The following is a 144,179-nucleotide window of genomic DNA, read 5'->3' as shown; positions in this document are numbered from 1 at the left end:
TTAGGAGGATTTTATGGCCAGTTGATTTAGATTTATTACATAATGCACCTTTAAATTTCACTTAAAATGCACAGTAAGTGAGTTCTACCACTAGGGGGTCTCTCTGTCAAAACAATAACAGTAACAAGACTTAGTTTGCGAAGACCAGGAGTCAGCAGTGAAAAAAATATGCTTATCTTTATTTTCTTTCAAAGTGAACACTTATTTTCTTTGCGATCAAAGCGATAAATGAACGTGGTTTAATATTTCATCCACTTATAAAAATACGCGTCACATCCTATGTCTACGTCACATGTTTGAAATGTGGAGAGACATTCTCTGCACTTAAATTAAGTAATTTGTACATCAACCATCAAGAGTCCTGTCAATCTGTCAGTCTGGATCCATATAATTATACCAGCAGGTTTTCTCAAGCATTAACTATATACAATCCAAATCATTTATTCATTAAATATATATTTCAAAGAGGTAAAAACAGGAATGAAATGTCAACAGTTTTCTTTTTCTACATTTTATAAATGCAACAAACAATGTTCATTTTATGGATCAAATTCCAGATTACATTCATGTAAATGGAGAAGGGACAAAAATGCCCTATCAATAAGTGCCCTACACATGATAATGATGTTGCAATCCTCGGTTTACACTGTGCTGTAAAAGCACCTGTCAGTAGCCTGCGGAATCGAGGCTGCAGATTTTGATCCGGACCAAATTTGAATCTAGGTTGTTAAATCATTCCTCCCACTGAGGCACCGCTCAGTGAGTGGGAATACATCGCTGCTCACAGCATCAAGACACAGCGTTCACCACTCAATCACACGTTTCCAAATTAAAAAGGCAAGAAAAAAAACAGAGGAGATATCACAAATATGTATGAAGTGAAACATCAACAGAAATCTCCATTTGTTGGGAAGCCAAATACAAGTGTAAAATGTTTTCATGTTTGACTTCTGAGTCAACAGCAAACATGTTCACCACCACCGTGCTTCCACACGAGCAGCAAATTAACATATTTGGGGCAGAATTTAGCAGAATTGCTGAACTTGAGGCTCAGAAATTCCGTTATGTAAATATGTAAATCTTTAAAATCCCATTTGAAGATGATGTGGTGAGTGAGGCAGAATACTGGTCTGAATGAATTACAGAGCAGCAGAGCACTGTGAGCCACGTTTGAAGCACTTGAGGGTAGATTTTTCCTTTTTATTCCCCAAAATAAATACAATGGGAATGTTTTGCAGGGATTAAGATGCACCGATAATCTGAATCTAGCAAAACTCTTGTGAAACAATTTAAATACAGCCACAACAATGTCACAGCAACTTTAACAATGTCACTTTATATTGACACAGATTGCCAAAAAACTAAAAGGAAAACATTTATATATATATATATTCAACATGTGCTAATACACATAGCAGGGTTAATCTTGTGTTATCGCTGTTCACACAGGACTTGATTCTGCAACCACAGTTGGATGCACATGATCACAAAGCCGTGAAATTATATTTATGATTTCATTAAAATAGTCGACGCAATAAAAATGATAACACTGGAGGTTCAAAATGATTATTAGCTGCATTTGGTGAACACTCCAATAAAGTATTATACATATATATATAAACTGAAAAGTAACAAACATTTAATATGAAGCTATGACAAACAATCCCCAGGCCTAAAAAACAAATAATTATGGTAATTCTTCAAAATCTGGAATTCTGATACTTCTGTCTCTATGAGATTTTTTGTGCAACAGTTTTAATAAAGTGTTAGAACACTGGATACGCAAGCAAGTGCATCTGAGCCACGGAACATTATCCTTTTCATTTAAGCTCCAATATAAACAGAATATAGCAGTTATACTGCAGCTCACATTTGCATGTTTGCGACAAGCTGCTCTTTTTAAGTGATTAAAGAGCTCCTGTCAAATTTTTTAGTGCTGGGAACATTAACGCGATAGCGGCGGTTAACGGCGTTAGCGTTAACGCATGGCAGCGCATGGCAGCGCATGGCAACGCATGGCAACGCATGGCAACGCATGGCGTGTTTCCATGACGACTGACTGGAAAAAGACGCGCGTCACATCATGTTTAAGTGTTTCGACAACAGAGTCCAGGCAGTGTTTACCATTAGCTCCTTTTAGCGCCGTTAGCGCGCCTACAGTCGAACTGGAGTGGTCAGTTTATTAAAGGGAAAGAGCAGCGCTACAAATAACCAGCGTATCTGTGTACTGCGTATGTGTGCCTCTGTTTTTAAAGTTTAGCATTACTTTACAGACTCATTTTAAGAATCCCGAGTCACGTAAACATGACGTCACGCGCGTCTTTTTTCGGTCAGTCGCCATGGAAACGCTCCGTGCGTTAACGCCGTTAATCGCCGCAGTACACAGGTATGCTGGTTATTTGTAGCGCTGCTCCTTTCGTTTATTAAACAGACCGCTTCAGTTCCACTGTAGGCGCGCTAACGGCGCTAAAGGAGCTAATGCAGCTAACGGAGCTAACTGGTAAATGGTGCATGGACTCCGGTGTCGCGGCACGTAAACATGACGTCACGCGCGCCTTTTTCCAGTCAGTCGTCATGGAAACGCGCCATGTGCTAACGTGCGTTAACCTAGTGCCCAGCACTAATTTTTTTTACTATAAAATAGTCAGTGAAAAGCATCTTTTACCACAATTTTAATGTAACTATGTCACACAAAACACTGTCTGTACCTATTTCAAAGTAAAAGCACTCCAGAGTTTCAGTTCCCCAATAGTGCTTTTCATAACACTGAAAGAATTTGAGTTTTATACTAAAGAGTTTAGATTTAGATTAGAAACATAAATATTTGTGGTGAACTGTGTCAAATGATATTGATGCTTTATTTTTCTTTAATCAAAATTTCAGTTTTGTTTAATTTCCAACCAGCTTGAGAACTTTCCCTTGCCAGTTTGACTGCAACCATTTTCCTGCTGAGACATCAGCAAGTTGAGCAGTGTTGGTCGCTGACGCTATTGGCAAATATACCCTCGCAACCACTTCTCAGTTGATCATATTACAAATATGTCCTTCTTTTTGGCTGCTTTCAAAACTGCAGGCAGCTCGAAGGTTGATGGGATATATCAAAGCATCTGCTTCCAATATACTTTGAATCCAACATTCACTCTGGTGCTTGCTTTATTCTGTCAGTTACCGGCCTTATAAGGAACTCTTTTATAGCCAAAGTAACAAAGGAACAGCTGGAAGCCAAAAATCCCCAGTCACCACAAGGTCTGTGTTAGGAATACAGATAACACAGTGAAGGTGGAGTTACATACCTCGGGTTTGGTACGTGAATAGATGGTCCATTTCAGATCTGAAGTCTCTGTCTTCGTGTTCATCAGGACCTCTGCAAAAAAAAGACAAGTAGTATAATATCATTCAGAGAAACACAATGAATCTAATGTCACACAGCACTTGCTTATACTGGAATCAGAAGATGGATTTTCTGCAGGAACATTGCCACCATCCTAAAATTGTCTTTCCTCTCTTGTTTGTTTTTACTCCCCTCATGTCTCCTTTATCCCCCCTGAGACACTTCATGGCTGTGGTCACACTAAACCTGCAGAAAAGAGTCTGCTTTTATCAAGGGAGAGGAGAGAGGCAAGGAGTGGGAACACAAAGATCAACCACACTTGCATAGACACGGACGTGAAACGCACACCAACGCACACACTGTATATAAAAGATTTAAACCCTACCAGTCACGATCTGTGATAACAATTGAATTGATTTTTGTTGTAATCTTTTGAGGAGGAGAGTGCCAGCTCCCAAACAATCTGAGCAGCCCTGCTACGATTCACTATCCCAATAACATCCTGGACCTGAAGTGTGCGTAATGTGAAGCACAGTGTGGACCTCTTTATTCCTGAGGACATCGTCCCCCACTAATTCATACTTTTATATTGATGATATGAGGTTTTCTGTCCGGGAGTGACTTTAACAGCCAAACATGTTCCTCCACAGAAGCTCATCTCAAGGGTCAGACAGTTTGGTTTTTACCAATAAATGGGATTTAATGCATCTCTCCTGAGCGCCACGATCAAGGAGAGTGCTTCGTATGAAAGTGGACGCTGAAGGAAATGGGGGTTTCAGTGAGAGTTTATCATTGAGGTTATTAAGATGTTTTGTTGAATTAAGCTTCTGATATGAGGTTCAACAGTAAAGTCAGCAACCCATAACCCCACGAGAACACAACACGCACAAACACAATACTGCATTCTGCAGAACAAAAAAAAAGGATCTTTGCCCAGATTTCTTTTACGATTTAATTTCACTTCAACTGCAGTTTCAACTGGTTTATATTTTCTCCACGACACACTATTAATGTTAGTGAAAATGCCTCACATAAAGAACAGTACAGCATCTGAAGTACATTTACTTTTTTATACAATTCAGGTCTTTTTGTTGCTGCCTACCGTTATTTAACTGTAACCAGAAGACTGCACAGTGTCGTTACATTTATAAAAAAAAATAAAGATCTGGAAAATGCTCCACTCTCAATCCTGGACAAACCAAACCACCAGCTCTCTCTGCTGTTTAAGATGCATGGTTTACAACATCGACTTGGTTCAACATCTGCTCTGAATTCATCGTTGTTTGATGTTAAACGCAGATTCAGTGATTCCATCTGTACTCGCCCCAAATGTGAGATTTGACAGACCTGTAGCTCTTCTTTAATGAGAGTTCTTCTTCTTCTACTGGTTTAATAAAGGCTTCTTCCATTTTGTCAAGTTCCATTAATACTGGTTTATGTTCGCGGAGATAAAACACAGTTATCGGAGTGAAGAAAATTGAACTATAAATTGCACTTGAGTGTAAACTAAAACGTCTCATGTGGAGACGCTTTCCATCATTAGCACAGAATGTGCGAAGCGGTGAAAATGTTTTTGGTTCGTACAGGAATTGATTGAAATGAAAGTTGAATTACTTGATCAGTTTGTGTGGTCGCAGCCTTTCAAGTACGAAAAAACAACTTTCAGACAGTACAGCAGGGTTTCTCAATCAGTTTCCCTGCTTCAAGACAACTGCTTCTAATGGTCACCAGCAAGCACTGCAACAGCCTGATAACGAACCATTCATTTGAATGACTTACACCACTGCTTTGTGCTGCTAATAACAGCATCCAAGTTGCCGTTATTGACAGTTCAATAAAATGAGAAGTGAGTGGGGGGCTGTTTAGACGAGTATAGAGACGTGAAGGCTGTCGGAGACTTCACATGCTCTGTGAATGCACTCTGCACAACACTGCTCACCATCAACTCATAGTATTTTACAGAAATAACTGCGACGCCTACAGTTACTAATCTCTGTGATCCGGTGGAAATGAGAGGCAGTCGTATTTACCACTCCATAGCTCACATCCAGCTGAAACACACAGGAAGGCAGAAGAAGAAGAAAAAACCCTCAAAGATGAGGCAGAATCTGACTTGCTCTTCTTACAGAGAGAAGTGTTATGCCTGAGAAAGACATAATTAAACATTTAAATGTAGGGTTAAAGTCGTGTAATGTAATTGTGGTAAATTAAAAAGTCGAACCATAAGGTTCTTCGGCTCGTCCTCATAGGAGAACCCTTTTTGGCTCCAGGTAGACGTTATCATAAAGGTTCCACCTGGAACCCTTTTAAAGCCCTTTATTCAGGGAAGGGGTTTTAAAGGGTTCTCTGGATTAAAATGGTTCTTATTGGAACCATTAGTGTTACCAAGAACCCAGAAGCAACTGGTTCCAGGTAGAACCTTAGTCCTTGTAGAAAGACCCTTTTGGAACCCTTATTTCTAAGAGTGTAGAGTTAAGTATTTTTTATTTAAAATGGGAGTCAGACCATGAGTGTTATTCAATAAATGTTTATATCATCTGGTTCAAGCAATTTTGTGCAGGCTACCATTTGTTATTTTTGACTTGTTATATTTTATCAGATTGAGGAAAAAATATTAGGTGAGGTTATTCTACTCTTGTGATAAATGGTTAATCTGTTGGTCCACTACACTTAGTGCTCGATCTTTCTAGATGACATATCACAGTTTCTATTAAACCACATCACACCCATAAGTCCATCACAATAAAAACATGTTTAACTGCTAAACAATATAAATTTATTGCAAAAATATTTGAACATCTAGAGTTGTCTATTAACATCCAAGTCTTTATATCCTAGATATTTCAACATATAAAGTGTCCTACGCAACAACCTGACTTCACTAATCATTAGTTCTACATATACGGCAGGTATGTTACTACGACATGCTGAGACGAAAATGGATAGCGTCTCTCAAATTAATTTTCTCCTCTAAATTTCCCCGTTTCTCTTTTGCGATTTTATTTCACTCTTCGTGCAAAACTCCTAAGAAATAAACACAAACATCAGTCTTGCCCTCTTCTACTTAAAAAACAACACAAACCCACACGCTTTATAACAACAATGTGAGGCGGGCGATAAAGAGGAGGAAGAGAAAGTCTATCGAGAGGCAGAGGAAAAGAGGACAGAGGTGGATGAGGAGGATAATTGGGTGGCACAATTCAGACCGGTGCTTTCCCTGCAATGAGTCTACCTCAAGTTCACTCCAGCATAATTTCAAACACCTTCATAATACTAAGGCTGCAGTCTGAAGATGGCCCTTTCTCCACTTTTCATATGAACACCTGTCTCTTTTTTCATATGGTGATTTTTTGAAGAAGAAGAAGTGGAGAAGGAACACGATGCCCCAGGCTTGGTAATCACTGTTTATCGTTGCTCTATCATTAAGGTTTATGAGACAGGATGCGTGAGCGTGAGCGTTTCGATTATGTGCATGCACGGCCTTGCCTTTCACTGAAGCAGACTCAGGCTTAAGCCCTGTTCAGAGGAAGCCAGCGTTTCCCCTACATTCTTTCAGCAGAGGTGGCCACCCACTGCCGGAAAATTGCCCTGAGTGCTAGAAAAAATGTAGAAACAATGAAAATTCGTCATCTGGCCATATTTAAAACCCAAAACAAACAGTTGTACAGTAATTACAGGACAATTGTCCACAATAACAGACACTGGAGGAGTCTAAACTGATACTGGCGCTGAAGCATCAACTAATAAGGACCCTTTTAGGAAAAAACTCTCTTTAATTATATTGTACAGAGAAATTATGAACACATTTTTGTTTTTCCTTCCTTTCAAAAGCACGTCAAGGAACTCTGGTGGCATTCACATAGCAGGAAGGATGTTGTTCTTTAATTGTGCAATGAGCTTCTGCTTCAAAACACAAGACTCATTTTCTGGCTGCTGTAGAAACATGATAGCAGACGGTTTGACGGCTTGTCTTTCCATCATGGTACAGTTCGATTTGGTACGGTGCGGTTTGGAATGGTAAAGCCCTTAGTCAGGTTCAACCGAGAACAGTACCTTTACATGGTAGGTTATGTGTGCGTCTACTGATGACCACGTCAGCAGCATATGCATAACAACAGATGACATCCAGAAACTCTTTTTTTCCTGCTTGGTTTGTTGAGGTTTGTCTCAACAAGCCGTCAAGCTAAGAAAAGACTGCGGGCGTTTAAGAAACAAGAAAAACACCCGCAACCCTGAGGCTTCTGGGTCACCCAATCAGCTGACTGTCATGGGTCTAGCTCCACCCTTACAGTAGTGTACCTTTACTCTGATAGCCCAAGGAAAGTGTAGGATTTTGGTACTATTCCTGATGAAAACTAGGGTTGGGTACCAATACGGTACCAGTATCTGGAAATTGGTACTGGTACCAAATGGTACCTTATTTTGGTACTTTTAAAATGGTTTTCAGTTGTAAAACGAAGTTTTGCAGTTTAAGTTTTTAATTAAGAAGATATAAGAACAGTAAATAAACAAATTAGGTAATTAGATGATGAATATGGAACATTTAGGACCAGGTAAAGAACAACAAGACCTCTCTCTTCAACAACCATAGCTTCTTCTTTTTTGTCTACCCTTTGTCTCTGTCCTTTATACAATCAGCTGTGGACTGTGAGCTAACTGGCCAAAAGTTAGCCACACGGCTAATGCTAGGCACAGACTGCAGGCTATTGACAGGCAAACACTTTTTGAGGAGTCGTGATTCAGACTAGAATGCGACATGTCACTGCTCTCTTCGCAACTACGTGGGGCAACAAAAAAAAGACAAATGTTGTTATTGGCAAAAGTGACGACTGCTGCATCAGCTAACAACTAGCAGTGCTAGTCGTAGCACTGTTAGCGTTGGTGCGTGACCGTGTTTGACCAGATGCTTCATCAGGTTTGAGGTGTTTCCCCGGCCCGCCTTGCATTTCACGTCACAAATATTATCTTGAGCATCTAACTTTTAACCTCTTTCGGCTTGCCATTATTGCCATCGTTCTCTCATATTCTGGCCACGCATAGCTCTCACATTCTCGCGCTTTTGCATGCTCTCCCAGACATTTAAAGTACCGCAATTTGGCACCGATACATTAAAAGTGAACCAATACTCAGTAGTACCGACACAAATCGGTACCAAGCACAAAAAAGTACAAGCTGTCTAATGAAAACACTGCTTTGAAAAAGCGATTATACACAAACTTGCTTAAGGGGAAGTATGTTCAGCTTAAGCCTAAATGTTACACAGTAGACCTTTAACATGCTAGTATTTTATTTTTTCATCACACCGTGTGTCGGGAAAACACAGCAGAGGGAAAGGTATTAAGTTCTTTGGATGAAAGGTTGCAACAGTGGAGGGTGTTGAATGAGGTTTTCTTTTGAAATGTAAAACCTGACTTTTTGACAAAGGGGACGTATACAGCAAAAACTCCACCCTCATTTTCTATACCGCTGTCATCAGGCTTAACAAATGACCACAAATTCAAGAGGAAGACCAATTTGACCTGAAGCACGTTTTCTTTCTCTCATTCTCTGCAACTTCACTTGTGTGTTAATTTCAACACGGCTTGCCATTTTCAACACAATTTCCTACTTTCTCTGAGGCTCTGGAGTGCAAAAGAGAAATTACAGGCTTATGAAGGTTTGCCCTGCTTCAACGACAATTAGACCTTATTTTAATTAAAGAAACAGAGTCAATTACCCTCATACACGGAGAGAAATGCAGACAGAAGAACAGTGAAAATGAGAAATGAAAAAGGAGAAGGGATATTGGACGGTTTGGGATTTGTTTATTTGCAAGTATTATAGCTCAAGTTCCTCTGTGGTTAGCATGAAGACTAATAACAGCTCAGTGTCATTATCATGTGTGCTTGGAAAATTAAATGTATTGTAACGTCTCACTTAAAGTTGGTGGTTTTTCTGGGATTGAAAAGTTGCACTGTGGGGTTGGTACAGCAGTCTTTCAATGACCAGTAAAAATAACTGGTGAACTAACCAATCTCTTCAAAGTGGTGAGAAGTGTTATATGGGGTGCCGCAAGTCCGGCTGCACACATCGAGTAATCCATTTTCCAGTCAGGCTCAAGTTGCGTTACAAATACTTAATTGTTGTGACAACCAGCTTTATAAAGACATTAGTTTGTGCCATAGTCTTTGATTCCCATGGTTGTTGACAAGCTTAATTTACTGCTTTCCTTTATGAGTTTATATGTAAGATGATTGTATATTCACTCTATTATTCTATTCTTTACATAACCTGTTGCCACAGTACAGCACCTAACAAAACATGAATCTACACATGATTAGTATTTTCCTGTGCTGTTTTTTAATGCGTTTCAATTTATGGTTCATTGTGTCGTCTTATTTTTGTGTTGCTGCTTCCTCAGATCAAATTCCTTTTGGGATAACAATGAAGTTGAAGTTAGGTTTCTTGCCAGTGTACAATATGAAGGTTTGTCCTGGTTCCTCGAGTCATGAAATAATTCCTTAATGTCCTCCAGGTTTCTTTCTGAACCTCGTGTTTCAGGAGATTATGTCGCCACATGTTTCAAATTGTGCAAAGCCGAGACCCTGAAATCAGACATGCTTATGGGATATTCTGGCGCCTCGAGCTATATGATACTTACACATTTAAAATTAAAGGGAAGCTTATACATATATGCTATTTTGCTTTCTTTCCATGGGTTACATGAGAATATGAATACAGCTCTCATGTTTGGACGGTTAGCTTAGCTAAGCACAAAGACAGGAAACGGTAGGAAACTGGGAACCTGGGTCTGCCCAAAAGTTAAAAAAAAAATCACCTACCAGCTCTGAAACTCACCAATTAACATGGTTTATCTTAGTGAAATCTTAATGTCATTGCTGGTAATTGAGTTAATATTTCAATGTGTCAATAGTCAGACATGGCTCCTGGGTATTGACCACATGCTACAAACAATAAAGCTTGTGTCCTTGCGTCCCTCCACTTAAAATATCACTGGTGCACACTGGTTCAGTCAGTTTAACACCGTTTTTGTGAGTGTAGGTGGTAAATGCATGCTTGCGAGTGTGTGAGCACACACTGTGTTTGTGTATCTTTGACAAGAGTTGTGTCTAGTGAGATTAGACCTCTGCTTCCTGTGGTTCCTGTCCCCTTCCCGTCTCCCGACATGGTGGGGGCCAATTCAACATCGTGGCCTTATGTACAACAATACCCTCGGCTACTTCAAGTATGTGCCACGGACTGACATGGAGGCGGATGACAGGAGCAAAGGTGAGATTAAGACAAGTTGTTCACGTTTGACACTTTTTTCCTTTTTTTGTCTGCAGGGGATACATTAGTGCAGAAGCTGGTTTCTGTCCCAGAACAGGATGAGACCTAGTTAGAGAGGAAGCTTCTGGCTGCTGGACAGAAACCAAAGATGCTACTGGAGAGGATGCACACTGACTGACCTGAGCCACTGAGGATTAAGCACAGGTCTATGATACCTGCCCACTGTTTTGTTTTTGATTAAATTTATACAGCCAATAGAGGGACACTAGACGGTCATTACATTAATCATTTCCACTTGAAAATGTGTTTCCCCCAAAAGCATCAGAAGCAAAGTTCAGACTGTAGAGCTGGTATGAGAGATTAGAATACTTCTCTTCTTCGGCGCATTAAAAAGCCAGTGCAACATTTAGAATCTGTTTTAATTTCTACTTATTGTTTAGCTGCTCACATTATCATGTCTCAGGGCAAATCACCTGTTCAATCTGTTCAAATCCTTGCTCGGTGTTAAACACAAATCCACCTGTTTATCTCGGCAGCAGAAAAGATTGAACAACAGGTTATGATTTGTGTTGGAACACGAAACAAATGTTGGGTTAATAAAAGTGGGTGCATCTGTGAGCCATCGCTACTGCCTTTCAAGTAATTACAGCGACGCAAAAGTAAAAACTGTTGCATTATTCAAGTCGCACAAGTTCACATTGACTTAAATCTGAGTGGCATAAAAATGTTTTGACCCCGACATAAAATGAGAAATTAAGGTTAAGAGGATATGAGACATCGACTTGTTTCTGTGCCTCTTCATACTGCCATCTACAAATAATGAGTTCTGACCTTTTTAACTGTTGAAAAGCACTTGTGCATCTAAAGCCAAGTGAACACTAAGAGCTTTCAGAGTTGTAGGATCTTTGTGCAATGATTCTGAGTCAAACACTACAACACTTCACTCTGCAGACTAGCATGTCTCATCATGAAAACCTTGAGAAAGCCAGGATGCATTAAACCAAACAAGGTTGACTGCTGAACATTTACAGAAGCGGTGCCATCTGCAATCTCGGTCACTATTTTTGATTTCAGATTTCTATTTCACCTTTTCTTCTTTTTCATGAACGGCTGTTGATGCCAATCACCAATTCTGGTCTCTGATTGACTGGGGTGTTTTTTTGTCGTCCATTTTCCAGCGTGCTGAAAAGGAGATTGTGGCCTGCAGCATGCTGGCAGGCACGGGTGGGTCTCCATGGAGCTTATCTTTGAATATATCACATTTAGCAACTGCTGATCACTGGCCTATGAGGAGCGCTAAGCTGCGACTTACAAAGTTTGTTTGTGACTGGATTATCAGACAAAAGTTCTTTTAGCTTATATTTAACATTCAGCTAAAACCAGGGATCCAGACTGACGTTGTACAGTGGTTAAACAAAGTGCTAAATATTGGCCAGCAAAAGATGGCCAGCTGTCATGCCTGCTTATATTTTTATTCAATACTATACTGGGCAATAATTCAGTCACAATATATATGACAATATTATTTCCCTACCAATATAACAGACATTCAATACATAATGTTTATGCATTGTGCAAACACATTTTCAGACACAACACACAATTAGTATGAATGTTTTTTCCTTAGATGTGTAAAATCTTTGCTGTTTTTCAATAAAATTGAATTGAATTGTTTCTCTCAAGGACAAAACTCAAACTTTAGCTATCTGACATTTATTGCAATGTGTTTTTATAATTAAAACATCATTTCCCAAAACGTCAAGCTTCAATCGCATACCTTCCTCTTGCACTACCTTTTTATATAGTGCCTTGATTTACAGCACATTTTAGCTTCTTTTGAATATTGATCTGACACATAGTAAATTCTACTTCCAATTTGGGCACCGCTTTTTCAAACCAACTTCAAAAATAACCCAACTCCCAGACATCTTCAGAACATTGTTGAGGCTACACCAACTACCTGGTGGCATCCTGATACCAAATCCTATAAGAGGAGGAATACATTACAAAAGGAAATCCTTTTAAAGAATTATGTTTTTTGGAGGTTTTACTGCCATTCGTAAAACCTGTGCATTTCTGCAAGCCATGCTTCCTTCAAAGGGGACCAACTATGTTCATTTCCAGCTCTATGTATTTACTCTACTAGTGAAGCTCTGCATGAATCACAAAAGTCAGTATTTATCTTAAACTGCCTGTTATGCAGCCCCTTAGTTGAGCCTCTGACTGAAAAATAATAATAATATTAGCTAAGGCGTCCTTTAAGGCACTTCCCCCTGATTGGGCAAACATCCAAAAGTCTATAGCAGGGCAGCACGCCCAGCACATGCACGCCTCCCCCCTTTCTCTCAACATTCTAAAGGTTCTGAATGCAAACTGTAAACTCATTTAATCATTAAATCTAAGTCATCCACAATACAAACATATTCACAAACATCCACAGCAGGCTTAGTAAGTACTCCTGTCTGCTCATTGTATAACATAATAGAGCTAGTCTTTTATTATCTGAATATAAAAGCCTATATATGCCTCATTAATAGTTGAAAGAATGGGAAATGCATTAAAGAGGTAAATAAAGTGGAAAACATCTGTTGCCACCGTGAGTAGTAGTACATTAAATGTCTATAACAATACTCATATCAACTGTTGCAGTAAAACGAGTCTGGATCTGGTGAGTGTAGGAAGAAAAAACAGAGCAACTGTGTTCAGAGACATCGGATATTGGATCTTCCGTCTCAAAGGGATTACTGTTATATACTCTACATTTACATTATCATATGAAATGCTGGGCCACATTTATGTTGAACATCCAACACTCAAACATATTTATATTGTATAGATTACAGAAAATACGGCACAGGCAGCTTAGTGGTAGAGCAGGCCATCTGTTCAACTCAAAGTAAAATGTACATACAAATGCACAGTTTTATTACAATGATCATTTTTAAATGATAGCGCAACCAAATCTAAGACACACAGGAGTGAACAAATGAAAAATTCTGCCTTTTTTTTACACATCTGGAGTCAGATAACATAAGAACTTAAGTTAACTGTGGTTTCAAAGCGCAACTCCTTACCAGCTGAGCTAACGGGAATGACGCATGACGGGGGCCTATTTTCTGTCATAGTCCGTGCCGAGCTATAATTAATACATTATAAAACTGAAGCTGCCGACTGTACAGAATCAGATGGAGGGCCGTGATTGGCCTGTGGGCTCGACTTTGGACATGTCTCCAGCCGTGTAAAATAGCTTTGAGTGGTCATCAAAAAGTGCTATATTAAATCAAATCATTTATATGGTTCCCTTTAAATAAAGACTCCTGTATTTAAGATACACAGATTGGAGTGGTGCATGATCCCCTGATTTTATTGGAAAAAGGTAGCCTTTAATTTTTAATTATGATACTCCATGACTACAACTAGCAGTTAAGTTGATTGTGGATTGTTACAATCAATAAAGAGAAATGATTAAAATGAAAATCTAAAAGATTGAAATGAAAGTAATTTCTGATAGAGAAAAGCATCAAAACCTCAGCATTAGACAACTTGTCTGATATGATTTAATTAAAATATGGCCAAGCAGTTGCTGATTTAACTGACTACTCATGACAGCTCTCTTCACAATATGTCCTTTCTGAACTAGACTTTCCACTCTGACATGTTTGCCACTTTCCTTTGGGGTTTACATGTTCTATCTTCCATTAATACTTGATTATTTCTCCACCTGATATTACTAATACTATTTAGAACATTACGTTTTTGTAATTTGGATGTAAGGCTCAACGATTTTACGTTTTCTGATCAAAATTGTGATTTCAGAGAATGCGAACATGTGCATAAAAGCTGCGTTTTTTTGCAGTGCTCCTGACTGACCCTACAGGCTTTCAGCCAGCCGGGGGTCCGGGCGTCCTGGGGATGCCCTGTACTGAAAAATAAGAAATTAGATGACCTACTTTTAAGCAGGACGGCCTAAAGACGGCCTATTTTTTCCTCCCGTTTCCCCCGGTAACGTCGTTAGTGTGATCAAAATTAGCCGTAGGGTACAAGGGCGCTGTGCCCCCATGTAATCAGCGAGCCAGGTGCCGATTGAACCCCAAATCACACTATAAAATGTGTCATTATCACTGTTATATTGTTCTTGCCAATAAAGATGTTATATTTAGGGATGTGGTAGGGGTGGAGTAGCTCAGTGGTTAAGACCGGTACTCCCATGTGCAGGAGTCATCATGGTCACAAGTTCAACTCCACCCCTGGCTGGTTGTACTCAATTGTGCGTCACTTTGAATAAAAGTAACAACGATGTTGTGATGACGCATGCAAAAACTGCGGCCAGCATGCGCCTGTCTATTCCCGCTTAGATTCTGTCCAAGATCAGTTTGGAACACCAATAAAACGGTTCCAACAAGATGTGAGCGGGGTGGGACAGCACCTATTAAATCCTGGAAAGTATTTTTTGCGCAAAAGCAAAACTTGGCTGCATACAGCGCAGATTATGAACTCACTTCACACCAATCATTCACCACACTAAGATCTACTCCGATCCCCTAGACTTCATGGCGACTGTACTCAATCCTATAAATAATAATAAAGATCATTATTTGGATGTGGGGATAAAGCTAGAGAAATGATTCAGGCTGCGTTGGATAACGAGAGCTCGCTTGCAATATCTGCCAGAAAAAGCGCAATTTGATATTTTCCTAAAATCGTTCAGCCCTATTTGGATGCCACTTTGCGTTTTTCCATGCAACAGGGATACAGGCAGAGAATTTGTATCAAGGAAACACAAATAAACATGTAGGAGAGTGAAGGTGACACAGAACAGTGCAACTCTGAACAGGAGCGAGTCTCTGACCAGCAAAGACAAAACAAGGAGGTCAAATCTAAAAGAGTAACTTATTCTGTCACATGGACGTCGTTTGGGAATTTAAAGTCACAGACCAGAATACCTTACCTTGCAAATTATGCCACACACTGGTACCAACAATATATTTTCTCATCCATGTAAGAATCATGTCAAACAGCATGAGAGAGAGTTTTCGGGGGTCAACAACTCAAAACAAACAGAAAGTCCAAATGTTGCAAGAGGTTTTTGCCAGCTGAGATTCATGAAACTGGAGGGCAATAATGGTGACTGCTGCAATATAACATCCATTAATATATATAAAAACAGCACTGCTCTGAGCCACAAGGCTATTAATGAAACTTAATGGACTTTAAGAGTAACTAAAGCCCTAAATCACTTTTTTTGTCGGTGAAAACCAGTGTCTATGGGTGTAAAAATAAAAATAAAATTGCACACCTACTGCCTCAAACTCCAGCTATTGCATTCAAATTCTAGTCCACACCTGCACACACTAATTTGGTATGTCATGTAAACATTTTACTAAAATTGAGCTAGTCTTAGTCGGACTAACATACCTGGATGAAGTTCATAGTCCGATTACCGCAATTCATAATCTGATTACTACTTAGTTTCATCACCAAATGCTCTAACATGTTGTACATTTCTTCATCTGGTCAAAAATGCTTTTCTTTCTCAATATTTTAACCTGAATTCTATGGAGAAAATATATATGCCTTTTTTTCTTCTCACCTTGATGCTTTTGTAAATTGAGGGTTACTGCGCAGTACGTTTCAGCTCTTTGCTGTTATAAAAGGAAATTTCTGATGTTCTTTACAGGCCTGTTTTTCATAAAAGGTTTTACTTTGCTAGGTACTATCAAAGGCTACAGTGTCATTTTTTTTCATTGAGAAATGAAACTCCAGCCAAGGAGACAGTAGTCTACAGTCAGAGTTAGGGGAAGAAACAACACATTTTCCTGTCTGACTGCAAAAACACAAAGGTCAGATCGTAAATGTTTTCTTCTCCATCTGTCATTTGAAGAATGTTGTTTAAACATATTTAAATGTTTTCCTTTTTTTCCAATGGGAACATGTTTAATGACTGTGATGCATGCAGGCTTTTGAATGCAAGACCCAGGAGAACACAATCATTTCTTCATCTGCTTAATTTTGGAAGCAATGCAAATTCCTGCACCAATTCCAGCGCAACACAACAAGGCACTTTCATTTGTTAATTTTGCACACACCAATTAGTGATAGTGAATTTGGGATATGTATTCAGCCCATCCTTTTTACACACCAGTAGTGAGCACACACAAGCCGGGCACAGGAACTTATCTTATTTGAGCCTGCACTCCTCTGGTTACAAGCCCAATTCCTTTCCTCTTAGCCATCGGCTGCCTGCACAACTTGGTACAGCACTAGAGATTTCTATTTCATCAATTGGATCAATTGAACAAACAAGAACAGACGTAAAAAAAAAGAACAATAGTGACCACCATAACAGTGGTCAAGCACGTTTTTGATTAAAAAGAGATGGAAAGAAAACACCTCAGGTCAGAAGAACAACCACTGGCAACAGGAAAGGAGGTGTTAACAGCCTTTTTTGTGGAATCACCCGGTTTCAAAAATCCTGGTTACACCCACTAATTTTAGCGTGAATTTTAACTAACCCACTCAAACCGACACTGGTGTTGAGGTCAGTGATTAACACATACAAATAAGAGACGACCCTCATTTCAACAAAAAAAAAAAAAATGTGGTCTATTATTTTATATAATTCATGCAAGTCTGAAATTTATCAATTTGAGTGACGTGGCAGAATGGAGTCTCTCCTGATGAGTGTCAGTCGTCTCTTTTGAACTCCGTTGAGAACTGCATCGTATGTGCAGTGGTTTCAAATGTAAGCTGCCAATGTTCTCTCATGAGCCAAATTCAGATCTGACAGTTTCATACAAACACTTCACTGCTCTTTAGCCTTGAGGTATCATGCATCACCATTCTGCCGCTGCCCTCCATGATCCAAGCAGTCGCAAGTGAAGCTGTCTCCTTTGTAGAGGCCTGGAGGGCAGCTGATTGTTTGCAAAGCCAAAGAGATGAGCCAAGTTGTCACCATGGGAAGGTGCAGGCTATGTGCTTGTTTTCAAAAAAAAAAAATCTCCTCAAAGAGGATTTACATCTTCCTCTGTTCTGGAGGGTCAGTCATAGACTGGCATCTCATCAGGATGGACACTTTGGAGTCCTGCAGAGCTGAAATCTGGGATGATCTTCCTATTCAGCAGGAGAGTTTGCCACCCACGTGTGTGGTGTGCCTTTCAATAATTAGAATTAGGCTGCCAGTTGAAAGAGTATAGATTAATAATTAGCATTTGCATCTCTTGAGTCTTTTAACCATGACTACAAAAGACTGGGTTCCTTTAGAGAATGTCAAAACTTTGACCTGCAGGCAGAAGTGAGTAGCAGCAGCTTCATTCCAATTTCTTTAAGTGGGAAAAAAAAATGGCAACGGCAACTTCCAGTATTTAAATTAATATACAACAAGTGACCTAACTAATTTAAAAACCCACATAGCTCCAACTACTGCTGTGATCAGCCAACATATTCTCCGAGAGCTCTAAAAATGACAACTGCTGCACTTAAAATAAAATTCTGTCAAAGCCTTCAATAAAGCAGAGCCTACGATTCATTTTTGCGGGAAAGAAAAAAAACCAAAAACATCTCGTCTTACACTCACACAAAGATACACACACAGCCTTCAGTGACTAATCTGCTGTGGGAGGTGGACAGCTTGAAGCAAACAGTGCAGACTCTAGCTAAATAAACCATCTAAGGATTGACACATCTAAGTGGAAACACCAAAGAAATGCGGGAAAGATTTTTCTCTTTTACCCTGACATCACAATATTTCATATTCAACGAACAACAGACACACACAGCTAATTTTCTTCATCACTCCATGCATTGCTGGTGAGAATAATATTTATACATAGAGATAGAGTCATATTTGCATAATGGGAAAAGTAAATTAAGTAGTTCACAAACTATGTGAATGCTAAAACCACACATTTGTCTGATCGCATAAAAATTCCTCTTCCTTACCACATAGTGGTAATCCTCAAAAGCACTAATCTTTAATATTTTCCACAATTTTCTGCTTTTTGAGTCAATAGCCTAATATATTAATTGAAAAATATACTCTGTAGACTAATCAATAATGAAAATAATCATTTGTTGCAGCCCCAATTGCCATTTGAGGCAATGATTATAGTGGCAACATTTGTGTGCAGATCTCCTTTAAAACAAAGACCTTTTCTTGCTGCCAAGAAAAGGTGTTTAATGCTTTTTTAATTGAACTGACCTATTGCTTTTTGGAGCTGGGCTTCCTCTTGTAGCTCGCAGCTGTGTGCAAACTGTAGGAGGCCTGCTAGCCTGCAAGAATGTCTCTGATATGCTGTGTATAGCAGAGCCCACTTGGTTCAGTGTGGTATGAAAGCAGGCCCTGAGAGACATACTGAAGCTGTGTGCATGCATTAAGGTGGAGGCAAATGTGCACATGTTCTCTGGGTTGATGCTGAACCGAACGAATTGCATTTTCACTTAAAACCAGCATATCAAACACGAGATGTAGGTCAGCCTTTGATGCAGGGAGGAAAATATCCAAATCCTAACACATCAACTCACAATGCATGCGTCAACGGAGGGGTTTTTATCATACAGATGCTATTTGAATTAATTCCTGCATATTCAGGCTCAGACGTCTTACCAGTGTCACGCTGCCTTTTCCCCTCGACAAGATTCCCTTCTATTTTTGAGTGTAATGACAAAAACATCACAGGGCATAGTTCTTCCAATACAATACTCAGTATGCCTCAAGTAACAGCTGTGATTATGTGCAAGATAAATGAGAAAGATGGACCTGAGATAAATGCCTTCCCTTCTCTGCTGTTGTTGTCTAATTAAAGACCTTTTAAATCCCTTTATTATAATCACAAACGCAGCCCATCACATATATCTCACAGATCTTGCCCCAGGTGTGCATGATTACAGAATGCAAATAGGTAATAGACATACTTTGCTCGTTATGCAGTGTGCGGGCATGCACTCTCTTTGCCCTAGCTGCACTGCATTGCTTTGCTCTGTCTTTTTCATCGACTCATGCCGGTCTCCCCATTTCTCCTTGACTCACTTCAAAGAGAACCCCCATCCATCTAAAAGTGCCATTCTCCTTGGTGCTTATGGCTGATAGGCTGTGGCCTCATTCCCTCTCCATTGCAGCCTGTCCCCATTGTGTCCCACTCTCACAGTGCAGCGTGTGGGTGGAGGACAGGCTAGCTCTCCAAAGTGAACACCTGACATGGATGTATGGGCTGAGGGGGGAGGGGGGTGTGTATCCTTTCAATGAGATAGACTATCATGCACCTGCAATTCCAGATTGCCATGTGCATCGGTCTATAAGAGGAGGAAAGGAAGAGTGAGAGAAAGACGGGGACTGAGAGCACTTGTGGCACTTGGAAGCCTGTTTAACTCTTGAGGAAACTAATCATCGGGTTGAGGTACAGAGGATGATGGGCTACAGGCTTTGGGAGGGGGGGATGCTTTAAATGCAAATCCCTTTCTTAAAAAACTGGTTCCGTTTAAAAGGATTTCTGGGAAGCGATCCACATTTCCACGGCAGGGGAGACAGTCAGCAGGAGAAAACAGGAGAGCAGCAGTCAAACATCAAGGAGACAGAGGAACGTGGAAAGAGTAGCAAAAGAAAAGGATACATGTCTGTGAAAGAAAAACGGATTGAGGCTCATGTGAGGCCTCCGAGATAAAACAGCCTTAATGCATTTGAGAGATACTTAGTGAGTCTTAGAGTTTAGATTCTGAAGGGGGGCTGATCACTCGGCTTCAGCCTGATTATTCATGCCATGATTGGCCAATTTGAACAACTATGTTATTATTTAATTTATTGAACAAATATTTAACCTCACATTTATTTATTCACGGAAACTTGATGAATGTTGCAGTCAACAAAACATCAACAAAAATCCTCTTTGGACCATGACCTCAACTCAACAGGAAGTTGGCCATCTTGTATTTGGCAAGTTTCATAACTGAACTAACTTGTCTGGGGGTGTTTATTCTAGCAACACAAACATTGTGTCAAATTTTACTAGACCCATCCAAGATCAAAAGTTATTAGAAACTTTCGCAGATTCAAAAGGGCGTGGCCACGGCAGCCATCGGAATTTTGGCGAATTTCTGCTATAACTTGAGACCAAGGCTGCAAGGCTTTACCTGCACACAGGAAGTAGGTCACCCGAAACAGGAAGTGCCCTTTAACACAGTACATTGACCGATTGACTAGAAACTTAATATGTGAGACCAGGGACCCACACTGAACATGTTTGCAAGCCATGACCTGCACAAAGGAAGCAGCTCTTCCCAGACAGGAAGTGACCCGTGTATTGCCATACACTTGACTAATCTGATGAAAACTTCACATGCGAGACAAGTGAACCGGCCAGAACACAGAGTCCAGGACGCCCTTGCTTGCGGCGCCGGTGGCTGCGAGGCCCCACACAACGTTGGTTGCAGGTTTAATTTAAAATGTAATCTGATTCTAGAGTGAGCATGTAGGTGTTAAGCAAATGATTAGGTGAAGGGTGGCTGCATCGATTAATCAAAAGATCAAAAAATTTTCTAGTTTCATTGCTCCATTTAACAATTTTGGGAAACACTGATCAACTGACATTACAACTACCCTATTAATCAAGAAAATGATCCAACAGATTTAAAAACAATTCTGAAAACAATTGTTAGTTGCAGTTCTAAAATCAAGCAATTTCCTATACGTTTTATTTTCTTCATATATATAAAAATGTTCCATTTCATCAGATGCCACGCCTCGATGTGCTTAATTTTCATGACATCAGCCATTGAAAAACCCATATTTCACCCCTATAATTTCCCCTTTACCAGTTATTCTGTGGAGGAGTCAGGAGGTAAAGGAATAAACAGCAGATTGAGCGCAGGATCTGAGAATATCCCCCTTTAACAAGAGTCCTTGAGGACCGATCTCACTTTTGCCTTCCAAAAAGCAGTCTCCTGTCAGGAGATAATATAAATACGAACCTTGAGCCTGCTACGGTGTGTTTACCAGGCTGGATACTAGCAGCTGGTGAACGTCACAGTATTTTGTCAAGGCGAGCTAAAGATGTGTGTTGGCCTCCCTCGCCGCTTCATTCCAACAACTCCCAACGGACAGAACTGCACAAGAGTCCTCTGTGACCCGGTGCATGTTGGGACATTTAGGCACCTTTATGAGTAATGTGTGATGTTTGCAAGATACAGGATGACACTTGATGCCTTTTCCAGTGCTTTATGTAATTATAATTTTCAGTCCTAAAACAAAACAGGCCCATGCCAAACAATCACTCTGGCAGCTGCACTCTCTTGTTGCGTACTTTGTTAAAAAAAATGGCGTGTAAAGAGGAAGTAACAGCTGTTGTAACATACCATATTGAAGAGGAGACTCTCCCTCTGCCAATATAAAGAAAAATGGATTTTCTTTTTCTTTTCTTTTTTTAAACACCAAGCATAAACCATTTTTGCCTTAACTTCAGCGGTTGACTCAGCAGACGATCACACACGAGCACCAGAATCTCGGCTCCAACATGACTGATCGACACTCAGGTTGCACAAAAGCATGTAACAAGAGTTTTCCATCCACCTGGTTTTATTCACGTCCTGAGCTCACACATAAACATCCATGAAAATGACTTGAAATAGCACAAACAAGGTGGAAAAACTAAATGTATTGTGCAAAGCGAAAAGCAACCATGTGTTTCGCAGCAGACATTTTGACATGCCACAGTAAGGAAAGGCACAGGTGTTGCTGATAACATTAAGATGGGCCTGTTCAGCCGAAGCATGTAAGACACCAGGACCATGAAACATTCATTTTATTATTTACACCTAGACCATGTCAGAATGTCTGCTGTGAAAGAGTTCCTATAAGAGCACACGCAGCAAATTATTCATCATGCGGTTTATAAAAAGTGTGCGACTTACTTGTCACTGGAGGAAGACAAACATTAGATCTGTGTGAAGCTTTATCAAAACATAAATGACAATTCTAAACTACTTTTTCAGTTGTGCTGAAAATCTTGTACAGTTTTTCTTCACTGTAATCAATTCTGCAGAAAACTAATATTCACATAACAATGGGAGATGGAAACACAAATACTTACCATATTTGTGTTTCCATCTCCCATTGTTATGTGAATACTAGTTTATATTTAGATATATAAATTAAAGTAAATTTCTTGAATATCAGCATGATATGTAATTAATATCGTGATTATACATTATGCAAACAAACAACAGGTATACCTCGTACTTATTAAATGTTTTACTGTTTTAGGTGTGACATTTATTGAGATAATCCACAATATCAACTCAGGTTGAACTGATACGGTATTAAGAAGATTTAAGAACAGTAAATAAATAAACATAAATAAATGTTAGTTAGAAATAAATATGGAACATTTAGGACCATGTCAACAACAACAAAAACACGACCTCTCTCTTCCACAACCAAAGAGTCTTCTTTTTTGTTTGCCCTTTGTCTCTTGTCTCAAACAAGTGCTTACACAATCAGCCGTCAGACTGTGAGCTAACCGGCCGAAAGTTAGCCACAGGGCTAACGCTAGCCACAGACAGCAGGTTAAGGACAAGAAAACACTTTTTGAGGAGTCAGAGGCTGACCACGAACTAGAACGCAACATAACACAGCTCTCTCCATGACTACCCGGGGCAACAAAAAAAGCCACGCAAATGTTAGCATCAGCTACCAATGCTAGCAGTACTAGTAGTGGCACTGCTAGCGTTAGTAGCTGATGCAGCAGTCCATGAGTCAAATACGATACATTCTTCAGCTTTTAAAGGCGCCATATATAAGAATGTGGCCAAAAACGGTTACTACACTCAAATTCAAAATACCAAGTTCTTTTAGGTTTCGTTTTCTCCGTCATTGTAGCTCAGACGTAACTAGCAACCCGTGGTTGCTCAGCAGCTGAGACTCTACTGACTGCAATGATTGGTAGACGACGGTAGGTGGCGCCACATGCCAAAACATGATTTCAAAACAAATTACATGATTAACGGTCTGCAAAAGATTTAAAAAAAATATTATTTATATTTATATTTTGGCCGTACTGTCGTTGTTGTTGAGTTCAGTATGTTATATGAATATTATTCATGTCTCTGTGAGGATTTTATGGCCAGTTGCTTTAGATTTATTACATAATGCACCTTTAAATAAACTCCATGTTTGACCAGGTGCTTCATCGGGTTTGAGGTGTTTCCCGGCCCGCCTAGCATTTCGCGTCACATATATTAAATTGGGTGCCTTCTGCATCTACTTTCGGCTCACCATTATTGGTGTCGTGCTCTCGTAGTCTCGCGTCGTCTCGCGTCGACAAACAAAATTTGGCACTAATTCAATAAAAGTGAACCAATACTCTGTAGTACCGACGCAAATCAGTGCCAAGTACAAAAAGTACCGGTCTTCGGTACTTGGTCACTGTTTTGGCTGTGTCATCCAGCAAAATAATCAATTAGTTTAGATGGCACCTTTAAATGATTGACCTCAGCTGGGAACACAGGTTTGCTGGGAGTGATGGCTGTAAAATTATAAAAAGCTATGGAAATGAGACAAAACATCACCTGTGCATCACTCTATGAAAATGGCGTCGGCATCATGATCGCTCTGGACCTAAACAGGTGGAAGAGACTGCTGTATTTTTTTTTTTTCTAGTTGCTGCATACTCAAACAGGGAAGAGAGAGAGAAAAACGGTATGTGGAAGGAATAAAGTGGGGCAGAGAGAAATACAAAATGGGTACTTTGTAGGTTACTGAGCCTGCATGTTGGAGGAGAGGAAACCTTTATGGCAAAAATGTATACATTCAAATATGTTTTGAAATAACAATCGAGTCACATTAATAATAAATAACACTAATAAAACTAGGCCTTTTCAATTTCTCGGTTAACCCATCATTTTCTGACGTAATACATTTTTATATGCAGAGAGTGTGTTTACGTGAGAGAGAGAATGTGTGCGCATCCTTGTTACTAATTTCCACCCGAGGGTTGTTATTAATTTCCAGCCCAAGCAGTTATCTGATCAGGAGGTCTGTGTTTTAATCTTCATGGAGACAGAAGGAAGAGAGATCCATGCGCCGAACACTCAAGTGGCATGTGTAAGTGAGTCATTTATCCTTTAGTTGGAAAAGGAGCAGAGATTTGGCAGCTGTGAGCTTCATCTGCCCTCCCATCAGTTCATTACAGAATTCCCTACTAGGTGGAGAATAAAGAGGGGTTGATCCACAGTGTGCTGGCAGAGGAGTGGGCTATTACCCAAATCAGACATCTTGCTCACTCTTGGCAAGACAGAGATGTTCTGGAGTCACCAGACAGCACACTAGACCCCCCAGCCACCGCCTATGTCCCTGTTTTCCACATTGTGCCTGTGTCACACCTGCTTGGAGCCAACATTTTGTTTAGCAAGAGGGAAAGAGAGAACTCAACTGTGACTGTTCTGATGAGCATTCTATTTTCAATCATTCTGCCAGTGATGACCTGCAGGACAACACTTCCCACACTAAGATTTGAGGTCAAGTGTCCCCCGTGTCCCTGAGAAAAAAAAAAAGACAGAAGTAAAACTCCATGCAGTGAGGGAGAAAGAAAAAAAAAGAAGCATCTGGGAAAACCCCAGTCTTTAAGAAAAAATAAAGTCAACAATGATTTTTTTTTCCCGCAAGAATGCCGCCCTTTGGTGGCTGCAGTGATATAACATCTTCCTCTCATAGGTGTGTGTATGCATATGCACCAAATCCAAGTTTGAAAACACCCTCCAGATATCCATGGTTGATGTCACATTCATCCAAGTGTTGACAGTCTATAGTGGAAGCCACAATGTAAACCCCCAACTATAACAATTAAGTACAGCAAGTACATGGCATTCAGCCTCAAACCAGAAACAGCTGACAGATTTGTGTTCCTGCTCCAGAGCATGTGAAGCCATGCATGTTCGTGGTGCGTCTGTCAACAGCAACTGTTGACTGGACTGAGCAAACTTCGGGAAAATGTCCATTGTTACAGCGCTCATTGTTTTCACGGTAGACTTATTCATTTCCAACAAATCAACAGTATGTGTTGGAATTATGCCAGCATGTACGAGGGGGAGGTCAAGTTGATGGCACATTTTTTTACCAATATTGATATCCAGCATTGGTCCAATGTAGTCTTTTATTTTAACAGTATCACACTCGTCAGTTTTTATTCTTATAGATTCAAATAGGTCCACATAGCACAAACGATCTCTGCATTATTCACTCACATCTATATCTGTCTTTACATGACACGTCATTTTACGATCGGCTCAGCTCGCTTGGAACCTCACCAGAGCAGGTGCTAAAAAAGTACCAGTTACTATCCCTAATGGAAAAGTAAAAAAACAAAAACTAATAGAGTCAAGCCGTGCACAGCCGAGTTATGCTAGCACTGTATATTGGAAAAATGCTGACACTAACTACACTGACACTAACACTAACTAGCAAGGGGGAAATTGCATCTACTCTAAATACGGCATCAAAGTAGCTGTATTATATTTAGGCCGCATCCCAATACCTCCCCTAACCCTACATCTTTGCCCTAACCCTAAATTTTGCGCGTTCACGTGTAGGGGGGAGCAAGGGGAAGTGCAATTTTGCGCTTAAAATGTAGTGAGCTCTGATGCAGGATTAAAGATGAAGTGAAAGATGGAATTACCCATGATGCTTTGCAAATTGAGCAAGCCGGCTGATATTTTTCAACAAAGATGGCGGCCACATCTGCCGAGGAACTATTTCGTTGTAACATATTTTCGCAAATAAGCATGTTACAATGTGAAATGTGTTGGAATATGTTGGTTTGATATACATCCACAGGACTATTGAGCTTTGAACACTAATGTCAGAAAATAAGTGAAGATTTATGAAAGCAGCTAGCGAACTAGCTAGCTAGTTGCAGCTAGTTCGCTAGCTGCTTTCATCTAGCTAGCTCTGCTACATCTGGGTAGGTTTGTCAGTGTTTTGGATGTGTGTAACTGCGTTCACTTGAACACGAATATCCTGGACTTCAGATTTCAATCACATTCGTGATATAATGTTTACGAGAAAGGAGAAAAACAAACATAGCCAATGCAACAGGCAACACAACAGCTGGATCTGCCGGCATTTTTCCTGAATGAAAATAGTAGCCCGCTCCACCGGTAGAATTGTCAACATGTGACGTAGACGTTCGTTACGTTCACTCCGCCAATTTGCATGTAGTGGCGTCCCAATACCACTTCCCTCAACGAAGGGAATTTACGGTTGAGGGTACTCGAAACGAAGTTGAAATTTTAAGGGGGAGGTATTGGAACGGGGCCTAAATCCCACAAACTGTGCCAATGAGAAAAAGTATGATGGAGAACACGCAGTCGCCTTCACAGGAATACAACAGCACGCAGCCTACACAGCAGTGAGCTACATTTAAAAACCCTGCAGTTCAACAGCTCTTGAAGAAACCCAGTGGTGATCCTTTGATCCTTTGTAAACACAGTCCTATTACTACTAGAGACCATTTTCTATTTAGGGCATTACATAAACATGTCTCCAAGACATTGTCAAGAAACAACAAACATTTTATATTTGTTGCAGCAGAGGTGAAAATCCCCTATTAATATCATGAAAAACAGCAATATGGCCAGTGATTGAAAAATAATTGAATACCTAGCCTTCTGATTTGTCAGTCGTCCACCCTGGCGTTAAGCAAATTATCCAGACGCTCACCTTGTTGTTATGCTGCATGATGATGCACAGCTAAAACCAGACAACTTGAAACCATCATTTTCTTAACAGCATGACAATTAATTTCAGTCTCCTGGTATTAACTGTTCCGCTGTGGTCAAACAAAGCCGATTTTAATGTCAAACCTGCTGCCAGAAACTAAACTAAATTATACTCCAGATTTTATATTTCGTTACAAGCACTCGGAGGCCTTTCCTCCGAGCTAGATTTAAAAGCTTAACTATCTCATCCAGAGCTCTACGTCACCCCGCTGAAACTACTCTTGCCGCCCTGTATTAGCCTACTTGCGATGAATGGTTTAGTATTGATTTTAGAGTTATATGGGTAAGGATCTCCAGGAAGCAGCAGCGGAACCTTTTGATGAATTTCAAGGAAAATCTAATAGTGACCATGGGTGGTTTTCCATCAGTCTGTTTTAATACAAAAAACTGAATGGAAACACACAAATTTAAGAAATAAAACGTCAAATATTGAGTAAAAAACTTTCTGTATTTGAGGAACAGGGCTAAACAATATTGCAATATTTCTTAAAGCCAAAATGTGTCAAATTACATTTTAGATAATCATATTCTACAGATCAGATCTACTACAATCTACTAGGGGTGGGGGTAAAAATCGATTCACATAGGAATTCTAAACATCCACGATTCTGCATCGATTCAAAAACTTAAAAAATCGATTTTTGGAAGAAAAAAAATAAATATATATATATATATATATATATATATATATATATATATATTTTTTTTTTTTAAGTTTCTATTTTGAAAAACCACACAAAACACCAGTTTGGGTTATTTGTGTACAGTTTATTTTTGTAACTTCTGGGAGAAAAAGGCAACTAGTCTAAGCTTTTATTTATGCAAGTTATTTTTTTGTACAGAAAGTAAGTTTTTATTTGTTTTGAATTAATAAATGTTTAATGTTGTCTTAAGTTTGTGTGATCACATTATCTTATACAAACTGTGTTGTTTTGATGCCATAATTTGCCTTAACATACTATGCATTATATACATTTTTGAATCGAGAATCGATTTTGAATCGAATCGTGACCCTAAGTATCGGAATCTAATCGTGAGCCACCCAAAGATTCACATCCCTACCATCCACTACTACTATCATTTTAAATATGAATTCAAATGAAAATGAGTATACGATGTAAACATTAACATTCCTTCTCATATCACAAATCATATTGCAATCACAATTTCAGTGAAAATACTCGCAATTAGATATTTATGCAAAATTGTTCAGCCCTGTTGAAGGAGGAGGAACAGTTAAGCAAATCTATATGAGGTTAAAGTGAATAAATGCAATTGATATAAAGGGTGATGTCTGTAAACCACATGGCTGAAACATCAATCCAGCTTGAAAGGTGGAAACCACAACCTTCTTAGACTTACGGCAATTAAGACTGGAAGACCTAATGTTTACCTCAGCAAACTGAGTGTATGAGTGTGCATGATACACACATCACAGCACTATCCTTTCCCTTTGTTGAAAAGTGTTTACAAAAAGAAAAGTCTGGCGGTTATCACACCTGTACAAACCATCGCTTAGAGACACACACAAAGACATACAAATGGGGATGAACCTCTGGTGAGATATTGCTATTTAGTAGAAACACAGAATACATTTTAATGGTATTCAGGATCCTTTTGTTGGGTAAAACTGATGTAAAACCAATGTTTCTTCTTATACCTCATCCCCTCTTAAAATAAACTATATAATACAATATAATGTCACTCATACTAAGGTGAGTGAAATAAATGATCAGTAGCAGTCACACCTTGCTATGTTATTTCTGTTATTATTCCTCACATATGGGTCAAGCTCCTGTGTGATGTTAGAACAGCACGCCTTTAACTATCTTCTGCGGTTTTTTACTGCACTTTAGTCTTGGACAGGAACAGGATGTGGTACTAATTGGACATTTCACTCAGCCAGTGAAACCACACACAACAAGTGCAGTCAGTAAAATGTGAAGGGGGGAAAAACAAGAAGACTCACCTTCCTCTGCAGAAACCCAGCTCTGGAAGATGCAGGCCAGCAGCATCAGGATGCTCTGGTGCGTCAGCTCCATGGTGCTGGTGGTGCTGGTGTCACTGAGTGATGATGATGAAGAATGTCTCTGATTTTTGCTTGAATTAGAAATCAAGTGGCACTCTCGGCTCGGGTTGTGCTCTCACTTACCCGGAAACCAGTCCGCATCTAAAGTGGACTTGAGTTCACGTGGAGCCTCATACAGAACCTGGTGTGGTCTCCACACAGGATCTGACACAGGGTCTCCACACACTGCAGCAGCAACGACAACACAGCGTTGCTTGCTGAAGATGAAACTTCTCCTGTATGGTCCAACTTTGTGTGTTCGGTTTGGTGGAAGTGAGGACCGAACACAACAGTGAGGGACAAAGCTCGGTTGTCGCAGCTGCTCCCACACCTCACCTCCTCTCGTCTGTCAGTCAGTTCACAGCCTCCATGAGCCAAACTCCTCGCTTTTTCTCCCCGGAGATGTTCGCCGTCACCTCGATGACCGTGCAGGTTGAATCCGCAAAACAGGACCTCACCTCGCTGCTCTTAGTTTCACAGATTATAGTCCTCATCGTAACACCGTTCTCGTCCACATCTTCTCCTCAGAAAGTCTGCTTTTGTTTGCTTCTTAAATATTATAATCACCCCCTCGAAGACTGTTTTTTCAGCTGCGGGAGAAAGACGAAAGGTGGAAAAGGGGGGATAATAATGCGCGACAGGTCAAATCTGGCCTGAATTTACAGGACAAATTAGAAGCGGAGGGGAAATGTCTCCCAGTCCTGTCCCGAAGTCTGTGTGTGTGGAAAAGGCTGTGGACGAACCGCAGGTTTTTAAAGGTCGTGGCGTAAAAAGCAGCTCGTGGAAGAGCGACTGTTATTGAGAAACTACTGCCGCCGCCGCCGCCGCTGCTGCTCACACTGGGATTCACTGATGCATCAGAGCCGGAGTCGAATGGCACCGGCAAGCACCACCCACTCCCACAACAGCAGAGTCAAGCCCGAGCGATAAATGCGTCGCTTCCGGTGAACGCCTTCAAAATAAAAATAGCGTGTTAACGTTGTTCATGATACAAAAAAAAATAGTTGACTATAACGTATTATATGAACTATATTTATTAATTAATAAAAACATACTGAAGTGATAATGGCCTGAGGTGCAGTCCTGAATTATTTTTATTTTTATTTTTAAAAACCAAATTAATCAGTAAAATTTCAATAAACATGATATTAATGACTACCTAAATAAGTGAATACAAGTAAACTGGTAAATAGAACACTACTAATGTATGACCAATACTATATTAATAAGTGTATATACTTTAATAAATACACATACAAATAGTGTGTCATCATCAACATTATAACAGTTAAAATAAGTAAATGAACAATCTGTAATATAAGTACTTGTACCTGCCATCTTACTGGTGGGTGTTTACATTAAGGGGTGATCCCGTCACTCACTCATGATTGCATACATGTGACCCCAGGTGGAAAACCTGGCAGTTTATTCTACAGACATTACAGATCTAAAAGGTGGAAACAGGTGGATTTTCAAGTGGCACCAACCAGGAAGCATTCATACCTCACTTCATCAATTTATTTGATGTGCCTGTTCATATAAACTTGGTTTTCATTTAACCAACTGGGCCTCAATTTTCTTTTACTCTTGGAACTCCACCTTGTTTAAAACAGAAAACAAAACAAAACAAAAACAAAAAATAACGCTGCTTTCATTTTGAAAAAAGTTTCACACAGCATCCGGGAAAAGTTGCATTATTTGTGTCTACCTTGACTCGAAGTACTGGGCAGAGGATGAGACCTGCAGCTTGAGTGCACGTGCTGAAACAAGTATACACTGTGTGTACATTAATTTAAGTTAATGTTAAGTTAATCTTTATTTACCCAATGCACAAATGGAGAATGAGGTCTTCAATAACAGGGTGGATGTGTAATAATTCTTCCAACCACACAAAAAAGGAAGAATATACAAAAATAAGTACACATCACTTCCCTCATGTTGCAACCCTGCTGTCATATTATCATTATTTTGAGCTACATCCAGGTTTTTTTGGGCATAATTAACAGTTTTACAACGCATGAGAAATAATTACCTATCGTGCATTTATGTCACCTCACTGCCCCTTTTGAAACTTTTACATTTCGCTACATCTCGTGCAAAATAATGTTTCTGCAATTGGCCATCGTGAACACAGCATATGGAAATTAAAGCCATAACATTACATATTCATTACATCAGTTTTGCAGCGTGGCCTATTTCCTTATTTAATTAATGGGGTGTTTTGCTTTGAGGCAACTGCACGGATTTACTTTTTGATGAAGACGTGGGAAAGACGGCTGCATAAATAAGAGGGAATGCAAATGTTGGGTCCAAATGACAAAATGTAAATTGGACATTAACAATTCAAGGCCACTAACAAGGCCAGACCAGTGTTTACTTTTTTACAAGGCATTTTGCTGATTTCAACTTGGGTTTTTTTATTATTTTATTTTTATTTGAAATCCTGATGTCACCACAGGCCAACACATCCCAGAAATAGACACAGCTCAGTTATGAGGAGTTGTATACTACTGCTGCAAATGCTTATGAGTGTACAGTACACAAGTCATTAGTCTATCTTCATGTTAGTGTGATAGATAAATGGATAGACGCTCCAAACATCACACATTACATTATGGTGATGCTTAGGGGTTTTTAAACTCACCAAATCTGTCACGTTTGCTGTATGCAGGGCACAACATTCTTCTTCATGGGCTTTAATCAGACTCTCACTTCCAGCACTGGCAGGCTGCAACGGGGAGCTCCAGCAGGATATAATTGTGGAACAAACGAGGCTGAGAAATGGCCTTGGGAGGTTCCATTTTTTATCGTCACAACAAGTCTATAATTTGTAGAACCTCCTGAGTGTAAGACAGAGGAGCTTTGAGATCAGAGTGACCTACCAACAAGGCTATTTATCAGCTGTTTGTTAGCACTGTGCTTATTTTTGTAGAGGCTCTTAATCAGACACCTGCATTTTCATCCAAGTTTTACTGCTCATTTCAAAGTCTACATGAGGGTGCAACTTTGCAGATTAGTCCAGGTGGCGTGGAAGAGCCATTAATACGAGTATGAAGGAGGACAAAGAGGTGAAAGTCTTGCAGGGGTGCTGCAACGGGGTTGGCAAATCAGGGAAAAATTGCATTGGACCCCTGTGGACAGCTTGTTACATCAGTCATCATCAACAACAATTGAGTGAGTGAATGTACAGGAAACAGCAGTGACACTATGGTTGGAAACCCAGTGTCCACAGAGATCTGCAGGTGCACGTGATATAAATGTCCTCTGCTCACATGCACACCTCCTGTTTGGGGACCATACATGAGGGACGACCTTGTATCACTTGTGTAACACATGTATACCACTGTTCAGTCCTCAACTGAATGTACTCAATTTAGTACTCAATGTGAGCTTAAGTACGATTGGTTGGAACACTAGACTAACAGTACATATGGTACAAATGCAAAAAACGGCTCTACATAAACATGCAATGTGATCGCTTGTTTATCACATCGCGAAAAATAGGTGCAACATTTTCAGTCAAATAAATCAAAATAATAATAAGAATATGCATTTTTGATGATATTTCACATCATTTGAAATTAGAAGTGTGATTGATATGGAACGATAAATTCAAAGTTCACAATCAGGGCCGGCCCAAGCCTTCATGGGGCCCTAAGCAAAATGTGACTTTGGGGCCCTCTTTTACTGCCATAAATAATAATGATTATCGATCATTCACACACCTACTATACTAAAGGTATTAGTATACTAAAGGCTATTTATTCTACTTTGTCACAAATACAAATACACTTGTAAAACTACATGTGAGAACTTTTTGTTTGATACCAGATTTGCAAACTTACAACAAAATCTTTCAATTAATATTTGGCAAAATCAGCAACTCCCCCTACTGGTGACACATAGAATCAATACATTAAACCAAATGGTTTATAAATAAATATTAAGATATTAAGGTCTGAAAATCTAAAAATGTGCACAATCTTTGAGGGGGATTCAAAAAACACTCCTGTAATACAAAGATTTTACCTTTTTATGTAAAAAACAGCATTAAATAAAATAAACAAATACATATCAAACAAATACTTAAATAATAATGTAAATCAACAGAGGCACCCGGAACAAGGTAATAAAAATGGTTTATAAATAAAATATAAAGTTAGATAATCACATCTGACAACTATGTAAAAACTGTGAAAAAGCTTATAAATAAAAAAAATTCTAAATAAACGGAACAGCAATCCAAACATTTATGTTTTTTTTTTTTTAGTTAATTGCTCTTGGGGGCCCTCTAGTGGTCACGGGGCCCTAAGCAGCGGCTTAGTTCACTTATGCCTTGGGCCGGCCCTGTTCACAATATAAGCATATGCAAAATTGTTCTATTAATAAAAACGTAAGACTGCAGGAAATACACTCCTAGAAATAAAGTGCTAAGAAGAACCATGTAAGGTTCTTCGGGTTGTCCTCATAGGAGAACCCTTTTTGGTTGGTTCCACCAAAAACCTTTTAAAACCCTTTATTCAGGAAAGGGGTTTTAAAGGGTTCTCTGGATCAAAACGGTTCTTACTGGAACCATTAGTGTTACCAAGAACCCTTAAAAAACTGTTTCTTTGGGAAAGAAGCAAATGGTTCCAGGTAGAACCTCAGCCCTTGTAGAAGGACCCATTTGGAACCCTTATTTGTAAGAGTGTCGTATACATGTCTGTGAAAGCTCAGCATCGAGCTCAAGTCTTATTTCCCCACACATTCACATTTTATGAGCAGCGTGATGAGCTCAAGAATAAATCACCAGTTGCTGTTTGGTCAGTGTCTGACTCCATATGCATCAGTAACTGTGCCTCCCAAAATGCAGCCACACAATGAGAAGTTTCCCCGTGTTATTTTCAGTCATTTGAGTCATGGATCCCTAACAACTTTAACAACCTGTAATGGCACAAAGCATACAATGAGCTTTTTTTTGCTGCTTTTCTGCCTCATTACAGAGTAATCACACATAATATCATATTTGCTTCAGAGCAAAAACACCAAGTCTAATGTCCTCTAAAGCCTGGCTGATGTCAATTATTTTCCAAAAGTGTATTTGATGTTTACAGACACAAAACGTTCATTAAGATTATATATGTTTATATCCTAATTTGAGGATCATATGTTATCATTGGTGCTATAAAATGAACATGTGATATTCTAAGCCCTCGTGGGTTAAGCTTTGCCCTTGCAGCTTTAAAATGATACCGAACGGCTTCGTTTGAGCTCATTTCAAGGTTGTTAAATATTACCTGCTCCTTTGAAGCCAGAGTGTTGTAATAAGTCGAATGGCTGCGTGTTTTTCCACACAGGTGACTATGACAAAAACACTGTCGCTGAATCCATCTCATTTCATTTTCACATAATATTAGTATGCAAATGTCTTCCGTGGCAAGACTCGCTGCAGTGTGGTGTTTTATTTTTTTTTTCCTTAAAATCCAAATTATAGGCAGATAAAGGCAGAGGAACCAATTAGGTTAAATCCAACATCAGTCTGAGAGCTCTGGCACAAAACCACAGGAGTCTGTATTATCTCGGTCTATAAACCCAAGAAGGCATCTGTTTTTTTTCTTCCTTAAAGCAGCATCTTTACTTTAAAAACCCTGCACCACACCCTGCCGTGCGCCATTTTGGAGACAAATCCTCTAATCTTGTTGCCGCCAGTCTGATATGTGAATAGAAAAATGGCAGAAGCATCGCCAAACGGACACTTTTTGGATTTAGCACATAAACAAAAGAGCTGAAGTCAAGGTGTCTTAGACAAACAGTCTGATGGGCGCCAGCTACGCCCTAATGAGTGAAAGAGTGGGGACCAAAAATCACAGCATGCAGCTGCCGGCTGAAATGAATAATAAAATATGAACATGGAAGTAGCTTTGTGTTTGATCTTCTTCTCCAGATGACAGCTGTCATGTTGTAACGAAGGTAACAAATAATGCCGACAACCTCCTGTGCAGAGCCAGCGTTTGGTAGACGGACTGAAACGTCTTGGTGAAGTCTAAGACTAACAATGTACTTTTTTTTTTTTTTTTTTCCGAGGGGGAACTCCAGGATAGAAACACACCTGCTGTGTAATCATTCTGGATCTGCAGGATTATCTTCGCCAAATAATTAAATCCGTGTAGAGGGAGACTGACTAACACACGTCTTATTGCTCAAGCAGTGGAAAGACACTTTAAAAATGAAATGAATTAAAACGCACATGAAACGATTTCCTGGAAACGTCCCTGTGTATCACATTTAATAAGACCATACAGCCGTCATGCTTTACTCGTGCTATGTGCTTCCGCCTTTCCTCGATCAGTCATAATGTAAAATATGTCACTCAGTGCATTTACATGCAAGTTAAAAGTCTGATTTTAGTCTGGCTAAGACAATAATTTGGTTTTCTTACTGTCAAGTAAACACCTTAGTCCGACTAAAATCAAACTAGTCTTAATCGGACTAACATACCTGGATAATGCAATGATTCTGATTACTGCTGTATGCATATGCTTAGTCAGACTGGAGTTGGACTTGGTGTTCTGTGTATGCACCAACATTTCCCAGATCATACAAAGCCACAGCACGATCACTCACCATCCTTCTCAAAAAACTGTTTGTTTTTCTGTGAAAACTGATTTAATATGCTCTTGTTTATAGAGAGAATTAATCATTTTCCCCTCCGAATGTATACTCTGATTCGTCAAGTTATCCGATTGCCTGTCTTAGTCGGACTACAGCCTTAGCTCCATTAACCTGTGCATGTAAACACACTTACTGTATGTCTCCACAGACACACAAACAAAAGTCTGTTGTTCTAAGAGAGAGAGTCACACAGAGAGAGTTGCTTAAAGGGAACATATTATGCAAAATCAACTTTTTAATCATTTAAATCCTTACATTTGGGACTCTGGAGGTCTTATCAGTCAGAAAAGTGTGAAAAAAGATGACTCACTCATGTTTTTGTGGTTCTCCTCAGTCTAAGTACAGGACATAAAACACGCGATGTTGACTTCCGCACTCACTGGGACGTCACAATGCGCTAAATTCCTGGAATTGTTGTCTCGCAGAGCTCCGCTTTGTCTCTAAAACACGTGATAGTGCTGGCAAGGGCAACGGTATCCGAAAATCGGAAGTCTGCAAAAAGTTCTATTCTTGGCTGCACAGTGCAGCACAGAGTTCTACACAAACTTCCAGCCTCAGAGGATTTATCTGTCGAGTGGATACATGTTATATATGACGGCAATGTGTCTGCTAGAGCCTGCAAATGATCACTTTTCCAAATGCTAACTGCTGTTAGCTCCCAGTAGCCTCTGTGGCTGATGTCATTTCCTTTCCCTTAAGTTTTGTTTGACTTTTTTTTTTAAGGTGGACCTTTAAGGTGGACCTAAAGAGATACTACTAAACCGAGCGTTCTAAACAGGGCTGTTTTGGCAGGGTGATTGAACTGCTGTGGTGCTTCATCCTTATGGTATTTTGACCAAAGCATGTCACAGACATGTTCATTAGGACACCAGGGAACTAGTTTAACTTGGAGAAATAGGGTATAATTGAAAGTTTAGAGACTCAATCAGCAGCGTGTCAACTAATCTGACAATGGTTTGAATTGAACTAACATTTCAGTGACTGCTTTGCAAGTCACTAGCCACTAGTATTTTTTGTGTCCCGTATCAAACAGTCACAGCAGTTTCATGCAGCCATGCTGTGATGACTCCGCCCACATTGAGGAGGTACTATTGTAATGGAAAACCAACCAAACCGCATAGAGTCTCGCCTTGCCCAGGCGAGGCGATACTATTTAGTAAAGCCAGAAGGCTCCAGAAGTGTATTCTACTGTTAAATGCTACTCGTTCCCATCCACCCATGTGCTGCTGCTGCATACACACAAATGCTCCCGCAATGCCGAATACAAATAATGCAAGTCGGGTATAAATGTTCAGTGAAACAGCTCTGCTGCTGTGCCTTCAGGTCCACTGATAATACTGGCTTTGAGCTGTGTGATAGGTTTATATCATACTGAAATGCTTCACTGGTTCCCAAAAGTACAAGATCAGTTATTAAAGGTTTTCTTTGAGTGCTTTGCTCCAACACTGACACAACACACATGTCAGCTGCTCCTTTATCCGTATCCCACCCTGTCACTGCAGCTCTGGACCCCAGCAGCAGGCTTAAGGAGGCATATCTGCATTACCATGCCTGAAACAATGGCTGGTGATAGAACTGAATGTGACTAATAAAGACTTTCTTGAAGTCCCTGCAAGAGTTAATTTCTGCTGGTTTATTTATTTGGTGTAAACTAATATTGTAAGCACCAGCTGGATGCATTAATTTCAATTTATCTCATTGCTGGCAATAATCAGGACAGTTGCACACAGACTTTTACACATGACTCACTTTTACGATTAAAGAGAGAGTTTATCCAGTGACTCAGTAACTTCATCGACAGGGAATATGAGGTTCTATTTTTGACGCTGGCAAATTTCCTCTTGCCCTGGGATCAAACCGTGCACTCCTCCACCAGCTTATGAGAAGATGCATTGCATAAATGTGTTAGTACAGACTTGTAGTTAGGGCTCAATGTGGATGGGAGAAACCTGACGGCTGCAAGGCATTACCAGTCTGCAGGTTAAAATCCTGTTTATGACCCATGATGGACGTTCTCCTTTCTCCCTCTGATCCTTTATATCACTGTACTACAGCAGAGACCAGCCGTCAATCAACCGGGTGATTTATGTTTTACATTTTCAGCATGAAATACCATCGTTCTGACCTTGAACAAGATAAGTGGCAAAGAATTATAGTAATAGATTCATATTTTAACTCCCTTCACATTCTTTTAGCTCTAAAGTATGTTGTTGATCATGGTGTGTTTTTTATTTCCTTTGCCTCGTCTTTTGTCCTCCCCTCCTTAAATAGTGAGAAAGTGAGAACATAATGAAATGTTTTTACCCCACATGATTTATAGAGAGTTCTCACCTGTGTGTGTGTTTAGGAAATATTTCAAATAACGTAGATTAATTTCCTGGAAACTTGGTGATAACTTTATCTTTTAACTTATTTTTGGATCAGATCAGACAAAGGTTAAGGTTACATTTTATTTTATTTTTTTCAAGATTTCTCAAATAGTGGAAAAATCTAGATCTAATGGGTTAAATCTTGTTGAGCGTTTTAATGCAATTTAACTGAATCCAAATGACATAAGAACTACTCTCTTCAATAACTGCATGAAAATGGAAACAAAATTTGACTTTGCCGTTACAAATTCACTCTCGCGTTTGTGTTTCTTACTGAAACAGACTTCACATTCCGCTTTTCTTCTGCACAATAATGATATGAGAAAACCATAAACACACAGCACAAGAAGACTGAAATTAGACGCAGATGTCTGGACTTAAAATGGAAAGTCAGATCTCGTGTGTGTGTGTGTTTGGTGGTTGGATGAATCTTATCGTTTACATTAAATCAATGGATTGGGCCTTTGAAAACGGTGCAGATGATACAAGTGTGTCACAGTTAGGATGCAAGAACAAGGCTAGAGGATTAAAATGTCATATCACACATACACATACGCAGGTATTGACTTCCATTCATTTGAATGTCCTAAGCAAACCATTATCCCCAACCATAATTTAAATCTTAGCCCTAAACTTAAACTATTTCCTCAGAAATAAGGGTCTGACACTGACATGACACATTCCCTAGTACCTTACCCTAACTTTAACTATCACAAAAAAGCCCCAGCTAAAATGTCTTTACAAGAACAACATGTCCTCACAGAAATAGGAAATGCTGTTCCTTGTGTGCTTTTTTTTTTTTTTCCAAGAGAACATAGTTCCCCTGGTGAGAGGGAGTCGAGCAGCAAATAAAAGCCAGAGAAAGTCGGTGCAAATGCAGCTGAGAGGCCGAGAGGGAGCTGTGTGCAAAAAGAACATCTGAAGATAGAAGAGAATGAGTGCCCTCCCCTGGTCGTAGTGATGTTTTCTTGCTGCTGTGAACAATAAGACACAAAATCCTCAACGCGATCAAAAACAAGACTGCCGAGTCCATTTTCAGAAAGCATTTTTTAAATTAATTTTATTATTTTATAGCTAATTTACAACAAGCGCTTTCACTGAACTGGAACATTTTATTTTGCTTGATATTGTCATCGTTAAATATATTTTTTTTCTGCATAAGTTGACTTTGTTGTAAGTTTGTAATCAGTCTTTTCTGTAAAAATGTGTATTTTTTTTATAAGGAATATCACACTATGATACGGATGGCTGAGAGAGATATTAAGAAATACATTGAACCCTCAAATAAAGAAATTGTAAAACATATTCATGGTTGTGTTTCTGTGATTCCTTCAGTGTGTAAATGTAAGTGTGTGTGTGTGTGTGTGTGTGTGTGTGTGTGTGTGTGTTTGAGGAGTTACACTGGGCTGTGGCTCGGATGGGTTCTAGACTCGCATCGACTCAGCAGTGCTGCGCGGCTAAATCTGAAGCCACGCAGCACACCAACAACTACGTTGTATTTACAGCATTTCTCGCCAAGACCCAAAAGCTCCTTCAGTGTAGAAATAAAAATGTAAATAAAAATACAAAAATATACAGACTTGAGATGACAGTTCTGAATAAATAATAAATCACAAACAAAAACAGAATAGAAACTTGTCATTCGCAGCCTGAGAAGCAGCTGAGCAAAAATAAACAAAATGCTAAATGTGAATGAGTTTTTTTTTTTCTCTCCAAACGATACTTCCACCGTCACTCTTATATTCAGGAGAAATTATAAGTAAATACAAACACATGCTCGTAAAACCTATCGTTTTCCTTCACAATTCTTTTCCTGCAGAAACCTGTAGCATATAATGCCATCAGTGCAAACTTTATAAATACTCTTCTTTTTTTTCTTAAATCTTAGACACATGTATAAACCATCTTCATTGCATAACATCACAGCAATATTGCACTACATCTTCATGAGTGTGTGTCTCACTTTCTCACACATAAACGCACAAACCATTTATTCCTGTATTATACATTGTAAAGCAGTGATTCCCAAAGACTGGGTCCGGACCCACATATGGGTCACATGAGATTTTTTTGCGGTCCGAAATGATATTTTGGTTTTATTAGGCGCTACATTATGCACCAATTGACTTTTTAAAACGTGGGTCCCCATGCTAGAAACTTTGGGAAACACTGCTATCAAGATATGATGCTATAGATAATCTCATATAGTATATTTTAGCACACACCTTCCTGTCACCCACACACAAACGCGCACACACACGCGCACAGCTGCATTGTACATGTGTCTCAGTTTGTCGTCATCATATACAAGAACATGTCCAAAAATGTCGGTTCAAAGCTTTAGAGCGAGGTCTGCTTTACGTCGACCCGGAGCGATTCCGTTATGTCATTTAGCAATAAAATGGGAGCAAATCCAACAACCAAACAGCAATATTACCCAAAGAAATCAGTGGAATATTGTTTGCAGATGTTGATGATTACAGACCTAGTCCCGTTAGAAATTTTCATAAAAAAGATATACATATATATATATATTTATATTCATAGTTATGTATATAGGCCATTTATTCATTAAACATGACTTAGCTTTAATTTGTGTGGACACGAGAGAGAAAGAAGCAGACAAAACATGGAAGAGAGGAATAAAAGAAGACTTCCTCCCACACAGGGGAGTTTCCACACATACACGCGCACACACACGCGCACACGCACACACACGCCATGGCTTTTGCTGCGGCCACTGGAAACAGTGTGTACGTCTGCGGCTGAGGGATTCTTTTGGAAGAGTGAACGGTGAGTTTGGCTGCAGTGCAGCGATGAAGCTAAAAGCTCTGCTGTTTGTGCCTGGAGAAGATAACATTCATCTGGATTCTGACCAGCAGGTCAAAACAGCCAGTCTCCCTGTAGTGGAGTGTGCTAGGTTACAGCTGAGGTTACAACTCTGTGTGTGTGTTTGTGTGTGTGTCGGAGGATCAATTTGAGTGTATGCATGTGTGATAGTGTGTGTGTGTGTGGATAAGAGAGCAGGGGCTAAACTAGACGTCCGAGCTTCTACTGTGCTCAGGACTGGCCTCTCATGAACATGTCACATGACCTCGTCTCTCTCTCTTTCTTCTCTACTTTCATGAGACATGCTGAACAAAATATCCTCACAAATAAGGAGGTGGCAAAGAAGAAGAAACCCTACTTACTCACCTTTATATATATAATTGTTTTTTTTTTTTTTAAAGTCAAATTTTTCCATTGTTTTCTTCTCCTGACTCCTTTATCTTTGAGGAAGCATGCACTGATATGAGTCTTTTTATCGTTATAATCATCTGCTTCAAAATACTGCCTACTGACAATTTTCAATGTGGGTGACTGAGCAAATGCCAGTCTTTGTCACAGAGGTGTAAATTTGAGTTCGAACCCAGAACCAAGAAGAGATTCACAAAAACATGAACTCTATACCAAGAAAGGACACCTGGTCTAGAGGGACTCAGCAGGATCTGGGTCTTCCTGTTCCCCCTCCTCCACTTCCCTGTCCAGAAACAAGGCAGAACTGACAGAAGGGGAACAACAGAAACACAGGAGCTGATATTATTAAAAGAGGGGCCAGTGTCTTTTTTGGGCATCTCCATCTCAGGGACTGCAGAATGGAGGTGTTCAGTGTGAGATGTCCAAGAGATGGGGAGGGTTCTGGCCCATGGGTCATTCTCTACTCTCTTTCAAGCCCTGCTCACACCTAAGGTCTTGTGTGCCGAGGTAAACCCAGTTTGAGTCCAGATCCACACCAGGCATCAAAATGCATCAAATCTTAAGTATTCACTTATGAAATTCACCTCAAATTTCATTTTGTCTCTTGGGAAACTGTAACTGTATCTAAACAGAAAAAAAAAACTAAATTGAAAGACAAAACAAATATAACAAAGTTGTTTGGCATTGAAAAATCAACTGTGTAGAGGACATTTGCATTCCCACGTCTGGGTGCAATCGATGCCCATTTGTGTCCAAGATGCATTTTAATGCTAAATGTGAAAAGAACATCAATACTCAGTCCTGCCTCATGAAAGTGGAATACTGATGAAGTCTTTTCTCTATGTGTCTTTCAGTCTAATTACATGACTGTGTTTACATCTGTCTCGGAGTCTCCTTTTTTTTTGGTTTCATTCTTTGCTTCGCTGTGTCACTTCCTGTGTTTGTCTCCGTTTCTGCATTTGTCTCTCTGTGTCATTCTCCATGTTTGCCTAAGCACCGACTTCGCTGGAGGACAGACAGACAGACAGGCAGGCAGGCGAGGCTAGCTTGGCTGTGAGGGTGAGGGTGGTGTCGGTCGGGTGGCTGTGAGGGCGGCAGGGAGGACGAGAGGTTGGAGGGTGGTGGGGAGGGGCAGCAGCATCACAGCCTCTCCCGAGTGGGGATCCAGATGTAAGGCCCTGATTGCTCCTCGATCACTGTCTTTACTTTGTGATAGACCTCTTCAAAGCTGTCCCCGTCCACGACAGCTGCATCAGGATGATGTCAGGGAGGGAGACAGGACAACAGTTAGGAATGGAGGAGGGAAAAATGTGGCACAGGCAACAAAGAAACAAAGATTAAAGAAAGGGGGAGTAAAAGAGAGATGGAAGTTTATATGAATAAAAAAAACACAGTTTGATCATAAGTTTATAAAAGTGTTTTGTGAAATCTCCATGAAAATATGAAAGGCACATTTCCCTTTCCAACCAAGTCTCCAACATATTCACTCAGAAGCTGATAAAATATCACGTGTGGTTCCCGCTCATGATTTTGTCATAAACTGTAGACTGGTGTGGACTTGTCAGGAAACCGAACATTCAATTTTTAACCGACTGCTGTGATTTGCCCCAAATGTGTCTCTTAAACTTTAAAAATCCCACAAGGAAGCATTTTTTTCACAACACCAGGAATATGTAAATGAGGAATTGATCCTTGCGGAGACGGATCAAGAAGGATCCCACCCCACCCCCGTATGAATTACATACATCATACATACATCATATGTACATCATCAAATCCTAATGCATATTTGATTAAGATTGGCTCAGAATTTCAAATTAGAATAGGTAGGTATAATTAGAAGAATCAGGTGGTAGAACATTTAGCTACCAGGCTCCTCTCCTTTGGAACCAACTCCCACTTTCAGTCAGACAGTCTGACTCGGTCTCCACCTTTAAGGTGAGACTGAAAACCTACCTCTAACACAAACTGATTAGAATAGTCTATCTTACGCTGCCAAAGGCTTTGACTGCTGGGGGAATTTCCCATCATGCACTGTGAATGAGCACACAGACTTTGCACGAGCCACACTTTCTCTACCCCGTCCTCAATTTCTCAACCCTCACCACTTACCCGATGTACCCCCATGAGATGTAGCCCATAAATCTACATATAGCACATAACTAACTGATTTTTAATCTCTTACAGTTCTGCTGACACCAGTGAACGACATGGTCAGGACAGGAAAGAGGACTCCGTCATCCCCAAGTCTCTGACCACAACAGCCTTCACTACAGGCTGTGGCAAACCCAGTGATCCAGATGGATCCTGGCATTTAAAGACTTTTTACTTTCTATTCTTTGTAATTGTGTATTGTATGTTTTGGGTAACATCTACTGCACGTCTGTCCGTCGAGGAAGTGGATCCCTCATCTGTGGTGAGGTTTCTAAATTTTTTTCCCTGTTATAAGGGTTTTTTCCCTGGTAGTTTTTCCTTACCCTGGTCGAAGGTCTAAGGACAGAGGATGATACTAACCCTGTGAAGCCCCGTGAGACAAACTAAGTTTTATAAACTGTGGGCTATACAAATAAAATTTGATTGATTGATTGAAATTAATAAAGAATGAAAGTAAAATCATCATGATTTAGATTTTGTGAAAATGATCGATAAGACACAAAAATGATTAGATGTAACAATTTCATATCATATCACATTTGAAATAGCTGTCAAAAGCACTCCTGGTAGAGATGCAGTGTGTAGATAGTGCAGAATACCAGATGTTTTACTTATAAATCACATGCTCTGTTTGCGATATGTTTACCTGAAAAACACTCTAGGAAGTCTTGCTCTAGTTTGAGGGCTCGGTCCATTCCTTTCCTGGCCTGCTCCTCCGTCAGCCGGGTGTTGATCTCTCTGTGAACATAACAGACAAAAACAATCTTTCGTAAAACACACAGTATATCAAAGATACACGCATGATTTTCGTGAGGTACATACAGGACATTCTCCAGTGACTTGGGTCGCACAAAGATGGCAATGGGATGAAGCTGAGCTGCTTGTAGCCTGCGCACAGCGTTGGCCGATACATCCAGGATGCAGTGTTTCCCCTGCTGCTCGTGCACACATGCAGGGGAAAGAAGTGAGGCGTATTAATAAAGGCTCACTGTTATCTTAGTGACTTCAAAACTGTCAGTTAATGAGGCAAAAATCCATGGGAGGTTTCAGCAAATTAGCAAATGAATGTCATTGTTTCTGTGCATATCACACCTGCTCAGCCACCTCGCGGACACTCTGGACACTGGTGCCGTACAGGTGACTGTTGTACTGGCCGGCCTCGATGAACCGATGACTCTGAATGTCCTTCTCCATCTGTTCCCGCGATGACACAAAGTGATAGTCCCGTCCATCCACTTCATACTCCCGCTTTGGCCGCGTGGTGTCTGTCAGAACAAAAGAACAAAACTGTAAACGCAGAATATACACTCTTGATCCTAAAAATGTCTTTACTTCCATGAGATGATAAACCATTACACAGATAAAACCCTGAAATGGCTGCAGGTGCCAGCACTGGCATGAAAATATAAATATAGAGTTACTTACGTGGGACACATGATCCAAACTTATCAGGGAACTCAGACAACAGGTCGTCATTTATTCTGTCCTTCACAGGACCTAGAATGATGATGGGCCTCGCGTAATGAACTTAGAATGAGGAAGGGGGAAAAATGGAGCATTAAAAAAAAAAAACAGGAACGCAATCAAAAGCACAATTTTAAAAATGCACTTCTATTTTTATTGACCTTACCTTCCACTTGGGTGACCGTCTCATAACTTTGTAATGTTTTATCTCTTCCTGTAGACGGAGCACAAAGGCATTCAGCCAACTTTCTTTTTACCATTATAAAAAGACATTTAAGCTCTGCACGTGTGTCGATGTGTGTCTTTGTTCAAACGCATCAGAAATGCGATTATGAACAACAACAGGGACGATGTTACTGTGTTGGAGGTGAAGTCAATGTCAATGTTTTTTTGTATTTGGCAGTCAGATGTAATGTAAGATGACCACGACAGACAGGACTGCAAAGGTAGAACTGAGCTATTAATCTTGTATTGGATACTCAGTTGAGAATAGTACAGGATGTAAACATGTGCATTATGTGTGTGCAAATAAACGGGACTATTGTATTATCTGTAATCTACTAAAATGTACTAATTTACCTTTTGTGCTCAAGCTGTCTCGGCCATGGTCCTGCAAGAGAAACGAGGTCAGAGATTAACATAGGTGAAGACAGAGGAGAATCAGAATACTTTATTAATCCCAGGGGGGAATGCAAACTGGTGCGACTCCGATTAGGAAGAAACAAAGAAAAAAAGAGGGAACAGGCCTCTGGTGAAATAACTCACCCTCTCCTTGGTGTTAACACGAGACCACTCTTTTCTTTCCACCCTGTCCGGATGAGGATGGAGCAGAATAACGTGTCAATTTGGAGATGATGCAGAAAAAAAAAAGAAAAAAAAGGAGGAGCTGGTTGTGATTCAACATGGCTGTTATGCAGCGCTTATTTAATTAGACAATATCTATATCAAACCTGGTGTAAAAATTATTGACCAGCTACTTCTATATATCAAAATGTGTTATCTAACCATATTCTGTCTCTCATAGTCTGACCCGTGAAAAATGTATCTGACCTGTGCTTGCTGGGGATGAAGCCGACCTCCTCAGCCTCATTCTGGGGACTGACTTTCCGCGCCTGCCACCATTCTTCATCTCCACAGTCCAACACGTGCAGCACATCCCCAAACCTGAAGCCCAGTGCTTGACTGAGGAAGCCGCAGTCTGCAGTCTTGTCATAATCAAACAGGGCCCTGAGGGATGAAGGAATATGAGTCAGCATTTTTAATTAACTTTACACCTTATTGCATTATATTTTCCCAAAACGTGAAAACATCATATTAATAATAGTTAAAAAAAAAAAAAATCCAAGATGCAATGTGATTACAACTACTTCCAATTGTTAACTTTGAATGTTAACTTTCACAAACAGCTGTTGTATTGAACCCACATTTACATTTAAATATAAAGGCAGACAAGAGGAGAGTTCGTCTAGTTAATGATTTTTCTGACCACAAGACACATTTATAGAAAGATGAAGGAAATATTTGGTGTGTCGATGAGGACTCACAATGGGAAGCATGGCTGTAGTGAGTCTTTGAACAGATAATAACAACATAGCATAACTGAAGTGTATGAACACATTAACATAGCTAATCTTTGGTTCGGAAATGCTAATGTTTCATTCTGAAATGTATTAAGGATTATAAGTAAAAATGAGAACCCTTGGGTGAAAAGCACATGATAGTTATACAACATGCTTTACAATAGTCACCCTGTATATAATAGAAAACCTGATGGTCTGTAGATGTCTCTTGTTTGACTAAATGGCGACATGGCCTAAACATGTTGTTGTATCCAACGTATAGATCACGAGTCCATATGGTATATCCAGACACAACTTGTTTTTTGAAGTGCACGAGTCCAGAAAAACATGTTACACCCACATGATAATGCTAATGCTAATGATAATTTACTACAACAACAACAGGACGGTTGGTTGGACCGTACACTCTTAGAAATAAACATGCTAAGTAGAACCATATAAGGTTCTTCGGCTTGCCCTCATAGGAGAACCCTTTTTGGTTCCACCGGGAACCCTTTGAAAACCTTTATTCGGGAAAAGGGTTTTAAAGGGTTCTACTGAAACCATTAGTGTTGCCAAGAACCCTTGAAAAACCCTCTCTTCGGGAAAGGGTTTTTCAGAAGCAAATGGTTCAAGGTAGAACCTCAGCCCTTGTAGAAGGACCCTTTTGGAAGCCTTATTTCTAAGAGTCTAATGGGTTTTAAAGACATGGCGCACCCTGGATGTTTATCCTGAGCCAGGACAGGCTTCTGGAAAAAGAGTGCATTTACATGAAACATCAAGTTTCTCAAAAACTGTACAGTAAAAATGTCTGACCTACTGTATGGTAGTAGTCATAGATACCATGAACACAACCTAGTTGTGATCCTAGAACTTATGGACATTTTTTTTCCTATATCATCTCAAATTTCATAATCGTTCGATCAAAACCTGCCAATATGTGACTTTTAATTAGAAATTTCTCAACAACTATACAGTAAAAATGTCTGATTTTGTGCAAGTGAGAGACCTGATATAGAAGCCTCTCTTTGGGTTGCTCCTTAGTGTTGTGGTCCCAGAGCCCATACTGCTGTTCATCAACTGTTCTCTCAAGTCGTGGATCTTCGCCTCAAAACGACTGTACTCTGAAACAGACAGACACAAGCTGATAATGACCATTTCCTAGATTTCCAATTTATTTTTGTAATGAGGTTTTAGGGTTTTTCAAATCTGAATACTATTGTGATAATGTTGAGCGGTTTTACATTTCTTTACAGGCAGAAAGTAACACTGGAAGAATTCATAGTGTGGTGGATATTGTTATTGAATTATCACCTGGGACTGTTAAGAAACAAGCACAAAGTAAACTGATCTGGGAGGAAGTACATTTGACTGATTTGACATAAATGTGGAGAGTTGCTCTGTGTTGTAGCTGCAGCCGTACCGTCGGGTCGATACTGAGCGATGATGGTCACCGTCTGTCCTGCGTTCTTCAAAGCCGCAGCTGCCTGCTCGTGTGTGGCCATACGCAGGTCCACGCCGTTCACCTGATGCGCGCACACACACGCACACACACACACACACACAGTATGAATGTCACATATACGTGTATGTATGACAACCTTATGAACATAAAAGTGTCCTTACACTAAGGATCTGATCGCCCTTGTGCAGCTCCCCACTGAGGTCAGCTGGTCCTCCTGCCAGAATGAAGGAGATAAATATTCCCTCTCCATCTTCTCCTCCAACAATGTTGAATCCCAGACCTGTGGAGCCTCGGTGGATCAAAACTCTGCGAGGCTCCCTGATAAAGACAAATGGCGAGAGCTGCACGTTAGAAACAAATACATCGTACTATCACTTACACTGGTAATCTTCTTCTACTACTACAACTCTGCATAGCATTAGCAGTCATACAGTAAACACTAAAAGTTAGCCAATACAGGTGATATAGGTGAAAAATGTATCGTCACCAGATGTTGGCCCACCTGGGGATATCATCATCTCCCATCATGCCATGCAGGACAGGAGAAAATCGACTTGGTGAGGTGGGAGTGAGCGCTTGTGGGTAATCCGAGCCGAGATAGTTAGGGTGGCTGAGTTCAGTATCCATATGGGAATATGCTGGAAAAATACACACACAGAAACAAAATTGAGTATAATATCCTGTAGCAGGGTGTGCTGCACAAAGATATGCAGTATCAGTTGAAACTTTCATTATGAGGTGGAATAAGCTCAAAGGGAAAAAAACCGGTGTGTGATTATACTTTGCTGCCTCTGTATTTAGTTTAGGAGGACTTTAGCTTTAGCTTTAGTGTGCAGGAAGAGCGACTTACTGCTGGTGAGGTCTGGAGGGTTATAGGAGTTAGTCAGGAACAGGTTGTTGGGCTTGGCCACCCTGAGGTACACCACCTCGGCTGTGTTCTTCAGAGCCCCCACCGCATCCTCGTGCATCACATCCTCCAGACACACGTTGTTCACCTGAGTGTTTGAGGCAAGCAGGGAAATCAGTCAATATTAGCAGCAGGAGACTGCAACTTTTCTAAACTCTGAGTATTTTTAGATCTACATTTTTGTCACTTTTGTAGAGCAATTAGTTTATGCGAGTGATCGGCTGCCTATGTGAAGAGGCACAATACAATGAATGTTAATGATAGAGCAGTGAGGATCAACTAACTGCACTGTAAAACGTTATTTTAGGTTTGTGTGTTTGTTTATTAAGATCCTCATTAACTTCCGTCTTAGACAGTTTCTCTCTTTCTGGGGTCTCAATTTCATAACAATCTTACATTAGCTGGTTTACAAACATACCTAATTTTTAGACACATTACAACTAAAATACAACAAACCAACAAGAAAAAAGCAAAAATAAAAATACGTTACACAAAAATCAGCATATACTCAAAACCATATTTCTAATAAAACTAAGTAAAGAATAGTGTAACCTACTTTACGCACTTAACCAGTCCAAACTATTATTTATTAAACTTACTCTTGTCCTGTATGGACAGCAAATTACAAAGCGCGCTGCTTTGTTCTGTGCAACTTGCAGTTTGTTTAGATTAGTCTCTATCGTGTTGGACCAAATAACTGAACCCTAATCCTACTGCAATAATACTAATACCTGTACACATTTTTTAATTAACCAACTTGGCAATAACTTCCTACAACACTTTACAGCAGCCATACTTCTGCCCATTTTTACTAACATTTGGTCTATAAGTCTATTCCAAGACATTTTATCATCAGTTATGAGTCCCAGTAGCGCAACTTCTATTACTTGTTCAATATCTTCAATTCCTATATTTACTTTTAGTATATTCTGTATTTAGAACCGTTTTGTTAACCCTGACTCATTCCTCAATTAACTCTAATTCATTATTCAAGAGTTTACTTAGTTAGACGCATATACAGAAGAATAATCAGCATTTATTGCCATAAATATTGAGAATAAGAGTGACCCACTCCAGAATTCATCGATCTCATCTCTGGAAAACTACCTTTAAAATTGACAGTGTATTCCCTGTTAGTGAGATAACTCTTCATCCATGCCAAAGCAGGCCTTTCAAAACCACAGCAACTTAATATATTTAATAATAAATTATGAATTTGCTTTATTCGTGACTCTTTATCGTTCTTAACGAATTGCACAATTTTAGATATTTTCCATTTTAAAGGACAAGCACATTCTCCTAAGTTAAATTAATGATATGGTAAATTGGTAAGGCAATCAGGTTAGCCACAGGTTTTAGTAGTTTCACATCAAGGTTGTTGACACCCGAAGGTTTTTCATTACTTGTTCTATTTTTTTTTCGGACTGTTACTGCACGAACCTTTTCTAATCTAAATTTACATGATCTACCACTCATTATACATTATGAGAAAGGTTTTCATGTCTCAGGTCCATACCATCTTGAAATTTTGGAATTTTATTGCTAAAATACTGACTTAGATAATAAGCAACATCAATAGGTTTAGTAATAAAAACGACATCCACCTCCAAAAAAGATATTGTTGATTTAGTTTTCCTTCCCATTAGGTCATTAATTGTAGTCCATATTTTCCTGCTGTCTAATTTGGCGTCTTTAATCCTATTCTGATAATAGATCCTTTTTTTCATTTTATTAAATTTTGTGACATAATTCCTCAATTAATAATAGCTAGCCCACTGTAACACATCACCAGATTTGAGTTAGACAGATAAGACAGAAAGATAAACTATATAATCATAGCATTACTCAGTGCGATTTATCGAGGCTGGATCTTTCTAACTATTATTTGCCATCACAGATGTGTGTTTACGAGGACTATTGCTTATAAATGAATACAATAAATTGTAATTGTATTTCCTTAATGACATAAGCATGTTGCCATATCATCATATTTAGAGACAAAGCATTATTTAGATCAGATGATTAAAATAAATAAATAAACACCATTTTGAAGTTGCCATCATTGAGCTTGTCATATGCTGCTATGTGAAAGCCTCCCTGTTCTCCAGCAGATGGCAGTGCAGTGCTGCTTGTATTTCACTGTGGTTATACTTAAACATTATCCCTGCCTACACATCGACTTGCATGTTAAACCAGAGCCATGGAAATAACAGCTGTATTTTATACTTCAGTGCAGAAGATACATGACTGTGTGAGTGTGAATGTGTGCCTGAATATGTATGTTTGCTAAAGAGGTGAGAGTCATCATGTACAGAATGTGTGTGGGCACATTTATTATTTTTTTTACGTGTGATTGACTGACTGCTAAAATCTTGTCCCCGATCTGCAGACGGCCATCTTTATGAGCAGCCCCGCCTTCGATGATCTTGGTGACATAGATACTGTTATCTCCTGGTATGTGCTGGTTTCCCACCCCTCCGGCGATGCTGAAACCCAATCCTGAGAGAACGATATCAACGAGAAAGGCAGAGAGAGAGAGAGAGAGACAGTGTAAGGAATTCTGTGTTAATGCAGAGCAGATTTGTTAAATCCAGAGGGTAAAGCTTAGCCTGTTATAAAGCATCCTTGAGCACACACAGAATTGTTGGTGGCTTGTACAACGATCCATACTCCCACATACCTTTAGGCCCTTTGATGAGTTTGATTTCAGTGACTTTCTCAGCTGCGGGTTTCCTGCGGAGAACATAGAGGCGGACGATAGCACCTGCCTCCTTGAGAGCCTCCACAGCTTGACTGTGTGTCACCTCCCTCACATCAACATCATTCACAAATAAGATGCAGTCGTTCACACTAAGAAACAGGGAGGGTGACAGACAGAGAGAGTGGGAGGGAGAGTGACAATTCAGCATGAGTTTATGTTGTGGTGCAGAATATCGGGTGTAATCCTCCACCACATGTGGTCATGAGCTGTCAATAATAATCAATTATTGGTTTGTGGGGGATCTGCTTTTCTCCCAGATGTCAATATTCAAGAGAGAAAAACTTGTTTGGTTGATCCTAGCTCAATGGTTAGCTAGAGTCTAGCTCTCTGTGTGTGAATTGTACGTAGTGACTTACTGTACATGCTGTGTGTAGAAGAGAAGCTGATTTTTAAGCAGGATTTTTGATTAAAATAGCTATTTAAAGCAGTAGACTGTTTTCCTCGGAGGGTCTAAAAACTGCACTTATCGCGATTACATTCATGCATTTAAAATTCATTTTACAGTCCGAAAAAAAAGATGATATGGGAAATTAAAAAATGAGCCCCCAAACCAATAGCTACTGACATCTTGAGCATATTATATGCACCGTATGTGCCTTTTACTTGGTCTATACAGTCTTTATGTATTCTGATCCAACCTTTAATATATGCTATAATACTTCACTTGTTTACCTGCTTTCATGCACCACTTGCGAATACACAATGTGTAATGTTTAACCAGCTGAAACCATCTGCACCAGCTATCTACTTACTACTGCAATGTTTTTATGTTTCCCCTTTAATGTTTAATTCATTTGTTGAGTCTCATGCACTAATACTTGGCAAACATGGTCAGATTCTGTTTCTCTAAATGTGAAATTATGAATGTAAAATGTAATGTAAATTATAATTATTATTTAGATATGTTGCATAAATGGGCATTAATAGACCAACTTTAAACTCCAAAGCTGAAACTTGCATTTGTCTGTTCTGTTCTTCCTCTGGGAGTTTTGAATTGGATTTTATATGTACTTCCCCCCCGGGAATGTAGTGCATCGTGTCCAGGCTTCTGTGTTCACTGTAACTTGGTTACCTCAGCCGTCCGTCCTGAGCAGCAGCTCCTCCAGGTATGATTTTGGTGATGAAGATGCTGGGGTCATCGCCCACATGGGGGTTGTCTGTTCCCCCGGCAATGCTGAAGCCCAGGCCTGAGTTACCCTGCGGTAATGATGACAGACATAACTACATGCGTCATGTTTTCTTGAATAGATCAAGACTGACGTCACTTATTATTAAAGATTGGCATTTCAATTAAACAATGCTATTCAAAGTATTCAAAGGGAATAGGGCTGCAAATAACAATTCATTTCAAAATCTATGAATCTGTTGATTATTTCCTCGATTAATCGAGTAAACGTTTGGTTTATAAAGATGTTGAAAAATGTTGATCTGTGTTTACCAAACAAAATAAAAATCAGTTTCATTGATTTGTTTCCAAAGAACCCAGAAAATATTCACTTTTAAAAAGATGAAAAATCAGAAAACCTGCTTTAGTTATTGAAAAAAAACCCTCAAATTGATTCAACGATTATTAAAATAGCTGACGATTAATTTAGTAATGGATTAATAATTGAATAGTCGTTGCAGCCCAAGACTTTTTACAACCAAGTGAATAATCAAATAATCCAATAATCATGCCCAGTAAAGTTGTTTCTCAGACTCACTCTCTCCAGTGTGATTTCCTCATACTCGATTTCACCTTCTGTCCCATTTACCTGTCAGAAACAGATGTTAGTTCATATTGTCAAGAGAGAAAATGTAATTTTCAAGCCCAACATAAGAGTCTAAATCAGAATGTCTGCTTACATTGGTTCAGCTTGACCTTTTTTTGTTGCGTTTGTTAACTGACTCAAGTCATGTACTGGGAAAGTTCCCATCAGTACCTGAACGCAACATAAGAACCACTAAAATCTACTTTAAGTATCGCTTGACCAGACGTCCTATCCGTTAAGATTAATCCAAAATCGTTTTTGCTTGTCTCTGACACACTGCACACTGTGGATCAGTGTGGTTTAACATTAAGATAAAATAACTTTTTGTAGCTCTGTAGTGGTGCAGAAAAATATGGTTCTGTGATGGCAGACTTTTCTCTGGGAAACCTTGTCCTCTAATCCCTCACAGTTCATGATAATATGTTCACTGCCTCTGTTTAATCAAAATGAGTAATGCTTCTGTTCTGTCAAACAGAAAATTCTTATTTAAATCCAAAATTAGTCAAATGAATTACTGCCATCAGATAGATATAATGAGCAAAGACCTACGTGGATGGAGATGACAAAATGGAATTGCTGATCATACAGACTGCATGTGAAAGTAGCCAAATGAGTCATGTGATTGAGCCTAACATACTACAGTACATGGAAGATCAAACATAATCCTTACATATGGGGAGCCATCGAGTGTGTCGGTGTTCACCACCACTGGAGGAGTATTTCCCTAGAGACAGAGAGAGAGAGAAAAACAGAGAATCACAGATGACGTATCTCCCGGATGAGCTCTCAGTGTATCCTCGAAACCTACAGTCACAGCCAAGAGTGATGGCCATTTTAGCTCTCAGCTGTGATAACACCATTCTCACTCTGCTATGGTTGTCACTCTGCTCAAGGATAGCGAGCGCTGCTCAAGAGCCATTTTTTATTATCCACTCCATGCACAGTATGATGGACACAGAAATAATTCATGTGAGCCTTCAGGTTTTTGTACAAACTCTTGTTCTCAGGTATCATTCAAGCTGGTTTTTATTACAGCATTACAGCGTTCTCCTGAATTCAGCTGCCTCAGGATTCAAAAGGTCTTTCAGTGCTGACTGACAACAACATTGTATGTCACACCACATCACGTCATATTGTGTGGTATTACTCATGCTAAATGGCTTTTTATTGAATTGTGTGGACATGTTTATTGGCCATCTGCCTGTCAGCCGTTTCAAAAATCAGCGATTCCTTTACAGCCTTGTTGACAACTTATGGTAGCATTCTCCCATCACACTCAGAGGATGATGGACAATCAAAACCAGTGACAGACAGCACATTTACTCTGAATATCTTCACAGAGCGCTTGTGTGCAATATTTAGGAGAGTTAAGTGGAAGAAATCCAATAAACTACCCCTAAGTATGTTTGTGTTTTGTGTAATATCCCTTTACAATAAAACACAGTTGGGTGGCATCCATCTTGTGCCTTGTTAAAGTCTGTAATCTCTCCAGTAGATGTCACTAATTCTTGCACACAGAACCTGTGAGCAGGTTGTTTATGAGGAACACTGTGATTTAGGAAAAGACTAGATATGAAACCAAGTTGATGAGAGGACATGATTGGTTTGGGTTTCTTGGTCGCGTGCCACAACACACATCTTAATCCCCTTTCTCTGTGCTTCTTTACGGGTTTTACTCTCATCAGCGTAGCTGATACTGGAAGATGTAATACACAATTATGTGCAGTGATCTGCGTAGGACACAGTCTGACTAAGCTTCTGTATTTATTATTTCTGTCATTGCTCTGTATCATGCTGATTAGCATGGGAAAGACCCTGCGCATCTAGTGAATGTAGAACTGCAGACGGCAGCAGAAAACATAGCTCACTGACCTTCACAGACCTGACAGCTCTGACACACACACACACGTATGCAAATAAACAACATAACTCAACACGGTTTCTCAACTTTAAACATTTTTCTTACTGGGTTTTTTAGTCTTTGTAAATGAGAGTAAGTTGTCATGGGAACAGCTTTTTTTCATAGATTATTACAGTGATTTGTGTTGTCTTTGAAAATAGAGCTATCCACTCACTTGTCCCATTTTATCAGTTGCTCATGTGCAAACTATAACAACCCACTGCAACAGCTCCATAAAGCCTACACTTTTATGAGGCCTATAATGCTCTTTTATATTTCTGACATACAGCTGTTAATTCAGTTATATATTTTAGTGCTGCAGTTACTCATCGATGGTGTACTGAGCTGATTGTCAGAGGAGTTTTAATGTTCTGCCTCCCACATGACTGTAAATAATGATGCAACTCTCAGTATAATGCAGCGCAGTACAACACCACCTTTGGCTATAGCCTCAGAAATAAACATGTAGTTGCATTTGCACAATCTTGAAATAACAGTCAACAAAAATAGAACATCTCAAAGTAGTTTCACTATTGCTTATATTTAGGGTTTGAGCATGAATGTTATTATTGTACTTGTATTGTATGCACAATACTTGGTCAACTGAGGTTGTTTTTGAGTTTGCTATAGAAATAAACTTATCTGTTTGGCAAAATTGCCATCTTCAAATGTAAATACGTAGTACACCTAAAAGTGGACGCCATCAAACACTACCATACACTCTTAGAAATAAAAGTGCTAAGTAGAACCATATAAGGTTCTTCGGCTTGTCCTCATAGGAGAACCCCTTTTGGCTCCCTTTTGGAAGAACCCTTTTAAAAACACTTTTAGAGGGGTTTTAAAGGGTTTTCTGAAACAAAATGGTTCTTACTGGAACCATTAGTGTTACCAAGAACCATTCAAAAAAATCCTTTCTACGGGAAAGGCTTTTTCAGAAGCAAATGGTTCCAGGTAGAACCTCAGCCCTTGTAGAAGGACCCTTATTTCTAAGAGTGTATGTATGTCGAGTATCCATGTGCTCTTAATTTCCTAAAAAGTAATCTATAGGCTCACTGCAAACAATAAAACAGTTAGTTGACATGCTAAAAGTTCTGTATTTACATTATTCAGTGCTAGTCGTGATGAACACTCAAAGCTGTTTACACTACAGTTTGCCATTCACCCACTGGTGAATAAACATTCACCAGTGGGTGAATGTTGGGTACTATTTCTTTCATCTCAAAGACACATCGGCATGTAGACTTGGGTAGCCAGGAATCAAACCCACAACCTTCTCAGTTGAAAGACAACTCGCTCTGCCACCAAGCTACTGGCGCCCTAATATATCAATATATGATCCTATGACAATTGTGCAATAATACCTATTACTTTTAAACAACCTCTCAAATGATAACATCAAGCTTCTGCTAATTGCAGCCTCTCGTGTAAGAAATGAAAATGATATTAGCTCATTCTGATTTAAAGGGGACATATTATACCCTATTTCTCCAAGTTAAACTAGTTCCTGGTGTCCTAATGAACATGCTTTGGTCAAAATACCATAAGGATAAAGCACCACAGCAGTTCAATCACCCTGCCAAAACAGCCCTGTTCAGAACCCCCTAACTAGTATCTCTTTAGGTCCACCTTAAAGGTCCACCTTAAAACAAAGTAAAACGAAACTTAAGGGACAGGAAATGACATCAGCCACAGAGGCTACTGGGAGCTAACAGCAGTTAGCATTTGGAAAAGTGATCATTTGCAGACTCTAGCAGGCACATTGCCGTCATATATAACATGTATCCACTGGACAGATAAATCCTCTGAGGCTGGAAGTTTGTGTAGGACTCTGTGCTGCACTGTGGAGCCAAGAATAGAACTTTTTGTGGACATCCGGTTTTCAGATACCGCTGCCCTCGCCAGGACTCTCGAGTGTTTCACAGAGTGAAGTGGAGCTCCGCGAGACAACAATTCCAGGAATTTAGCGCATTGTGACGTCCCAATGAGTGCGGAAGTCTCATCTTCTGTACTTAGACTGAGGAGTACATAAGGATTTAAATGATTAAAAAGTTGATTTTGCATAATATGTCCCCTTTAAATACGAGTATCACTAACCCAAATCACATCACAAAAACACCCTATGTATATCGTTGAATTCACATCAGACATAAACAGTATCTGCTCTAACAAGGAATTTGCTAAAAGTTGCCTGTGCTGAGCTCCACCATGTAGCTGTGTCCAACGGGCCATGCTGCTGAACATCATGTCAAATTCATCCTTATCTAGAGACTGAAATAATGAGTATAGCCAGCAGAAATTCAAGTACAGACATTTTTTCCCCTGTGGGGATTTGGACAGAACCTTCTCTCCCTCTCTTTGCCCTGTCAAGTCTTTGGACATCAGGGTTGTGAGAATTTACAGTGTTTGGCTGCTGTTGCCCACCTATATTTTAGCACTACCTATTCAGCTAATGTGTCCTCTGCCATGTCTCTACAGGCCTGCACCTCCAGAATTTAAAACATTCTCATGAATCCATATACAGTTCATAGGGCTCCAACTGATGTTTGTTTTTACAATCAATTAACTAGGTTGATTATTTTCTCAATTCATTTAGTTGTACGATACTTTGAATTACTGTGGTATTTCAAAATGTAGCCCCAGAGTCCATTAAGCTTTTGGGTTCGGTATCCATTCCATTCGGTACCCATCTTGAAGTGTAAAGTAGCGATGAATAGCATCCAACGCTCAGTTGCTATTTTGGTAACAAGGCACACACTTTTTTCTTTTCCATGCATACAATGTACTGAGGCAAGACGCCATGCAGCGCAAGTGTGAAGCAGTGTGTTTAATATAATAATTAGAGTTAGTCTTGGCAATTAAGCTATGGAAAAGCACAAAGCTTCAGGCTGTGTTTCAGGCTGTAGCTGCGTACTGCTGCATACTGTAACCTCTCCTTCTTGCTAAATGACCCAGAAGATGTTCAAATCATCGGATCAACCTTTGCTGCTCTGTGCATCTTCAAATTCTGTGCAACCTCACGCCACTACCTGGAGAGACATTTTTTGGTTTTAAAATGACAGTCATCAGTTTCATAAAGAATACTAAAAACACCATGTGTTACCTTTAACCTTTGAGATAGTGTGCAGATATAATTGGTGAAGCTGATGAGCGTTTTTTGTTTTGGACTCAAACCAATCATTGCATTAGAAGCTTTAGTGTTTGTACACAGCATGCAGCAGCTGGAGAGCCTTTAACAGGTAAAAGCCAACTGTTCAATAAACAAGACAGTGACCTCTAGGGAAATACGCAATGTCAAACTATATCAATTCGTATGTGATTGAATAAAAAGTGATGTTTTTTTTAATACATCAGCAAGCATTATCGGCTCCAGACTGACCACTGACCACACTTGGGTTGCCTCAGGAACATATCATGGCAACCCACACACAGCCCAAGTAGGATTAGATTAGTATTACCACATTTGATTTCCCAGACCTAAGGCCTGTGATTAAAATTTCTGTCACAGGCCTGATCGTGTATCCAGTCTTAACCCTGAAATGTGTATCTGTGCTAGCTTTACAACATAACCTTTGTATCTTAGTTCCACAGTAATAACATAACAGTCTAGATTTAGCATTTTCTAGTAATCGCAATGAGATTTTCATGAACATTTCTATGGTACATTGAGCTACAGTGATAGTTAAATTGCATACCATCTTATGATGCCGACGTTTCTTGACTTTCCGCACATTGTTGAGGAGGCGGCAGCCCATCTTTTTGGCGTACCACACTGACATGAACATTCTGCTTCAAGGGCCAAAATTGAAAACACTGTCCCACAGTTGATACTGGGCAACAAACCCTGATTGCTTCCAAAATGAGCAATACACACAACGTGAGAGTGTGTCTGCAAGAGTTAGAGTAAGCTCTGCAAGTGTCTCCTTTCAAAAAGGACAACAAAGGCATTGTCATAAAGTGAGACATTAGGTCCAGGCCCTGCCATAACAGTCACTCAGAGACCTCAAAGCATCCAGATCACCTAAATTAAAGACTTTTCCTTTCCACTCAATCTAAATACAACATAATATTTAAAAATAGTATGACAAAGGATGTACCTTTGTACAATTTTTAATTCAGAGTCGCAGTGAAGGCACAGCCAAATTAGCATCCTTTTCTTGCTGAGTAGGTAAGACTTCATTTGAGGAAGCCCATAATCATCCGCCAACCCAAGGCTCGAATTATAAAAATGACTCATCGCCAATAAAAACCCGCCGAGACGCACTTGTCCTGTCTTCAGAAATCATCCATCCAGAGTTTTAAAAAAAGGCATTTACAAATGGATCCCTCCGTTCTTTGTCATCCGTGGCAGTGGACTGTGATAGCGGTGCCTCCCTTTTACTGGTCTGTGCTCAGTGAAAATGCAGTTCATATTTTCTGCTGCTTCTGTACTGTACCCCTCCCATCCCACTGCCAAGGGAAAGGAGAGCGAGCAGGAAAGTTTGATGGCAATTACTTAGCTGTCTCTCTGTATAATGTCGATGGTGGTGATGTGCGGGGGGAGGAATTGTTCTTTGGCTGAACGTAGAAGGACAAGCAGCTCAGACTGGCCTGTCTCATCTTAGACTACAAAATGCTACTACATTTTCATTAAATAATGGCATTTTTAAAGCTCTGCATGACACATCTAAAAATGCACAGTGCATCACTTGCATGCATGTGCTGGCGTGAACAGAAGGATGACTGTCTCTGCAGTCCATTGCTTTGTTTCTTAGTACGACAAAGAAGAAAAATTGATGGCCGAGATGTTCCCGATCAAGAAGTGAGAGTGTGTAACTGCGTCATTGTTTTCAAAGGTCTTTCTGTCTGAACAGATGATAATATGGGAGGTTTCAAACAAAAACAGAGCCAGCAGTCAAACTATTCACTTCAAACTCCTCTATTTTCAGGGTAACCGTATTCAGAGTCTAGGTTCTAGTAAAGGCCACATTAAACTTCTCCGACTGCGTATGCGTTATCCGTCTGCGTCACCACGGACGGAAACGAGCTGCAATGTCCCGCCCGATCAGTAGGGGTCGCTGCGCAAGGTTGTTCTGCTTCAGGCTACAGTGAGCAATGGCGTCCGAGAAAGAAAGAGAGATAAAGACTGTTGTTGAAACAGTAGCCATTTCTCACTTTTCTATGTGACGGAACGCAGTTTTAAGATAATTTGAGGCGAGAAATTGGCAATTTAGAGTCTAAACATGTGCTGTGTGTGTTAAGATATGACGTATTTATAGTTTGGCAGCGGCGTTATCGGCGGGGATCAGCTCCGCGTCTGTGGACGCTCGGTGCTCACTGTGAGCCGGCACAGAGCAGCTTAGCTCGGCCTGTCCTGAGGACCAATCGCAGCTCTTGCCGTCTCCGTTGTCCCTTGACGGAGTGACGGACACTTAAAAAATATTTCGTGCAGTCGGAGACGACGCAGAGGCTCTTCGACAGGCTCTGCGTCGACGCCGAGTCTCTGCGTAACCTACGCAGAGCACTTTACGCAGAAGTATAAATTGGGCTTAAGTCAGGTCAGTGAAACCCCAATAGTAGCACTAATGCTGGAAAATATAGCTTGACGCCAGAGTATTTAAGTTAGTCATTTTAATGTCTCTTCTGCTGACAAAGAGCTGATCAAAAATGTGCTATACGTTATATGCACATACGAGCACAGAGGCATGCACACTTAACAGACTTAGGACAGACTGAAGGACAAGCTGGCAGCTGATGTTCCATCTATCCAACTCATTTTCTCACCCTTCCAAACACAAGGCCCTCTCTATCTGTCTTACTCCAGCATACAACATGAACAGCTCTCTCCTTCTCTTTCTGAGTGCATATATATATATATTTTTTTCCTTCGTCTTGCTTCCCTCTCCTTCCCGAAGGACCTGAGCTGCTGCTGCTGCACAGTAATTACACCAAAGCTGCAGGGACATATTTAAACATTTATTAAAGAAAACTAAGGAGGACGGAGAAAATGAAGATAGAAATCAGATACCAACCAGACAAGAGTGCAGAGCAGAGAGGGGAGGGTGTAATTGAGGACTCTTGGGGAAAAAGGAAAACATTAATTGAATCCATGCATTAAAAACGATTGCTTGTATGATTGTATGGGCTGACTGTTTTGTCTGAAGAAGACTTGTGCAAAATAGTATTGTGTAAAGGCTGTGGTGAAACATGATATACTGGTGTTTTTCATTTAAATGGATTGCAACATAAACTGGGACCAGTGGAAGTAGTCAGTTAAAGTACATTGTGCCTGCTGTTGTTCACACCCAGCTCTTCAGTTGAAGGTTAAATAGAAATGTAATATCATGAGCCCCCCCCAAAAAATTGAATCGATCGTTCATTTGCTATAGCACTGTGGCTGAGCTGTCAGCATTTGAGCTATACTGATTATTTTTTCAGTATGTTTTTCCAAATTCTTCAGAGACTGACACACAAACACAATATGTGGAATTTGAATGCATCGTAAACTCAGCCACGACATGGATTCCTATAGAATTTGCTGCTAAGGTCGCTGGAGCTCTGTCCTATCTAGAGAACCTATGCATCCTTCATTTAGCAACAAATCTCAGATGTTTAGTTTAGTGTCTATTGTAGGCTACTCTAAGCATGGTTGAATCGTTGTATTCTGGGAAAATGAAAAACAATTCATACAATCATATCATTGCACACTGATACAACGAAGTTCAATTATTTTGCCTTCAATTCCTGCCAAAACAAAAAGGATTTCACCTTAATTTTACACACTGTAAAAAGCTCAAATTTGTTTCTTTAAATCCAGTTTATACGAAATGTATTTTGACTTTGTATTTGCAGTCAAAAAGACTTTCATCACACCCCCTCTGAAATTTATGAAGCCACATAAGAGAGCATAATACAGAAGACTTATTGAGTCCTATACAGTGTTCGAGGCAGCAAGATTCATTAATGTGAGAACCGATCAATACAGAAGTTCTGCACAGTGTGAATAAAAATCTTCCTAATTACATTACACTCTAAGTTTTTTTTTTTTTAATATATGTCATTTGAAGCTGAAGCACCTCTTTGCTAAATCATGTACATAACCCAAAGACCTCCGCTTACTTTGCCAAACCGTCGCAGAGCTTCCAGAGACAATCCTACCCATAAATCAGTGAGGGCCTGGAGTGGTACTGGCAAACCTCATGCCATTAACGCAATAAAGAGACAGACTGACGACACCACCTACACATCAATGACAACCACACAGGCACAGCGGCTGCGTGGACATCCACACACACACACACACACAGGCGTTACTGCAATGCATCTTTCAGACAGTACAAAAACAACATATAATACAGACCAGTGTGGTGAATTGAAAGCATGCATATGCTGGCTGAAGAAAGTATGCACTTGTGTGAATGAAATACATAAGAAGACACATTTGTTGATGACTTTACACTGAAGGTTGCAGATGTCCTGTAATAGTAAACAGTGTAATTATGAATTATGAGCAGACACTGTTGGACGGGATGCGTTCAAGGTCAGTGTGAGCAGAAGTGATGTACAAGAGTAACTTCATTTGTTCAGCAGAGATTTGGACGGAACAATTTAAAAGATTACTCATGATCCCGTGTCTCTTAATTATTTTTTTGTTTTCTGATTTGCTATTATTACTTAACTAAATAATTTGATTATTATTTATTTGGTGCTTAAGTACTAAATCCTCTGCTATTGGTATTTGTTTTTGCAAGACAGACAAAAAAACTAAAATCATGTGATTAATTCATGGCACATGAGGCCAAGTCTTTCTGTCAACATTGCTATATTTTCAAGGTGATGAAAGTTGCTGCACAGTGTCACACTGACCCCTACAGGTTTCAGCCTGTCCTGCAAAAAGATTACATCTATCTGTCTGTCAGAATATCAATGTTTCGGGCCCTCCAGACCTTTGTTCTAAATTTTTTTTTTCAGTGTGTGGGAACTCTGGTATAACATATCTGTCAGATTTGAATGATTATGAACATACTCGTATAAGAATACAGATGGAATGGCGTTGAACGGGCAGTCGTCTCTCTGAATTCCCAGAAAGCAAGGTGTAAAGCGATGACGATACAAAACACGCTGATGTCGATGACTGATGATGACACGGGTAACTTTTTTGCGGCGTGACGGAGCGGCACGGATCATGTTGCTCTTACCAGTGTGGAAACAGCGGAGGTGTACATTGGAGTGTGTCCCGTAGACATCAACACAGGCTGCAAAACAACAGAGGGGAGAGGGTAATTGTGCAAATGCATGCAAAAGGGAACAGAAGAGGAGCAGTGGGTGCTGTCTTTTCTTTCCTCACCGCCGCTCACTGGGGAGACTTAATAAAATAATCTTTGTCATAATCTCACAGATTTACTTCTAGGGTAGCAGATGTATCAAAATTGAGTCAAATTATTTAATGATCTATACTGGACTTGGTGTGTTAGTCTTTTACATGCCTATCGATCTTCATACAATCATTTTAGTATGATACTGATTTAGTAAACACTGAGTACATTATAGGGCAATCAAACGAATTCAATAATTGTGCTGCAATTGGTTTTACATTAATAGTAGGGGTGGGAATCTTTAGGTGCCTCACTATTCGATTCAGGGGCCACAATTTGATTATAAAACGGTTTTCGATGCATCTCGAATTGATGCATCTTGCTTTCAGTCTTTTGAAAGTCTTTGTCTCTGCTATTTTTAACAACAGCGAGCTCACGCTGCTGTATCCCGACAATTTAACATTTAAATAATCAGAATTTGGACATTCGTGAATGGAATCAAAATCGTCATTTATGCATCCATTTTATAAATCTTATGTAAAACCCTGGAAAAAAAAGGGTTGTTTATCCATTCTTGATGATGCAGCATCTATTTTTCAACTAGTCATGCAGCTTGTTGATGAAATAATGTGAACGAGCTTATTCAGAATCAGCAGTAAAGAACAATGGGGTCATTTTGCCTGTTAAAGCTCAGTGGATTTTTGCCCTGTACATCTAAAGCTGCCATATACTGGAAACAATACACCATGCTATGGATTTTACAAGTAGCAGCAGTGTGAGCATTTTCCCTCCCACTGGAGAAGTTTTCTATTTCAGTGAAGCACATTGTTCATGTACAGATGTTGGGAGAGATGTCATTTGACTGTTACCTGGGAGGTAGAGTCAGCAAATGATATGTTCAGATATATTCTGTGTGTGTTTTTAAAAACTCAAGATCTTTTGTTGGGCTGTAAACTCAAAATTGATTGCAGCAAGTTGCCTTGAAATGTTGAGTTTTTAATTTTTTTTACAGTGTGCTTAAAGGCATTTAAACAAAGTTTAGCGTTAGCACTATTCAATATTTTGACACCAATATTTACACTTTTACTGTAAATTAATATCAGCTCCAAATATCGGTTATTGGCCTCCTTGACTACTAATAATCTGTATCGGCCCTGAAAAAAACATATCGGTCTATCTCTATTTGAGCCGTACTGCATCCCTAGCTATTGTAGTAACGGAAAGCAAAAATAGATTAAGGGGTTACACTTGACAAACCAACCATCATCATCATCATCAGTCTAAATCTAATTAAAACAGTCATCATCATTGTCATTATCATCAGCATTATCCTCAAACTTTGTGCTTTGTTCCACACATCATCAGGCAGTAAATGCTAATATGTCCTCCTTAACACAAGAATGCAGGAAAGTACGCTGCGATTAAATTGATCACTGGCTGGTCAAAATGGCTTCAACAGGCTTTGTTCACAGTTATTACAGTTACAGTGCAACGATTCAAACAATTCATGTTGAATTGAGTTCGCCCAGCCTTTATATTCTGTCTGAAGAGACAGACTTCATAAATAATGTCAGGATTCCAGAAATAGAAACAGCACCAGTCCAGGTTCCCAAAACACTGTGAATAACATGCTCTCTCTTTTTTTTTTTTTGAGTGAGAAGAAAACATCCTCCAGATGGAATTTTGCTGCAGTGAAGGTGTCTCAGTAACGATGTTATTGTTGCTTTTACTCACTATTTTTTTTTTGTTTTCACTTTTGATTCTGTCAACACACTGAGCAGCAGAATGTCTTCTTTTATTTCCTCTTGTAAATGAAGGAAATCTCCCAGTTAGGGAGTCTTTTAAAGAGATATGTGACCCCTCTCTGATGCAGCTCTCTCGGTTTATTTATCATTGTGCCATCTTTGTCTGGAGGGATAACATGAAGACGATAGTGCTTATTTTAGACTGATAACATTTATTCAGGCAACACAAGTGCAAGGCCACATATATAACATTGTGCTTACGTAAATAGATTGTTCCTATGTATGATTTTGTTCTTCCTGGCAAAAAGCCTCCAGTTCCTGTAAATTCTTGGGCTGTCTTGCTTGAACTGCACGTTTGAGATCTCTCCAGAGTGGCTCAATGATATTGAGGTCAGGAGATTGAGATGGCCACTCCAGAACCTTCACTTTATTTGCTGCAGCCAATGACATTGTCATGTTGGAATGTCCAAGTACGTCACATGCGCAGCTTCTGGGCTGATGAGTGCAAATTTCCCACCAGTAATTTTTGATAACTTACTGCATTCATCTTGCAATCAATTCTGACCTCATTTCCTGTGCCTTTGTAGCTCAACATCCTCAAAACATCAGTGATCCACCACCGTGTTCCACAGGAGGAATGGTGTACCTTTCATCATAGGCCTTGTTGAGTAATGGCCTTCTTCTGGCAACTCGACCATGCAGCCCATCTTTGTTCAACTGCCTCCTTATTGTGCATCTTGATGCAGCCACACCACATTTTTTCAAAGAGTCCTGTATTTCACCTGAAGTTATTTGTGGGTTTTTCTTTGCAGCCCGAACAATTTTCCTGGCAGTGGCTGAAATTTTAGTTGGTCTATCTGACCGTGGTTTGGTTTCAACAGAACCCCTCATTTTCCACTTCTCAATTAGAGTTTGCACTGCTGATTGGCATTCGAAATTCCTTTGATATGTTCTTATATCCCTTTCTTGAAGATGGTTATTTTTAATAGCCATTCAAACCCGTTTGTGTCAAGTAGTGTGCATTTTTTCAGGCCAAATCACCAGAGTATGTACATTTTTGATCAGGGTAATTTGGGTCGTTTCTGTTGTCATTATGATTTTAAAAAAAGAATAAACAGTTGTTTGACAATAAATGGTTTCAGCCAATCACTAACCATGAGTAAGAAAAGTTTTTGTGTTTTTATTCATATTCTCTGAAAAATGGTTAAGAAATCATAAATTCTAAACTAAAGCGCACAACTGTATATATATGTTTTTAACACAGTTATTTTCCCAGCTATGAAAAGGGCTTCTCAATCATTATTTAAGTACATGTCTATTGTATATAGCAATACATCTCGATGGAGGACTGGTAAAAGGCAGTGGCTGTGCTGATTATAGGTTTGACAACACCATTTGTTCCTCTTATTGTTAACACATCTCTTGAACATTGTCTGGATTTTACTGTCAGTTCGACTAAAGTCTGACCATCTTTGTGTCTCTGAGCCACAAGCTCATTTCTCTTCGATGGCACAAATCTTTTGAACAGGTCATAAATACTTAGTGTCATTTTTACTCCGTGATTATCTAAAACAGCTGTAGCTTTTTGCAAATGTTGCTCCAACAGTGAGTTAGTATCGTGCTTTCTTTCTGGACTATTTTTAGTCGTAGATTAACACAAATTGATGCATATTTTTGGCAGCAAGACAGTCCATGTGGGATTGAGTAAAACAGATGAGTGTCCACAGGCCATGTCACCCTTTGCAATGGTGTGGTGACTCACTGATGTTTTTAATAGTTTATGGACAGCTCATCTGTGGACAAATGAGCTAAATTGCACTTCAGCTACATGAGCAATACTTACAATATACAATATGATGATTGTCGTTTGTCAATATGAAAAGTATTAAAGGGGACATATTACGCAAACTCATCTTTTTAATCATTTTAATACTTATATTTGAGACTTTAGAGGCCCTATGAGTAGTCAAAGTGTGAAAAAAGATGACTCACTCATGTTTTTGTGGTCCGCATCAGTCTAAGTACAGGAGATAAAATAGTATCTGGAAGAGTGGAAGTACGCAAAGTGTTCTATTCCTGGCTGCACAGTGCAGCACAGAGTTCTACACAAACTTCCAGCCTCAGAGGATTTACTTGTCCAGTGGATACATTATACATATGACCGCAATGTGTTGGCTAGAGTTGGCAAATGATCGCTTTTCCAAATGCTAACTGCTGTTAGCTGACGTAGTTTCCTGTGTCTCAGTTGCATTTAAAGAGACAGGCACTCAAAACAGAGCGTTCTGAACAGGGCTGTTTTGGCAGGGGGATTGAACTGCTATGATGTTTCATCCTTAAAGTTTTTTGACCAACGCTTGTCACAGACATGTTCATTAGGACAACAGGGAACTAGGTTAACTTGGAGAAATAGGGTATAATATGTCTTATTTAAATATTGACCACTTTATCTCTTAATAGATATTGCAGATACTGACATTCTTGCTCACAGTTTTAAGAAATGTTGAACATAAAATGAATCTCCTGGGAGGTGACTTCACAGAGGAACCAGTCCGATTTTCTGTTACCTCAAGCCTTTTACGGGAAATGACTGATTAATTCATATAATCGATGTGAAACACTGGCAGTCACATATCACATTTAACATTCTATTAAGCAGACTGAAATTACCACATGGAAAGGTGGATTTCGGGTGACACTATTGTAAATGGTGCATCCATCACTGTATCTGCTGAATGTCAAACTCTGAGACAAAGGAAGTTAATCACACCATCAGAAAATGACAGCACATTGTCCAAAAAAATCATCCTCATGGTGTCTGTCTTATAATATTGGACACTGATGGTGTTTGGATTTTTCTGTGGATATCCGTGACTGATTTTTAACATTTTGTCAATCATGCTCAGTACTCTTCTTCTACATTTCATTTGGATGTGATGGCTTTGCATGCTTTTCCGATTGTAATGATTTTGAGGACAGTTGATATGAGAGTTAGTTATGTCCTCTTGTGTCGAAAAATTAATATTTTTTAGTGTCCCTTATGATAACTGGAACAAGTCCTCCAATGCCAATACTTAAGTTTTCAATTTCAGCAGTGATCCACCTGAGCACCGAGCACACTCTGCAGCTGCAAGGAGAAATATCCATGGCCACAGTAGCTCATGCTGAACATGCGTTGTATATTTTAAATTGAAGTCGCAAAGCACAATAACTCAGCCTCTCCTCTCTGCTCATTACAAGAGAACATTTTAATGGATGTATCTGCTCCCCAGTGGCACCAGTGTACTTGCCTTAGGGGAAAGCAGTAGCACTACACCTACAAAGTATATAAATACAGAAGCTGTGTGGTCTTAGTGTCTGTTGAGGCTGTGAAATAACCTTTGTCGGGATAGGAGATGGATCGTTATTAAATGAGCATTATAGCTTACACCATTTGTAGCTACAGTAACTACAAGTAATCGTTACAGCACTCAAGGCAAACTGACAGTGCTCATGTTCCCACTGATGTCAGCTATATCTTCTTACTGTGACCAGGTGGTCTTGTGTTTGTTGGTGTGGGCAGAAACAGAGAAAAAAATGATGAAATAAATAAATGAAATTAAAAAAAGGCTGATATTGTTCTTGTCCAAATACATTTTACAATTTTGTTGCATACTGATTCAGTGTGATGTTAAAGCAACATGTATTGCAAATATTGCTACAGATTAATAATAAAACTTGTAGAATCTACTTAAAAAACTTTAGGCAGTTGTGAGGAATGTATTTTAAATTAAATTAGTCTGGAAGCTGCATAGAATGGTTGCTAAGATATAGCAAGATTTTAACAGCGAATGATTATAAGTCAAACAACTTGGTTTGTTGATTTTAATTGATTGAAGATCAACCACCTTGAAATCTGTAATTCACAGACTGACATACTGTATGTAATAGGAAGTAGAAATTAATAGAAGTAGAAATTAAAAATTTTTAATTTTTCACACGTATTTGAGGCAAAACTGATTTTTTTTTGCATAAACTTGCACAGACCTGCTGTGCCTTATAACCACAAAATTGTTGTCACCACCCGTGTTTCCAATTTTTGATAGGAACACTATTACCCTGACATGCTTTTGTAAACAACAATAACTAACATTGTTTTGGTTAAAAAAGCAGAGCACTGTTGCATCCCTCCTTTTGGTAACATCTTAAGAATTATAGAACATCTCTGCTTCATTGGCAGGAATTGACCATGCAGATCACATTTCTCAGAAATCACAACTACTAAAAGACGATGTTAAAGACTCTTAAAGACAAAATATTTGATCCAATGTTATATCACTAGTTTTCCCTTATTGACAACTGACTAGAAATGAAGGATCTGGCTTATATTTTAGAGGAAGCTGTAAGGTAGTCCATTATATCTGAATATGTGTCACTATATTTGTTAATTGCACAAATCTAATATAGAGAGATTTTATTTCAACCCATGGTCTAAATTGTGTTTGTGTCTAATGTAACATTTGGATTTGAATAAACTGATTTCAGGCCGTATCATTTTAATGGTTTCGGTGTAATGGTGATCAGATTACTCAATCCTGATCACATCTTATGTCCATTTGATTTTCCTCCTCTTAATACCTGATATCCAATTACTCAATGTGCAAGTCAAAGGCCAGACGTCTTCATACATATATTATGTTCCCATTAAATTATTTATGTTGAAGAATCATCAGGATTTCAAAATGGCCAACAGATCCTCTTAACTGCAAAATGATGATCAATGAAATAAAAAAAGGAGCTAGCTTATGGCATACTATGCCTCTCAGTGTAAAAAATTACAGTATAATGACTGACAATCAGTTTTAAATCAGATTTAATGTTTTATTATAAATATACATATATAATTTAAAGTAATTAGAATTGTAAATTATTGTCTCATTCCACTTTTCAAATGTTACAACTTATTTAAATATCAAGTAAAAAATGGCCCATTCTTCTGCCGTGTCAGTGTTAGGTGTTGATCGGTGTACATACAGTAAATGAGTGTGTGTTTGTGCAAGCGTGTGTGTGTTTGTGCACGTGCTCTACCTTGACAGGAGAGATATGTGTATGTGGTGTGTAGCCATGTATGGCCTCCATGGCAGCGAGGTTCTTGTCACTCATGTGAAGCATCTCGGCACTTTTTCCTGGAGCCAGATGTGCTGGACTGTGCTCCAAGGGGGGCGTCTCCTCATCCTGGTACCTGTACTTCTACACACACACACACACACACACAGAAAGACACAAATAAGGCTGTTAGTCTCTGGTAGATAACTTTTTATATAAACCTGATGGCACAGCGGTTTTTCTTTTTTTCCCTTCATTTGATAAAAAATAAAAATATGTAGTTTATCATGAAGGTCCTCTGTGTAAGAATTGGTGACATCTAATGGTGAAACTTCAGATTGCAACAGATGGAGAATAGGATCGGGTACCGAAAGCCGGTACTTTTTGGACTTGGTACCGATTCGCATCGGTACTACAGAGTATTGGTTCACTTTTAATGAATCGGTGAGGCACAATATTGTATCAATTACATATTGTATACATTACTTGAGTAAAGTTTCTGAGAGCAAAAATGTGTAAACATAGATAAATAAGTAAAAAACAGCCATTTAATGAAATAATCATTAATAGAGTTTACCTCTACACTGCTGTCATGTATAAAGGGTTGGTGTATATTATTTACACAGATCCAAATATATTCCAACACAATCACTAACCAAAAAAAAGGAATAAGCTGAAGCCCAATGCTTGATTTTGCCTCTCCTATACCCTAAGTTACCGTCCTTAAAGGTGCATTATGTAATAAATTTAAAGCAACTGGCCATAAAATCCTCCTAATATGTCACAGAGACTCATGAATAATGTTCATATAACAAACTGAACTCACCAACAACAACAGTACAGACAAAATATTTGCATTAAAAAAAATAATTTGCAGACTGCAAATCATGTTTGTTTTAAAATCATGTTTTGGCATGTGGCGCCACCTACTGCCGTCTACCAATCATCGCAGTCAGTGGAGTCTCAGCTGCCGAGCAACCACGGGTTGCCAGTTACGTCAGAAAACGAAACCTAAAAGACCTCAGTATTTTGAATTTGAATGTAGTAACTGTTTTTGGCCACATTCTTACATATGGCACCTTTAATCATTATATTTTACTCTTAAAGCTTTCTTTTTAACTCCACAAAGATGTACACTATTTAAATTCCTCAGTTAACAGAACTGACTCAGCCTTTTCTTTACAATAACTCACCAGGTTGTATGCCCCCATCACTGATGATTCCTCCAGCAAATATGGACAATCTATTTCATATATTTGTATATCATGTAATGTGTGTGATCCCTACAGTGAGGACATGATAGAAACTGAGCCTCAAAACGTTGCCATTGCGTGTCGAGCAGAGCAATCGTCCTCCACAACCACATGGAGCAACTAGAGCCATGACTCATCGCAGCTCTACAGAAGCAGCTCATGCAGCTTCTTCCCAATAACCTTTCTCCCCTACTGATTTTCCCACACTTGGGCATTTTGCCAGCTGCCCACTGTGTTTTCCACACATGGTAGGCTTCCTTCTGGGTGTGATGGCACAAACCTGCACGCAGCATTTTCCATCACAAACGCATCAGAATGTGGGCAGTGTCTGTGGAGATCTCCCACACTGTCCTGCATGTTAGTCCTTGTGTGTTTTTTCTTCAGGTCTTTACCCCGAAACCCTCTCAGAATGATAAAAATATGTGCTGCTGCACTGCAGATGTGAAGCACTCTCGTCTGAAAACGGAGAAATTCAGAGGGATCATCTGAATTTTGGCTGAAGGCCTGATGGCCAATTCTGCCACTTTTTTTGGAGGCAGACAGGAAGGGAGGTGCATCACCGAGCCCCTTCTCAAATAGGCTGCCTAGCAACCAGAGCAGAGATTGCAGTGCCACAGTTGGGGCTGCCAGCATTGGTCCTGGATCACATTACACTGAGACAGCAAGAAAGAAAAGGAGTGAAATAGAGATGAAGATAGATGAGAAAGTGAGGGGGGTGGGGTAAAAATGAAAAAAACCGAAAAAAAACAAGTGAGGTTGTCAATAATGGGAAGCAGAAAACAACAGCACGGGGGTGAACCAGAGAAAATGAATAGTTGTCGAGTTCACCATAACATAATTACAGGGAAAGCATTGATTTTGCTTGATTAAGCACTGCTTTAGTAATATGAATGTAGAGTAAAATTACCAGTATACCATCAACTCCCATGAGGCAGTGTAACACCTAATTGAACAACTGCTGCTTCTCATTCATTTCTATCTCAGTGAACTTTTATGAATTTTATTCAATGACACAACTCACCAGCCTAAAACCTGGAGAGATCAGTAAATGGCATGAATCACAGCTCGGAGTAGGTTGAGCTCTACACTGCCTCCCCCTTTTTCTGCATGACAAACATGCTGCCATGTTGCCTTCTGTCCCACTGGTGGGGGATGTGACAGTCGATGTTACAGTGCCCTTCTGGTGAGAGCTTAAGGTACATCTCTTCTCGTCAGTACACTGTATCTTATATTACTATGAAACTTAAGTACTAGCAACTATTATTTGGAAGTGGATGGATAGTAATGCTGAACAATGAGCCATTTCCCAAATCAAAATCTCATGTTGAAACAAAGGACACACAATTTTGATGGTACTAATTTAAAAAAATGCAAATAATGTAGAAAGGATTCATATCTCTACATTCTTAATATTGTATATATATATTATATTAGTATATAAGCAGAGAACAGGCAGCTCTAGGATCTGTAAGAATCAGAACAGAGACCTTCTGTTGAAGATGACGACGCCTTCAGGGGCCAGCATAATTGTCATATGGCCGAGTAGCTTTGGTACCACTCCACCCCCACTTCCACCTTTACTGGAGCGAGTGTACTTCATCACAATCAGATCATGAGACCAAGCTGTAATTTAAAGTTCTTCCACACAGTGACACTCAACAGTGAAGTGTTGTCCCAATAACACTTTGAAGAGAATATACTGTACAACCAATTGAAATTCACACTCACTTATTATCATGATTGAACAAATATTTCCACATTTAAATGAAAAGCTCTCTCTCTGTGAGCTACGGTGACCCTGAGGTGCAAAACACAAACGCAAATCAAAAAAACACAAAAGCAGAAAACACAAAAACATTAACTAAAAACGGAAAAGGTCGGTATCTGCGATTAACCAGAGTAATCGCTCATTGGACGGACAAACAGTCTGTGTTTTTAACAGGAAGGAAAGGCACCAGGCACCTATTCACCTTGCTATCATGGATGTCTGCTATATACCAAAAGGGGTTATGTTATACATCCATAGGTGTATGCTTGGTGCACGTTATTTTGCGTAATGCACGTTATTTTGGGAATGATGAATTATTGCAGTATTTTTGGCTGTACCAATCAGCCATTTGGAAAAGCATTTGGAGTTTTATAGACTGCCAAAAGTTCTGACAAATCAGGGAGAACAATGTCAGAAGTTATCAGAGGAAAGGTGACGCGTGTGCTTAACGAAGCTAAACCAGGATCTACAGGCAAAAATCTGGACAACATCTGAATTTGTTCAGATACTTTTTTCTACCGCTTTATCCTCTGCCAGAGGGTCGCAGGGGGTGCTGTGCCTATCTCAGATGACATTGGGCGATAGGCGGGGTACACCCTGGACAGTTCGCCAGTCCATCGCAGGGCCACATATAGAGACAAACAACCATTCACTCACACTCTCACACCTACGGTCAATTTACAGTCACCAATTCACCTAATCCCCATATCGCATGTTTTTGGACTGTGGGAGGAAGCCGAAGAACCCGGAGAAATCCCACGCACACACAGGGAGAACATGCAAACTCCTCGCAGAAAGGCCCTTGCTGCGAAGTTGTCCCAAACGTGTCTCGAACCCATAATAACAGATATATTTATATCATTTCAGGGGCAGTTGGAATGATTAAAATTGCTCGAAGTAGCGAGGAATTACGGTAATTTGAAATACACAAATAACCATTGCCATTCCCAATATCAGCGCTGATTAACACATACCCCAATCGAGCGTTTGCCGGCTTTGATGAATGGTGTCCCGGTGTGATGATGCTGGAGTTCCGCTGGCTCTGTAGCTCACTCCAGTACAGCTCCAATTAGCTAAAGGCAACTCCAAACATTTGCCCATCTTACAGCCGTGGCTTCCAAATGAACACGTAAAACACACTATAATAGGTCCGCGTCCTATTGATGAACGAACGGTGGCCCAAATAGAAGCAGTCATCGACCTAAATTGTACGGACTAATTGGTCCTAAACAAAGTCCAGTACTGGTTGCTAATGCTAATACGGAGGATTTACGTTTCTGACGTGCCCCCAGGGCGCTCGAACATAACGGAGCGAGTTCAGTTGTGTTTACAATTAACACGCAGATCTATTTTCCTTCATATACCATTACAGCGGCAATAACGTTAACTCATAATACTTGTAACCAAAATAACAAACCTAATATCTCACCACACATCTAAGCACATAGTCGAAAACTGTTTACTTCCAAAATCAGCAACACCTGTGTCTGGGTTTCACTAACTGGCCCACACTGTAAATACAGCCCCCTAGTGGCACGGAGTAGAATTACATAAATTAATACAAAAATGTATGGCTCATACTGTATTGAACTATATATATTATGTCAGTAACTATTAATAGATGGCTGCATTTTAATAGAAGGGCAAATGAATGTTAAAGAGATTAAAATAACAAAGGCGTAGATGAATACATTCCATTAACTAACTTAATATAATATAGTCTGGTTAAATAAATATTGTGTCAGTGAAATGTGTTTTTGTCTCTCAAACAGGGGGTTTAATCCGGCCAGAAAAAAAAATCCAATAAATCACTACAGAAACAAATTATTTTTTCAAAGACTGAATTGTATCTGCATTGCATATCTTTAGGAAAGCAACCAGTTAATTTATTTTAGGAATTCTTCAAATTTAAAAGTCAATATAATCAGAATCTTTACGATATGCAGTTGAATGTGTTCTTCCATAGCTGTGATAATCAGAATGTTCTCTTTGACTGGAAAATTGGTCCTCTGATGGTTAAGCGAGTTAATTTAATGTAAAGCAGTTGTCAAACTTTATCTACCGTCATCTCACTTTGTAATTCAAGGACCAAGCTTGAGCGTTTAAAAGGCTGTGCATTAGGTAATGGACTGAAAGCTAATCTCACCTCTCAGGCAGATCATTTCAGATATTTAGACTTCAAATGCACTCAAAGTGCAAGGTGTTACATGACCCATGAGGAGCCCTTGGTTACCCCACTGTATCTCCACAGAATTGAAGCTATATTATTATTATTTGCATCTTTTAATCATAATGGCTCATGATTTTTCTACATTTGGATGAATTTTTACCATTTTCTGCTCACATGAACTGAAATCAGTGCAGAAATAGTGCATAGCGCTGATAAGTAAATGTGCTGGAATGAAACCAAATTAAAACCTTGTAAAGAGTTTTAAATACTGTGAAAAAAAGCCAAAGATGATAACCCAGTTTCTTCTGTTCAGACATGGCCATCACCCTTATTACAAATACACAAACAATGATACATTGTCAGAAAACTGCATTAAGACCATTTTTCAGCTCTTCTCATACACTGGCTGGCTGACCTGAGTCACATCTCTGATATTTTTACCTTGTGCTACTTTTGTTTCGCTCCATCTTTGCAGCCATTTTTAACTTTGATTGTTACTGTTTAATTACTGGATCATTAGTCAGTCCTGTGCAGCAGTCAGTGGGTGCACTTATATCAGACTTGACTTGCTTTTGTAAGTACATATATGAAAAAAAGAATTACAGGATAAAAAGAAGCACAATGTATGTCTCTTATACAGTTATACAGTACCTGTAATGACTGTGACCCAAGCTTTAGATTTAGTTCATCCATCACTAACACTATACAAATTACACATTCAGTACAGTACTGTATTTAGGCCACAACACCTGCTCGATGTTAGTGGAGAAAATCCTCTATAATCTGCTGTGTAAGAAAGCATTCAAAGCTGTATCACCCATTGTCACTGTGACATAGCATTATGAAACATTGGTCCTTGCAGTCGCAGCTGACTTTCACTCTCAAGTGTCTCCTCCAGTGCTGAAAACCCCAATCACCACTTTCATTTCTTTAGCAGCAGACTCACAGTGACATGGTGGACGCATGAACTGAGATGCTTCTCATTCACTTTGAATGGAGAAGTATCAAGCGTTGCTGAAGTGCATTGTGGGTCCGTGGCTTTGCTTTGATCACGTTGTGTGCATCAGAAGTCCAGAAATGTCCAGCTTTCAAGTGTCACCCCAGGCATCAGCCCAATTAAATCACAAAGTATTGCAGTCATGATGTTTCTGTGTTTAGCTCAAATACGACACAGTTATGAAGATTGGACGAGGACTTACTTTACTTTAGCAACATTAGCAGCACTGCTGACCTCCAATATACCTCCGGCACCAAGCACCAGACCCACCCACTGTAAAGTGTTAATGATTGTGAGTCCACCATCATATTATTACACGTTACAGACAGCACAGCTTTTTTTGTCATGTATATGTGAGCCTTAGAAGAGAGGGGAGTCACTCTTCTTTCTCCTGGGCTCACTTCAGACTTTAGTCCCACTGGTGCTTCACTGGCAAGTGGCAAGTGTTCATATCCTGTAGCTATACTGCAATAACAGCAACAACAACAACAAAAGCAGAGATTTGTATTTGCCATGGGGCAGAATGCTTACAGCTTCACTGGGCATGATTTGAATGCAACAATCAATCCCCTACATTCACTTTCCTCATGCAATGTTAAATCAGCTGTTGGGTGTGGTAACTATATCATTTTTGGAATTGCTGAAAATGAGCTGTAAAATATAAATTTGAACGTATTATTCATACAAACTAAGTTCAATACAGTGTGTGATTAAAACAGATTTACAGTAGGTTTGTGCATGGTGTGTTGCAGAGTGAAGGTGTTTCATATTGACCAGCACCTCTCCGGCTTTAAAACATTGTCCCACAGAGAGATCGTCCAGGCACTCGGTCGTGCAGCGCTATTTAAATGATCCAATTAAAACTTTGTGTACAAAAAAAAGAAAAGTAAACACAATTTCTGTGGTGTATATATATATATATATATATATATATATACCGGCCCTCATTACTGTCCACACTAACTCAAGACTTTTACAAATAAAATCACTAAAGTACTCCCTAAAGCTTTCTTCACCACCCAATGGCTCATGTTGCTACACTAAAAACCCATAAAAAAAAAACAAGGATAACATTTTCCCCATTTGTACTCCCTAGTACTGATTTAGAAAGTCAACATTTACTTGTCAGTGTCACAAATTCTCTTGTTAATTCATGCTCTTCTAACACAAGTTAATGAGATTCTGAATATAATCTCTGCTGAATGAATCATCATTGATAAAAACCCACACACGCATCATCCTTGATTTAAATATTCAAATCAGCGTCACAGATACAGTAAATTGTGCCACAGTAGGATCGACTGTTGTCCTTCTGATGCGTGTTGTTTCCCATTTTGTCTCTCTGGAGCCCGTTTTCACAGGAACTTGGTGTTCAACTGCATTTACAGTACATTATGTCTAAGAAAATCTGAAAGTGATGATCTTGTTAATTAATGAGTCAGTCTCAGCTGACATACACCCTGGACAGGTTGCCAGTCCATTACAGGGACACATATAGAGACAAACAACCATCCACTCTCACTTACTGTCAATTTAGAGTGTCCAGTTTAACCTAATCCCCATTTTGCATGTTTGTGGACTGTGGTAGGAAATCAGAAAACCCATGCACACACCAACCATGTGGCCTATAGTGATACATTAGTGACAAATACACACAATAAAATAATTTTAAAAAAACACGCTGACAAGACAACACGCTGACTAAGTACTATAGAATATTTCCTTCCTCAATATGACTTTTCATATGGGTGATATGATGGCAAAGTGCTGGTGTAATGCTGACGTAGTTTCCTGTGTCTCATTTGCATTTAAAGAGACAGGCACTCAAAACCGAGCGTTCTGAACAGGGCTGTTTTGGCAGGGGGATTGAACTGCTGTGGTGCTTCATCCTTAAAGCTCCCATAGAGTGGTCCTATCGTACATAATGTTAGTCATGGAGGTCTACTTACATACATTGGTCAAAAACCTCCTAGTTGCCGTAAATGAGCCGATAGAAATCTCTCCTCACCGAAGCTCTCGTCAGCCGCGCTGTTTCAGACTGAAATCTCACAAAACACCTCCACAACTGACATTCTTTTTCTTCTGCGGTTCAATGTACGCAACCGGATGTGCCCAGACTAGTTCCCGGAGCAGGAGCATCTGCTGTTCAGGAGAAATGCTGTTTACGTAACCAGAACAGGTTTTTTCAGAGATCTCGCTGAGCCCGAGATTACAATACAACACAGCGTTCTCTGCAGTGGCTGAACTGTTTGTTTAGAACTTTCAGGGCTTCATATATGAGGTAATGGCACAGATACACACAAAAAAACAGCATTAATTGGTACTCCTGTTCTATGGGAGCTTTAAGGTATTTTGACCAAAGCATGTCACAGACATGTACATTAGGACACCAGGGAACTAGGTTAACTTGTAGAAATAGGGTATAATAATATTATACCCTATTTCTACATGTCTACTTTACACTGTAAAATGTAAAGCGAACCAGATGAATCGGTTCTTTTCCTGGAATATAAATACTGATTCCTCTGGAAGGAAGTCGGAATTCAGTGTTTGTAACCAGAGAGGAGAGAGTTGGAGTTTGGCCTGTTTTTGCACAAAAGTTTTATACTGTTCAAATTTCAAATTTAACACTCAAAATGTTTTTATTTATTTATTTATTTTAAATAAAACTTTGTGTTTCCTTAATTTTGCATTGTTAACGCACTATCATGCAGTTCTCAGCACTCTACTTTTTGGCTGAGCAAGGAATGTTGCAATTTTTAATTATTTTGCAGCCTATTCTCCTCAATTCACTTCACAGATCTCACACTCACTCGGGGGTCTTGATTATTTATTCCCCTCCCCCTCTGTCCACACAACCATGCACAGACCTTCTTAATGCTGAGTAGATACATTTCCGTGTATGATGCACTGGAGGCCATTTTAACACACAACACTAAAGGACTGGTTAATGGTTGGTCTAGAAACGTGTTATTATTGAGGTAGCTGGATTAAACCAGACTTGCACACATGTTAAGTGTGACTGAGATGCCACTAATACTAACGCATTCAAATAAAGTGACTCTGTGTCAAATAACTAAACATTCAATCCGACCAGAGTCTGGCATGGACTTTACACATGCACCATAATTCCCACCCCCACCTGGAAACAATAGAACGATCTGGTAGTGTAATGGTAAATTAAAGGGATACTTCACCGATTTGAATGTTGCTTTGTATTGCTAGAATAGCAGTAGTATTTTTTAGAAAATGTGCTTCCCTCCCTCAGTTTTTACCTGACTTGTAAAAAAAATCTGTTTTCCCTCATCCAAATGTGCCCTACTGTGAGTCAAATGATGCCTTTTGCATCAAAGTAGGGCAAATTTTGAAAATGGAAAACAGATTTTTTTACAACTCAGTGAAAAACTGAGGGAGGGAAGCACATTTTCTACAAAATACTACTGCTATTCTAGCAATACAAAGCCACATTCAAATCGGTGAAGTATCCCTTTAAATGTCTCTAAAACTATACCTGCCCAGTTGCATAGCTACGCCCTGAAAAGGTAGATTCCTTGCCTATTGGAGGAATGCAAAAGGGGCATTGCTCACGTATAAATGTGGAGGGCTCACTTTGCTCAGGGTCTTCCTCCAGCTAGGATCACTCCTGTGAAGATTGACCTTCTCCTTGCAACGAAAAAATAAAACCTTGTCGGCTGGCAGAAGTTCTCTATTTCATTCTTCACCAAAATCCAAGCTAGTACATTTGTTGTATTGACAGGGAGTCACATTTTATGCTCTGTCAAATTAAATAATTGAATATTTAAGTTTGTGGATGGAAGGAAGTCTCAGAATGGCACCAGCTAGTCCAGAATCTGCCTAATACTACCAAGCTGAAAAGATCACCACCTAAAGTTGCACAGGCGGACATGCTTCATGTAATAAATTGATTCCACACTTGGCATATTGGAGCTTCAAACATAGCTTTAGCTGTAAATGGAAACGTACTGAGTGTATAATACACTCAGTACATTTATTTATTATATATATATATATATTATATTTTATATTATATATATATCAACATTGTTTGGTCTGACTCTGACACTGCTGTTAGATTATGACTTTAAACATGTGCAGTAAGAAGGGGAAGTTTATCTAAAGCATTCGTGACACATCTGTCTAAACACAGATAATCATTGCTCATATACATAACATCTCAGTATTGTTCGAGAGAGACGAATGCTTTTTGTTTATTTCTTTTTCTTTGTTTCACTTTCTAAGAATGCTCATAACCTGAGGGTCAGTTGCTTTGATTCTGTGCACAACACAGTCACCGAATTAAATTTCCAGGGTTGATGATGCACATCTATGCCAGATGGTCTGAGTTTGTTTTCTTTATGAATGTCTTAATGTGGGTTGTTTCAGAAAAACAACAACACCACTTCTGCAGCTTTGATGTGCTCAGTTCCAGTTCTTTCAGCAACAGACGTGCATCTGTCTTGTTGTAATTTGCATATAATTCGGCAAGTTTAAATATCTGCATTCTCTCAGGTGACACGACAACACAACAAAGCCATTAAGACATTGTTTTATCAGCTACATTTTGTGAGGTTGCTGGTATGCATGTTTTTTCTTATAAACTAGATGGATAAGGGTCATTTTTATAATTAGTGGAGGTGTATTTTACACCAGCTGCAGTACTTGTATTGTATTTACTTGTTGACGCTTAGCAGCTCAGCTCAGTCAATGACGTCAAGGCAAAAAAAACGGCTCATTCATGTCATACGCCAGCATATCGGATATATATTCTGGGTCTAGGATTACATGTTGAAGGGACACATCTGTTTTTAAAATCTGAATTAGCGATTGAATTTCAGTGTCCACACAGCCCTGAAAAGAATTACATCCGAGTTACTTCAGCCTGGTAATCTGAACGTAGCTTAAACGATACTGTCAGATTTGAGGTTCACTGTTCTTTGTAAAGCAGGGGTCTCAAACTCAAAAGACCTCACTGAGCATTGAGTCGGGCATAGAAGGGAAAAAGTCAAACTGCAGCTGCAGCAAAAGCAGCTGTTCAGTGTTAGCGCCAAGTATGAAAAAATAAAAATAAGGACCTGGGGGAGGGGGGTAATATGTCAAGAAAAAAAAGTCACAGATTCATGAGATTAAAAGTAGCAAATCCACGAGAAAAAAGTTGGAAAAATAGTATTTTGTTTTTCAAGGAACTACATCTTCACAACATGTCTGCAGTGGATCAAATTATCCTTTGCAATCGGATTTAGCGGTAAGGAAATACTCATGGTTTTAGCCCAAAATTACCATATTATCATAAATATCCAGACTTTGAAGAGACATTGCCCTGAATTGGGACTATTCAGAAGACCGTACTCATTTGGATGAGGTGTTAGCTTTTCTGCATCAGGAACGACAACGCAATGCACAGATGCAAGGATATTGCTGGTTACATCTATGGGCAATTCAAATAGGATTTCTGGTACAGCAGGATACAATAAGACAGATCATCAAATAAATTGATCCTCAAGATGTGGCGCTTTGAAGAACGCAGCGTTTCAGGAGCTTGCTTGACAAAAACAAAACATTACTTTTCAGATTTTTTTCGACTAAATCTGCGATTTTTTTCTCATAGATTTGAAACTTTTAATCGCATTAATGTTGAAACGAAATGAGTTGGTCTCATTGAATCCTTTTAAGTGGAAAATTGGATGGCAGAAACAGCTGGCTGCAGATGTTTTGCCTGCGGCTTTTATTGTTGTAGCTGACGTATTATTACTATGCTATACTCTTATGTATTACTATGCTGCTGCCTGCCTTGGCCAGGGCACTCTTGTAAAAGAGATTTTTAATCTCAATTGGTCTTTTCCTGGGTCAATAAAGGTTAAATAAAAATGAACAAATAAACAAATGAAATATTACCCCCCTCCCCGGTTCATAATGTTTTTTTTTCTTTTCTTCATACTTGGCCCTAATACGCGGTCAGTAAGGATGAGCGATGTGAAAATTATATCACCATATTCTGATATTCCAATAAAACAAAAGTCTTACATATAGTCTTATATACCATCCATCCATTATCTACCACTTTAACCTCCAGCAGAGGGTCATGGGGGGTGCTGTGCCTAACTCAGCTGATATATGGCGATATGTGGGGTACACCCTGGACAGTTCGCCAGTCCCTCGCAGGGCCACATATCGAGACAAACAACCATTCACTCACACTCTCACACCTATGGTCAATTTAGAGTGACCAATTCACCTAATCCCCAAATCAGCATGTTTTTGGAGAACACCCACGCTCACAGGGGGAGAGCATGCAAACTCCATGCAGAAAGGTCCTTGCTCCAACCGGAGCTTGAACCCAAGACTTCTTGCTGCAAAGGCACTACGCCAACTGTGTGGCCCATGCAACAAAATATTACTCAAAATTAAAATGTATTATTGATGTAAAATTAATTAAAAAACATACAGAAATAACTCATAACTTGATTAAGTGGTGGGTCACAGGAAATCAACTGGAGGGCCGCACGTTTGAGACCGCTCTTGTGAAGGAAGGATAAAATAGGTCATATCCAAATGCAGCAGTGTTTGTAACAGCTGCAGTGAGGATGTGAAAAGTAAAACTGGTGCCTCACATGCAGGATCACAATCTGCACATTGCAATGCAAAACCTCTGATATCACCTTGCGATAATTTCTGCATCATTGCTCTTGATCATTTGATTGGTTAATGGGTAATCAGTGACAGCCCGTCCTTTACGTGCCCATTTTCCAGTAAAGACGTCTGAGGATCGATTCTCAGACTAAGGTGATCATCGATCCCGATTGAGATGAAGGCACACTGATCCCTGTGGTGTAAATCATTCATTACATGAATGCCCTTCTTGAATTCAAACACAACCTTCAAGCTAGTTTACATTCATTACATGTCCTCCAATGGAAGCACTGTAATGCAACGCAAAACATCAAACTTCAGCGAGGCAGTCCGTCTTGATTAAATGTTGTGAGGCCGTCAATGAGCGTGAAGCATAAAAGAGCCCATTAAAGTACTGCTGAAGGCTTCCAACCACATAAAGACTCTTTAATTAAGATCCTGAATCAAAGATGACTGAAAGGACTCTGCGCCAGCTTCGACAAAAGGACAAAGGTGATACAAACAAATAACCTTGAAAACAAGCAGTCATGTGGTGCAGCTATTGTAACGCAGATGTTCAGCAAACATAAGGAACTCCGGCAGAGTGGAAGGAATATAAAAAAAAAAATCCCTGAAATATGTACAGAAAATGTGGCCTGGGTGACAAGTAACAGTAAAACACATCCCAAAATATCTGGCTGAAAAAAGCACCACTGATAACAACCTGCCACGACACTGCAACAGACTGAACACAGGCTGTTAATAGGCTACCCCACCAGCAGGACACATGCAAACACAAATGAAAACAATATGGTGAACTATTAAAAGTATTCTGACATTTTGGGGATGATTATTTATTTTAGGTCATTTTTGTTTTATTGTATAACATCTGATGGTTTTGCATGGTACTATTGCCAATGACAGTTGGTTCTCCAGGTTATAAATAAAGGTTATTATCTATAACATAGCAATGGACAGTCTTCTGGTTTTAAAACAAACTCTGGAGATTCACAAACTAGTGATAAAGACCATTATCTACTCAATTATATGTTTATTGATGTTATACATTTTTTTTATAACAAATAATCATTCTAACATTTTTTTTTTTTTTTTGAATGATCTAAGAGGGTTTTAAGACGATTTTTCATCAAACAAACAATACAGATAATTAAGAATGGTATGTTGTAGTCATACAAAAGGTCAAAAATAATTATGAAATTTCATCACCATCATGTTGATTGTCTTATATTTCAGCCTTATATATGACCCCCTGACATGATTATGACAGATCAACTACAGCAGGTCACTCAACAGCAACATTATGTGTTTAATATTCTTGGTTATAATAAGATCCAGAGTCTCTGGTCCCTAAATTTGGAGGTGGAGGCCTGAAACGTTTGGGAACCTCCGAGTCAATCCAGCAATAGGTAACATACTTAAAACACCATGTGCTTGTAATATGGTTTAAATGAGCTAAACCCTAATCATTTTATTTCAAATTTGTTTTAACCAGATGCTGTTCAGTTAACTTTCACTGGTTGGCTGTGATGACCGTGGGAGGAGAGTTTTAATATGTTTTTCTCAAAGAAAGTTTGGCATCTCAAAGGAAGAAATTACTCATGACGGCACTGTGGGGACACACAGAAGCGAATAGACACATAATTAAATCTATAATTAAATATGAAATAGGTGGATAAACCTAATATATTTCATTAATCATGATTATCTTTTTACATTGACTTAAATATGCTGGACTGCTGGTATAAAAGTATAGATATAACTTCATGTGCAACCGATTCCAGCAACAAGACTGAACTTGAGCCAAAGCGTCAGAACTCAATCAACAAACAAATGGTGTTTGGTTCTGTACACACAACAGTGTGTGGATGATTCCTGGGGAACAAGAGCACAGGATTTTGGATGGATGTGGCTTTGTAAGAGTGACACATCTGCCTTTGTGTGTGGGAAGCTGGCTACCTGAAGCTGGGTGTGAGTGAATAAATGAAAGAATGAATGACCCTGACTCAGTCTTTTACATCCACACTGACATTCTCATCAGCAAAACATGCTATAACTTTGAATGTTGCAATGATATGATATCTCTGTTTGAGGTTTTCACTGATCCTGACACTGAATATAACCTCTGCACACACTGAAAACAATGACATGCATTATTGCCTTTTAGGGCTGAACAATGATGCAATTTGCAAAATGCTGTAATTTAACTGTTCCATGTCTTGTGGTGTAAACATTTCATAAGTTCTTATTCTTGCATAGGATTATATATAGCAAAGTTGAGATTTAGCCGAAGCTTTGACCTGAAACATACATAATATATATATGAAGTTGCGAAATATGTCAGGGAAATTGCAATTAGATATTACCCTATCCTCGATCAGCTCCTTTTTATTGCACCAACATGGTTTTATTGAAGTAATTTATATGGTTTAATCCTTAAATTATTTTCCTTCTACTCCAAACAACTTGATACCTTGATTTACATCAATTTAAATCTATAGTCTTCTTAGTTGCAGTCCTAACCCTCACCTTACTTTGTCAATGTAGTTCAAAACTGTATTGTATACACAGATAAATTTTTTTTAAACATTATTATAGTTATAAAAAACACCAGAGGACAGTAACCTGGTTCCTCCTGATGAGTGAAGGCCACATCAGGACCAGTGTTTCCTGATTTCACGCTGGGATTAAGCCTCCATGGCAGTGGAACATCCATCTCTGTGATGATGAATGATATTTAAATGGCCCTGAGCAATAAAGTGAATTCTCCAAGGTCAAAAAAACAATTGCATGTTGCTTATTACAGCGATCTAAAGCAAAACAAACCAAAAAAAAAAAAAACATTAAGCAAGTAATTGTTTCATTCATTAAAAAAAAAAAAAATCATGTGATGGAGAAACACAGTCGTGCTGGCCAATGATGCTGCGTAAATCTAAGAATGAAAAAACAGCCCACGCGCGAATGTAAAGGTATTTTCTGTGTGAATAAGCAGGTGCTTACAGAGCAGATGGACCAGAGAGGAAGCTGGGAATGAATACGATCCTAAACGCACATTTCCCCTCACAAAGGCCTCGCTTTAATTATGTTTTTTTTCTCCTTACAAATTGGCACAAATCTCACTTTTTTCCACACGCTGTGCATTCGGAGACACCAGGCGTCTGCACCTTACCTTGCACCCGAACATGAGAGAGAGGGTCCGGTTGCTGCAGATGACCTTACACTGGCACATGACCGGCGAGAGACACTTTAAATTCCTGAGAGGCAGAGACATCGGTCCAAAAAGCGCACACCAAAACGCACAGCAGCGCGGACCAGAGCTCGTCGGCGCGCCGCCACTCTCGGTACACACAGCAGCTGAGCCGCGGAGCTGGAGTGGGGGAGTGGGGGTCGGTCACTGAGGCGGTATGCCCCCTCTTTAATGTGACCGTGGCGGTGCTCGGGTCCGGAAGGCGAAGTTACGACTACATATCATTAATGTCTGCGTGGTCTGTTGCTGTTGAGTCTACATTTCCGTGTTGTTTAAGTTAACAGTGGCAGCAGCATCATTCATATTCTGCGACTCCACACTCTCTTCCTCACTCTCTCTCCCTCCCCATGTGTATGTATATATAGCTCCATATGTGTGTGTGTGTGTGTGTGTGTGTGTGTGTGTGTGCGTGACCGTAATGTTTGTACTCTATGCGCAGCTATAATAAAGTACAGTAGAGGAGACTCTGTCCATTCATCACTCACCACCGGAGGCTTCATAAACATCATTTGTAGTAAAATTATTTAAAAAAACAACAACAATAAAAAAGTCACGTCAAAATGGAAATATTTTATGATGCCATATCCAACCGTTGCCGACAATGGCTAATAAGGTTGCAGTGTGATTACTGCGCCCCCTGTTGGATCACTACAACAACGCCAGCCGAGCTGTCCAAGGTGCTGAAGTAGCCAGACTTAAACTATCACTCCTGTTTTGGGATACTAATATAATACCTATGGAATACAGAATTCACGACAAAATTAAAAAAAAAAAAAAAAAAAAAGCCCATGATGGCCTTGCTCCTCAACCTATCTCTGATTTTATAACTGAGTATAACTCAGCCCCTATAGGTCACTTGTTTTCATTTAGAAATCCACACCAGGACTTCTCTCATCATTGGTATTTGTACTAACATTGTATTATAATTGTTTTTGGCTTAAGTCCTGTTCATTTTCTATGTAAATACACTGGTCAGCCACAGCAGTAAAGCAATTAACTGGCTGTATACTGTTGTTGCAGAGCTGTGTATTTTTTTACATACTCAAACTATGGACATCTAGAAAATACCTGAAGCTACAAAAATGATTGATGGTGCACACTGGATTTTTTTCAGATTCTTCCAGCAAGGGAATCAGTGTAAATATGATTTAACTTGACTTTTAAATCAACAAATCATACATTTTAAATCAGCATGTGACGTGAGTTCCAGTACTAATCTATGTTAGCTTATGGTTGTTGTTATCGTTTTAATGAATACCCACATACCACAACTGGACCTTTGCCTCATAAAATGTTTTCACAAAAATTAATTCACAACCAAGGATGCAAAATTGTGTGACATGTCTCTCTGTGAGACAAACACAGTCATTGAATTAATAAATGACAATTGCACTAAATTTTGAATCATACATTTTAAATCCTGTTGTAAAATGTTGCTAATTTATCTATTGAATATTTATGGTAGAAAAACTGGTAGAAATTGCTTAAGCTGATTATAAGAAGCTTATGCCTTATGACTTTGAGCTCTAAAAACTAATTATTGATTTTGAATTGAATAAACAACACTATTTTTAGTGCTACACATAAACAATAATATACTTTATGAGGTTTTGTACTCTGTACACACCAGTGTGTGACTGTGTTGACATGGTGAGCCCACAGGGTGGAGTGAGAGAACCAGGTAGGCGAGATTTAAATATTGTGCATTCATCTCAGGACTGACTGCGGCTCAGGACTCAACTCTCCCTGGTGACGTCAGCATTATATCAAACACAGAGACGGTTCAAAATAGCCCAGTGTGCAGCTGATGAGGTTTTTCTTTTTTTTCCAAACCTTATCACCTTCGCCGAGAGTTGGGGATATCCTGGGAAATCTGCAATGTGCTAAAGACATCAGCAGGTTCCTCTGAGGCCTTTCAAAGGGAGGTCATGGATTTCAGCACAGTGTGAAGAAGACTACTTTTACTCTCTTTGCAAAAATATTCTTCATTTGACTCTCACATAGCACTATGATCTACTGTGAAACTGATGTGTGATTATAAAAAGTGCTCCGTCTTGTTTATTTTAGATAGTGTTTGAATATTTCAGGCCGTAGCTATTTTTCAATCATTGTTTTATGTATGACATTTGTGCTCACTTTAACATAAAACACACATTGCAGTGTTTATTTTCACACCCACACTAGTTTACTGGATTGTAGAACTGAGTTTATTTGTTTTTTAATTATGCATGCAAACAAGAGAGGGAGCGACAATCTCTTTCTTTTTCCTTTATATAAAACTGTAACATAAAAGCTTAGTTATCTCCCTCGCAATACAAGCTCTTAAGACTGATCCAACAACATTCAATGCCCAGCAAACATTATCAATGCATTCAAAAACATTGACGTGATTTTCAGGATTGAAGTGTGATTGTATGAGCTATTGAATAAGGTTCGCGCTGACTTTGCCATGTGCACTGGCAGTGTGCTACTGGGAATCCATCAGAGACACAGACGCTCACTTTCACTGACACCCTGTCTGCCAGCAGGAACACAAGGAACAACTGATTTAAGCAAAAGCCCACATTATCATCAATTTGTACTTAAGTATTTGATATCTCTGCATTATTTAATAGTTAGACAGCTGGAAATGAAAGTGTGTAAAGTGCACATAAATCCACATAAATCAGCTTTTTTTTTTTTTTTTTAACTCACAGTTGTGGTAGAGCTGTGAATATATGAGTGTGTGTGACTGAGGTTAATCCAAATGAAGGATTTCAAATGCCAAAGTCACAAAGTGAAACATTTGAACTTACAGATGAAGTTACCCAAGTGGGCTGTGGTGTAAAATTGCAGATTTTCTTCACAGGGGGTTGGTGGAGGGACTGAGCAGTTCCCAAAGTAACACACATTTAAGATTCTAGTCAGAAAAGGTTCACCAATGCGAGAAAAAGCTGCACATTTATTCATAAGACTTAAGCAAGTGCAAAATATTATAAGGTGACTTTTATGTCAGGTGGCTGAAATCATTTTGTTCATGTATTCAACCATCTTTGTCTCATTCTGGTTCTGTCTGCCTGTGTATCAGTCGCATTTCATTTAGATTCAATTCACATAGAGATAATACATAAAGATGAATATGCCTTACTCTATCCATAACCATTATAGATGCAGTATAATTTCGATGGTGGTTATATACTGTAAGTAGCTTCACTCTGCCACTACAGTATTATGCAAGTGTGGGAGTCACGTGAAAATGTGAACTGTGGATGTTCCAATGTTGAGTGTAGCATTAACATCCTAATGCTGCATTGTGTGAAAGAGCGAGTGAGAGCGAGAGAGACCCAAAAGAGATGGAGTGTTTCCATGACAACATCTGCAGGGGGTGGCAGATCTCTAACAAATAGTCCACTTGCCAGCAACATTTTGGTCACCATATCTAGAACATGGCTGCTGATATCACAGGTGATTTGGGTACATACAGTCAAAGCAGGTGCCTTCAAGCTGCCATGGGAAACATGCCACTATTCTTTACACAAAGAATAAAAAGAATCACTATGACTATGAGAGTAGGCTGCTAGTGCTGGCATTAATCACCACAGGCTGTTACACCAGCTTACTGAGCCTGTAAGTGCCAGAAATTGTACTAAGCCTAATACACTCTAGGTAGTGGCAGATGTGTCACACGTCACATTTTGTCATTGTACCAGCTGTGGTCATGGCAGCTATTTTTGAATTTTCTCATCACTCATCTCCAGTGTCTGAGAAGAAAGTATACTTTTATAAATCTAAATCGAAGCCTGATCAAAATGTCCAGCACTGAAAAAGATCCGGTTGATCTGAATCCAGAAACAAAAGCTGTGGCTGCCAAAAAGCCAGTTAGTCAAAATTCGTTTAAAGGTGCAGTATGCAACACAAGCTCATAGGTAGGTAGAGCTGCAACTAATGACTATTTTAAAAGTATACTGGTTGTTGACTATTGTAATGACAGTCAGATTATGAACTGCACAAAAAAACATTTGGTAATTATCTTACCGATCGAGGTGCGTCTGAATCATCCAAAACTATACCACTATAAATGTTCATGCATTGCTGAAGTGGCACAATGGTACGCGAGGCTCAGCTTACATTAGGGCTGTCACTTTATCCCAAAATATGTTTGAATGAATATATAATATTAGATATTAATATTATATTAGAAATAATATAGAATAATAGTATAGTATATAAATAATAGTTATATTAGTATTAATGACATACAGCAGCCAGTAGAGAGTGGTGAAAGAAAGACTTTCTGTTCTGTTTCATCCCATGTCCGTTTGTCATCATAAACAAGTTCATTTCTGATATCTGTCAACTTGATTGGGACCAAGTGTGGCACGTTTTATTACTAGGGTTGGGTACCAAAGGCCAGTACTTTTTGCACTTGGCACCGATTTGTGTCGGTACTACCGAGTTTTGGTTCACTTTTAATGAATCGGTGCCAAATTTCGGTACCAGAAATGTCTGGGAGAGTGCACGAGAATGGGAGAGGTTCATGTCATGGGACTACGAGACCACGACAGCAATAATGGCCAAAAGTGGTCGAAAGTTAGACACAGACAGCGCTCAATGTAATATTTGCAACGCGAAATGCAAGACAGGCTGGGGAAATACCTCAAACCTGATGAAGCACCTGGTCAAACACAGGATTTATTTAAAAGCAGAAGAATGAACTGTATTTGACCCACAGGAAGTGACGACTGCTGCATAACGCTAGCAGTGCTAGCACTAGCGTTGATAGCATGAGCTACCAACATTTACATGTCTTTTTTTGTTGCCCCACATACTCACGGGGAGAGCCGTGACATGTCGCGTTCTATTCGAATGGGTCCAGCCTCTGACTGGTGACACGTTTGCCTGCCGTCTGTGGCTAGCGATAGCCTTGTGGCTAACTTTCGGCCAGTTAGCTCACAGTCCACAGTTGATTGCGTAAATGCTTATTTGTGACAAGAGACAAAGGGCAGACAAAAAAGAAGATGATTTGGTCATGGAGGAGAGAGGTCTGGTTGTTGTTGTTGACCTGGTCCTAAATGTTCTATCTTTATTTCTAACTAACATTTATTATGTGTATTTATTTACTGTTCTTAAATCTTCTTCATAAAAAAACTGAACTTTGTTTTACAACTGAAAAACATTCTAAAGTACTTAAATAAAGTACCATTTGGTACCAGTACCGAGATCCAGATACCAGTACCGGTGCCATACTGGTTCAATTATGAACGGTACCCAACAATAGCTGTCAGTGCACGGCATTTGGGAAAACAAACCATCGACTATTTTTTTTTTCTGCAATTAGTCAATGAGGCGTTGTAGCACTAATCATAGGTAACAAATATTTCGACCAGAGAGTAGTGTCTCACTCATTTACTGTTTTGCTGCTTTGCATCAAAAACTCCCCTTTCATAATTATGACCTCTGACATTTTAAAGCTGCAGTGTCTGTCACTCACTCACTCACTCACTCCTAAAATATATTGCAAAATATAAAAATAGACTCTAAATGAAAAGGGTAGAAATAAAACACAAAAGACAGATATCTACATTCAGCATTCAGTTATTACACCTACTGTATTGTTTAATGGCTGTGGGATAGAAAGGCTTCAGACAAGGAAGAGATAAGACCAGGGTAATATTGGCCTGTATTATTACCATAATGAAGAACTCTGAGCTTGGACTTGCACGAGTAACTTGATGCACATTCGGTGTTGCATGTCTGTTTTCATGCATTACATTACATGTCATTTAGCAGACACTTTTATCCAAAGCGACTTACAATTGAGTGCAACTAGCCAGGGGTGGGTTGAACTTGTGACCGCAATGTCTCCTGCACGTGGGAGTACCGTTATTAACCACTGAGCTACTCCACCTCCCAAATGTAACTTGCAGCTTGACTAGGCAGAACTGTTTACTCGCATTAGGCGTCATGATCGCTTTTGTTTTGGTATGACGTGCACACTCAACTGCAACAGTTAGCAACTTTAAATGATTGCATATTGAATCTTATTTTGCATAGATTTTTTTTTATATAATACACTTGGTAGTCATCACAGTCACAATAAATGTGGAACTCATGAAAAATACATGCATATTCACATTGATTCATGATATGTATACCACATATCGTCTATGCATCCTGTATAATAGTTTAGTAATTAGCTGTAAGCATATCGGCTTACATACAGTCAACTCTATTGTAATTGGATTTAAAATGATGCCACCTTTATGGACAAAAATTAATGCATCACCAATAGGAATTGTCCTGTAATGTGTATCCTATATTTTAGTCAAACTGCACAACTGAATGCAGTCATTACTTAATGGTTTGTTACAATTTTCACTTTATTGATTACAAAGTCTTCCTCCACTGTCTCCTGAGAATGAACTAGATTAATCTGTGATAAGAAAGAAAGAAACAAAGCACAATGGTTTTACTCCACATGAGTGTTTGACAACATTTGTTTGTACTGGACTCTGGACTCTTTCTCCTAACCGCTGGTATGCAAAGGATGATTCCAGTCTGTAAGGCAGTGCAGCGACATTTTAATGTTTCTCAAAATAGTTATTTGTGGTTTGTGTGTCTTTTAGCTACAATCAGGTATAAGCCCACGCATTGCATTGAGATATTAAAATCCTTCGTCACGGGGATTCACAACTGCATGAACAAAGAGTGTATACATTATACATTTTGGAGGACAAAATGTGTATCTCAGCAAGTCCAGAGGCTTCAGCCTTCTATAACCACGAGCGCTAAGCTGCTTTGACAATGAAATAGTCTCAACTAAAGTGCAAACACAACTGGGAATCTCCTGAGGCTCCAAGGCTGTATTACCTCTACTCACGAGCAAAAACACCCCCACCCAAGGTGAGAATTGTGGTATTCACACCTACACAGAACCTGCAGTATTGGATTTCTCTCTGCAGGAATGTCTGATTTCACCTGTTCTTACTAAAAAACAATGTCATGCCAAATAGGACATGGTTGGCTTAAAGAAAAGTGGCCAATAGAAAGTTAGGTTGGATTTGGGCCAGTTGGACTGAAAACTCTTTGAAAAAAAAAATCCTGCCCTCATTTCCCATGTGTTGCACAGGGATTGAAACCAGGAGGAACATTGCCTCAGATCAGCTGCAGGTGCAACAGTAGCACTCAAAACTTCACTATACAGCCAAACTGTGATGTTTTATATCTGATTATGTTGGTTCTTGTAAAGCCAGCCATTATGTATCATGCCAGAATGGAGTCATCCCCAGACCTGGAGCATTGTGCATATAAAATGGTGTATGTTTCATGTTCAACCGACAACCGGCAGAACAATTTAACAGGGATATTTCTGACCAATATTGTAATATATTCAAGCTTCAATTCAATATTCACTGTTATCCACATGACACAAGGAAAACATGAACTCCTCTCTGGTGTAATACAAGAACACAATGTAAAGAATTTGAATGGTTCCAACATGTATGAGATTACATTTACATGGTAAACAGAGCATTAAATATAGAATAATTATTTAGCAGCCTTTGCAATCTGCTAATTGTTTTCGTTCAAACTGTGATTTAAATTTGACAACATTTAATTGTTCAGGCCAATCTTCATCACACTTCACAATAGCCACCAAAAATCAATTAGCACGGGACTGGACACTTTTCTCTCCTTTGGTAGCTACGTGTTTTGAGACAGTTATTAAATGGTTAAACAGCGCTCGTGCAGGGTAATTATCTGCACCACCCTCAAATGGGATGAGAACCTCTACACTATAATCATGAAACCCGAACAGATGATCTTCTCTCTGTGACAGGCGAGGACTGTGTCACAGCGACGACTGGTCTAATTCTACACAACCATCACCTCACTTCCTCTATCACAGCCTGGTTCTGCTGTTCCTCCTCCCACACTAAAGACAACAGTGATGTACTGAGACCACCCTCTGCCAGCTGTCCTCTATCTGAGGTTTATGCACGTCTGATGTGGAAAAATGTGGATGAAAAGACACAAGAGCGCCTTCCGTGACCAAAATCGGCACTTTATAAAACAGAAAGTCTTCTTTCTGTCCCAGCTTCACTTAAAAAGAGTCACTATGAGCATCAACCAAATGCATGTTAGTGTAGACAGTATATGCCACAATACAGAGGTTCTCAATGTATTCTTAGTTGTTAAAATAAAGATCAGTTTAAAATGTATTATGTTGCCTTTTCCTGAAAAATAGACCTTTATATTTATATTTACCTTTATATGTATATACACAAACGTGGAGCCAAGGAAATTAGATAGAAGGAGCAACCACCGGATGAAAAAAGATCTCAGTTTGAGTGGAAGTCTACAGAAATGATGCCTCTCACTTGGTTTATAAGTAACATTTATCAGTAAACATTCTCCTGAAGAGGTAATGGTCTTAATTGTTAGTTTTGACACCAATGAGTGGACACTGACGGCTAGTATCGTCCAATCTGTTAACCCGTTTCAACAAACTAACATGGAGCTGGTCAAATTGCAAATCTTGAAGTTGTTTTTGACTCCTTCCATTTTTTATATATTATTTTTTTATATGCAGTCTATAGGACCTCATGGCAGTGTACTACTAAACTCCAATTGAGAATTGTAGCCATAACATTTTGTATTCATTTTGTGATGCAAGATTATATTACTGTTACTTTAATTTGCTACAATCATGTCCTCACATATTCGTTTAGGCTATTTTGCTCGTTTTTCAAAATCATTCATTCCTTCTCTACAACTCATTCTTCAAGGGTTGTGAGCATAGCTGGACACTGAGGTGAGGGTTAGGGTTCACCACAGGGCTAACATTCACAGAGAGTGACAGCAGGACACACAAATGGGTAGCAGGATATTTCTTTTGTGTCACCAAAAGTATTTGCCGAATTTCTTCCTGCCTTTTAATCAAGATGTACATATGTATATAGATACAGCACACCTCTGAAGGGTTTAGCTATTCAAAGTAGTACGAGTTAAAGAAGTGGCAGTAAAAATAGAAACATCCTACCATGCACAAATGCGCTCTTGTCACAACTTGTATTGTGAATTGGGTCGTAATGGTTTGTCATCCTAAAAAAGTAGGTCCCTATTTAAAAAAAGTTTGGGAAAGACTGCTTTAGTTTTAATTAACCTAACCTCAAGCTACATGTCGTTTGAATGTGGGAGTAAGCTGGAGTACCCAAAGAAAACCCATGTACATATGCAGAGAAGATGAAGTCCCCACAGAGAAAGAGGCTCACTCTAACCACCAGAAGACCAGGCGTATTTTAATTATAACCAACTTTCCATGAAGCTCACACTGGTTTCTGTCTCACTGTGTGTGTGTGTGTGCATGCATTCTCAAAGAAGTTGCCTCACAGACTGTAAAACTTTTTGGAGTTGCCTCTGATGAAATGCAACAAAGACTTTGGGCTACTGCTGATATCACTTTGGCTTGGTATGCAGCGAGCACTGCAGGGTGCCAGTCTGGTCAGCCATGGCACTGTTTCTAGCCAGCATGATGAAAACAGTCACTTAGTGCCAACAGGTAGTGCTAACTGGCAGTATTAATTGTCCATGTGTCCAGCACAGACATCTCAAAGTGTGGCATTTTGGCATGAGTTTTACAAATGAGTGGACAATTGAATGCAACTTTGGTTTGACGATGAAAAACAAAATGACCAATGAAGTCAGTTCAGCTGAGGAAATGTCTCTGTAACACAACATTGTTTTCATACACTCACCTGCCACTTAATTAAATACACCTACTCAACTGCTCTTTTAAACGCAAATATATAATCATCTAATCACATGGCAGCAAGTCCATGCATTTAGACATGTGGACATGGTCAAAACAATCTGCACCAGTTCAAACCGAGCCCCAGAATCGGGAAGAAACATATTATACCCTATTTCTCCAAGTTAACCTAGTTCCCTGGTGTCCTAATGAACATGTCTGTGACATGCTTTGGTCAAAATACCTTAAGGATGAAGCACCATCGCAGTTCAATCACCCTGCCAAAACAGCCCTGTTCACAACGGTCGGTTTTGAGTGCATGTCTCTTTAAATGCAAATGAGACACAGGAAACTACTTCGCTGAGGCTGTAACAGCAGTTAGCATTTGGAAAAGCGATAATTTGCAGATGCTACCCTGCACATTGCCGTCATATATAAAATGTATTCACTGGACACGTAAATCCTCTGAGGCTGGAAGTTTGTGTAGAACTCTGTGCTGCACTGTGGAGCCAAGAATAGAACACTTTGCAGACTTCTGCTCTTCCAGATACTATTGCCCTCGCCTGTACTCTCGTGTTTTTTAGGGACAAAGGGAGGTCCGCGAGACAACAATTCCAGGAATGTATCATTTTGACGTAGCAATGAGTGCGCAAGTCAACGTCACATGTTTTATCTGCTGTACTTAGACAGGCGGACCACAAAAACATGAGTGAGTCATCTTTTTTCACACTTTGCCTACTCATAGGCCTCCAGAGTCCCAACATTTTGCATAATATGTCCCTTTTAAAGCTCACATAGAGTGGTCCTGTTGCACATATAGTTATGGAGGTCTACTTACATACGTTAACTTGTTTTTATGGTCAAAAACCTCCCAGTTGCTGTAAACGAGCCGATAGAAATCTCTCGTAGCTTTTCTCTTTCTCTAGTCAGCAGCGATATTTCAGACATAAATCTCACCCCCAGAAGACAGACTGTGTTGTGATTGGCCAAAACAAGATGTTTCGCCTTTAATCTGTCGCCGTCATAGACATGGTCACTCTTGCAAGGGTTTGATGTGTTCGCTTGGCTTCGGTTGGTTAGACAAATCATGTAGTATGTGATCCCTCGTCAGGCAAAACAGACTGTGTTGTGATTGGCCAGCCAGCGTAGAGCCTTTCCAACTGTCTTGTGATTGGCCAGTACCCAGAAGTGACATATTCAGCACACCCGCTCTCAGAAACGCAGCTCCCCCCTCTGGAACGGTGGATGCACTGCTACTCATTATCAAAGCATTGTTTTAACAGTGTTTAAAAATAGCTTCGTCACGACTCCCCGCCGCAGTCCCTTTTATGACTTTGACCCGGAGTCAGACCCAGAGTCAGAAAACACTGTCGCTCGTGAAACACCTCCACAACAGACGTTATTCTTCTTCTGCGGTTCAATGTACGCAACCGGATGTACCCGGTCTAGTGCCCGGAGCAGGAGGATCTTGTTTTGAACCTTCAGGGCTTCGTAAACAAGGTAATGACGCAGATACACACAAAAAAACAGCGTTAATTGGAACTTCCGGTCTAGGTCTGCTTTAAATGTGCAATGTTTCTGGTGCTAGAAAGACTGGTCTGAGTTTTTCGAAAAGTGCTGATCTACAGAGATTTTCATGCACAACCATCTCTAGAGAATGGTCAGGAAAAAAAGAGCTGCAGTTCTCTGGGCAAAAATGTTGATGCCAGAGGTCAGAGAAGAAGGGCCACTGGTTCAAAACAATCAAAAAAAATGACAGCAAACCTTAACAGTATCTCAAATAACCTCTTGTTACGGTTATGTCAAACCTTGAAGCAGGTGTAATAAAGTGTTAATGGACATCATTATGGTTCACTGAGAATGTATGTTGCAGTATTAGGTAACATGGGTAGCAGTGAGTAATTTAAATTTAACTATAATTACCATCTTCTAACTAGGAAGCAATGTTGGGTTGAGAACATATTGTTCTCATATTGAAAAGCAGACAACAAATAAATGGTAAAATGGTAACTCGTTGTAATTATCTGGATTTTTTGTTTTGTTTTTGCATAGTGCATTGTCAAAGCTTTGACTCTCATGGTCTTTTCAAACCTGTTTTCTCAAAGCCTCTGGAAAATCACATCTGCATCGATACAACTCATGCCAATATATACAATCGAACCTGGCATTGAAGTCCCATGAAAAAAAAGTCTGAATGTTGAAATGATCTCACTGTTATAATAATTGAGAGAGGCATCGTGAAATCATGTTCAGCAAGCATAATCTGAATGATTTGATGATCATATTGCTCACTCTGAATATGGCTGGCTTTGCAAAAATGTTGAAGGATCCTGTGGTCTTAGTAGTGGCCCAGGTCCCAGTGTGGCTCAGTTCTCACAGATAACTCATTTATTCAGAATAAGATTGAGACAACTGTATTGATACCAGGGGGTAATCAGGTTTAACCAACTACAGTCACAAAAACAAGAGTCAATATGCTACATGGTTTGCATCAGTGATTCAAATGAACCAAATACATTAGAGTCATGTTTTTAAGTAGCTGCTCTGGATGTTGGATTAATGAAATGGTATGCCTTGGGAGTTTGATCTGTGCATCACTCCAACAATGATCCATTTTGTCTACACTTTGATCCAAAACTCAACAGGTCTCCTGGCATACTTACTGCAGACTGTAATCTGACCTTTTTTGAGGTTTGGCTTTTGTGGTGAACCCCCTGAGATGGTGCTTGCATCGTCTTGTCTTGACACATGTTCACATGCTGGAGTGTCTCCTTAATCTGCTAAGGAGCTATAGATGGGTCTGTCTTCTGTTATACACTACCATAACTGGTGTATTGTAGGCTGCTGCAGTATTGAACTCACTAAAGTCGGGGACACAAATGTATTTGCCCGATATTACCAACAATTTGCAGCTGGGCAGAGTGTGTACCAGTCAGCACTAATAGGGGACAGCATGGCTAGTTGGCAGAGAAATCTGTTAGTGTGAGGGGTAAAGATTCAAATCGGCAAGTGTGTTAGGATAACAGACTCAAGCTCAATCGCAGTCAAACGAACATGTTTTTGTGACTCTGGACGCAATTGGGTTGTGTGTACTGATTAGAGACCCAATTACAAACCAATGAAGCCAATGAAAAAGAGTAGGTGGCACACAGGAAATAGCATCAAAAGATGACAGGAAGTAGAGGAAAACTATCAAAACAAGATGAGGATGTTTCGCCTTCAATCTGTCGCCGTCATAGACATGGTCACTCTTGCAAGGGTTTGATGTGTTCACTTGGCTGAGGTTGGTTAGACAAATCCTGTAGTATGTGATTCCTCATCAGGCAAAAACGTTTACCTATAGATCCCTAGTCTTGAAACCATTCAGTTAGTGTGTACTCCTCAAATCTTTACAAAATCTTCACAAAATCCAACCAGGCCATGACTGTGAAAGTTGTGTTGGCCTACTTTACTGTTACATATATATATTTGGTCCTCACAACAACAAATACAAATAAATAAATTGATCCCTTATCTTTACATCTTTATTTAATTGACTGAAAGTGGGAACATTTGCTACCGTTTCTTAAATTACAGTAGATAATCTAACAAGAGGTAGGCAAAACAACAAAAATGTGTTGATTCCCTAAAACATATTGATCACATTATATCTATTCCGGTAATAAGGTCACTGAAAAAAAGAAAGTTTCTCATTCATCAGAACCACTTTCAATTTGCATCTTTGCACAATGAGTTTGAGCAGCAGAAACTGACAGATGATGCTGGAGTAACCTGTGCAAATTGCTGTTCGTGCACACACATACGCCCGCACACATGTACACACTAGTTTTTGGCTGCAGAGCTGCATTAAAAATGGCATCTTGGTGCCATGGCACTCAACCGACCTCATCATGTCTACTCAGCTAATTAAGACTGGAGGAGCTGTGGACTTCTCTTGCCTGCTCAGTGTTTTTATTTTCACGAACAGGCACTGCATCAAACACCTGCATTTATTGTATTAAACATAATAACACAGAGACCAATTCTATCACCTCTAACTCTAATGTCTGATGTTAATTGCAACGAGCCATAATCACTTAAACAGACATGACCTTTTTCAATGAATAAGGGTTGATTTTGTTTCCCCAGATAATTTGCCTAATCTTTGCGCGACACTGTGATTGTGTCCTCCTGTCCTCACAAGGAGACAGGTGCACAACACTATGAATGCATTCAAATATGCAGTATATGCCAGTGCAAACACAGATTTAATTCACCTGCATATATGATCCTGTACTGCTCCATTCAACAAGTCTGCGAGAGTTTGACTGTATGTCTTAACATGCTCACTCACACACATACACACCCACATGTACCAGGCCACATTCATACGTAATACCCTAAGTGCATGATAAAACCCAACCAAGAACGCATGCAGAAGAATAGCACATATTCTTCATGCACATATTACTGATTAACCTGTGAGAGTGGAGAACATGGTAAGCATTTTTCAGTGTAATGTCCAAAGATGTACATGGAGACGTCTCTCAATCCAGCCAGAACAACTAGCTAGACTTTAGGCTAACATGCAAAACAGAGGCAGCAACAGAGAGAGATAGAGAAGAAGAAGAACGACACGAGCGGAGAGGTGAATTTACCTACCACACACGGGCAGAGGGAAGGGAGCTTAGTGCGGCCCTTCATGAGCGAGAGACAGAGGAAAAACAGCCTCCCAGACACCCGCAGTAGAGGAGGAGAGGGATGGGGAGACAGAGAGAGAGAGAAAGAGAGAGAGAGAGAGAGAGAGATGGGAGGCTATGGAAGGGGAAGGGGAAATAAAAAAAGAAGGAGAGGGAGGGGAAGGGGGGAGGGTGGGCGGTTGTCGTAGCAGGCAAAGAGAGAGAGTTTTCCTGGAAGCTGGAGTTGTTAGTGTTGGATATATCTTGTTGTTAAAGGAAAGGGGTCTGAATATGAAGGAAACACAGCCTGCTCCAGTCGTGACTCATAAAATATGTTTGTCAGTGAGGAGAGGACGACACATAGCGACAGAGAGGAAACCTTGCGTAGCGTTTTATTTACTACTTTTATTCTCTCGTTTCATGATGCATCATCTCCCTTACACTGTCTCTCTGTCTGCCGTATTGAGCTGCAATGTTAAACAAAAGACTTGTCAATAACCTTTTACTATTTTTCATTGATTAAGACCTTATTACGTTATTAAAATTTGATCGAGACTGTGTAATCTGCACCAAGGCCAAATAATCCATCACATCTCTACCTAAGATAGTTGGCTATATCTGCACCAAATTGTCCAAACTCCAAGACTAGACGGTATATATATGAGGAGATTAAACAATGAAGAACGATCATTCACGTTAAAATACATCAAGAATATTTGTCTTTGCAAAAACATCAGTTGACTACGTCATGATATTTGTAAATGTGTGTGTACTTGTGTAAAGAAGATATACTAAGCATTTGATTCTTTCTTTCTTTGTAAAGCTAAAGACATTATTTATTCTATGTTTTGTTGTAACAGTAGCCAAAATAGTTGAGTTGAATGACTCCTCTGTGGCTTGTGCTCCTCACAAATAGTTGAATATCAAATATTTTATGGAATCAACAAATGTACATTTTTGGGACACAATAGGATTTAGACAGGACAAATTGAATGTGATTAATAGGCAGAACAAACTAAATATAAGACTGGAATGATTCAAAATGTGGGCCAGTACTTTCACACACTGCACCAATCTTTATAAACAATAATGGCTATAATTTTGATGCAAAATGTAAATGTACATGCTCTGCTGCTGCCCCTCACAATACTGAAATTGAAACACCTTTTTCATTTAAGGTCATCTTGCATACCTCAGGGCTAACAACTAAAACAACTACTAAAAGACAATGGAAACATTTTTGATTGAGATTGGACGTTTTAATCGCTTACAAAGTCCAAGTTTCCCCTTAGCAACAGTCCATCCTCTCTCCCCTCACCACTGTCTATTACATAGCTGCATTGAGGGCAGAGATGTACCAGGGAATAAACAGTAAATAGCAAATGCGCCATGACCCCGTTGGACTGCTGTTGGGTGATGGATGGGTTATGACACCTGCAGAGGTTAGGCCCACAGCCACTGTGCAAAATACAGGGGGGTCTAGACCCTCTGATTAACAGTCGAGACCCCCTAAAATCCTCAAAGGTCAAATTTGAGGGGGGTCTAACGGGTTACAGTGTAATTGGAGAACATGTTTTTAAGTGGACCAAGAGGAAGTTCCAATTAATGCTGTTTTTTGGTGTGTATCTGCAACATTAAACTGTTATGAAGCCCTGGAAGTTCAAAACAACCAGTTCAGCCACTGCTGAGAACGCTGTGTTGTATTGTAATCTCGGGCTCAGCGAGATCTCTGAAAAAAACTCGGTCCGGTTACGTAAACAGCATTTCTCCTGAACAGCAGATCCTCCTGCTCTGGCAAATCCGGTTGCCTACATTGTAACACAGAAGAAGAAGAACGTCCGTTGTGGAGGTGTTTCACGAGTGACAGTGTCTTCTGACTCTGGGTCTGACTCCGGGTCAAAGTCATAAAAGGGACTGCGGCGGGGAGTCGTGAAGAAGCTATTTTTAAACATTGTTAAAACAATGTTTTGATAATGAGTAGCAGTGCATCCACCGTTCCAGAGGGGGGAGCTGCGTTTCTGAGAGCTGGTGTGCCGATTACGTCACTTCCATGTATTGGCCAATCACAAGACAGTTGGGAAAGCTGTCGTTAGCTGGCCAATCACAACACAGTCTGTCTTGTGGGGGTGAGATTTCAGTCTGAAACACCGCGGCTGACGAGAGCTTCAGTGAGGAGAGATTTCTATCGGCTCGTTTCCAGCAACTCGGAGGTTTTTGACCATAAAAAACAAGTTATTGTATGTAAGTAGACCTCCATAACTAACATGTGCAACAGGACCACTCTAGGTCCCCTTAAAGATTTAAATTTTACATATATGATCTACATTCATAATACACTTTGCATGCTTTCTTATACTTTATAAGCAGACAAAATGTAAATTATTTTTGTATTTTAAAGTTTTAATTAATTGCTTTCCAAATGATGCTGTGGAAAAGGCCCACACAAGCCCACATCTGACAGGGAAGATAGCCAATACTGCAGGGTGGCACCTGGGGTGGTGAAACAGTATTGCGCAACAAATGGAAGATGGATGGATGGATGGATGGATCCAAACCCCTCTACCCCCCAACCACATCATTATTAATGGGTATTTCGCACACTGCCCACAGCCCTCGATCAGAAACCCCAGTGACGCGCTGAGCAGTGGCCGAGCTGCCTCAGCTTCACTGTCTGTGACAAAAAACAACTGGAGCACATCGTGACATTTCCATCTGGAATGAAGCGTGTGCTGTTAGAACAGTGTCGAACGCTGTGTAACCCGCAAATCCACTGCTAATTTTCTATTCTCTGCAGTCAGGAGCATTCACCGTGCTGCCTACACAGAGGTCATCCTCCTACCTGCACACTGTGGGTTCCACATCAACATCCCTCAATGGTAGTCTATCTCTCTCTCTTTCTCTCTCACACACACACACACACACACACTCACTATCTCTCTTTTGCTCTCTCCTCTCCCTTCCTTCCTCCTTTTCATCTCTATTCTCTCCATGATGATACCCCTGCCATGTTGTCATGGCAACAATCGGGCCCTGATTGCTTGGTTGCTAGGCAACTGACATCACCTATAAGGGGAACATGAAGATAGAAAGCCAGGGACAAACAATTCACACACACACACACACACACACACACACACACACACACACACACACACACACACACACACACACACACACACACACACACACACACACACACACCAAAAGAAATATGTGCACTTGTTCATTACTGTCAGGTGTAAGCGCTCACAGTGACATTAGCACGTGAGGGTTTTTTTTCATTGAAATGTTCATTATTATAAATGTTGTAAATTATTATAAATGTTCATTAAAATGCCCCAGGATGTATGCAGCAAGAGTTGTAAGGAATGTAATTCAGATACGATTGAACGTGTGTCAAATATGAGGTGAAAACCCTCCTTTGCAGAAAAGGGTTATGAGTAACTGATTACTGATAACAGCTTCCTGCTATTTCATAATCATTGTGGAAAACACAAGGCCTCGACCTCACAGAAGACAGAATGTATGTTCTTGGGTTTATTTAGCATGATGTAGCATTCAAGCATCTGAGCATGTATGACAGGTACGACAGCAGCAGCTGGAATCGGACAAAGTCCCTGAGCCAGGTCGCAATGGACTACAGCGATGTAGTTTAACAAAATTCCACAAGGTGTCATTGTGCACTATTGTGAAAAAAATATGACCACACGCAGCACTGCAAGAAAAGTCAGAACTCATTTGCAAGGCTAATACAAGTGCTATTCATATCGATGATATCAGCACTGCCTTCCTCGTCATTCTTGTTTTTGTCATTTTTCTCCTACCTTTCCTTTTTTCCCCCTTACATTCACATGACACCTCAAACACAGACACACTTAACAAGTGCTATAATAATGCCAGTAGTGTGTTTATTTCATTTTAGGAAAAAGAAGTTGACCTACTTTGACTTCTTTCCATGCAATGACCCCCACAGGACCTCCTCTATTGAATATATCCTCATCTTTAAATATCAGTTTCATCTATATTGATTTATTCATTACCCATAGTCTCATTTACACATTAAGCACACAAATGCTTTGTTTCTAGTCTAGTCGGCGCATGTGCAAGCGTCAAAGCAGAATCTTGTGCAGCTGTCAGCCACCCTCCTTCTGCGAGTTAATGTTCTCACTCAGTGTGATATGACAAAGTCTCCAGCCCAAACAATTCATGATGGATCTAATCTGTCACCTGTCATATGGGCAATTTTAGCACAGACAGCAATGCTGACAGCCAAAACACTGAAATTAAGCAGCAGAGAGTGCAAGCAAGGTCTACTGGTGGACAGTATGCTCCCTGTGAGGAGTTATTTTTATTATAAGGGGTAATTATGGTACGTTATCCTCAGGTCAACTCAACATAACCACAGTCTAGGGTAAGGATATATATATATACATAAAAAGTAAAGCTTAAAAGTCCATAATCTGTGACTCCAACAGATACATCCCAATTCCCCTGTCAAAATTCCATACTCAAAACACATGGACAAATACCGAAAGCCGAGTGGAATAGAGAGTGCTGTCAGGACATATTCAATGATACTGACAATATCATGTCTAATTCATCTGCAGAAAACAGTAACTTTGCGGGTGGGAAGATTGGTATGACAGCAAATCAACCTATTTGTTCTGAACTAAAGGATCAATTTTGCAATGGCTATGGACACTAGGGCTTACCGTTCAGAGGCGTCACTAGGTTTTAAGGACAGGGGAGGCTTAAAGGTACAATATGTAGTATTTATGGGTTTATATAACCCAAAATCCACTTTTTTATACATATTATGTGCTCCTGCATTGTCTAGTCGCTGTATAATAGTTTTTGTTTCATTTTCGTAGTGTTTCAAAAAGTCATGTAAAATAACATGACCGCGGACCGTGGTTGCATAGCCACTGTTAGCAGCGAGACGCCATGTTTCTACCGGAGCCTGTAAGGACAAACGCGAGAGAACAAAACAAGCGTCTCTTTACTTGTAGCGGAAGTCCCGCCTCCTCTCTCTCCGCTTCGTCTGCTACGGCCGCGGTAGCTCGCCCTCTCCCTCACCTCACGAACCTCATCTGCTGACACGGAGAAAGACGACGAGGACGACATTTGACCAGCTGCGGATACCGTATCGCTCAGGGAAGGGAGGGGGTGAGCAGAGCAGCAGGTCTTTGTTGTAAATTTCAGCCTCTCCTCTAGATGGCACTATAAACTACTTATTTCCCCTTTAAGCCTTGTTTATACTCGCGGGCGACGCCGTGGCGCGGGGCTCCGCAGATGGCGCGTGACCATATAAGTATGTACGGAGGCGTTTATACTCAGCGTGTTGTTCATTGCAGTATTCGGGCGTAGAGGGTGTACAACCAAAATATTCAACTTGTACTGCCGGTAAACGTCCGCTGCCTAGTAACAGTAGTAAACAATAACTTTCCGCATATCACGTACGTTGGTCTCAAAATGACAGTCCGTCTCTCCATGTTTCACGTATTTGGACAAACATCCCAAAATCCACCAGAATCACCGGGAGGGCTTTTCCCCCTGGGTCACCACTCTTTCTATGGGCTCGTCTTTTGCCCTTCACAAAGCGACCCCCCTCTTTTTTTTCACGTCCTACAGCAAAAACCATTGTCTTTTTGTAACGTTGTAACAATCTCCGTCCATGAATATAAAGTCATGTGACTGTCTCAGTGCTCTCAGACAGAAGAGTCATACAAATGCGTAAAAAGCATACCTGCTCGGCCAGCCTTCCATTGAAAATGAAGAGTTGGCGCGCGCTGTAGTCAACAAAGTTAGAAAAATTTAGAGGCGTGATTTCCAGTGATGTGGGCGTTCTCTATATGAACAAGTGGAATGGATAGGATAACGACGTAGAATGAAGTGAAAGGGGGCATCAGACCCCCTAAAACAGGCCTAATTACACCACTGGTACCGTTCATAATTGAACCGATACGGGGATTCGGTACCAGTACTTTTAAAATATTTTTTTCAGTTGTAAAACAAAGTTTTCAGTTTCCGTTTTTTATGAAGAAGATTTAAGAACAGTAAATAAATAATAGTGCTGTCGAACGTTTGACTGACCATGACGACTGACCGGAAAAAGACACGCGGGACGTCATGTTTGTGTGACTCCGGATAGTTAAAATGAGTCTCTAAGGTAACACTGAACTTTAAAAACATACGCAGAGGCACACATACGCAGTACACAGGTACGCTGGTTATTTGTAACGCTGCTCTTTTCGTTTAATAAACAGACCGCTCCAGTTCGACTGTAGGTGCGCTAACGGCGCTAAAAGGAGCTAATGCAGCTAACGGAGCTAACTGGTAAGCGGTGCCTGGACTCCAGTGTCGCGGCATGTAAACATGACGTCATTCACGTCGTTTCCAGTCACATGGAAATGTGTCATGCGTTAACCTATTGCACAGCACTAATAAATAAACATAATTAAATGTTATTTAGAAATAAATATAGAACATTTAGGCCCAGGTCAACAACAACAAGACCTCTCTCTTCCACAACCAAAGCTTCTTCTTTTTTTGTCTGCCCTTTGTCTCTTGTCACAAACAAGTGTGGTGAGCTAACTGGCCGAAAGTTAGCTAGCTAGCCACAGACGGCAGGCTAACGACAAGCAAACCCTTTTTGTGGAGTCACGAGTCACTGCTCTCTCCGCGACTACACGGGGCAACAAAAAAAGACATGCAAATGATGGTAGCATCAGCTACCAAGGCTAGCAGCTAACATTTGCGTGTCTACTACTAGCACTGCAGCAAGGCCTGCCTTGACTGCGTTTGGCTCACCGTTATTGCTGTCGTGCTCTCGTAGTCTCGCAAAGCGTAGCTCTCACATTATCGCGCTCTTGCGCTCTCTCCCAGACATTTCAAGTACCAAAATTTGGCACCGATACATTAAAAGTAAAAGTACCAGCCTTTGGTACCCAACCCGAATGGATACTATTTTTTTTTTTTTTTCAAACAATTTTATTTTTATTGATTGCACCAGGATGTGCATAAATAATTTCAATTATTATAAAATTTGTAAGTGTTTTAGAAAGCAGTTGCAGAATATAGCTTTAGGGTTCTGCACAACTAAAGTCTACTTGTCTAAAGGGGGATAGTCTGGCTTAAACATGTAATTAGCTTCTTCATTAAAAACACCATAAAGCAATATAGATAAGCCGGTGGCCTCTTCACGCCGTGACATGTTAAAATATCATCAGCGATATCTAAACATTTATTCCAAGGAAATGATGAGGCATTGTTCATCCTCTCCCTGGATGAGTCTGGAGCAAATCAAGAGAGAGTGGGGATAGAATAGAGGACAGATTGTGTTGTGTGCATTTGACAAAGAAAAGAAGCTCTCGACAGCCTCCTTGTTGGCTGACGCTCCTGATGGGTGGGCATTATAAAGTTGATGTCAAGCCAGAGGTTAGCATTGCATTGGCACCATACAGACAGACAGCAAATTAATGGACAAATGGACACAAATTAACTTGTTCTGCCATTGAACGCTGGAGGGATGTAACTTTGTCTAACATATTCTGTCATGAAGTGTTTTGTTGATGGTGACGGAGAGTGTTTTCTCATAAGTTCAAAATCTTAAGTTTGAGGTTGAGTCCTGGTGGCTTTAAAGGTGAAGTAAGTAGTTTATAGTGCCATCAAGAGGAGAGGCTGAAATTTACAACAAAGAACTGCTGCTCTGCTCACCCCCTCCCTTCCCTGAGCGCTACGGTATCCTCAGCTGGTCAAATGTCGTCCTCGCCGTCTTTCTCCGTGTCAGTAGATGAGGTTCGTGAGGCGAGGGAGAGGGCGGCGCTACCGCGGCCGTAGCAGACGAATCAACAACGGAGCACATAGTATGTATAAAAAAGTGGATTTTTTGGGTTATATAAACCCATAAATACTACACAGTGTCCCTTTAAAGGCTGAAGATGTGTCAACCAATAAGGCCTACACTCTTCTGTTGGTGTGAGCCACACATGCGCTCACCCACGTATTGAGAATGTGGTGAGGGATGAGTGAACTTAACTGGACATGCCACGTTTATCCACATCTCTGGCTTTTTGCATCACTGAACTCCCAAATGTGCATTCATCTTTGTAATGAGGGGTATTTTACAAACTGCAACCTTACTATAACCCTCTCTATGTGATCGTCAACGGGCTGTTCCTGCTGACACAGTCACTTCTTGCATTGACATTCTCAGTCACCTCTCCTTCTTCTTATTTACATATTGCACTAATGCATGAGCATCATGGTCATCAAAGGTGCACCTTCCAACACAGCAATAGCTCAATATGCATTCAAATGTATTTTTCGTAGAAAGAAAAAGGCCTTGTCTTAAGGATTTGTGACTTTGTGAAGCACCTAATGAGTCCTTTCTCGAGATATCAGAATGAACAGGGTCTAATCAGTGTGCATTTATGAACCCTGCAGAGTGTCATTGACTTTTGATTGCATAATTGTACCATGCAGTTTACCTGTGTGGGAGCATTTTGTGTTCACTATGAGTCCCCACTCATTTACTCAGGTTTCCCATTTAATTAGTCCCATCTGTTACTCATAGAAAGTGAGTGATGGGCTTGGATGAACTAGGTAAGCTGCCATCACCTGTGTTAACTGAATTTAGCATCTAAAACAAGTGGCATCATTAAGCTTTTCATTAACCCAGACAAGATTCCTCAGCCTTCAATTTGAACCCGGAGACCAATTTCTTAACTTGTGCAAGGTCCCAGTTTTACAATTCACAGTGCAGAAGCCACTTGCACAAGAGCAGAATGCTCTGCAGTTTTGTCTGATCATGTAGGTGTGAGCCTTTTTTTTTCTTCTAGGGAAGCAGTTGAATGTGTGGGTGAGTGGTGCAATATGTGCCTAAAGATGAAACAAATCTGCAGCTGACCACATAATTTATGACTATTTTGCCACGATAATTCTGTCCTTTGAGCTGAAATGATGATGAATAATACACCTGTCTGTGTTAAATGACATGTCTGTTACCCCCATTACACTTTTTTTTTTTACATTGGATATCAGAGAACCTCCAGTGATGACATCAGACTTGTACAGAGATAAAACTCTACTTCACTCACTGTGTCTTGGGAGCAACCTGACAGGATCGGTGTCTCTGTGGCTGCACACAAAGGCAGACCTCATGGACTCCCATGCCCTTGAGTGGAGATCATATGAGCTCTCAACTGGATCACTAATCCTAACCCACAGCACAGTCAGTGTAGGATACACACACATACACACACACACACACACACACACACACACACACACATTCTTGTACTTGCTGCATACTGAGGACCGGGTTGCTGACAAAGTGAGGACCAGCATTTTCCACTTCATAAATCAACACAATTACAAATATTTACTTCATGAATGACAAAGAACTACTGGTTGCAGTACCATAAAATGTCTGTAGGTAGCGCCCCAGAGCAAGAAGGGCTGGAGGGCTTTTTTGGTCCAAAATTTGACATAAACGTCATACTGTACTATATAATAATAATAATGCATTATGTCATTCAAAATTTGAAAAAAAAGTCATACTAAACTGTCATCCAAAATTTAATTTATTTTTTTGAAAAATTGAATACAGCATGTTAGCAAACTTTTTCGATTCTTTATTTTTTTTTATTTTTTGGTCCAAAACTTTACAAAAACGTCATACTATACAATGCCGACCAAAATTTGAAAAAAAAATCTGACCCAAAATTTTTAGTACAAAATTTGACCCAAATTTTTTTGTACAAAACTTGACCAAATTTTTTTGTCAAAAATGTGAAAAAAAAATTTGAAAAAAAAAATTAACATTTTTTTAGAAAATCTTTTTTGACAAAAAAATTTTGAAAAAAAAAATGTGACAAAAAAATTTTGAAAAAAAATATTTGACAATTTTTTTGAAAAAAAATGTGAATTTTTTTTTTAAAAGAAAATGTGAAAAACTTTTTTGAAAAAAAAATTTTGGTCGAAAATTTGAGAAAGAGTCATACTATACTATGTCATCCAAATTTTTTTTTTTTTTTGACAAATTGATTATAGCATGTTATAACAACCTAAGGAAGTGATTTCAATGAATACAAAGTGAGGACTGGCCAAAATGTCCTCACTCCGTGAAAATGACCTCACTTTGTTGGTTAAAAACCCTCACTGGTCCTCAGTATGCCACAAGTACAAGAACACACACACACACACCAAACAGTAGAGTGAATGGACACTTGTTAAGGTGGATGAGCTTGAGCTGAATGCATACTGAGGAGACTCTTTAGTTCGTGAGCAGAGGCTTTTGCTGAGCTCCATTTTGGAGATGAGAGCAAGATGCAGCAGCCATAAGCTCCTCATCGTCCTCTGCGCACACACACACACACACACACACACACACACACACAGCACATACATATTCATATATTTCACCATAAGAACAGCTGGCAACACAACAATTACAAATGTGAACGTGAGAACCCATTCCAGGGAAGAGGTTTTCAAGTTGGAGCATGATGCCATATAGGAAGCCACACACATGGAGCTGCTGCTTTGACTACATCGTGTCAAATGTATAATTTATTTGAAGGGGCACTAACTAGGGAAGCCTTGAAAGTGCTGAGGAGGAAGGCAGAAGGTAAGCTTAAGCGAAGAGTAAGCAGAAGAGGGGAAAGGAGGTAAAATGAGATAAAGGAAAGAAGGGACTGGGAGGAGAGGACAGGGTGAGGGATTGCGGAGGTGAAGGAAGCGGAGAGGATGAACAAAAATTGGAAATGTGAGAGCAGAGAAGTGGAACAAGGGTAACAAAGGGAGAGGAGTAAGACAAGCAAAGCAAGGCAGTAAGATTTACTTGGAATGCACACCAGAGATACTGGATGCTTTATTGCAAACGGTTTTCTATCCGACATAATGATCGCATTAAAATAAGTTGCTTTTAGTGCAAGTCCCATTTCTGTGGACATCATCTTTGTTCTGGCCTCTCAAACATCAAACCAGCCTCTCTGACTCAGTGCCATGAAGGGAGGCAGAGGCAAAGGTATTGTCAGCCTCACAACCAAATATAAATCCTGTGACGTTTCCTCGAGTTGATATGCCCTAATATTCCAATTCCAGTTTTTATGTAATGACACTTCTGTATGATGCATTGCAGCATGTGTTAAAATGTATTTATTCTCTCAGACAGTCATGCAGGAAGAGACAGAAAATGACATAAGGCGTTAAAACATCAAAGAGTGAATTTAAAGATGCAAACCCAATTACAGGGTTAGAAGTTAAATTCTTCAGTGTTTTCCAATTTGATTTGTCGCTGAGATGAAATTACAAATAGTTTCAGGTGTCTGTGGAGCAGCTTCTACTCTACACCAGAGATAAGGGCTGACCATGACCTCATCACTGTTTGTGGGAGTTTGATGTCATCGCAAAAATCGACAAAACTTAATATCCCACATAACATCTCGGGGGTAATGTTTAGGGAAAGTAAGACAAGTTTAGGGAAAGTAAGACAACCTGGTCATGTAAAGATAAAACTGGCATCATTTAAAAAAAAAATGAATGAATGAACTAATGAATGAACTAATGAATGAATGAATAAAAAAAATTGATGAGGGTCAACATCAGCAGATTTTTTCCAAGTTGCATTGTTGATTTGGTCGAGATTTACGCCGCATCCCTTCTCTCATTCACCTCTCTTCATTTGGCACCAGTGGCTGCATATATTAAGTATTTGGGGTTATGTGACCAGGGACACGTTGTCATATACGTGAGCTAGAGGAGTGGATCAAACCTCAACCTTCTGGTGGTAAGATTGAGCCAATAAAGGGGGTTTCTTCAAGTTCTGTTCCAGTTGTAGTCATTTTGATTTTCTTCACTGATCTCTGACCTACATAACACAACTATTACGAGCATTACTAGTAGTTGTTGTTTTCTCAAAAATCCAAATGGTCATGGCCACACAACAATAGACTCATAAAGTTTTATCGATTACTTGACAAAGTGTTGACTGTCAAATAAAATAACTAAAAGAGAACTGTTGCAACAGATCTATAATGACTGTTGTTCCACTTGTGTTTGCTATTTAATGGTTTCCTTCAGCCTCAGAGCTATTGGTGACAAAATCCTTGTTTGATCTAAATGGACCATCCTGGTCATTTTAACATCCAGTGGATAACATTTAAGAGGATTTAGCGGTAGAAATGTAATATTTATAAATTAGTTGTCTACCGCTTTATCGTCCACACGAAGGTTGCAGGGAGCTGGAGCCAATCCTAGCTGACAAACACTCTTAGAAATAGGTACCAAAAGTGTTCTTCTACAGGGGCTGAGGTTCTACCTGGAACCATTTGGTTCTGAAAAACCTTTTCTTAGGGAAAGGCTTTTTCAAGGGTTCTTGGTAACACTAATGGCTCCAGTAAGAACCATTTTGATCCAGAGAACCCTTTAAAACCCCTTTCATGGATAGGGTTATTGGTAACACTAGGTGGAACCTTTATAAAAGGTTGGAGATGAACAACCATCACTCACACCTGTGGTTAATTTAGAGTGTGCGATTAACCTCTGCCCGTTTTTTCGACTGCGGGAGGAATCTGGAGAACTCGGAGAAAACACACACATGGAAAAGATGCAAACTCCACACTGAAAAGCACACTGGAACACGACAACACCACGTGGCCCGAAATTGAATAAATCACATTCAAATTCGGTAATACTTAGCCTGAGAATACTCCTTTTACAGTGCACCACCAACTCTGTTGTGTATTTGTCTGTTAAATTATGTCATCTTTGGCATTTAGATAGGAATGATATGACAGAAAGTTGGTCTTATATATTAGCAAGCTGCCAATGAGTTTAGCTCGTTCAACATGAACCATGCTGGCCATTTTAACATCCAGGCTTTATAAGGAAGACCTTGGCTTAGTGGAAGGGAATTGGGCTTGTAACCAGAGGGTTGCAGGGCTGGAGTTTGTGTGTATTCAGTGGTGTGTAAAAAGGTCCAATTCACTAACACCGATTGGTCTTTGTGCAAATAAAATGAATTATAATTCCAGTAACGTGTATGTGAGGCTCATGCTATATATAGTTTTGGCAAGAATTATATTTTAACATGCTTTATCTACTGTTGCCATGTCTCTACTGCAGGATCCTGCCCACATAAACCTGGTGCATAAACCAATGAAGATGGAGGAAAACGGCTCGGAGCGGGAGAGCGGGGACTGCTGACGGACAACTCAAAGCGCTTGCTGACAACTACATCTTTTCTGGTACGTGAAGGCCACCATAGTTCTCTGACAAGCCTGGGAGAGGGAGGGGTGAGCGGCAGAGTCTTCCATTTGTTGCCATCCATAGCTTTACCATTAGATGTCACTAATTGTAACACACTGGACCTTGAAGCAACACAGCAGAAATCAGATGTAACTGTGTCTCTGTGGTCATCGATCATGGACGATCAAGATGAAAAAGACAATTGCCGCATGTGAGGTTTAGTACACTGGAGATTCATTCACATTGGTCCAACAGAGAAGTCATTTCAGATTCAACATGGACGAGAAGAAGCTTCAAGCTACTATTTATCCGACAAAAACTGTGTCAAAAAAAATTATCAACTTGTTTACTATCTAAAGGGTTACCCACATTTGTCACTCACCACCCCAGTGTTGCTTCACCAACAAAACTCAACGGTATGCATACACCTGCATGGATGAGTAGGTTTTTCTTCTTCTTTTATTTACATAACCTGCTCTACAGTATGTGGGTGTCAGGGAACAGTTTCACCTTGGGAGCTGCTCACCCATCGTCTGCTACATAAAACATGCACACCACCTGCTCTGAAGCTATCCTCCATTCAAGAATAATCACATTTTAAAGGTATGCTACCAAGTTTTGGACCATGAGCCATCTTTCAGGTAAACTGTAAAGACTGGCAAATCTTTTTTTAAACTCACTTTTGTGTCGGATTCCAAGCAGCTATTAAAAATATCCAGTTCTCTTATTGGTTGATCAAAGGCCCGCCTTGCCACTCAGTCGGTACATTCCTTTACACACTTTCAATGCACTAACTTTCTCTTTTATAAGCTGACCATCTGTCTAACAATCTCTTGGCAATACTGAGGTTTTCTTTGCCAGCTTTACACTAAGTCCTTTCTCACTTTGGTAGCGATGCAGGATTCTGGAGCTAGTTTTGTGAAATATCCACTGTTACCAACTGTGGTCTTTCACTCACAGTGGCCTTTCTCTTTTTTTTCAAGTTTAGTCAGTGACTCACACTTAAGACAAATAAGAAGCATAAGAAGCATGTCCCACGCTCACAATTACCTTGACATTTATGTTTCACTTTCTCACAGAGAATTTGTCATACTGCAACTTTGTTGTATAAGGCAGCACAAAGGCCTTGAGAAAATGTTAAATCAAATGCATGCTGTCTCCTCTGTTCACAGTATAAAACTCTATCTTAAACTGTATTTAAGCTGCACAGCTGTCTCTGCAGACACAAGTGGTAATTACAGGATGCTGGAACTGTAAATTCTGCTGGGTTTTGAGTTTGAGCGGTAAAGGATTCTGCAAGCAGTGTACCCCAAAAGAAAGGTCATAGACAGAAAACCTGAATTCAATCAATTGCTCAGGTGAGAAAACACGTTCTCATGTCAGAGCAGCTCAGCATAGCTTCTTCCTATAGGTGACTGCAGTCCATAGTGACATAGTGCAGTAAACCATCACACGCTTCTCATCAGATACCGACAAGCACAGTGAAGGAGCAGGTGTGTCAGGGATAGTGCCATCATTCTGCAAGTCAGTGTACCAACAAAATGATCTTGAAGCTGTTAATTTGAGGCAAAACAATTGCATAATGCTCCTTTAATATAAACCTCCCCAGTGTAAAACAGGGTCTCCCTGCTCATCTGACTACACCTACTTATCTGTGTTTAACGGACCAATAATTTCTGTTGCCAAGGAAACTGAGGTTGATAAGCAAGTGTGTGTAATGTGCCACAGTTAAGCAAAAAAAAAAAATTACGTAATACATCAGAAAGGTGGCAACTGCTTTCACTACTGTTCAATACACACGCCGGGTCCCAGCAACGTTTTCAAATGACCACAACTTTTGCAACTCTAACAATTTGTGTGCGAGTTTTTCCAGGTTTGTCGTCACTTCACGCACAATTCTATATTCAGTTGCAGCTGCTACCGTACGCCGTTCACCCGTTTTGAAATGTGTGTGAATAAGTATGTCCACTAGGACTTTTGAAGGTCTGGAACAGATTGTTAGCCGTCTGAGCAAGCGGAGTGAGTGTGAGGCATATAAAAGCAGTTTAATTTATTGTTTGTATTAGCCAATTTCCTAACAAGTGCTGCCTCCATGTAGCAGCAAGCTGACTGTTGATGCTGAGCACATGTGTATGATATATCACATCCCCTGTGCGTGAGAGAGGCAGACGTGTGCAAATGCACAGTCGGTAGCTCTAGCGTGTGCCAACAGTCATGGTAAAAGTAAAGCAGCTGAAAATATGAGGCGATTAGCATGCAGGGCTGCCTTCCCATGGTCTCTTCCTTGACATATTCTGCAGCTCCGGCATGACACAAAGCCCTGCACTGGCAATCCAAGCGTCAGCTCTCTCCCGCTTTATACTACATCCACGCAGGTCAGCCAGCTCCTGTTTATACACTCACAAGGCATGACACAGAGTAGGAGATGCAGAGAGAGTGGGAGAGAGGGTCATTGAGAGGGGGAGATATCAAAGAGTGTTCTGTCTATATACATCACTCAGGATCATAAAAATCCACAAAATATCTCAAAGATGTAGCACCATTTTTGTGTCTTAAATAAGTAACATCTATACGGTATACTTTTTAAATGACAGATAATGACAGATAACACAAAGATGTGTGCCTCTTTAGACTCTGTCCAGTTGTGGACACCTTTCACTCTTACTCTCTCTCACACACACACATAAAGCCAGAGTAATGAACATCAGACAGGCTTACCTTTGTAGTCACAATGCAGAGGCAGTCCATGGTACTTAAAACAAAATGCTGGGGTGTATCTCAACCCCCCCAACCCCCCACAACAGAGGGCTGAGACCCCACACCCCACTCCCCAGCCTGCCCCACTCCTGCACTCTCACTCTCGTCCTGCCTTTCCCCCCTTTTCTCTCCTTCCGTGAATCTCTTCTTTGACTAACTGAACCAGCGAGGGAAAGAGAGGATGGAGGGAGGGGGAAACATGAAAAGGGAGGGGGAGGGCCACAGGGAAACAGAGAGAGTGAGCAAAGAAAAGAGAGAGGAGTGGAGAGGGTGGTCTTGAGATACCAAAAGAGCAGAGAAAAGAGAAGGTGAGAGTATATCGGGGGGGTTTTCCGTAGGCACAGGTGAAACAGTGGGTAAGACAGGGAAATGATGGGGTGAATATGAAAAGAGATGGAGGATGAAGATGGACAACAGAGGTAGCAGGAATAAAAAAAAGAGGGGGGTTCACAGTGTAGAATGGAAATGAAAAAAGACAAAGAGAATAAGACAGCAAAAACAGCAGAGGATGGAGAGGAAGAACTGAGGGAGGGGACAGTGAAGGAGAGAGAAGGAGAGGGAGAGTGGGTTAGTGTGTGTGTGCGTGCATGTGCATGTGCATGTGTGTGTGAAGACAGAAGGAATTAGACCGAAAGAAAATGTGTTAAGGAGGAGAGTGTGAATTACATATGCATCACGGAAAAACGCAAAGCACATTGATGACGACTTTAACAAGCCCCCCCCCCCCCCCCCCCCCAAATAAAATTAGAAAACATAGAGATAGAAATGTGATTTTTACATAAACCAGAAGAAGTAATGAGATTGATAATTTTTCTGCTTGTTGTAGCACTCTGCAGCTGTTGCCTTAGCAATGGTGCAGTTGTTGCCATGGCGATAGAGAGGCTTGTTGTTGTCATACAGCCACTGTTGTAGTGCTGAGGGCCAAGTGAGGAATTCTGCATTGGATTTACACACATGGGCATCAAAGTATGTATGTGTCGTTGAGTGTAGGCGTGTTTGTGCATGTGTGCGCTGGTCCATTTATTTTAAATCGAGTAAGCCATAGAACCATGAAGGACAGTCAGGTCTAATTATCAAGTGTATTATACAGAATATTGGCAAAAATGTGTATAATTGTATAATAAGTGACTTAACAAACTCCCCAAAAAATGTACAGTAAAAATAATTTCTAGTATTGTTTCACAAAGTTAACATACTTGAATAAAAATCTATCTCTGTACACTCTGCCTTTAAGACTGTGGACTGTACCACTCAGGGTTGTGTAAGGGGGAATATGTCTCTCACTGTCTTTGCATCATCTGTTCTATAATTGTACAAATCCACCCCGCGCCCCACCTTCATCTCCACTTCACGATTCCCCACAATGCTGGAGCAATGGTGCAGCAATAAAGCAATTCTGCATGATGAACACACATTTATTCCCCCCGTGGTGAAGAGCAGAGGCTTTGATCAAGATGTACAGTGCAACACAACAACCACACACACTTAGACCCACAGATGGCCACTGTTGTAAACGCACTCGCAGTCCTGCTTTCACAAATGTCGAGCTCTGTAATTAAAGGCAGGGACTGGTCATCCTGTTCCACTTCTGCTCTACTCCATACTTAGTCTGCATGTTACTAGATTTCTGTTTTTATGTCTTTCTGATAATTAACTACAAACTTGTTAGAAGCTTAATGTGACTGTATAGTTTAATGAGATATCCAGCAGAGGCCGGAGAGAAGTAAGTACAGCAATATTTCACCATCATCGTATAACATTTAATAACTCCCATTAGCCTTTGATTCCTATACTTATTATACAGTTAAAGACTGAAGGGTTCACCCCCCAAAAACCACTGATAATTCTGTCTGTGTTCCATTATAAGAGAGAGACAATAATGTCCACTAATAAGAACAGGTGATATTTATCTCTGCGGAAGTCAGTTTTTAGAGTGGGAATATTTTGTGCTTTCACGGTGTATTTTTAGGTTTGTCTCCGTGAAAACTGCACTTTTGTCTGAAGCATGAAATGAGCCTCTCAGAACATTTTTGAAAATGATGTCTTCCGATCTAATTGTCACACATGAAAGGTTTTGTCAAGACTGTATCAGGCAATACAAGGTGTACTTTTTCTGAACACCAGCTAAAAAAAAAGAGGGAAAATGCACAATTAAATCCTCCTTCCAATGGAATTGATACTGAAAAACATGCAGTTCTCATTCAGGGTAATAATGCAGTTTATTTCTGATGAATATGATGCCCCAGTGGTGTCATTCATTCATTCATTCATTGTCTACCGCTTTATCCTCTGCATGAGGATTGCGGGGACGCTGGAGCCAATCCCAGCTGACATAGTGTGAAAGGCAGGGCACACCCTGGACAGGTCACCATCCATATACAGAGATGAACAGCCATTCACTCTCACATTCACACCAACGGTCAATTTAGAGCGTCCAATTAACACAGTCCACACAGAAAGGCCTGAACCGGAATCCCCAGTAGTGTATTAAAGGTAATTATAATATGGTAATTATAAGGGTGTGTGTATTTTTGTCCTTGTAGTAAAACATTCCCTCATTGTGTCTCCCTTGATATTTACAATAACATTTGTTTGAGTCTTTGGGCCAATTCCAATTCCTATCTTAACCCTTAATCTTAACCCTCAAGCTCAACCCTTATCTTAACTGGCCCTCAAAACCAAGTGTTGAGGTTTATTTTGTCACTATGAAATGGGACACCCCTTAAATGCAGATACGTCTTCAGACTGTAGGGGGCAGAATAACGCGAAAGCTTATGCTTATTATAAAGCGCGTGTGAAAATAAAAATAAATGTTACGCAACAATGACGTCAGTAATCTATAATATGGGCCTAAACTAAGATAATACAATGGTTTTCATCATTTTTATATCTCTATTAACAAAGAAAATACTTAATTTGTATCGCACTCGTTTCGCTGCTTTCGACGCCATCTTTCTTATGTGAAAACACGCAATGCATTCTGGGTAGCCCTTGCTCCCAAGGGCGATCTCTGAAAATCTCAATATTGAGGGCGACACAGCCCTTAAACTTGGCCCTCAACTTAATTTTTCTGAGAATCGGGACAGCACTTGCACTAGAGGGAGCGCGCATTTTTGAGATTGAGGATTAAGATTGAGGGTTAAGCAAGGAATTGGAATTCACCCTTTGTCTCAATGTCCAAAAACAGGCCAGCAAATGGAAACTGTGCACAGGCGTTTTTACAAATCTCTCCTCGCTGGTGACAAAGACACAAGTGAAATTACCGTAATAAACGCACGCTTTGGCATGCAACTTATCAGCTTTTTTTTCAGATAACACACACCGACGGCGTAATTACGGTGATGAAAATATGCTCTTGCGCAAAACGTGCCACCTGTGATACGCTCGGTGTTAAAGGGTTAAAGCAGGGGTGTCAAACTCAGTTTTAGTTCAGTGGCCACATTCAGCACAATTTGATCTCAAGCGGGTCAGACCAGTCAAATAAAGGCATATAAACAACACGTTTCTTTCAAATTTCTTGAGATAAATTAAATGGTTAACTGAAGCAGGATATTGTTGAAATTGCACTTACACAAACTCACAGATCACAGTAGATTTGAGTCACACGTATCCGGAACTGATAAATATAGTATGACTAGGCTCTAATGATACTGTGAAAATTTCAGCAGGCTGGATTGGACTCTCTGGTGGGCCGGTTCTGGACCTCGGGCCGTACGTTTGACACCCCTGGGTTAAAGGATGGTATGGTCAGCAAAAGCTGATCTAATGCACACAATTGCATCTATGAAAATTGTTTACAATTTACAATATTTTGTCATTACAATCTATTGTCAGTTGATTTATTGTCAGTTTCTTTATCTACATGCTAACTAGCCAAATGACTAAATCCTATCACCTCGCTGTGCTGTATTACATGTGTGTTTTTTAGCACTTCACTGTTCTTGAAAGGATGCCAGGACAAAGAGACGTTTATCAAATCACCTGTAATTTTCACAGATTATGCAGCAGAACGTGTTGCATACGGTATATGAAGACTGTATATGTATCACTTCATTTACTAACCACTTGAATATCTATGCAACGTCTTGTTGCAGATAACTAATCAGCCAATCACATGGCAGCAGACGTGACATGGTCAAAATGATGCAAGTTCAAACTGAGCATCAGACAAGCAAGAAAGGGGATTTCAGGGACTTTGAAAGCGAGATGATTATTTGTGCAAGACGGTCTGGTCTGAGTATTTCAGAATCTACTGGGATTTTCACAAACGACCATATTCAAGATGATATCATTTTCTCTCAAGTCAACCAGGAGCTCTACACATCTCACGTCTCCTTTACCAGAAAGTTCATGTTTTATTGCACATAATGAACAGAGCTCGCACTGAGTTACAGTAGAACAACAGCATATATATCGTCAAGCGCAAAAAAACTTTCATCTCCCCTGCAACACCCACACACACTGAACGCGCACATTGCACTTACACATGCTTTTAGAAACACACAAATGCATGTTTATCATTCTAGAAGAAAGAAAGTATCTCCCTGTGGAAAAGCTTGAATACTGAGGCATCTCCAGTGAAGTACATTCACAAAACTCCACTATATAAATCCTGTCTGAGTCTTGAAAAGCACTCACCCACAAATATGTTGTCTCCATCCTCATGTGCTGCTTTGCTTTAAGACTATAGTCTTTTGGCTCTCTGCTTTGCCTCTGACTAAAAAGTAGGCCAAGGACAGGAGCTGGTCATCTAAACAGGCTAAACCCAAGCAGAACATCCTCATCATGGGGCTGCTGCTTGAAATTTGGCCAGATTTAGCTTAAACAAGGGCTAATGGCACACTGGTTTTTAAGAACCATATCCAAAATTATGGGTTATTTTTGTACTAAAATGAAAGCAGAACAGAGTGTTGATACTTTTAAGAGGAGAATCAATACCTACCTTTTTAATTTAAAGGTGCCATATGTAAGAATGTGGCCAAAAACGGTTACTACATTCAAATTCAAAATACCGAGGTCTTTTAGGTTTCGTTTTCTGACGTAACTGGCAACCCGTGGTTGCTCGGCAGCTGAGACTCTACTGACTGCAATGATTGGTAGATGGCGGTAGGTGGCGCCACATGCCAAAACATGAACATGATTTGCAGTCTGCAAAATATATTTTTTTATGCAAATATTTTGGCTGTACTGTTATGTAATGTTATATGAACATTATTCCTGAGTCTCTGTGACATATTAGGAGGATTTTATGGCCAGTTGCTTTAGATTTATTACATAACGCACCTTTTTTACATAACGCAATTTTGGAATATTTATTTTTTGTTTTGTATATTTACTTATTTATTTATTATTTATAGTATTAGTATCTATTTCCATTATTTAATTCATTCAGTCATTTCTTTTATCTGATTTTCCTCATCTGCAGACACTGTTTCCTCAGCTTCTCTGTCTCTGTTGTACCTATCGAGGTGTGTGAATGTGTCTGAGTGGGTAAAGGTGTGATTGTGTGGCGTGGGTGGTGATGTTTTTTATTTCCGTAAAGCACTTCGTGTTGCGTTTTGTAAAAGTGCTACATAAATAAAGACCGATCGATTGATAAACCACGTCACTAGGCAGTAACTGCATAAAGAATTGACCTCAGTATTATATTTGAATATAAATATTACTGAGCCTTCTGGCTTCTGTCTAGTAAAAACAGTTTCTTAGCTGCCATAAAACCCGAGAGACCATTTCTAGGTTGTCAAGTACACAAGACGCCCACAGGTGTCTGCACACTCGCGCATGGAAATGTCACTTTTCCAGTGTTGTGTAAGGGCAATGTTGGGAAGAAGAATTTGGAGGCTGCGAGCTATGGTTCCTGTGTGCTCTTAGCTTTACTGTGTGGATGTCACTGTGGCGTCCCAGTGAAGTAAACTATAATTTGTGCAGTTGATGAGTGCGCTGCACTGTAAAAAAAGGATTTGTTGACTCATCTAAACTCAGTCAAATCCTCTTTTTGATTTGACCTAGATGCCTAATGTTTAAATATAAATAAATGTTGGTTACATTCACCAGCTGTCATAAGAGTTCACACGGTGCTGATTAAACTGCCACACAACTCTTATCTAGCAAAGTAATAGTAGTTTACATTGGGTTTGGAGTCAGTAGATCATATTATATGGAAGCTAATTAAAAAGTATGTATACAATACAGTGAGAACTAGAGTCATGTTTACGTGCCGCGATACTGGAGTCCAGGCACCGTTTACCAGTTAGCTCCGTTAGCTGCATTAGCTCGTTTAGCACCGTTGGTCGAACTGGAGCGGTCTATTTATTAAACAAAAAGAGCAGCGCTACAAATAACCAGCGTACCTGTGTGCCTCTGTTTTTAAAGTTTAGTGTTACTTTAGAGGCTCATTTTAACAATCTGGAGTCACGTAAACATGACATCATGTGCGTCTTTTTCCGGTCAGTCGTCATGGAAACGCGTCATGCACTAACGTTGACGCCTTTAACCGCCATTAGTGCGGTAACTAGTAAGAACTAACATGGGAAAATATAAGTAGCAGAAAGACTTGATTCAAAGAAGTGTGTCCTAATCATCTAACAACATTATTTTAATAATAATGAATAATAAAATCTGCAATTCTTCTACTTTTTCTTCGTCTGCTTCCTCTTGTCACACGTCACCCATTCATAAGCTGCTGGCACAGCTTGCTGGGAGCAATTTAGGGTTACATATCTTGGGGATTTAACTGACGACCTTTCAGTTGGAAGTTGACCCCCCCGTACCCACGACCCACGACCACCCCAAAATAAAACAATAACAAATTTCCTCGCCATTTGCAGCCTGCTCAGTAAACAGACCTCAGTACTGTATAATTAGCCAGCTCACTTCCACTTGTCAGTGCACGCTGCCTGTTTTCGCTGACAGCTGGGTGAGATGGCATTTGGCACAGTGATGAAGCAAAACCAGAGACGCTGTGACGAAGATACTTCCCTGACTGACACTAGCCCTGCTTTCTGGGGCTCGGATCTATCTTTCCTGGCCTCTTATTCCCACCAAGCACAGTCTATTACTGTTAATGCATGATAATTGAGAAAATATACACTACATTTGGCAATGGAAATCTGGCTGGAATTAAGTGACCTTGTGAGGACAATTGATTGTATTTGGGTTGATGTGGACAGCCTGAAAGCATTAGGTAAAATGATGAGTGTTAAAATGTGCATTACATACTTTTGAAAATGTTATTTTATAAACAAAATACTTTTGATTGATTAATGAAATACAAATATGAATAATAGTAATGTGTAGTAATGGGCCCTTTGTACAGCAGCCATTTTGGCAGGTCACAGTAGAAAAGAAATAGCTGGTGTATAAGTAACCATGTTAATCATGGCTGAGTTCCATTTAGCTTTCTGTTTCAAAGTGCATGGTAGACTGTCCTGATTTACATGACAGAGCCAGTGTTAATGTGATCAGTAACACCTTTACTTTTCCAGGTCAAAATGTCTGCTGCGCAAATGGCCCGTTACAAATAACACAGCTGAAGAACTCGGCACAAGGCAGCAATATTTAAACATACAATCATAATTGAATTAAAGCAACTGCAGCTGCAAGTAACTACTTCCTGTCTCCTTGATTTAAAGTGTAGGTAGTATGTGTGTATAGAGATGATGGCTCTTGAGGAAACAAACACCACAGGGGCCTTTTACTCTTTTAGAGTGTTGACTGGAAGGAGGCCACCTTCTCCAGACGTGCCAGCAGTGGGCTAATGATGTTCACCTGGCCAGTTACACACTACGTACACATGCACCTCCTCATTTTGTGCCTGCTCCCTGTATCACAACACTCAAGTCCAGATAGTAACACGTTCTTGTTTTGGACAAAAATGGAGAGCGCAAAGAAGAATAGAAGTACTAATTAAATTGAATTTCCATTTTATAATGGAAATGTCCTATTTGAAGTCAATATTATTCTTTGTCTTTAACCCTTTAAGGTACTACTCAACCATTTGGTCGAGCACACTTTAAGTCACTATATCTCATTGAAAAATGCATCAAGCTGAACTCACTAACACTTAATGTGACTTGTTCTGAATGTTGTACTTTATGAATTATGCAAACCAGGTTGTCGTCTCAACCGTTTGGTAGAGGCCTGTATCTGTAATACTGTAGGGTCTATTAAAAAAAAAAAAAAAAAAAATATTGATTGCCATTGTTATCATAAATAAATAAATAAAAATGCAAAGACATAATTTTTCCTTTGCTTTTTTTCTTGGTGCGTACCTTAAGATCAATGTTGATACTCAGAGATTTAATAATTTAAGTAGTTGCCCAACATGCTGTGGTGGAGAAGACACCCTCTTTTGCCTTATTAGTTGGATTAGGCCGCCATCTCCTGGGTAGTTTTTGTACCACAGGATATCTACCGGATGTTGACACAGTATAATTACAAGCTGCTGATTAATGGTCAATTTAACCTTAAAAACCTGTTTCCCATATTGTCAACACAACATGTTTGCATCATAGGGAATGCGGTTGTGGCATCACATCCTGGTGATTTTTAACGTCAATGAGGAACCTTCCACACAGCAGACATGGAGAAATGTCACAGCAGGAAAAGCACAGGCATGAATAATAAAATAAACAATGGCAGCTTTGACTTGAGTTTACAGCCACTGCTACTGTACGTAATCCTCACTGTTGCACTGTCACGACAGACTGCGATGCACGAGTACATACATATTCATAACACCTGTGATTTTCCAGATGTCTTAGCACTAGCCACTAAAACAAATACAACCACCTCATTTGGCATTGCCTTTACAGGGATGGCAGGGATGTTTTAGGGGGGGTGTATACGGTTTCCTGCTGATGACAGATGGAAGCTACCAGGGCTGCAGTCTGAAAGTCATTAAAAATTGAAAGCGATTGAAAGAATATCAGAAACATGACACATACGACTGAGAAAATGATTGAATTTTTCTTTTTTCAATTGTAGACTATCTGTCTTCTTGTTACTCAACATGCTGTAATGTCACACAGGGCAGTGTAACTCAGGCTGTAGGAGGCGCCACTTTAAGTAATCTGAATCTTAAAAGAGAATAGGGCTTAAAGTATTAATGGGGAGGCAGGTGAATTATAACGCACTTGAGTGCCTTAATGGTGAAAAGGATTATTATACCATCAGGACCTTAGCATGACTGATAGTGAGGCAAGTTAGATTGTGTTACAAATGTTAGCCACGAGGGGTCACTATTGTGCTCAGTTAATGAGGCCACAAATAAATTCCACATTCAAATGTCCATTTAAAACATTTGCAAGCAGATCATGGAGTGTGTACGGACACAAATACATATACAATAAAATAAAATAAAATGAACAGTGAGAACTTTAAGTCAGAGCTTTGGTTTGCTCCAACATGCCTCATGCCTTCTACCACCTGCCACAGCTTTGACTGTCAGCTGGTCACCTGAACGGTCAATTCAAGGTCTTGGCCATGCATCAGACAGAGCAGTTGCTGAAGGAGGAAAGTTTGTGTGTCTATAGGGAGGACCAAATTTGCTCAGAAATGTTTGATTTACTCACTTGAAAGACTGCCATCTTGAGCTTATGAGCCTCCCATGGCCAATGGAGGAGCCTGTACTGCAGCCCTGCCCAGCCAGGGTATGTGTCACTATCAGGGTGTAACCACGATGACTCACATTGTGTCTTCTATGGAAAATCCTATGCATCCTGCTCTGATTTTTGAACACCGAATCTCCTCAACTCACAAGAACAGCTGGTTAACATAAACATGAACATTACATGTAACTCCTAATGACTCAAGACCACTCCTTTGTTGTGTCAGATATCGATACACAACCTCAGGATTTTGCTGATAACAGTATCAGTTGGCTACAGTCATTTTAATCTGCCACGCTTTTGATAACACATTTGTGCTGATGCATCACCACCTTGCCATAACAAGCCGCTTGAAAAGCAAAATGTCACAACTGATATCCTGCTTCCACAACGAAGAACTTAACAGCTTACAACATGACTCAAAATGCTGTTGCTTTTTATTTGCTTTTATACAGTCTTAGCTTAGTCAAGTATTAATGTGATATTTAGAGTTTCAGATTTCACGCTCCTCCTTTTCCAGTATCCAATCCAGTTTTGACTAGTATCGGACCAAAATTGACATTATCTTGACTCATCCCTACATACAATTTACATAAAGGAATAAAGCTCCTAACATGATGAAATATTGTTTTAACTGATTAAAAATGAGGGGAACGTGCTCCATCTCCAGGCAATTTAAAACACTTAAACAACAAACTGTGTTTGACTATTGATAAACTCCTAATTATAATCAAGGGAACTCATTTATTTTCAGTATAATAAGTTCATAGTCATCACAATGCAATTGGTATGCAATTTGGTGCTTGTGGCGAACAGAGGCTATGGGTGAAATGTGAATCACAAGGTAGAGTCCTGTGGAAAAATCTGTGGAGACCAGTGGCACGGTATTCTCTGTCTCAGCTACAAGGCTAACAAAGACACAAGTCCTTGTGAGCTGAAAGACAAGTGAAGAAGCCCATTAATCATTTATATCTCTCGGACCACGTTCCCAAAAAGACAGCATCGTGATAACTCATTTATGGTTCCTGCGCTGTCTTTCTAAAAGGGACAAGTACAAGCTTGTGTTTTCCGTTGAACTGTCACTGTCAACATGTTACCAGCTTGCGATTTTTGCATGGTCCAATCCTAAAATGTCTCTTTGTTTGCAATATTTACAGTTGTTCCACTTGCATCTACAAGTTGGTACATTTCTAAGTTACAATTCTTTTTTCCTCAATGTGCATTGCTTTAGTTGCTTATTAAACCAAGGAGTTCGACCTGCTGAACAAGTTACTAATTTTACATATCCTTGTTTTCTTTTTTTTCTTTTTACCTCAAACGGTGTGTGACTCAGGAAACAGTTGGTGCCATTCCGCGAAGAACAGGATCTCACCTCACATACTCAACACGACCTGAATAAAATACGTTACGGGTTCTCCAGTGTGTAACAACACCTAGGTGAAAAAAAAAGGGAAAAAAAAGAAAAGAAAGGAGTCCCAACACAAAAGAGTGTGAAGAGTCTTATTTTCTGTCACGTGTGAGCATTTTTGTGAGCTTCAGTGAAACATGTAACACTAATGTTGTCACTGTGATACCGCGTAGCCACAAAAAAGTTATTTCGGGCCCAGTAATTGACAAAGAACATCTAAAAAACAGGGGAAGAGAAGAACAGCTAACAAAGCAACATTGTTGTCTGTACTTGTCAACTGTTCATTTGCAGTTCTGAAGATGAGAGAAGAGTGTCTCTGTATTGCAAACTCACTGTGCATTACAAGACGACGCTTCTTCGGGGTAGCTTGTTAGCACTTTTAGGTTTAATGGGCATTCATTTTATCGCTCAAACATGCGAAACATTACGAGGAAGAATACAAAGTTGTTCTCGTCGCTGTTGTTCACTAATGGCATGAAAATATGTGAAGTATGAGGGAGTAGAAAGATGGCACTGTTGGTGGCTGTTGGCTGCCTCCCAGATCACCACAACATGTGTTTTTTTTTTCTTCTTCTTCTTCCTTGAGATATGCTCTGGTACATGCTGTACAAGATTACTCAGGGTGTGAAAAAGGCAAATGTGTGCGTGCGTGTTTGTGTGTGCGTTTGAGAGAGAGAGAGAGAGAGAGAGACAATTAAAAGTAAACAGTATAATAACAAACATCAACAAGTGAAAAAAATTGAGTCATCATACCATTTAAATGACATACTCTAGCTGGGTATTGAGGGTGTGTGTGCTTTGTTCATGCATGGACACTACAGATTTACGGATGGGCAGTGGCTTCATATGGATTTGTACGTAGATTTATGCTGTATAAATGTATAGTTTATTCCGAATTATTTTCAAGATAAAGGAGACTCGTCTTGTTAACCCTTTAAGGTACTACTAAACTATTTGGTCGACCACACTTTAAGTCACTATATCTTATTGAAAAATGCATCAAGTTGAGCTCAACCTGAATGAGCCATCTCTACCACTGCGTCTGTGAGCAGTTTGCCTTTACAGCATTCCTTCAAACAGCAAGTGACACAACGGAAATTCACTCGTCCTTTGATGACGCATATCGGCGGGACTTTCTAAGGTAAGACTATCTTGTTGGAGTTCAGTCTTATAAGGTTCAAATATAAAAATGTTTTGAAAACAAGCTCTACCAAACAGTTGACTTGTCATTTTATGGTAAAGGTAGAGAAGCTAGCTAATGTTGGTAAAATTAGGGGGGGGGGGGGGATTGCACATGTGACTTCTGAATGTTGTACTTTTATTATGAACTGACGTCTCAACCGTTTGGTAGAGGACTCGATCTGAAATATTGTAGGGTCTAATTTAAAGAAATATATATATCGATTGTCGTTATTGTTATCATAAGTGAATAATACATGCAAATCAATTATTTTTCCTTTACTTTTGTCTTGGTGCGTACCTTAAAGAGTTAAGTGAGTGGTGGAGAGTGAGGTGACCTTGCTGACAGACTTAATAAGCGTGGAGGCCGATTTAAGTAAAGTATGCATGAGAACCATGCTGTGCGACACACATATAAGGCAAACTGAGGTCTTGTAAATGAGGGCTATGTATACAGTACATACTGTGTAAAGTCATGGGATGTTCCGCACTTCACATTTGACCAAATATAGAGCCGCCTGGGCACATACACTGACTTTATTAGATACACGGCTATTACAGTGGCACGAGTGACAACCGGTGTTGTCTTTTGCTGCTCTATCCTGTTTTTATTTTTCGTAGTTACTGTTCCATTCTTGTAATTTCCAACCTGGTCATTCTCCTATGACCTCCGGCATCATCGAGGGAATTTTCCCAAATAATTGCAAAACACTTGATATTTTCATCTTTTAAGAGCATTCGCTGTTAACCATAGAAATGCTTGTAAAAAGATTTTTGGCGGCAGGCGGGCACCAAAAATCATATTCAAAATTACTTAAATCACCTTTCTTAACCCTTTAAGGTACGCACCAAGAAAAAAGCAAAGGAAAAATTGTCTTTGCATTTATTTATTTACTTATGATAACAATAACGACAATCAACATTTATCTTTATTTATTATAATTATTGTTATTATTATTTTTTTAATTAGATCCTATAGTATTTCAGATACAGGCCTCTACCAAACGGTTGAGATGTCTGTTCATAATAAACCTGGTTTGCATAATTCATAAAGTACAACATTCAGAACAAGTCACATAAAGTGAGTTCAGCTTGATGCATTTTTCAATCCGATATAGTGAATTAAAGTGTGCTCGACCAAATGGTTGAGTAGAACCTTAAAGTGTTAACATTATGATGCTCAGGGTCGTCTCGACCATAGCTACATGAACTAAATGGCTGCTATGTGATTGCCTGTTTAGATATTTGCATTAACAAAGCAGCTGGCACACCTGTACCTAATAAAGTGGCTATTGAGTTAGCAGCTTGATGTGTTATATTGAATTGAATATAATCAAACTCCCATTATGGCTATATGTAATATCCAAATCACTGGAGCTGCAGTTTTTTGATAAAAGTAAAATTGGTCACAGAATACGTTTATTTAGAAGGGAAGATGGTTGTATGATCCACCAAAAATTGTGTCATAATTTTATTATTTCACCATTGTGTCACACTCCCTCAAATGTCTAGTCCCAGCTTAAACCTGCATTCAGATATGTTGGAGCACAACACTTAGAGCTTGCTAACACTGTAAATCACCTTGAGGACAATTATGAAAAAGAATAAATAGAGCCATCCTGAGAGAAGCTTAATGCTCCTTCACGCACATTATCAGGTTTCTAAAGTGTGGGCTTAAAACAAAGTGTGCTCAGAAAGGTGCAGTTGTGAACAGAAATAACATTTTAATTGCACTGCAAATTTAAATTCAAAACTAATTCCAATTACCCCCAAACCACCTCAAACATTGTTAGTAGCTATCCAAACGGCAATGAGCTGCGTGGACTGTCTGTAAAATGAATAACCTGTTGGCTACTGACTTCATGGGATATATTAAAACAGACAAGGACAAGACCTGAGTAGGCTTACAGACAGACAGACAGATAGATTGATAGAAGCTGTAATATTGCCCTGTTTGTTTTAGTCAAAGCTGGGTGGGACAAGACTCGACCTGCCAATGAGAAATTCAGCTACAGCGCGTTCTTGCTTTACAACATGGAGCATTCAGTTGTGGCAACAATATATTTTTTCAATTGACTGCAACTGTGTGTAATAAAGGTCAAATTAATTAAAAATTTCATTAAAATATTTTGTCCTACAGAAATATCAGTGGGTAATTTAACAAGGAATTTGTCAGTCATGACTACAGTGGTCAAATGTGAATATAGCAACATGTTTAGTGCTATATCAAATGGTTTTTCACATTTTCAAATAGAAAAAAAAGGTTAAGGACTGCAGTGTCCAGCCAATGTTCAGGCCTGGTCCCTTTTTTTCTGATCCTTTTCAGGTCTGATTTTGTAAAGTAAATCAATTTGCAAACATGCACGGACGTTCTCAAATGCTTTGTTGCACCCACAAACAGGTATTCAGTGTGTTGGTATGAAGAGGCAAAATAAAAAAGGTGTGTGTGTGTGTGTGTGTGTTTCTGAGAAAGAGAGAGCGAGACAGAAACTAATCATTATTTTCATCACAGATTATTTTCTCAATTAATCAGTTAGTTGTTTGGTACATTTAATGTTGGTCAGTGTTCCCTAAAACTCCACGTGATGATATTCTCAAATGTCTCATTTTGTCCAAAACCCAAAATTATTCAGCTTTAATGATGTCTTTGTTATATGGAGCAAAGGGACCAGCCAATATTGACATATAAGAAGCTGACACCCAGGATAGCTTGTTAAAATACATAAATAAATAAATAAATAAATAAAAACACTCAAACAATCATTGATTATCAAAACAGGTGGCGATTCATTTAGTAATGGATTAATAATCATTGCAGTCTTAGTACACACACACACACACACACACACACACACACACCCTCTGTGCGCCTCTCTAGTACACCACCAGATTATATATAGTCACATCTATGAAAAAACACCGATATAAAATCCGAGTTTATATAAATATCTATATATCTATATATATATATGTGTGAGGCCTATCCAGTTCCAACATCAACATCAGCCCTCACCACTAAAATAACATGTTTGTCCTGCAAGTGCGATTATTTATGCATTTACGTCTCTAAAACCCCAGAATAGAGTGTTCCGGGAAGACAAGATCCTAAAATTACACAATGGTGAGTTTGGATAAATACTAAAAGCGCTTTTCGTACACGCAGAGCGATGCATGCAGGCCGCAAGCGCTGTTCCTACGGTGTTCCTGGTTAATGTAGGTCAAATCAGTGACGGAAGGGTGTCCTCCGTTGAACCCGCCGTGCTTAATCCACAGCTTCAGCCCTGCAGATGGCGCGCACAGGCAGCCGAGCGCCTCCATGGCTGCTCACCACACCACGGTGCTCGCACAACAATATCCGTTCGGAGCTGAGGAGAGGGAGAGAGAGGGAAATGGCGGTCGTGTGAAGCTTACACCGCTGCGGGGCTGTGGAAGCAAAGTTCAAGAGTGCACAGCTCCTTAAGTGTAGTTTCTCCACGTCGTTTACGCGCGCGTTTTTACGCAGCTCGTGTGGGGGAAGCGGGAGGGTTTTTCCTGATCGTGCGTAACCTCATTTGACCTCTGTGTTTTCAAGACGTAAACCGCAGCTCGCTCTGAACAGCCTCTTCTGCACAAGAGTCACACATGAATATTTTATTGAAAGTGTCTGTTCGAGACACTAACCCTCCGCGTGGTTCATTATTCTCATCTGAAGTACAGACACGCGTGTACGCACTCACGCACACACCTGTCACTGTCTAGACAGGGAGGGGGCATCAAGGCGGTGGGTGCTGGGGGAGAGGAAGGGGAAAGGGGTGGGGGGGGGGGGGGGGGGGTTGTCATCTCACATGACCCATTCCTGCTTTATTCTGTGCCAGCCACAATGTATGTGGATAATGAGTAAAAAAAATCAACAACAACAAGAGAAAAAAAAGCGATCGCTCTACCTAATCTGATTGGCCGCCTGAACCCACGCCGATCCCCCCCCCCCCCCCCCCGCTCGCAAACCCGAGGTCAGCTCGGGACGTTAAAAAATAAATAAATGAGAAAATAGAAATGCGTAGAAAGTAGAAGACAATCTAGCTTGTTGGCGGCGGCGGTGATTGACAGCGGCGCCGTCCAATGGGAAGCCGCGGCGCAGCTGCTTTACTGTACTGGCAGAGGCGGCGTCCAATGTAAAGTTCAGACGCGTGATGGACACATAACTGACAATCCCCCCCCCCCCCCATCCCCCTCTCTCTCCCGTCCCTTCCGATCGAGGCTGGGCATTAGATTTGAGAGTTCATTCACATTTGTGGACGCTAATGTGTTCAACTGCTGCTGAAATCTAACCAGCGAAAAAGGTGCGGATGAAGTGTGGTCGCGTCTTTACACACAGTCATGTGTCAAAGTGCTGCCGCTGCTCAGCGAGGAGCACATTTAAACAACACTAGTAGGAGGAACACTACTACTACTACTACAACTACTATTACTATAACTCCCACTACTTCCACAGAGCAGTGCTGCTGCTGCTGCTGCTGCTGCTGCGCTCTCTGCGCCCGGATCGTGTTGGCGGATTCCTGCTCCAAACCAAGACAGTGGCACCGCTTCTTCCAATGGCAGCTTTAAGTGGAAAGGCGTGCCCGCATGTGTGCCCCCCTCCTCCTCCACCTCTATAACCACCCTTACCCTATCTCTCTCTCTCCCTCTGTCCCCCCCTCCTCCCTGTCCTCCACCGCCGCCACCTCCACCCCTCAAAGTACTCGCTGTATAGTTAAAAAATGGGAGGGCACACTTGAACCGAGCTGCTCTATGAAGGTAGGCTGCAGCGTGTGTTTATTGATGAGATGAAAAGAAGATGGAAGTGAGAAATGAAACAAAGTAAAGGAGCATGTTATTATTACAAGAAATAATAATAATATCCAAATTATAATACATAATAATAAAGCCTATTCGTCGGGGGAAAGCAAGGGGAGCCGCGGAAAACGCTGTCGCCACTTTTGGAAAAGCGCTTCGAAGTGCAGGTAAGAGAAAAGTAAAAGGGCGAATAAGGGTAATCTTTTGTGTACGAGTGGCTATAATGTTGTTATTAAAGCGGAGGAAAACGAGGAAATTAACGTGTTTTAGGCACAGAAACGTGCTCGTTGACTTCAGGGTGAGATGCATGAAATGCCGCTGACATCCATGTAGTTGTGGCTTCAGCTCGAACGCCAACTAAATATTCATCTCTGTCGCTACAGCGTAACCGCAAACTTGTTCTTTTGCTGGATTTCTGCTTGACTAAATAGGACGACGGGGTTTAGACGGAATAGACGGAGTCCTCTTGTGGCACAGTGGCTCACTTTTGGGGTTTTTTGTGTTGTTTTGTTGTCCGTTTTTAATCGAGTAAAAAAAAAAAAAAAACGCTCTGCCCTGGCATGACGCAAGTTTACCATCTGCCATTATTCGCCATACATGCCCTTTTTTTTTCAATCCCTTTACTTTCGTGTGTCCGTGGGCCTGGCAGGCAGGCGGGGACGTTAGAGAGGGAGGGGGGACACTTGAGAACAATATCTGGTCCAAGTGTGTTCGCGGCTCTGGTTCAATCGGCCAAAGCCTCTGCGATGCTCGCAGGCTCACAGTTAACACACTGGCTGTAAGCGCCCGGAACAACTGTGGCAGCAGCCGACGTGCGCATTTGGCTTTTAGGTCACAGCTATTTGAATCAAGGGGGAAACGCGTTTCCTTATTGCTCTTAACCACTACTTTCACTATCTAATCCAAACATTTCGGTGCGTTGAACTTGGTGTAAAGACGGTGTTAAATGTGTGGCCAAAGCAGCGGCTCTTCCAGGCTGCGCTCAGACAGATGTCTGGCCCATTTTTTATGAATTAATATCAATACGGTGTGGCATTTATGGGATGGGGTTACATTAAGATGTGTGGGGCCGGCGGAGGGGAGGCTGCACGGATGGCTATTGTGTCTGAGGGTGAAAAAAAAAACCCTGCTCAGGTTCAGTTTCTGAGACGAATCAGATCGAGATCCACTGGGACTCTGGGTCTGGATTTTGGTGCCATGTTTCTCCCTAAAAAATGAGTGGTCACTTTAAATGTCGCGAATCGGACATTTTTTTTTTTTTTTTATACAATATGAGGAAAATGTTTACGACATAAAGGGTGGCCTAGATAAGCACGGGGCCATGTTGTGTTGTAATTAAAGTTGCATTAGACGCTTCCTGCGCGTCCTTTGAGACATTTTGTTGCAAAATATTCATGGGCCACTGGCGATTTATTTTTTTATGTCCCTTATTAGGTCGCAACGTAGAGGTGCCTCAGTCTGAATAAAGTTCAAATATGAGGAAACTATATGCTCAGTGTTGGCGCAATAAAAATAAATGGAGCAGTGACTCCTCAAAATTCACTTAAAGGGCCATGGGGGAGTTTAGCCGGAGCAACATGTCTTTGGCGCTCCACCTCTCCGTGCGCGTGGGTTTAACTGAGAAAGGGGCAGATACAGTGTGTGTGTGTGTGTGTGTGTGTGTGTGTGTGTGTGTGTGTGTGTGTGTGTGTGTGTGTGTGTGTGTGCGCGCGTGCGTGTGTGTGTGGCAAACAGATGTTGTCCCAAAGCGCTTGGCTTTGTCAGATAAAGAGAGTGCAGCATGTTCTTGTGTCCATTAAAAGCGCCACTCATAGTTTCTACCACGACCACAACGCAGTGTGCGTTTGATTAATATGACATAGAAAACAGAAGTTGTGCGCAAGAAGATACAGTCACATTTGCGTCAATGCCAGGGGTTGGTTATGGTGCGATCACTCAAGAAGCTGAAGCCGCATGTGGCCTAAAAAAAAAAAATGAAGCAGGAGAGCCGTGTCCCGTGTTTGACACATGCAGGTGAGCACAGCTGCACGAGAGCGCACCGGCGCTGCTCCTTCCAGCGCGCGCACGGTTCTGTGGATGTCCACCTGTCTGTTGTGTTTGTGTTTTTCTCCACTTCTCCCCCCCCCCCTTTTTTTGTTCACTTTTGTTGCGATCATTTCCTTCCCTCGCCTCCATTCATAATATATATATGTACACAGTAAATGGGCTGCGATGCAACTGTATATAGGCTTGGTTATATAACTTACTGATGGCTGCACTGGATCATTTGTTTTCTGAATGAACGCACTTGGAGATCAGATGAGTTCTGCAGCACCGAGTGGAAATTTCACGTGTAAAATTTCCAACTGCACATACAGTAATTACAGTATAAATCTATCATTTGTAGCATATATAGGCCTGTTGATTGACAGGCTGCATGAGGGAGAATAAGGTAAAATAAATAAAATAATTCAAAGTAGAGTGGAATGAAAGCAAAGCCAACACCTGTATTTTTGTGTGTGGACATTTTCATTGTGTGATGAATTGGAGTGTACTTGTGTGTGTGTGTAAGTGCACTCTCAAACTCTCCTATCAGCACAGAGGTGTACAGTATAGCTGCTGAAAGAGCAACAGCCATTATGAGCATTAAAGTGTTTGTAGTCCAGAGTTACTGATTAGTATTTATATTTATATATATTCCACACGCACATTAATATTCAGTGTTTGAGCCCTATCCATTTCCCGCTTTCTGTGTCATGGCTAACCCCCCCATGACTAATGAATATTTAAGACCATGTCTGAAACTCATTATGATATGAAGGAGACCCAGCAGATAAACTGTAGTCTCACAGATGAAGGCAAGGCAGGAGAGGTGTTTCATTAATACCACACCCAGCAATCAATCCCAATGTTCCTTTTTGGCTTCACCATCTTTCACTCGTCCTCTGCAGCTTCCCCACCCTCGCGTCATGTTCAGCATTTTGTTATTGACCCGCAAATTGACATATTGTGTCCACAGTATTCAGATTGTACACGTTTTTTTTTTTTGGAGCTGATTTGGTCTTTAGTCTTTTCATCAAGTAAAAAACAAAAATGTGCAAGGGCACCATGATGTACTGATGTACTGTATATAAGGCTGCCTTTTTGGAAGGGAAGAAAAAAACAATCATCATGTACTGTACATGTACACAGATGGCAGGTCAGCAATCCAAATTTTTTTAAGCACAGTAAAAGCAAATGCCCAAATACAGTAGATAGAGACCCTCCCAAATGCCTCCGCAGTGTGATTTTTTTTTTCCTTTTTTTTTTTTTTTTTTGCGTGTGTGTAATTTTTGTTATTCCAACACCATCCAACCATCTCCACCAGCCTGTTACCAGGATTTCCTGGAGATTACAGAAGGCTGTTGTGTTTTTCATCATGTAGTGTTGGTGGGAGACATGATGAAGAGTGATGAAGAGTGCTGCTCACGTTCACATATACATATATAGAAGTCAAATGTAAAGTCACAGAATGTAAAGTTGGTGGCAATCTAAAGAGTAATGTAATTAAAAAATATATAACAATGATTCTTACATAAAGCTATAATGTACAAAGCAAAATGATAGTGTTGCTTAATTGTTTTGCTTTATGTCAAAATACTTTTTAAAACATGCACTTGAGTCCACCTTGGCACTTTGTCTACCCCAGTTGAACATATTTGGCAGCCATTTTGGGAATGCAGTAGAGATCCATCAATATAACGAGCTACTTTGTGGAATGCATCCAGAATGTCACAGTGCTTGTTAACTGCTTGGCCTTTTTTGTCCCACACAGTGTTTTTTTTTTTTTTTTTCTTCCGCCTCTGATTTTTTTTTTTTGTTCTTATATGATACTCGTTTGTGGAACATTTCCTTAAGTGATTGCCAACTGAGAATGTTGTTTAGTCTTCTACAGAACACATGCCTTTAATAGACTTGACACTTAAAGATTTGGTTGTATTTAAGAGGAATACATGAAGTTTCTCACCTGGTGTTTATTGCAAAGACTGCTGTTTTATAGCTACTGCAGATTTAATATGCCTTTCAGTCTCCAGTTACCATGGCAAACCTAAATAAGACGCTCATGCCTTTAAATATTCAGAGAAGTCTCAAATTATTTGACATTAAACATGTAATACATATTTATATTCTTTGTTTATGTAGATCGTAGTAAAATATCAAGAACTAAGGGGCTACTAGCCAACTCTACCTTGGTGGATTACACATGTAGTTTTTCTTTTTCATAACTAGAATTTGTTGGCAGGCTAACTGCCTCCTGGCTAAACTGGCCTGGATCATTCTATCCTTTAAATATTCAGAGAAGTCTCAAATTATTTGACACTAAATGTATAACGCTTATCTATATTCTTTGTTTATGTAGATCATAGGGAAATATCAAAGAAAGAAGGGGCCAATGGCCAACCCTACCTTGGTGGATTGCATATGCAGTTTTTCATTTTCAAAACTCCAAGTGTTTGGCAGGCTAGCTGCCTCCTGGCTAAACTGGCTTGGATCCCTCGATCCACAAAGCACCTTTTTCACGCCTAACATGCTCGTCTTCACAGTATATCGTTGTTTTTCATTCTCGTAAAAAAAAATACACAAAATTAAATTTCACTTTAAAGAGAGAATTTGCCCTTTAGCCATATTTTGCAACACAAATACTGTTAGAATGAGTTATGGTTATTAGATGTAAAATAACACACTTTGTTTAAGGGGAGAAAAAGTGCATCTCATTTAGTGTTGAGTTAACTGCAGGGAAAATTTTAAAAAAAGTTTAAGTTTTATTTTGCAGCTGTCCACTGATTTATAATGCATTCAAAGACTTTAATGAAAGCTGAATAAGAGTCCAGTTTGTCAATTAAAAAAAACTTTCCCTTTTAGCAAATAATAGAAAATTCAAAATGAAACTCAAATTCACTCAAACCCACTGACCTTCATCGTGTGGAAAGCTGACAAAAATATGTGGAGAGTATTTTTTTTTCAGGTTTAAACTTTTGTTTTGTAATCTCCCCTCCCGGCAAGTATAACAGGCTTTCATAATACAATTTGTGAATGTGGCGTTCTGTTGTCAGGGAGTTTTTTGGTTATAAAACTCAGGTTATAAAAGTTTATCAAGTCTTATTAAGTTAACAGTTGATATAATTTGAACCTATTGGTAAATACATCCACCCACATCACATAGTTAAGTACACCTTTGCCCCATGATTAAACCACAGTGCCCTTTTTTTTTTAAATGACCCCATGCAAATGTGTTAAAATAATTAATGGAGTCTTTAATTATAAAATCTAAAAATCTTTTTTATTACTCTCACAATGTCACGTAAGGTGAAATCCATTATTTACAGCCAGCAGTTGTTTTTATAGTTATTTAAATCCATTGTTATTTGATACATATACACCACATACAGTGCAAACACAGGCCAGACCATGTGTTTGTGTGACCGTGTGTTTCCATTACCTTTGCTAAAATTGCTAACAGACTATTGATTCGTGCTTCTTAATATCTGCAGAGCTGCTTTTAAAACTTTTCCTGTCGGAATCAGCTCTTTTACGCTACGAGACTCAAATATCAACTCAACCAGAAGTTACTTGACAAAACCAACAGAAGTTGTTAGATTTTTTGCACCAAAAATTCTAATTGGTATAAGCAGTTAGTAATTAGTTTTTCACAGTTTATAGGAGGCTTTTCTCTTGACAGAAACATGCATTTGTGTTCTGTCTTTATGCACACACACAGGCCCAGGCATTCAACTGATGTGAAAAATGTATCCTGGATTCTAATAGCGAGGTTGTATGTTTGCCAAGGTGCATGTGTGTCCTCAGTTCACCCTGCTACCCATATGGTTTTCTACAAGTCATGGTGAGATCACTGCCTCGCTGAAGGGGGGGAAAAGTATCTAAAGAGAGCTGGAGAAAATGTAAAAGGAAGACTAGTTCAAAGAAAAGAAAAGAGAGTAACTTTTTAAATATTTTTTAGAGAATAAGTGCTGTGAACTCTCTGCTCTTATCTTGGCTTCACGACGACTTAATAATCCTCATGCCAGTAAACACTCACAGCAGCCAGAATGTTAAGATCACGCACGGCCTCTTTGAAGGTTCATCGGTATGTACTGTAAAATGGCCACACCATAGTATTTGTGTTGCAGGTTTATAAAAACAAAAGTTTTATTACCACAGCATCTAAAACGCTCCGTCTTGAGCAAGTCAGTACAAATGCAAGACTAAAAAACATTTCGTATGGGGCCTGTTTTGTTTTTTTTGTACAATATGTGTGTGTGTGTGCGTGTGTGTGTGTGTGTAACTTAATCTGCGTGTGTGCTAACAAATATGTAAATGTATAAAAGAATTTGAAACCACATACAGAGATGTGCGGATCCTTTTTGCAGGGACGTTCTGAAAGTTTAAGCACTTTGTTGTTGTTTTTTTTTTTTTTTTTTTAGAAAATGCTTGAGTAAAGGGATGTAAATGGCTGCTTCCTTTGCCAGTCCTCACTTTGTTGTTATGGACAAAGCCACATTTGCAAAGGCCAAGGAAATCCACCAAAGTAGTTAGATCTGGGAAAGGCTTCTCATTTCTAGATCATTGCACACTTTTGCAGATTTGTTTCAGACAACTCTGCTTGTGCACACAGCAACTCTGAATACACAACTGTATGCATTTGTAAATCTAAGCATGCATTTACAGATTAATTTACACATTTACAAATTTGATTCCCTTTCACATACAAAAATCTCGCCCTGTAGTTTTTACAATACTTTTTTTCTCCAATACTCTTTGTCTTAGTTGCTCTGTTATTGATCACAATGAGGACAGATTATAAAATGGACTCCTCCGGTAAAGCAGAAACCATTTGTCACGTACCAAACTGCCACTGCTTTAAATGTTTATTGTGTACGGACAGTTGATCTATGACTAATAGTTTGTCCACATGACAAAGGAAACGCCACCGTGCAACTAGTTCAACAACAAACAAAGAACAGGGCAAATCTGCAGTTTTATCAAAGTTGCCGAGCTTGTTTTACAATGGGTTTAACATTAAGGTGTGATAAAGAGGAAGGCACTGTAATCATTCTGTTAACACCAGCTTTAGTTTATATCCCCAGCATTACATTTTAAACACAGATGCAGTCCATGTGGCTCCACGAGATGTTTCGGTGGTTAGTACACCAGTGTAATAGCTGTCAGTTGTGGCAATGGCGGCACAGTGTTTTTTTCTTCTGTGAGATCTTCCAATGAAAGACCTTGTGGCAGCTGAAATGTACACTAACAGCGATTTCCTGTTTCTCTCAGAACTTCTTTGAATAAGTTAAGTGATATGAATGCATTTAGACAAAAATGTATTTCTTGGCCTTTCGACTGGAGCAGGCTTTGCTGCTGGCAAGTGTCTCAGAAGTCATGCATTCATGAATATGTTTTCGTACTTACCCCTGTTCAGGGTCAGCCTAGCGTATCCCAACATGCATTTAGAGGAACGTGGGGCAACACCCAGGGCAGGTCACTGTAGCACTGGAACACACACACAAAAAAAACAGGGAAAGATACTAATTCAATCATCAAACTCCTGCATATTATAACATTTCCCAGAAGAAACCATACATCCTGGTGTTAACCATGACAGTACAAATGACCTTAAAGCGACGCATTTATCGCAGTAACTGGCAAAACAACCCGTGACAATGTGGCATGATTTTTATGGTGATGTTACCAGAAACAGCTGATGAGCTTAGGTTACACTCTTGGGCTTATGAGCTATAGATTGTTACCATCAGAGATAATAATCTGAGATAACGTCCAAACACTGGCCAACAGTTCTTGCACATTGCTTAGGCCAAAGGCCACATGATTAACACAGACAGAGCCAATGGGTGGTCACGTTATCATGTTGTTTTGTATTGGGATGTGACTAATCGGAGATCTTCAACTACATCAGCATTTACCAATGCAAAAAGAGTGGCAGTTAAAGTCAAATTGCTTGAATTGCAAGTACGAACGCATTGCATGGCAACAAACCAGCCGGGCTTTGCTTTTGTGACACATAGCTTTTTTTTTACAGCAAGACCAGTTGAGTCCCAAACTAACAGTATAATTGTAATAATAGAAACAGTATAATTACAAATGTAACTGTGCCAGACAACATTCAAAACTCATGTAGAAAACATCACCTTTATGTCACATGTGTTCGTTGTCATAATGAAATATCATTTCAGCTTTTAAGTAGTGTTAGTTTCAACGACAAACTTTTTACGACAAAAAACGACCCCAATTAGCGCGTCCGTGCACACATATCGTATGTAGCGCATGTTCAATAACAATTGGATAATATGTGATCAGTGATAATATGTGGGTATGTTGACACAACTTATAATATGCCGGAGAACTAGTATAACCACACCAAGTCACACACACGCAGCTTAGCTTTTCCCTGCAGGCATTACTGAGTGTGCTAGGTACTAAAAAAAAAATAGGTTTTACATAATGAGAAAACATGCCAGCCAAATTAATTTACACACAGTGAAGCACAAAGCAAAGCCTTAAATAAAACTAAAAACGACCACTGAATGTAGTTTTAAACATAAATATTGGTTAAAATTTGACAGAAGGTTTTAAAGTTTCTGATGCAAGAATTACACTTGCACAGGGTGACTCCTCTGACTAATTCAGTGTTGATAAATGGGCTCACATGGAGCGCATATGCAGCGTTACGTGTTATCACTTTGATTTAACATAAATTATCTTAACTTTGGTATTTTTCTCTTTTAATCGGGTTTCACAGCCGTCGTCGGTGAAGTAGACCATTTAGAATTTTCTTCATAGTGTGTGTGTGTGTGTGTGTGTGTGTGTGTGTGTGTGTGTGTGTGTGTGTGTGACTGTATTGTTTGGCTATAGTTAGTAGTTTTGTAAAATGACTCTGTCTTTTTCAAATGGCCCATGTTAGCTGATACTTGCTATAGATTACTGACCTTATTGTGCTTATTGAAACCTTGTTTCCATTGGATTTATCAGCACGTTGATTGCACAGCTTGGTATATTGGAAACATTTTAATCAGCTCAAATTTCTAGATCATATCTCGTCTTCTTTTTGAGTGTCTCTTTACTAGAATGTCATCGACACAATGCTAAGATAGTGAAATGCAGCTGGCTTCTTTAGCAGGTTTGTCTCGCAACACATCATTGTATATGGATAAGGTTTCCCACTGTGGTTAGATTGCACCTCCTCTTCCTCCCTCCATTAGGATTCACAGAAAACCTTACATGTGTGCTAATTTCGGACTGCAGGAGTATAGTACTGTGGTATGTTTAAGTCATTATATCTAGCTCAGGTTGCTCAGCTCACATGCAGACCACTGGACCAGAGGTGCCAGCACTTGGTGAAAGTGTGTATAGGTCACTCAGCTGGTTGACTGTGTTTCAGCATGTCAGCGTTACACTTTTAGATTGCTCATAAATCAAATAGATAATCTGCATTTGCCCTACAACAGCTTGCCCATCTATAAATATATCAAAAACTGCTATGTTTAAAATAAGCTTCAAATATATACATATATATATATATATATATATACACACACACACATATTTGTTTTTTTAATAATAGTTTTGTCTAAGTATGTATTGTTGCAACAGGATGAAGAAATACGTTGCGTCATTCCAACTCCCTTTTCACCATTTTGTCTTGCTTCTATACTGTCAGCCTGAAGTTTGTTAGAGAACTTTGAAATACTTTTAAAGAAAAGGACTGAGCCTGCCAGGTTTTTTGGGGGGGAGCGAGGCTCAAATTCTGACCAATAGGCACAAACCATGCAGTGAACATAACAAAGTTCAGGGCTGCTCAGCACTGCTTTAAGCGCCATTGTGTGTCTGTGAAAGTTCAGATCTGTGCTGCTGGACCACCTCGACTCTGGCTCATGCACCTGCGTGCAGCTGCTGGAGA

The 144,179-nt window shown here is 39.8% G+C and overlaps 2 protein-coding genes across 2 annotated transcripts in view; both read right to left on the bottom strand.

The window, feature by feature from the left end:
• LOC310927332 (ephrin type-B receptor 4a-like) overlaps nt 1–10,498 on the bottom strand; it is a gene marked incomplete at both ends in the record, with an annotated part of 28,716 nt that extends 18,218 nt beyond the window's left edge. The window contains 2 exons of the mRNA XM_083889627.1: nt 3,294–3,364; nt 10,456–10,498. Coding sequence (XP_083745753.1) covers nt 3,294–3,364; nt 10,456–10,498 — 114 coding nt within the window. The remainder of the gene's footprint in view (nt 1–3,293; nt 3,365–10,455) is intronic.
• Nucleotides 10,499–42,826: 32,328 nt separating this feature from the next.
• On the bottom strand, nt 42,827–117,232 carry dlg4a (discs, large homolog 4a; the record flags this gene model as incomplete). The annotated part of the gene is made up of 20 exons (XM_083890344.1): nt 42,827–42,933; nt 44,487–44,578; nt 44,663–44,775; nt 44,933–45,105; nt 45,266–45,367; nt 45,471–45,531; nt 46,070–46,112; nt 46,355–46,531; nt 47,873–47,987; nt 48,287–48,389; nt 48,490–48,646; nt 48,831–48,966; nt 49,179–49,323; nt 51,598–51,734; nt 51,916–52,085; nt 53,069–53,193; nt 53,700–53,750; nt 63,822–63,878; nt 70,748–70,909; nt 117,203–117,232. 20 exons carry the CDS (start codon nt 117,230–117,232, stop codon nt 42,827–42,829), a joined length of 2,256 nt encoding a protein of 751 aa, XP_083746470.1.
• Between the last annotated feature and the right edge of the window lie 26,947 nt (nt 117,233–144,179).

The sequence above is a fragment of the Microchirus variegatus genome (genome assembly GCF_963457635.1).
Source record: "Microchirus variegatus genome assembly, chromosome: 5".
In the NCBI taxonomy this organism is placed as follows: domain Eukaryota; kingdom Metazoa; phylum Chordata; class Actinopteri; order Pleuronectiformes; family Soleidae; genus Microchirus; species Microchirus variegatus.
The sequence above is the reverse complement of the archived record's forward strand: the minus strand, read 5'-3'. Positions and strand labels throughout refer to the sequence as shown.